General features: G+C 35.9%; 9 protein-coding genes, 1 long non-coding RNA gene and 1 pseudogene across 17 annotated transcripts in view; 8 read left to right on the top strand and 3 right to left on the bottom strand.

Moving 5' to 3' along the window:
• The window catches only part of LOC147501410 (NAC domain-containing protein 96-like), a 4,457-nt gene extending 2,945 nt beyond the window's left edge, over window positions 1-1,512 (top strand). Inside the window, exons 5-6 of the mRNA XM_086606453.1 lie at window positions 261-625; window positions 970-1,512. Coding sequence (XP_086462579.1) covers window positions 261-461 — 201 coding nt within the window. The 3' untranslated portion in view covers window positions 462-625; window positions 970-1,512. The remainder of the gene's footprint in view (window positions 1-260; window positions 626-969) is intronic.
• Window positions 1,513-13,123: 11,611 nt separating this feature from the next.
• On the top strand, window positions 13,124-13,897 carry LOC147501411 (uncharacterized). The gene has a single exon (XM_086604306.1). It carries the CDS (start codon window positions 13,124-13,126, stop codon window positions 13,895-13,897), a length of 774 nt encoding a protein of 257 aa, XP_086460432.1.
• Window positions 13,898-14,190: 293 nt separating this feature from the next.
• Window positions 14,191-16,059, top strand: LOC147501412 (UPF0496 protein At4g34320-like). The gene is made up of 2 exons (XM_086606455.1): window positions 14,191-14,589; window positions 14,807-16,059. The coding sequence occupies exons 1-2, from the start codon at window positions 14,580-14,582 to the stop codon at window positions 15,898-15,900; spliced, it is 1,104 nt and encodes a 367-aa protein (XP_086462581.1). The 5' UTR covers window positions 14,191-14,579; the 3' UTR covers window positions 15,901-16,059.
• Window positions 16,060-20,574: 4,515 nt separating this feature from the next.
• LOC147501413 (DNA-directed RNA polymerase II subunit RPB2-like) lies at window positions 20,575-30,295 on the bottom strand. Its single transcript, XM_086606456.1, has 2 exons — window positions 30,289-30,295; window positions 20,575-24,101 (listed from the first exon to the last, which is right to left on the bottom strand). Exons 1-2 carry the CDS (start codon window positions 30,293-30,295, stop codon window positions 20,575-20,577), a joined length of 3,534 nt encoding a protein of 1,177 aa, XP_086462582.1.
• On the top strand, window positions 28,973-32,572 carry LOC147501414 (uncharacterized). 3 transcript variants are annotated; one of them, XM_086606462.1, is made up of 6 exons: window positions 28,973-29,419; window positions 30,742-30,868; window positions 31,443-31,582; window positions 31,724-31,786; window positions 32,044-32,112; window positions 32,275-32,572. In XM_086606462.1, the coding sequence occupies exons 1-6, from the start codon at window positions 29,192-29,194 to the stop codon at window positions 32,344-32,346; spliced, it is 699 nt and encodes a 232-aa protein (XP_086462588.1). In that variant the 5' UTR covers window positions 28,973-29,191; the 3' UTR covers window positions 32,347-32,572. The 3 variants fall into 3 exon arrangements, with proteins under 3 accessions (XP_086462588.1, XP_086462589.1, XP_086462590.1); XM_086606463.1 differs by having other exon boundaries at window positions 29,008-29,419; window positions 32,293-32,572; XM_086606464.1 differs by having other exon boundaries at window positions 29,008-29,419; window positions 32,314-32,572.
• A 1,481-nt stretch (window positions 32,573-34,053) lies between these two features.
• Window positions 34,054-44,727, top strand: EMB3111 (Tetratricopeptide repeat (TPR)-like superfamily protein). Of its 5 annotated transcripts, XM_086606459.1 has the most exons (6): window positions 34,056-35,190; window positions 36,310-37,303; window positions 37,739-37,895; window positions 40,014-40,106; window positions 40,795-40,932; window positions 44,454-44,727. In XM_086606459.1, the coding sequence occupies exons 1-2, from the start codon at window positions 34,452-34,454 to the stop codon at window positions 37,299-37,301; spliced, it is 1,731 nt and encodes a 576-aa protein (XP_086462585.1). In that variant the 5' UTR covers window positions 34,056-34,451; the 3' UTR covers window positions 37,302-37,303; window positions 37,739-37,895; window positions 40,014-40,106; window positions 40,795-40,932; window positions 44,454-44,727. The 5 variants fall into 5 exon arrangements, with proteins under 5 accessions (XP_086462584.1, XP_086462587.1, XP_086462585.1 ...); XM_086606458.1 differs by lacking the exon at window positions 40,014-40,106 and having other exon boundaries at window positions 34,054-35,190; window positions 36,310-37,574; XM_086606457.1 differs by lacking the exon at window positions 40,014-40,106.
• Window positions 44,728-45,636: 909 nt separating this feature from the next.
• Window positions 45,637-47,574, bottom strand: LOC147501416 (uncharacterized). Its single transcript, XM_086606465.1, has 4 exons — window positions 47,508-47,574; window positions 47,344-47,388; window positions 47,124-47,245; window positions 45,637-47,035 (listed from the first exon to the last, which is right to left on the bottom strand). Exons 2-4 carry the CDS (start codon window positions 47,363-47,365, stop codon window positions 46,751-46,753), a joined length of 429 nt encoding a protein of 142 aa, XP_086462591.1. The 5' UTR covers window positions 47,366-47,388; window positions 47,508-47,574; the 3' UTR covers window positions 45,637-46,750.
• Window positions 47,575-71,747: 24,173 nt separating this feature from the next.
• Window positions 71,748-74,413, top strand: LOC147501417 (calcium uniporter protein 3, mitochondrial-like). Its single transcript, XM_086606466.1, has 2 exons — window positions 71,748-72,820; window positions 73,851-74,413. Exons 1-2 carry the CDS (start codon window positions 72,269-72,271, stop codon window positions 74,331-74,333), a joined length of 1,035 nt encoding a protein of 344 aa, XP_086462592.1. The 5' UTR covers window positions 71,748-72,268; the 3' UTR covers window positions 74,334-74,413.
• A 15,787-nt stretch (window positions 74,414-90,200) lies between these two features.
• Window positions 90,201-90,778, top strand: LOC147501418 (uncharacterized). The gene is made up of 2 exons (XM_086604307.1): window positions 90,201-90,264; window positions 90,417-90,778. Exons 1-2 carry the CDS (start codon window positions 90,201-90,203, stop codon window positions 90,776-90,778), a joined length of 426 nt encoding a protein of 141 aa, XP_086460433.1.
• Window positions 90,779-96,084: 5,306 nt separating this feature from the next.
• On the top strand, window positions 96,085-97,767 carry LOC147501419 (metacaspase-4 pseudogene; annotated as a pseudogene). The gene is made up of 2 exons (XR_015220872.1): window positions 96,085-96,839; window positions 97,277-97,767. The product of XR_015220872.1 is annotated as a metacaspase-4 pseudogene (transcript).
• Window positions 97,768-109,893: 12,126 nt separating this feature from the next.
• Window positions 109,894-113,868, bottom strand: LOC147501420 (uncharacterized). Its single transcript, XR_015219810.1, has 5 exons — window positions 113,713-113,868; window positions 112,744-112,824; window positions 110,946-111,047; window positions 110,084-110,215; window positions 109,894-110,002 (listed from the first exon to the last, which is right to left on the bottom strand). It is a non-coding gene; the product is annotated as an uncharacterized LOC147501420 (long non-coding RNA).
• Window positions 113,869-144,179: the final 30,311 nt, after the last annotated feature.

A 144,179-nucleotide genomic window follows, 5' to 3' on the forward strand; every position in this document is an offset into this window, starting at 1 on the left:
TATATTTGTATATATATGTAACTATACTCTGTACATATGTAAATACATGCGAACATATTAGATACGTAAGTGATTTATGCTTGCACTTATGCTTGTACCATAATTAATTGAAGAAATCTGTTTATTCTTTAAGCCTATGTATATACTCTAACATGATTAATAAATTAGTGCTTCCTACAGACTTTGCAATTGAAACAAAGCAAAAAATGGATTTGCTGATGTCCTATTTCTCTGTCTGACATTTTCAAACTCCTGTGTAGGTTAAAAGGGCTAGTGAATGTGGGCCTCTGGCAGACTCCAAGAGACATCTAGAGGATCCAAGGTCCGATTATCCAATTCAAGACCCTCATGAAAGCTGTGATTTCTCTGAGAATGACTTTATTCTGCTGCAAGACCTTGATAATCCACTGTCAGCTTTTGGTAATCCGCGGTCATCTTTTTCGAAGTTCGACAAGTTCTAGTCTTCTGTCTCTATCATCGGGTGAATATTTTGACCCTTCAGCAATGTTGCGGGCCCTAGATTCCAGACCTTGCCATGACATGGAGCCGGAGTATCCTGATGCTAAGTTCAGTGTTTCAGCACCTATGAGGCCAGATCAGGTGGTTGTCAGACCGGAATCTTTAGGTATGTCACCACGATGGCTTTTCCTACTTGGCATGCTTGATAAACCGTTTTATTTGTTTTGATTATTTTTGTGGTAATGATTTGGATGTCAAGTCTGTGTGAATCTATTTCTTGGTTGTCGGTCATGCTCAGCATGCAAGTACCATGTTCAGTTGCAAAATTAAAATGCAACTATCTCTTGTGCTTGATATAGTAGTTGGGTTGAACTGGTCTTCCATGTTGATGTGATATGTATCCCTCCCCTCCTTCAACCCCTTCTTTTCAGGCACACTGCAGAGTCATATCTTGTGTTCATTTATTTTTTTTCTAAAGCTTACTACCTCACTCTGAACATGCTGTTCCAGGTAGCTTTATATGCTTCTTGAGAAGTGGAGAAAATCTTGTTCAGGACTACTCTCCTCCCGTGGTCGCACTTGAGCAGAATAATGAGGCTTCAATGAATGTTCCTTGTGTGCAAAGTGATGTGAAACCATCATCATCCAGTGGAGACAGCCTTGTTCAGGACACTTCTCTTCCCGCTGAAGCAACTAAGCAGAACAGTGAGGCTTCAAAGAGTGTTCGTTTTCTGCCAACTGATGAAAGTCTGAGACCTACACCAAAACCAGAGGAAGTGTCACCATCAACCAGTGGCGGCCATGCTGTGGTACTGCCAACTGAGGAAAGTAAAGCTACTAAGAGTAGGGTGAAAAAACTTGGGCAGGTGAAAAGACGTGGGAAGAAGTATTGGTGTTTCGTTCCATTCTAGTTGTTTTTTGTATTATGTTTAGGATTTAAGTTGTATTATGTACTATATATACAAACTAGCAGCTAAGAGTGAGAAGAAAAGGAGAATGCAAAGAGACAATTATACTACTATATATAGAAGTGAATGATTAAAAGATTTTGAAGATACTGTTCACAAGAAAAACAGAAGAAAACGTCCTACAGGATGTCAGTAGCAGGAGCACTTCATTTTCGTGTGAAATCGAAACTTGTGAATACTGAATATTTTCTAGTGAATAGTGAATAACTGTGAGGCCATATAATATAGCCCCCAGCCCCAGACCCTGATTAGGGACATTATCGTCAGTTGGTCAGTTTCCGTTCTAGTACGCCGGGTTTTAGAAACAAGGGTTGTAGAGCACGTGAGATGGAAGCGGCGCATGACGTAGCGCGGAATCTTTTGAAAATGGCTATATTTCGGCCACGTGGTACGTGTCGACCCACGCGGAAAGAATGAAAGATGATCAAAAAGCGAGGATGTATTTGTCTTCACGGTTTCTAATTCTATCTTCTCAGTTTCTAATTCTATCTTCTCTTATTTTTTGGTAACAAAAGTTTCTAAAAATGAAAATGTATTCAGTGTACCAAATTATCCTCACTATTATTCTAAATTTACCTGAATAACTGTTATTTTTGCTTTTCTCTTTTCCTATTTTTCTTTTCGTTAAAGAAAAAATACCAAATTTCGGTAAATATTTCGAGTATTGCCGTGTGTCTAAAGGTTTCTAAGTTCATCCTTATAGAAACTCACTTGTGTGTTGTGTCCTCTTCCAGTTCACACTACTACCATAATATTTTGGCATGACATATCTACCTCACATAGTACCATAGTTATCAGACCTAGTATGAACAGTGGGTCATACTTAAGTTGAAAATAATATATAATTCACTTAGTACATATATTTTCACAATTTCATTAGTGGCCCAGAGGTCTTAGAGCCATTTTGTTTTCCAATAAACCAAAGTTTGAGTCTATAAAAGTTATGTTTTTCAAAATTAAAATGTTTTTTTTACTAGTTTACTATTAGATGTTACTTATATTTCTTATATAGTTAATAACTAATAAGAAAAGCTGTTGTGGTGTACCCACCCAAGGTTTGGAGTTTGGAGTCTAATGAATATCCTGAGATTATAAAAGCTCTACTACCACATAACTAATTGCCTATAAAAATCTTCAACTATAAATACTCGCACAAAAAAAAATATATATATATATTTTAGCAAATTTTCACACCCCCAAAATTTGGACAACAACTATAGTGAGAATATAATCAACAAAAAAACATTACAGTACTCCAACATTTTTTTTACTTCTCTTTTTATCCTGACAAAATTATCATTTATTATTTATTTTGAGTCCAAAACCATATATATATATATATATATGGTATATATATATATATGGTATATATATATATATATATACTATATATATATATATATATATATATATATATATATATATATATATATATATATATATATATATATATATATATATATCGGTTAGGCTAGGTGAACGATCAATTTTCGGACACCATCGAATGTACCAATTTTTGGACGTTAGATCCTTAGATCATCTAAACTAATATCAGAAACCAACTTTAAGCCTTAAGCACGATATTCCGATATTTTGATATTTCAAAAAATCACTATATACGGTCTCCAAAAACAAAACTTACTATACTGATTCAAACAAAACCCCAAATTATTTAAACAAATTGGATTCAAAATCAAAATCAAACCCCAAATTATTTAAACAAATCGGATTAATCAAAATCAAACCCCTAATTATTCAACCGAAAAATTCAAACAAATCCAACCCCCATTCAAATTTTGGACCAATTTCAAACCCTCATTTTCGATTTAAGGTATGTTTTCTTCGTTATTTAAAAATATATTGTGTTATTAACTACTTGTATGGTAATTTTATTAGGTTGTGTTTATTGGCCGGATGTTAATTTTATATTTTAATTTCCTCAGAGCCGATTCTTGCTAATACACAACCGTTAGATCACCCAAAATTGTGCATGTATGGAGTCAACAAAGAGAAAATGTAACAATCGATGTCGGCGAAGATGTAGTTGTTGGGTCTTCTTGAATAAATCCCCGGATAGAGAAACGCGATAAACTAGTTGCTCCGTTTGTAGGAATGATTTTTAATAGTGTTGACGACGCCAAAATCTTCTAGGCATACCGATTGCCTTGAGGGCTCTTTGGTAGTTGGGCATGGTTGCCTTGTGTTTTCAAGTTGGTAGTTGGTTTCGATAAACTACATTTGGGCTATGGTAGTTGGGCATGGTTGCCTTGTGTTTTCAAGTTGGTTTCTATTGGTCTTTCTATGTACATATATTCATTATGTAATAAAGTTGGCTTCTGTTGGTCTTCATTTATTACTATACTAGGGTATACCCGTGCCTACGCCCCACGAGACCTCGTCGCGCCTGCGGCGCTACCCGAAAAATGAACAATCATGTTCATATATGTTTTGGGTATGGACATTTATTGTTCATATATGTTTTGGGTACGAACAATCAATGTTCATGTCTGTTTTGGGTATGAACAATCAATGTTCATATTTGTTTTGGGTTCATGTTTTTTTTTGGTATGAACACGACATTGCTCCCATCCGCAAGACGCCTACTGATGATTTCTTAAATTTTGAGAATGATAAAAACGATTATGACTGGTAATGTGGAACTTTATATTTTATTTATAGATTCAGTCTCTTTGATCTAGTATTAGCCAAAGATTTTCCTATCTTCATAGATCATGTTCTCAAGTTAGCTACACATGTTTTTACTTCCTGTGAATGAAACCAATGATGCCAGATTTGCTCACCCTCCCTACGTTTCCTGTATCAGATCGTGTGTACCCTTTTAGGGAACGTTCGCGAATCAAAACACTACTTCTAACGTCCCCATTGTCATAGAAGAAGAGCAAAGATAAAGAAAATTACAGCATCATAGAATAGAAGAAAATAGTCATGTAGTACTAACTTTATCTGCTACACGCGTTCTCATGTCTCTCTCATATTGGCTTTTATTTTAGTTAGACTAGCAATGCATGAACAAATTGATGTTCAGTTTAAAAATTAAAGATTGATATAGATAATTTGTTTAATATATATCAACGTCTCGCATTAACATACCAAAGTGAATTATTACTCGAAATAGTATACCGTTTAAGCCTACTCCAACGTACCGCATCCCACCCCAAATAATGTACCCGTTACCCATATCCGTACCCTGTATCAAAACCGACCCATGAACACTCTTATTTGGTACCATGATCAACTGATCTTTGTTTAGCCTTAGGGTGCCCAGGTGTGTCTACCGCAAATTTGTCCTATCTCATTTTATTATATTTTTTATTTGAAAATGTGACCTCGTGTTATCAAAGAAAAACATCCACCAATCTTTGAAGTTATGCCCGCGCCTACGGCCCACGAGACCTCGCGTTCAAGGCGCTATTCTACTCAAAAAATGACAATCAATGTTCATATATGTTTTGGGTATGAACATTTATTGTTCATATATGTTTTGGGTATGAACAATCAATGTTCATGTCTGTTTTGGGTTCATGTTTTTTTTGGGTGTGAACATTTATTGTTCATACCTATTGTTCATAGCCTCTAAAGCACGGACGCACCTCCTAATAGGTTGTGTCCGCGTCTGACGCGGACGCGGACACGGACGCAACATGGACGCCCGTCGGACGTGGTCAGGACGTGGTCAACATGGTCAGGATGCGGATTTTGACCTAAAAAAATAAAAAATAAATCAAAATAATATTAAAAAACTCAATTTTTTTATTTTGTTTTGTTTTGTTAAGACTTATAACATGTTTTTAAAGTTTGATTAGGAAATATTAAACTTAATTTTGTGGCTATTTATCTTTAATAGTTTTGAATTTATGAATGTTGATACATTTAATTAAGTTTTTAATGTTTAATTTATATAAAATAAAATTATAAATATCAATTAATTTCCGCGTCCTTTGCCGCGTCAAGTCCCTACTTTTTTTGAGATATAACCGAAGTCACAGCGTCGATTAAACCAAGGTCTGCGTCGTCGTCCGGCGTCCGTGTTAAAATGCAACATAGTTCATAGCTAATGTTCATAATTTGGAGTATGAACAGTTATTGTTCATATCTGTTTTAATAAGCAAATTGATGAAGAAATCGACTATATAGTTGATTGAGAAGCTATATATGTGATAAAATATATGAAGAAATGGTCACACCCCACCACCAAGGGGGCAAAAAATAGACAATTCATTTTTTTTATCCAAGTTCAAATCCAGACGACATGGCCACACCGTTTGGAGTTAGTCCCAAACGGTGTGGCCAGACCGGTCAAGAGGCAAAAAAACAGATGTTTCGTGTTTTGGCAATTTATCAGTTGAGCTAAATTTTGTTGATGTTGATTGATGATCATATGAGTTGAGGTAAATTTGTTGTTGACAAATGTTGGCATTATACTGGTGGTATAGTATCTGCATCAATGCATCATATTAACTTACGGAACAAAATTGCAAGTGGGCGCACATCAAAATGCTTTATCGGTATTTGGTCGAGCAGAAATCGCGACGCGCCTGCGGCGCTATCCCGAAAAATGAACAATTAATATTCATATATGTTTTGGGTATGAACATTTATTGTTCATATATGTTTTGGGTATGAACAATCAATGTTCATGTCTGTTTTGGGTATGAACATTTATTGTTCATATATGTTTTGAGTATGAACAATCAATGTTCATGTCTGTTTTGGGTATGAACATTTATTGTTCATATATGTTTTGGGTATGAACAATCAATGTTCATGTCTGTTTTGGGTATGAACATTTATTGTTCATATATGTTTTGGGTATAAACAATCAATGTTCATATCTGTTTTGGGTGTGAACATTTATTGTTCATACCTATTGTTCATAACCATTAAGTATGTGGTACACATATCAATCTTTGTCTATCCATTGGTTGCCCAGGTGTGTTTTACGAACTTTGTCATATCTCATTTTTTAATTTTCAATTCCATTGTTTTAAAATGTGTCCACCGCTACAAAAAAACAAACGCCCACCAAACTTTGCGCTTATGTGCGGGGAGCTTTTGATTATCTCTTCTTAATCCCAAGCAAAGAAAATATTACTTTGTGAGTATCCTATATATGTTTGGGAGCTAGAGTGTGTATGGGTATCTAATTACCCGAAACCTAATCGAATTAGAACTGTTTATAGCGCGGTTATGGGTTTAAAATGTTAATAGCGAATTAAAACCGAACCGAATTAATTAATACAATGTATATGTTAAAATTTAGTGTGTAATATATATTTATATAGATCGTATGTATGTATGTATAGTATAATGTACTCTTGTTCGATTTAAAATGGAAATTAATACATGCGTCGCGCCTGATTTATGAGTTGTACTTAAAGTTTTTCTAAAAATTCAAAGATTATCGAATTTATGACCATTATAAGTGTTATTGTCGCACTAAAAACTAACTTTTATATCTGTTACGTAATTAAAAACGTAATTTTAGTAACGGTTTTTAGTAATAATAATAATATATAACCCAAGTGTTATTGGGTATGAACATTTATAAGTGTTATTCATATATGTTTTGGGTATGAACATTTATTGTTCATATATGTTTTAATTATGAACAATCAATGTTCATGTTGTTTTTATATGAACATTTATTGTTCATATATGTTTTGGGTATGAACAATCAATGTTCATGTGCTTTTGGGTATGAACATTTATTGTTCATATATGTTTTAATTATGAACAATCAATGTTCATATTTGTTTTGGGTTCATGTTTTTTTTTTTTTTTATGAACACGGATTGTTCATACCTAAAAGAAAGTATGAACAATCAATGTTCATATCTATTTTGGGTGTGAACATTTATTGTTCATATATGTTTTGTTCATACCTATTGTTCATAGCTAATGTTCATAATTGGAGTATGAACAGTTATTGTTCATATCTGTTTTAATAAACAATTGATGAAGAACAACTATATAGTTGATTGAGAAGCTATATATGTGATAAAATATATGAAGAAATGGTCACACCGCAAGCTATATATGTGATAAAAACACCGCAAAGATTCAATCCGGACTCCTTATCAAAACTGCGGTATGCAAGTAATACTTACATCTCACAAATTACGTCTTATTTTTCTCCGGACAATTTCTCGAGTCATGGTTAGCTATCTTTCCACAGTTTCTACACATTCTTCCTGGATTGTTTAGGGCTATCTCCCTAGGGGATTTCCATCTCTCCACATTCTTCTTCCTCCCTTTTGTTTGAGAAATGTTGGGATTCAAAATCAATATCTGAAATAAAAATTTCGAAGTCAAAATCAAATAAATTTTTATATCAAATTAAACATTAAACACTAAACCTATATCAAATTAAACATTAAAATCAATTAACCTGTGAGGTATCAATCGAATGCTCTTCAACTGAAGGCTCTTCATTATCTGCGACTCCTTCGCTGGAAGTTTCATTCAACTTTGAAACTCCAATAGACATTTCACCCATCTTTTCTATAAAATATGAATAAGCCTCAACATTATTCCCTGCATCGTAAGCCACTTGAGAAGCAACTTTGATACAATGCGCCACTCTCAAAGGTTCATGGTTTTCATGGCCGACCACTAATCCAAAGATCAAACTCCGCTTCTATCGTGTTTGCCTTTTGCATCCACCGATTTAAAAGAAAATGCCTTGGAATCTCTTCGATTTCATAACGCTGAAAAATCTTTAACATGTGACCACAAAGTAACCCCATAAACTGAAAATACTTACATTCACAGTCTCCCTCTAAGGTTCTTCTATTGAAACTCACTTTCCAAATGGACTTCTTCTGCGGGTATCTGAATTTTACCATGTAGCTTCCGATTCCATTGTCGACAATCTCGTCCCCATCAATTTTGTACTCCATCTTTACCTTCTCTAATTGCTCCTTAAATTTATTGAATGCATTAATTGTATAGACCGACGCAACATGCATAAGGAGAAAAGTATCTTTAGCCACAATTAAGAAACTATGCTCGGTGCGGTAATCATAATCTCTTTCATTCATAGCAATCAAAGCCAAATACCTCTCATTACCATGTACAAACTCCATTAGCCTAGTTGTCGAATTCTTTAATTGGTCATAATGAGAATTCATCGATTCACTTCTCCCAGTTGTATGCATACCAAAGAAAAATGTGTTCTTGAGATAACAAGGAACCCATCTCTCCCAGATATTATACATTTCACAACCAAGGATTTTCAGGCAACTCATTATTCTCTATTATTGTATCGCCATCTTCTTTCAAAATCACTAATCCTATAATGAAAAGAAATAGTGTTCTTCAAATCGCTACGGTGTCTCAATTTTAGTAAATGACAACTTCTCTTGAAATTTTTGCATAATATGCCAAAGACAGTAACGATGACGAGTATTAGGGAACACTTTGGCAATGGCTGCAGTCATCGCCTATCCCGGGTCGCTGATGATTGCGGTTGGCGACGACCACCACCCATGGCTGCAAGCCAGGCCTTAAACAACCATATGAATGTATCTTCGGTCTCATCAAGTAACAACGTACAACCAAACTGAATCGACTGCATATGATAGTTGACTCTAGTAAAAGGGGCAAAAGGCATAGAGTATGCATTCGTACGATATGTGGTATCAAAAGAGACAACATCCCCAAAATACTCATACTGCACTCGAGACCTCCCATCAACCCAGAAAAAGTTTACTGCAGTCCCATTTTCATCTAGATCAATAGCATAATAGAACTGAGGATCCTCGGCACTCTTCTGCATAAAATATCTAAGCACGGCAGTTGCATCACCTTCTTTAGGCATCTTTCTAGTCAAACCATAATGATGGTTCCAGCAATCCTTCTTTGTAAACCCAAGTTCTTCCCCATTAAACACTGCTGCGACCTTTCCGACAGGTAATCCATTTTCACTAAAAATCTCAGTCAACCTCTTTGCCGCTTCAGGCATATTTTTCTTCGATCTCATACAATTTCTCTTTGCTGGACTAACCAAACCGTGGCTATGTTCATTTTCAACGCAGCTTACAGAGTACATCTCTTCGTGTTTTCTTTTCATAATACGCATTTTAGCGGGGCAACTACACTTGACAGTGCTCGTATTCTTAGAAACACCCACTTCTCCCATCGCTCTTTATAAACCCTTCACGTCGCCAAACCATTAAACAACCCGTAGCAAAATCCACACATTTTTTCCTATCCGTCGACCGAACACGAGTCTCAAATCCCTCTTGTAGACCATACTGTTTGTAGTAAGTTTTTGCGTCGTCAACACTATTAAAAATCATTCCTACAAATGGAGCAACTAGTTTATGCTTTTATCTATCTGGGGATTTATTCGAAGAAGACCCAACAACTACATCTTCGTTGATACTGATTGTTATATTTTCTGCCGTTGACTCCATACATGCACAATTTTGGGGTGATTTAACGGTTGTGTATTAGCAGTAAATCGGCTGCAGGAAATTAAAATATAAAAATTAACATCCGGCCAATAAACACAACCTAATAAAATTACCATACAAGTAGTTAATAACACAATATATTTTTAAATAACGAAGAAAACATACCTTAAATCGAAAATGAGGGTTTGAAATTGGTCCAAAATTTGAATGGGGGTTTGATTTGTTTGAATTTTTCGGTTGAATAATTAGGGGTTTGATTTTGATTAATCCGATTTGTTTAAATAATTTGGGGTTTGATTTTGATTTTGAATCCAATTTGTTTAAATAATTTGGGGTTTGATTTTGATTTTGAAATGGTGTAATTTGGGGTTTTGTTTGAATCAGTATAGTAAGTTTTGTTTTTGAGACCGTATATAGTGATTTTTTGAAATATCAAAATATCGGAATATCGTGCTTAAGGCTTAAAGTTGGTTTCTGATATTAGTTTAGATGATCTAACGATCTAACGGTCAAAAATTGGCTGTTCACCTAGCCTAACCGTATATATATATATATATTAAGTTTAGGTTAGGCATACCTCCACTTGTATTGATTTAACCTTTTCTTACATAAAATTGTCCTCTTGTATCATCATTTACAATACTCTGCAACATGTGATCTAATGGAGGGACAAATTGGAAAGAAATATTACGATTACCCTGATGTTGCCGATTTACCGGGTCAAACCACCGAGCCAGGGCGGGTCTGATAACACTGATAGTACTGATTGACTAACAGAATAGTTCCTTAGTTAATTGACTGAGTGGAGTTTGGAATCTAATGAATATAGATGGATATAGAGGGGGCGTGGGGGCAACGCACTCTCTAAGATTATAAAAGCTCCACTACCACATAACTAATTGCCTATAAAAATCTTCAACTATAAAGACTTGCACCCAAAAAAAAAAAATTATTTTAGTAAATTTCCACACCCCCAAAATTTGGACAACAACTATAGTAAGAATATAATAAAAAAAATATATAATAAATAGTATGAAAAAAAAGACTGATAAAAAATATTACAATAATCCAACATTTTTTTTTTACTTCTCTTTTTGCCCTTATAAAATTATCATTTATCATTTATTTTGAGTCTAAAACCATACATATATATATATATATTAAGCTGAGATTAGGCAGACCTCCACCTGTATTGATTTAACATTTTCTTCCTCTTGTATCATCATTTACAATACTCTACAACATATGATCTAATGGAGGGACAAATTATAAAGAAATATTACGATTACCCTGATGTAAAGATGCTAAAAAATCTGCCGCTCTGTTTACTTCTCTATACACATGTGAGAATGATATATAGGTAAACTTTTTCTTTTACCTATATATATCATTAAAGATGGACAAATGTGTCTTTGAATGTTTGATGAGCTAATGAGACTAAAACAAATAACCAAAGACCCAAAGCCAAACCGGTTAGTTTGTATAATTCTAATCACCCATAACAAACCCGTAAGCTCTTGCTCTTTTTTTTTTCACTTTCAATTCTTAAACAAGCATCATACCTCAAAAAAATATATAATAATAATAAAATAAATAACAAATAACAAATTCATAAAGGATTTACGGTGCAGTTTGTTGTACGTTTGTCATAATTATTTGTAATATTTGTTATCATTATCAATAAAATTTCCACTTAAAAAAACAAATTAAAAATATAATTTTTTACTTTCAATGATAATCTTTTATAATTTTCTCTACATGATATGTAGTAGGGTTATATAGACTTATAATATTATAGAAAGTTAATAATATATAGTTATAATCTTATAATATATAGACTTATAATATTATAGAGAGAGAGAGAGAGAGAGAGAGAGAGAGAGGCACTATAGTTTTGTAAATTGAAATAAATACATAATTTTGTTGATATCTATTGTTTAGACCTTCTTACAAATTTTTTTAAAAAGAGAGAGAGAGAGAGAGGCACTATAGTTTTGTAAATTGAAATAAATACATAATTTTGTTGATATTTATTGTTTAGACCTTCTTACATTTTTTTTTTTTTTTTTGGTGGGGGTGTGCAAATAATCTCGCACCCCCTGACTTAGAATCCTGGCTCCGTCCCTGCTAATGAATATAGCCTCATTGACTTGCCCTCTAATTTTATGGAGTCTAAGGGGTTCTCATGATCTCATTTGATGTTGATGCCCACAAGTGAAACGAGGTGGTATAGGAAGAAAAGATTTCAAAATCTCTACCAAACACATATACAAACTAGTATATTGCATAGCAATAGGGGCGTGAGCAGAGATGGAGAGAGAGAGAGGGAGGAGGGGTGGAGAGGGAGAGAGACAAAAAGAAGAAAAACGAGGATAGAAACCAACCAAATCACATTTTTGCCACATATTCTCTTCGGCGGCTCGGCCCATAACGTTCGCTCGGTCAGTTGATTATGTCAGTTTCAATAAGTTTGAATAGTAAACATATCCCCTCTCTACAATATTTGTAATAATGAATTGCAAAAAAGAAAATTACAAAATAGTCAACTTAGTAATTTCACGAAAGTGACCAAACAAAGTAGCAGTAGCAGTAGAAAGTGATCTACACATATAAGTCACTCACAAAGAATCTTCTCTTATCGCTGTTCTCAAAAAATTCCTATTTGAGTCTCTGGTTTCCAACTAAGTGTGTGTTTGTTATGATGGAAACACTATGGAAAGGAAAGGAAAATAAGAGTGGTCCACCTTTTCCATAGTTTATAAGGTGTTTGTTTACCCATGGAAAGGAAATGAGCTTTTCCATATGGAAACAAAATTATTGAAATGGAAAAGGTTTTGTGTCCTTAGCTAACCCCCTAAATTTTTTGTGGAAAGGAAAGGAAAGGAAATAAATAGATAGGACTTACTACTAATACACCTATGACCCAACAATACAATTATTCCTTTCCATAGCTTTTGCAAACAAACATGATTATTCCTTTCCCCAGTTTACCAAACACATACCACTTAAAATTATTTCCTTTCCATTCCATTCCATAGTGGACCACCCATTTTATTTCCTTTCCTTTCCATGAGTTAAAATTTAACAAACACACCCTAAAATTATAAAAAACAGACACTTCCTCCTTTTCTTTTCTAATCACACTTCATCGTTAATCATTACAAAACCATTGCTTATCGCCTTGAATCATTACAAAACCATTGCTTAGCGCCTTGAAACTGTAAACTGAAGCTAATAAAGCATTGCTTGGGGTTAAGAATGGAGACTCAGGGAAGGAACAATACTAAAGAATGGATTTCCAAATTCATTAGTTGGAGCAGAAACAAGAGCCAACAGATAGCTCAGGCAGGAGTTCAGGCGTGTTATATCCTTTACAACATTTGGAAAGCAAGGAATGAGGCTAAGTTTGAACAGAGGCTACCTAACAGAGAAAGAATTCTCAGAAGAAGTGAGCTGGAGGCAAACAATTGTTACAAGGGCCTTGCTACAGCCAACAACCAGACTGAGCACTCTATCCCTTCTGAAATTAATACTGATCATAATAGCTATGATTTTGATTCTCTGTTCCCTGTGATTCCAAATGAGTGTATTAATATGAGGTATGATGCTGCATTTCAGGTTATAACAGGAGAGACAGCTGCTGGAACAATAGCTTGGGACTCGGAAGGAAAAGTGGTAGGGGCAGGCACCAGAAGGTTTCAGGCCAGGTCTGCAGAGGAAGCCGAGATGGTTGCTGCAGAGGTGGCACTAGAGCTGGCAAAGCATCATGGATGGAAAGCTGTGAATGTTGAAGGGGATTGTTCAGAGGTGGTAAAGGCACTTAATGGCCTAACTTGTTCTTGGCAGTCTGAGAGTCTGCGCGACTATGTAATTAAGTTAAGCTCCGAATTTGATTTCTGTAAGTTTAAATGGGTGAACAAAAGAGCTAATGGAGAGGCACATGGGCTAGCACAATGGGCCATCCATCAGCTGCAAATGAAGCAGCTACCCTTTTGTGTTCAGGCAGACAAGATTATCCATGTTTTGATTTAATGGTTATTAATAATATAGTTGGTATTAACAAAAAAAAAAAAAAAAAAAAAAGAAACCAACCAAATCACATTTTAGTCACATATCCTCTTCGGCAGCTCGGCCCATAACGTTCGCTCGGTCAGTTGATTATGTCAGTTTCAATAAGTTTGAATAGTAAACATATCCCCTCTCTACAATATTTGTAATAATGAATTGCAAAAAAGAAAATTACAAAATAGTCAACTTAGTAATTTCACGAAAGTGACCAAACAAAGTAGCAGGTAGCAGTAGAAGTAGATCTACACATATAAGTCAGTCACAAAGAATCTTCTCTCATCGCTGTTCTCAAAAAATTCCTATTTGAGTCTCTGGTTTCCAACTAAAATTATAAAAACAGACACTTCCTCCTTTTCTTTTCTAATCACACTTCATCGTTAATCATTACAAAACCATTGCTTATCGCCTTGAATCATTACAAAACCATTGCTTAGCGCCTTGAAACTGTAAACTGAAGCTAATAAAGCATTGCTTCCCGCGTTTTCCCTCACCTCCTTTCTCATGCGTGCAAGCCATCATCACTTTTTACTTCTTCTTCTTCTTCTTAATTTCATTCCACACATTTCTCCTTCTCTTTCTTCCCTACATTTGCTTTCTTCAACTTCACCCCACACATTCCTTTCTCAACTGTGATTGGATATTTTTCATGTTTTCAGGTACAATCATTCTACACTTATGTATATATTAAATTTGGTTTTTTGGTATTTACTTGGTACAATGCAATTAGATTGTTGTTTTTTAGATAAAGTTTACTTTTTTACATCAATTTCAGCTGTTATATTGTGTTTGCATTCCCAAGTTGCGAAATACAAGTATATGTTAGAATTTGAGCTTGTGTGTCATTAGTTTTAATAGTTTTAATTTAATTAACAGTTATGGGAGGCCAATCTAGCAAGAAAACTGATTTGAAGTACTCGGCGGAGTTGAATTCTTACGAGGCTGCATGTAAACTTGATCCTGAGTTACAGTCTTTTGATTTGATTCTTCAAACTAGAACGAATCGCGTGATTAATACTCTTGCTGTCGGGGTTGAAGTTCGAACTGTTTCCTTTGATTCATTGAAAGAAGTAACTGCTTGCCTTCTTGAGATGAATCAAGAGGTTGTGAAGATTATTTTAGGCTGTAAAAAAGATATTTGGAAGACCCAAGAAATTTTCGAGCTTGTCGAAGAATATTTTGAGAATAGTTTGCAAACTTTGGATTTCTGTACTGCATTGGAGAAGTGTTTAAAGAAAGCTAGAGATAGCCAGTTGATTATACACGTTGCGTTACAACAGTTTGAAGATGAAGATGGTGTGGAAGGGAAGAAGTATTTGAAGACATTGGAAGAATTGAAGAATTTTAAAGATGCAGGAGATCCATTTACTGACGAGTTTTTCCAGATTTTAAAGGCTGTGTATACGCAGCAGGTATTGATGTTAGAGAAGTTGCAACTTAGAAAGAACAAACTTGATAAGAAACTTAAGTCAGTGAAGACATGGAGGAAGGTGTCTTGCATTATCTTTGCTGCTGCATTTGCTGCTGTTTTGATATGTTCAGTTGTTGCTGCGGTCGTGGCTGCACCACCTGTTGCTTCAGCTCTTGCGGCTGCAACTTCAATTCCGGTTGGATCAATGGGGAAATGGTTTGACTCACTTTGGAAGAATTATGAAGTTGCATTGAAAGGACAGAAGGATATAATCAGCTCGATGCAGGCTGGAACATACATTGCCATCAAAGACTTGGATACCATTCGGGTTCTTGTTGACCGGTTGGAAATTGAAATTGAATCCCTTTTCAATGCTGCTGATTTCGCTCTTAGAGGAGAGGAAGCAGTGAAGTTTGGAATAGAAGAAATCAAGAAAAAGCTGGGGATGTTTATGCAAAGCATTGAGGATCTAGGTGAACATGCCGATAAGTGCAGCAGGGATATTCGAAGGGCCAGGACAGTGGTTCTGCAGAGAATTATTAAACCTCCCAATAACTAAAGAAATGTATTTGGTACGCACTACTGACCACTGTTTCTGTGTCGGTACCCATTAGGTAACTTTTCATTCTTGATGTATGGTTTATGACTAACTCTGTACCTTGAATCCCGTGTCTTGGGATCCTTCTTTATGAAGAATGAATAAGAAACACTTCATACATTTTCTTTTTGTTCATTGAATCTACTGCATACATTCATTTACATGCTTTGGTATGTTTTAAAATTTAGGTGTTCCCTTGTCAACTGAAACAATTTCCGTGGTTTCTATTTTTCAGTTTCTAGCCTGGAAAATCATTTGTTTTTATCTTGCCAGTGAATACCTAAGAGCCTCATATTGCAACAACAATGCTAAAAATAAAATCTTTTTACCTTGCTGATGATTACCTGAAGATGTAGTACAGTTTTCCTATCTGTTTCCAGTGCTACAATTGGCTAATGTTCAATGATGGGATATTTAGAAGCTGTGATGTCCAAGGGTGACTTCAAAGCTTAACAAGACATGTACAAGCGGTCTCAAGCTGCCACTTTTTTATGACATGCCAAATGTCTGCAACACAACGAGACATAAGATTCCGATACTGTGTCCCTTGTCCACATCTTGATAGTAGATATAATTTTCCTGTCCATTATCATCCTGTTTTGGAGAGTTGTTCTTTGAAGACCAGCTGACGATCAAGAGACGGATCGAGTGGTGCCGACTTCTTCTTGAGAGACCACTGAATCCTAGGGGGGGAGACATATATTTGGCACCAACAAGTAGGGGTGAATCACGTGCATGCTATCTTTGCCTTAGTCCACAAACGTTAGTAAATTGTTCTTCTCCTAAGTTAAGCTAATCGTGTATTCTTCTCTTTGTCCTTTAAGGATCTCTTCTCTCTCGTTCTCTACTGAATGGTTTATTCGCTGTTTAAATTTCAAAAACTGTGCACTTCTCTTGATGTGTCCGATAATGAATCAGTTATTACCTTAGACATTTTTGCCCCTTGTGTTTGTCTTGATGGAGAGTCGGTTAGTCATACCCTCATTCATTGTCCTTTCTCTTGGGAGGTGTGGTGTCATTTTCTTTGACAATCACGGGTGATTTGGGATGTTTGTTCCCTGCTCCGTGAAGGAGTTATTAGAGGCAGGGATCCTGAGGGCTCATTCTTCCCAAGGATGTAAGTTATGGAATATAGCCTTTGGCGATTATGTGGGACCTTTAGTTGGAATGGAATTGGAGGCATTTCGAGGATACATCGCACTCAGTGGAGGAAGTGATTATTTTGATAAAAGGTCTCATCTTTCTCTGGTGAAACATATGGGAGGAAGGGTGTGATAGTCCTTTCGGAGACTGTTTTTAGATGGGAATCTTTGTTAGGCAATGTTTAGTGACATCTAACTGTTTTGTGTTTGTTTTTTTCTTCAGTTTGTTGTTGTTGTAATCTTATGTTAGGATATCTCCTCTAGCTTTGTATTCTCTGTTTATATAACATATCTCTACGTTTGCCTATCAAAAACATAAAAAATACAAAAAGGGATACTAGGAAACTATATGTGTTTGTAATTGTTAATACACGTTCATTTATATTTCATTCTAAATTCATCTTCGCTGTAAATAATCTTAATATTATGACATGAAAAATCCATGCCTTTAAGAAGTCTGAGATGAATTTATCAACATATACGAACAGCTAATTATAGCTTTTGCTTCTTGAAGTCTCATTCATATTTAGTTGCTTTGTCAAGGTGTAGAACTATTTTCTTTATATGGTGGTTATTCAAAGTGGTTCCTTAATTATTTCTGGGTGTTGTTATTGTGCTTTGTTCCATCAGCTCCTGATTACCGATTTAGTTTTGACAATTTTCATAGAACTTCTCTTCATTTTCTTTTCGATTGTTACCTGATATCAGAAGCATAGTCTAGGGTAAAAATTAAGTATATATTCTGCACATCTGTTCATTGGTGGATTTCTCTCACAAGTCGAATATAATCAATGGTGCGTATTTAGATGACCACTACACAGAACAAAAAATTGAATGTGGCACTTACTGGAGGAATTAGGTGTAGCTCTCCATCTGAGCTTGTATCAACTATAGGATCAGCAGTGTGTGCGTTGGAAATAGAAATGATAGTGAGGTTTGTGATAGCGAGCAAAGGAACAATATATCAATCAAAGCCTGTGAAAACAGAAGGTAGGAGTCTGTCTAGATGCAAAGGTAAATTTTGTTAGAATGGTTGGCCACTGCGGATGACGCTTTTTGTGCACTTGTCATAGCTCTGAGAGTAAATGGCATGAGATGTGACTGGAGGTTTAGCTAAGAAGTCCTTAACCGAATAACTGGTACCACCTGTTAAGATTCACTCTCTGATTTTAAACATTTAAATCTTCCAGGGATACCATGAGAGTGAGAAACCAAGGTGATGCATGAGCAATTCCGTTCATATTATTTTTAGTAAATAGTACGTCCGTGATTTATAATAAATATCAAAAACAGGAATTGCTTATGCAGCAAGTTGAGGTTTGAACACTTCATATGAATTGAAATCAAAGTGATTCTCTTCGCTCTGTGCCTACAGTTTTCTATTCTGCCTACATTGAAGAGCATTTTCATTTGTTACTCTGAGCCTGCACATAAAGATATGGCAAAATAGAACAAGCTTTCTTCTCAGAGGATCCTTTGAGGCAAGTTGTGTCTGACTATTTAATCTTTTTTATTTACCTTTTGTTGTAAATTTGGCATATTTCTTTGTTAAAATTGCTGACAGTGATCAGTTGCATCATTATAAGACGGCCGTGAAATTAAAAATGGTTGTAATATGTAGATGATTTTGGCTAATCATTGTTGTATTGCTCTTCCAGTTATTATTATTACTCTGCACAAGAGAATTGTGGTTCATTCACCCATGCCTCGTTGTTTTACTTGCATGACTTCTTCTTCTAGACTTTTAGTTCCACTTGGGTCCACAAGATTAGTGTACTTTGTCACTCTGTTTTGTTGAACTGCAATCCGTTTTAGAGTTATTGGGTCTGTTTATCCTGCTGGATTCGTTCTTAAACTCTTTTTTTTTTATTCTTTTGGTAGCTCTAGCCTATGAATACACTTTCTTTAGTTAATGACCTGTAGTGGAAATTGTTAGCCTTTCTTGTTGTGGTTGTACATTGTATTCATATTTCGTCCTCGGATCCTTCATTGATGGGTGTGTAAGTTTCTCTCTTGCTACAAAGGAAATTTAGTTGTGTTGTGTTTACCATATGCTAGTGTCTCTTCTAATGGTTTCTGATGGTAGTAGATTTATTATGCTCTCATGACACCCAAAGTTCTACAGAACAAAGCATCGTTCACATAAATCAATTGGGTCGTTTTGGAAGACTATGAGGTCTCTCCTATGATTCACCGTCTAAGGGATGTGTTTCAGCTGCTCAAGCTGCCACTGTATGTGAACTTTAAGCTCAACCTTTTGCATCTATTATTTGGCTCTGCCTGTAGTGAAACAAATAAAGAAAACTAGAAGTATGGACTTTGTGCTTTTCCAGGCAAGATTGATATTCTTGATAAGTGGTACATAATTTCTCTTGGGTCACTGTTCTTGCTTAATCTTTCACTCTTTTACTGAAGGTTGACCACTTGACCTCAACAAATTAGGTATGACAGCATCAGGGACATATTGGCGACACTTTAATCTTGTAAAATATTTTTTTATTGGCCGAAATTGATTAAAGCTTGGACATGAGGCAAAGCGGTACATAGGTGTCGTCTGAAAGATCTCAACTCTATATAGTTCCAGTCACATTTTTTAAATTTATATTTAGAGATTATAAAAAAATGCTCCTTTGCCATGGAGATATGCTAATCCTCATTTTTTTTTTTTTTTTTTTTTATTTATATCTAATACAATGTCACTGCCTAGAATAGTAAATCTAGAGGATAATGATGATCTTATCCACCACAATCTTGCACGTAGGTATGCGCCTAAATCACACCTAGGGGGTAGAAACAACTGAATTAGATGAAGTGCCTGAAAACGCCATCCTTGCTTGTATAATGTAACTGATTCTTTGGTAATCAGATGCATGGTGTTCAAAATCCAACTAAAGAGCAGCTAATTGATGTTGTTCAAAGGCGTTTTGTGTTATGTTTTGGTGTTTTGTGTATTGAACATGGGCGTTAAAAGATATTGGGATGGGCGGATGGCCTATAGGGAACATGTTTCCCGACAGAGCTTGGCTATCTAACTCATGTAAATTCATTTACTCTATATTTTTCTTGAAGATATTAGGTTAGTTGCATTGCATGTTAGTGTTGGATTCACATCATAAATCATTGGCTTGCAATGGAAATTAACTGTTATTCTTTGTTACATCAGTCTTTAGTCTTAGCAGACGTTGTACAATTTGCAATGAACATGCAAGACATCAGAACCAAGTACTTCCCATGATTATGGAGCATGTAATTCACTGAAAGGTGGAGTGCAGTGACATGTAAAAGTCAAGGAGGTCAAATTGTCGCAGTAGAGGATATCCATGCTGCCAAAATTGTGGTTCAACAGACATATACCAGACTTTTCTTACTATCAGCAAACACTATGTAGATGCTTTCGCTTTAAATTGTCTGTGAAGCGCATCATATTTTGAATCAGTTTGTCATTAGTGAAGTTCTGACAGGGTAGTCTTCCTGTCTGTTTTGATAAAAGTGATCAGGTTCCTTTCTTTTCGTTTTCCATGGATGGCTTGAATTCCTTTGTCAACATTCTTGGGGTGATCGCCATCGCCATCAGTTCCTGGAAAAGTAACTTGCATGCATAGGGTATGTGAACTTGAACAATACCATCTCTGGTTTTGCATCTACGGCATTCGAATGTCGGTTTCTTTAGGTTTGCAATAGCTATCAAGCCGCAGCGCTCACAAACATGAACTCTATAAGCATCACTCTGGTCGAACAACCGTTCTTTGAGAAAGTGTGCAGCACCATGTGCAATCAAGCAGTCTCTTTCCATCTCTCCAAATCGAAGACCTCCATCACGGGATCGACCCTCAACTGGCTGCCTGGTAAGGATCTGAACTGGTCCTCGCCCACGCGAATGGATTTTATCATCCACCATGTGCTTCAGTCTCTGGTAATATGTAGGCCCAATGAATATCTTAGCAGTTAGACACCGACCAGTGTGACCATTGTACATTGTTTCAAAGCCACGCATCTGATATCCACATTTGTGAAGAGCTGTACCGATATCACCCACTGTGACATTTGTAAAAGGAGTAGCATCTCCCTCCTTCCCCGCTTGAGCGGAAACTTTACCCATGATGCACTCAATAAGATGACCAATAGTCATTCGGGATGGAATGGCATGTGGGTTAACAATAATGTCTGGGGTAATGCCTTCCACAGTCCAGGGCATATCTTCCTGTGTGTAAGTCATGCCAACGGTTCCCTTTTGACCATGCCTGCTACTGAATTTATCCCCTATCTGTGGTATCCGAACAGTTCTCATCCTTACTTTCACAAATCTTAATCCGTCATCATTTGTTGTCAACATGACCTGATCCACCATTCCACTCTCACTTTGGCGTAAAGTCATGCTATGGTCTCGCCCTTTGTATTTTGAAGGTAGTCGCTGGCATTCTTCCTCGGCAAATGGAGTTGTCTTCCCTATAATGGCATCGCCACCTGACACCCTTGTACCAAGAGGCGCAAAACCATCAACATCCAACTTATCATACGAACCCGGCCGCATGCCAACCGTACTCTCTCTATTAGGGCGACCAAATTCTTCCCTAACAAGTGTTCCCATCTTCTTCTCCTCGTCTCTGTAGGTACGGAAGAATAATGAGCGGAAGAATCCCCGGTCAATTGAAGATTGGTTCATGATGACAGAATCCTCTTGGTTATATCCAGAATAACAGGCGATAGCAACAATAGCATTAATGCCAGCGGGCAGTTGCCGAAAGTGCAGGTGTTCCATGGCACGAGTGGTAACAAGAGGCTTCTGAGGATAGTAAAGAACATGTGCCAATGTATCCATTCGAAGCTGATAGTTGGTGGCATACATTCCCATCGCTTGCTTGCCCATTGCTGACTGGTACGTATTACGAGGGGACTGGTTATGGTTGGGAAATGGGATGATAGAAGCACATACACCTAATATCATTGATGGATGGATTTCACAATGAGTGTAAGTATCAGAACATGCCTTTTCTGGTTCGCTCCTTGCAACTACAAGATCATGGATGGTCATGGCAATCATGGTAGTCTCCTCTTCTTCTGTATCTATGTACTCAATGTATCCCTTTGTCACAAGCTTATTCCATTTACCCCCCTCTGGTCGTTGCTGCAAGTTTTTGATGTCCCTTTTCTTAATCAGCAGCCGTTGATTCTCTACAATAAACAATGGACGGCTGCAGCGACCATAGTCTGTATAGAGTCGTAATTCCTGAAAGTGAATATCTCGGACAATTCCAAGTTCTGAATTAACATCACCCTCTCTCCTCAGCTGTCTCAGGTCCTTGACCAAATCCTCAGGACTACGATGAATACCAACCCAGCAACCATTGACAAAAATCTTGGTTGCCTTGAGAATAACTGCAGGAGAAATGTCCACAAAGTTCTCGATACTCCAATCTTCTAAAAATTCCAAAATTGAATCTGTTGATGATCCTACTGTTATGTGAACCATCAATGCGAGATTTTTCACCAGCCCACATGCCTGTCCTTCTGGTGTTTCTGCAGGACATATCATTCCCCATTGTGAGTTATGCAACTGCCGTGGCTTTACCAGTTTCCCTTCCCGACCTATGGGAGAGTTTAGCCTTCGCAAGTGTGACAATGTGGAAGCATATGTCAAGCGATTCAATACTTGTGACACTCCAGGTCTTGTACCAGCTCCATCAAGCAGTCCCCAGTTTCCAGTGGAAAGAGAATATATCAGACCCCTTGTAATTGTTATAGCATTAATCCCAAATAGCAAGTCAACATCTTTTCCACTCTCAACACACTTTTGAGCATATTTTTTCAAATCCTTTGTCAGTTTACTAAATAGCTTTCGGAACAATCCTCCAAGTAAAGGACCAGCAAGGTCCAGTCTCTTGTTTTTATAATGGTCCCTATCATCTTCAGGCCTTCGGCCAAGAGCACAGAGCAGAAGTCTATGTATGACATATCCTACATAGTAAGCTTTCTTTGTTTTGCAGTGACCTTCTCCTCCAGCACCTACTGCATGAGGAACCATTTCCTTTGCAAGTATATCTTCGGCAAACTTTATCCTTTTTTCCTTGGACGCACCCGGAACTGATCCTCTTTTACCAATGTAGTCCAACGCGACCTCTTCGCTCTGAATCACGAATGCTTCTTCCAGGGACGGCTGAAGTAACTCCATCATCTCAGGGTCTTCCAAGTCGTAGCAGATATGTTCCAGTATCGCTTTGTCAGGGATAAACCCCAACGCACGGAAAACAACAGCCATTGGTATTTCCGACTGTATAAAGGGTAAGGTAACTCGAATACACCCTCCTTTAGATAGCAGCCGCACAAACATACTGCGTAAAGGCTTAACTTGAGATTCTGCCATGGAACGAACTTCAGCAATGTAGGAATACTTATTAGGCTGCTTTTTCTTGAAAACATATACCTGATTAGTACTCATCTTTTCTTGAGCAATCAAGACTTTCTCACTCCCATTAATAATGAAATACCCACCTTGATCATATGGGCATTCCCCATGTTCTACCAAATCTTTCTCAATATTCTGACACTTGAACAAATTACAGGAAGTTGAACGCACCATGATTGGAACTTTTCCAATAAAGACTTTTGTATTCTCTTCAGTAACTTCTTCTTCGCAATCCTGTCCAATTTTTGTAACTTGTTTCTTGACATCCACAAACAATGCACCTGAGTAAGTCATGTTCCTCAATCTTGCTGCCTTTGGAAACAATGTCGCAGTGTCTCCATCAGCTTCTGTGATCATTGGTTTTGTAAAGTATAACTGATCAAAGCTAATCTTGGTAGTAGTACTACTCTTTTGAGGTTCAGTATCATGTACAACAATGTCTTCAGATTCATCGACGATGTGTTGCATTGTGGTATTGACAAACTCGTCAAAAGAATCGAGTTGCTGCCTAACAAGTCCTTTTTCTTCAAAATGTGCACTAATTACTGCCCATGTATCTTCTTGAGTTATCTCTTCATCATATTGTTGAACTATACCATCTTCTTCATCGTCGTCAACTGTCACTATTGGATTATTTTCATCTCCACCTCCTTCCATTATTCTTTTCTTTTGCAAGAATCTTTATTTTTTGTGTTTTGAGGAATGGGCTCCTCTTGTTTTATTTCACTTCGTTCAGTGATTCTCAATCTGTTACTTGGAAGTTAAGTTTATATACAGGTGAGTTCAAGAATAGAAACTGTTAAGGCCGTTAATGAAATAGAGAGTGCCAGCTGTTACTTTTCGTGCGTGGTGTGCATTTGCTACAAATATATCGACGATTTCGCGAATAAGCCTGGTTCACTTTTATCGTAGAAATGTATTAACTTTAACTATTAACCACTGAAATATCGTAGAATTCTATTCAACACGGAAATATCGTGTTTTGTTTTCTAAACTTTGTGGTAGTTGGTTAACTCAACTTTTATTATGTTGGGAAGTCTAGTAACTCCATTGAACTGGCCGATGTTGTCATGAAATATTTAAAGAACGTAATGAGCTAATGGCCTAACTACGGGAGTGCGGGACCATGTGGGGTTATATCCTAGCTCTTAGGTGAGCTAGAATTTTGCCTATAATCCTAGACAAGTTTCCAAAATCCTTTTTCAACATCATAATTAACATGTACAGAGCTCATTGCGGCAAAATCTATTCCAGTATGATATGATTTGATTGTGAGGATAGAGTTTATATGAGAATGTTGTTATTGGATTTTATTTTAGTTGCAGGGTTTACAGAAAACGGAGTCATGTCTCATGTGTATTTATGATTGTCGTAATTTTTTATTTATTGATTTCTCCTTTCTTTTTAAAGTATTTGTTCCTCTTCCTCATGCTATTTGAAAGGTAATCTTATGATCTTATCGGCTAATTTGTTTCTAAAACATTAGTCCCAGACAGGGCTAGCGCAAAGTAGACTAGGCAGTGAGTGACAAGTCGGCAAATTAATAGAAAATCAACCGTAACAAAATGGGGGCTAGCGCAAACGCAAAGCAGACTAGGCAATGACAAGTCGGCAAATTAATAGAAAATCAACAGTAATAAAATATATAATCAACATATTAGTATATGTTGTAGTTTATATTAATATAATTTTTTATAGTTTTAAGTCGTGTAATTTTGAGTGGATAAGTATAGAATACTCAATGGAGATGTTCATGATCTTCCTCACGGAGAGTTCAATAAATTTGTTGTATTTTGAGTGGATAAGTAAAAAATAATCATTGTTGGACTCAGGTATGGGGAAGAAGTGAGGGTATTAGTGTTTGGAGGTCAATGCAAGGGGATTCTATCTAAAGTATACTTGGATGTTTTGTGTTTTTCTTGTGTTTGATTTACTGTTTCTTTCATATATTTTCGCTAGTTGTTTGTTTTGTAAAGTTCAATATTTTAATTCTTTTAATTAATGAAGTGTGGGAAAAAAAAGGTAAAGTAAAAGATGTGATTTATATAAAAAAAATAATAATAATCAACTTATTATAAAATTATTGTAAATTTTCCAATTAACAGGAGTATGCATAGATCATTTGGAAAAAAATATATCTAGGTGGTTTGATTGGGGTATGTGGGATGGCCGTGAGAATTTGGCCCTAACTTGATCCCTAACCCCCTCCTCGACTAACAAAAACAAGTTTTTATTTCCCCTTTTCGAAGCCCTATAAAATCCTCACAACTAAAGCCCCTCACAGAGTTTAGTAGGGGTTGGAGGGCCGTGATTTCCATAATACTTTTTAAATATGGTTTTGATAAACCATTAATCAGGGCTTAGGACTATTCAGGTTATATGAAACATAGGCCCGACTTACTAATTTAGAAATTATATATAGCTAATTAGAATAAAAACAAAGCTTGTGGGAAAAAAAAATTCATCATTAGCCAATTCTAACTAAGCCCTTGAGTTATAGTTTCACACTTTCACTATAAATACACAAACCCATAATTATCCAAACTATTTGTTAAATATTTTCAATTAAAATAACATCATTATTTGTAATTTATCACTTACACCTAAAGGTAATAAATAAAAATATGTGGTTTAATAAATCCAATAATTTGTCGTTTGTTTTGTAAGATATAACAAAAATTTGTCAACTTAGCAACCATAAAGAACAATGAGCACTTGAGCACTAGCCTAAACTGATGTAGTATATATATATATAAGCGCGGCCCTAAAGCCTTTAAAGATGGCTTACGGTAGGGTTCAAGACTTGAGATTTAGACTTGTGACTCAGGTTGACCCGATTTTATGCTAATTTTAGGGCCGGGCCGACCCGACCTTAATATCTGAAGGACTTTAAATATTTAGGGCCGGGCTATCCCGACCCAGCCCATTGCCCACCCCTAATGTGGGATACAAAAATATACAAAGTCCTATTAATTATTTTATTGTCACAAGTTGAGGGGGACCTATGCCTACATGGCTCCGCCACTGTTGGAGACATAGATTACCTCTGATATGACATTTTTTTGTGTTCTTAAACCATCGTTCATACTATCTTGAAATTTATAAATTTTGTGAGACATGCCGATTTTTTAAGGGATTGCCAATTGTGTTGACAATTTATCTATTAATACTAGAGCATGTCTTCAATGCGCAGGTCGTATGGTGCGCATGTAATATGGGCATTTGGATCAGTACTTTTGCCATTAAATACACACGCACTCCTTGGTATGAGTGGCCAATATGTAATGGCGCACCATACATCTCGCGCACCATAGATTTAGCCTTAATACTAAAGTAACGAAGTATTGACGTGATGTTTTTATCAAAAGAAAAACAAAAGTATTGACGTATTTTGTAGTGTTCTAAAAATTGGTTTAGGCTGTCTCTAGGCGTGCCCAACCGACTCGCCTAGGCCCAAGTCGTTTAGAAAATCGGTTAATCGATTAGGCGGGATAATCGGCCTCTAGGCGATTAAGTCAATGTTTATTTATTTATTTTGTTAATTTTTAATTTTTATTTTTTATTTTGAATGATTAAATGTCGAAAATTTAAAACTCATAGAGACTTAAGATTTGAATGAATTTAAAAAACTAAAGTCCAACATAAATTATATACCACTATAAAAAAAAGTATATTTTTATATGAAATTGATCTTCTTCAACTATTATGCATTTTTGTAATAAATATATTTGTTTGTATTTATTTTTTAAACTATGTTAAATAATTTTTTTTTTTATTTTTTATAATAAATATGTGTATTACTATATATATTAAAAAATATATAAGAAAAAAAAAACCGCCTAGCGCTTAGTCTGTCTAGACATTGCCTAAAAAACCTAGGCACCTAGCCATTTTTAGAACATTGTGTATTTGTGGTGCTACTATGCTCTGGGGCTTGAAAGCCTGAGTGCCTGACCAAGTGACCAGCCACCAATTGCTGATCTTTTAGTTTGTACACCTTTTTTTTTTGGGTGAAGTTTTAGCTTGTACACCTCGTATTCTTTATTACAAACCTACTGGCTTTATTCAACTTTGAATCTATATAACAAAGATGGAGAAAGCCCCATCAGACCATAATTTTCATTTTGGCGGGAACACACTATTCATTTGGCGGGAAATTAAAGTACTAGAGACGAAATAGAAAAAGGGACGATCAAAATTCCTGACGAGGGAATCCCTTCTTGTCAGAATACGTAATGAATTCTTAAACACTAGGAACAAGCACAACTAAGAATAAACTATGATATTAACAATCATTTAGGTAAAATTTTTACTTCACCTGGTCTTCTAGAGGATGTTGTCAAACAAAACAACCCCAGTTACGTCATCTGAGCGATTATCATTCCGATGATGAGCTCTTATACTTGTCGCTGCTAAACATAAAACATAAATATAAAGATTACACACTTTAATTGTGGTGGAAATCCTAGAGTAGTACTTCAAAAGTTCATAGTCTAAATTCTAAATGCAAGTACGCAACTCATGTTGCTGTTATAATTATTGTTGTTATTGGGGTTTTTTTTGGTAACCTTGTTATTGGGGTGTTACCAAACCGTTCCTTGACCTAATTGAAACTCAATATTGTAAACCGGATTACCAAACCGCTACACTTGACAAGCCAAGTTTAGACCATGACCGTTTATTAACACATGAATACTAGGGGGGGGTGTAAGTGTGTAACCGTGTAAGAAAAACTGAAAGGAAACGGAAAGGGACCCACGATAAAGTATCCAATATATGGTGGGACCACGTGGATATATCAAATCTGAAAGGTATTAAACTGTTGCTATCAACGTGAGACCCATGTAATGTCCGTTACTTCACAAACTGCACCAAACGTTAGTTTACTTTCCATTTCTCCAAAATACCCTCTTTAATAATATTTATTTCCAAATTATTTGATGCTAACAAGAACTGTAGTGTAGAAACGAAATTTCTTCAAATCTGTTTTATCAAGTTAACGGAGCAAACATTTTTGAGAGGAGTGGGGATATGTAGGATAAAAAATAGTTTGGTAAGTTTCTATCTGTCTCTACTCACACCTATAGTGTTTAGCAGTTATCTAATCTATATTGTGCTTCTAGCTACGTACAAACTGCGCTTGAACAAATTTTCAGACTCGTATAACAAAAAAACGAGCCTGAGCCATTTAGACAAATATCATCTACCCGAGCTGCTTAGTCTAATAGGATGGAGGACATTTGTAAAGTAATACCGACCCAAACTTTTGATTTGTGGGAATAAAACTGGGTAAACCATAAACCATAGCTAGATGACTTGAAGGGTATTTGAGTTATTCTGTATTTTTAATTAAAAGTACTTCGGATAGTCAAACGTTGAAGACTGAAAAAGATCAAACCGTCCACTACTTCTGTCTCTATAACGTTGTAGCCTACAAGGGTGTACGACGTATACGTGGTAGTCTCCAATTCGCCACATTCCTCTTTTCGGGATTCAAACCAGCAACAAAAACACACTCATAACACAAAAAACTTTCCCACACACACTCTCTCCCTCCTTGTGTTTTTTCCCTCTCCAAATTTCTCATTTATCATAATAATTCAACAGAAAAAGGCTTTGAATGCATGATCTTGCATGTTCATGCATTTCAAAGCAACAAGACCCATTCTCATTTCATTAAATTTGGTTAAAGATTGAGTGGTGAAAAATGCTGGAAACAGTAGAGAGTTGTGTGAATGGTGGATTCTCATCACAGTTTCAAAGCAGCTGTGGAGGAGGAGGAGGAGGAGGGGGAGATAGTAGTGAAGAAGAATTATCAGTGTTGCCACGTCATACTAAAGTAGTTGTGACTGGAAACAATAGAACAAAATCAGTTCTTGTTGGTCTTCAAGGTGTTGTTAAGAAAGCTGTTGGACTTGGTGGCTGGCATTGGCTGGTAATATTTTTTGTTGGGCTTGAGTTTTTGTGTTGCATTTAGTTTTGGAAGGTTAAATTTACTATTTTTAGCAATGTGAAGCTATGTACAGTTGTTAGAATTTGAGTTTGAGTGGGTTGGTTTTGGATTCTGATTGAATTTGAGACATGGGTATGGATTGCATGTTTATTTGAGTGATGGGATTTGTGATTTTGATTGGTTTTAAGATAATGTGTGGTGGTTTTAACAGTAATTTGGTACATTTTAGGAAGCACTTTTCTGTTTATAACTAAGAAGTATGAACTTGATTAATTTCTGATCGTTTGATCAATCATGCAGCCTTTTATGTACTTGGTGTTTATGTTGATGTAGTATGATCAATGGTTCAGTTTGATTTAATTTGTTGATTATTATTATATGGAAATCTGGAGGTTGTTTATTTGGTGTTTTTCTTTATCTTTTTCCATAGATCTCTGTTCAAATGTTCAGAAAATTTCTCCACAGAATTTCCTTCTTCTTTCAACTTGATGTTTAGTGAGTTTTAGTCATAGCTAAATCTCATTATCAATAACGATTGTATAATATAAACAACGTCTTGTGGTCGTTGTTATTGTTGTTGTGTTTTATATTATGCACAAAAGAATTGTGAATCAACTAGACCTTATTCTTTTTCATGGCTGGTTGGTTGGTTTACTTGCATGATATGTTCTTGTCTATGGACTAGCAGTTACAATCAGGTCCAAAAAAATAGTGCCTTTTGTCACTCTGGTTTCTTGAACAACAATCCACTGTTGGGGTTGTTGTTTTCCTTAAAGCTGGTTCTTAATTATTTTAGATTGTTTAGGAATATGAATCTTTTTCCTTTGTTAAACAAATCTTCTGGCATGCACAATCCATAAATATGCTCACTTTAATTATAAGTCTGTCCTACTATTAAATAATGGAGATGTTCCTGTCTTATTGATGTAGTGCATATGATTCCTATTTTGCCCTCTAATCTTTGGCTAAGGGGTATTCTTGTGAGGATAGAATGCTATTGTTTGCTCTGTTTACCATACTATACTACTGCCCCCTCTAATAATTAATTGTTGGTTGTTCCGCAATTTCTGTTGCGATTAGCTGTAATTTTATCTCTCAGGACCATTAATGTTGATATCAGTGCTGTTTTATCTTAGTGGGTCCAGGTTGCTTTCTTTCTTGCTTTGTTTCAGCCTCTGGGAGTTGCTTGTTTTTTCATTTTCTACCTGCTCAAATTGGTCGTTTGTAGAAATTTTTGTCCATTTTAGCCTATGCTGCTATTCTATTTGAGTTGTCTTGATTGGTCCCAGTTCATGAGTTGACAGGTTCTTACTAATGGCATAGAAGTAAAGCTACAAAGAAATGCCCTGAGTGTGATTGAAGCGCCAACAGGCCTTGAGGATGATGATGACCTTGAATGCGAGCACATGCAATGGAATGGGTCTGATATGGGTGAGTTTGATTAACTTGTTACAAAATTATTTTCTCTATTCGTAGTTTTGAAATATGGTTGGTCAGTTGGTTAATTTTTTTTGATGGTAGGCCCCTCTCTTAAGGGATCAGTGCAACAAATCTAGCAGTTTATATATCAAGTCTTCCGGCACAATGGTTTTGCTTTGGGCAATTGGCTAAATGCCAGTTAATTTTGTATGTCATGAGTTTGTTCTACGGATGATGAGATCTCCGTTGTGGATCTAAGTCTGTTATTTGGTCTGGATTAATACTTCTTGCTTATGATTACTTTGCTATAGAAGGTTATTTCAGGGGGGTTATAGAAGGTTATTTCGGGGTGGAGGGTGGGTACTGAGCACCCCCGTTCTATCATGGTTGTATGAAAGGATATATAGGCAATTATGCATGGACCTTTTGGTTTCTCATGAACCCTTTCAGAAGAGTGGTAATTCTTTTGTAAAATAGAATAGACATGATTTTTCTGTTGTGGTTCTTTATGGTTGTTTCTTTAACGTTTAAGTTATATCCTTTTTCGATTTTATAGTTAACTTATTTTTTCTTTTCTTCTTTGCAGCATCTGATGACACCCAAAAGTCCCATAGAACAAGGCCACGATCACATAAATCTGTTGGATCGTCTCAGAAGGCTCTCAGCGGGTCTCTCTCCTACGATTCACAGTCTAAGGGATCTGTTTCACCTGCTCAATCTGGCACTGTATGTGAACTATAAGCTTGCCTTTGCATCTTTCATTTTTCTTTCCTGAGACAAATAAAATAGTAAGAAATAAAGTACTGCTTTTCGAGCAAAATTATAAGAGTTCTTGATAATTAGTGCACTTGGGTCACTCTTCTACAGAAGGTTGACCTCAGCAAACTACAGATGACAGCATTAAGGAGATATTGGCGACATTTTAATCTTGTAAGTTATTTAGTATTCTTCTAGTTGAATAACACTTTGGCATTCTGCTGAATGAAGTTGCTTATTAAAAAAATAATTGAAGTGAAGTTCTTTTGGAGCTCCACTCATCTAATCCATGCAACATCCCTGCTGTTATTTTTGTACCTGATTCGCATTTACTTGGTGCATACCTCATGTTCTTTTAGTTTGTTTGGTTACCTCAAAAGTCAAAACTGTTATTGTGAATATTTAACTTTTTAATAATTTTGGCGATTCAGATGGACATTGTACCAAATCCAACGAAAGAGCAGCTAGTTGATGTTGTTCAAAGGCATTTTATGTCACAGGTATTATGAAAAGCTGCTTAATGTTAAAAAGTTAATTTTCTCGCATTTTGTATATTGAACATGGGAGTGAAGATATTGGGATGGCTAATAGGAAACTTGTTTCCTGACCTTGGTTATCTATCTGACTCATGTGAATCCAATTGCTTTGTATTTTTCTTGAAGCAATTGGATGAGTTGCAGGTTATTGTTGGATTTGCGCAGGCTGCAAAGAGACTGAAAACTGTATGCAACTAACTTCAAGACAGGTCTTTTGAATGCGCTTATCAGAGCTGACATATATGGTACCTATGGCTCGATCCCTCGGCCTTAAGTTATTGTAGGTTATGTAAAATATGTCTTCCCTAGTTTATTTTCCTTTTGTTAACAGTGTTGTTTAGAGGTTCCTAGTAGTTCCAATTATGTAGATAAAATGTAATGTAAACTGGTAACAAGACAATGAAAATGATGTCTTTTTGGCTCCTATATATGTGATATGACCACCCATGTTACCGTGTTGCTAACTGGTCAAAGGAATTGGATATTGATGTATATTCATTGTTTAGATACAGTGTTCGTTTAACTTGCTGGGTAAATCCTGACCATTAGTTGGGTTGGAGACTTGGAGTATAGCATTGTGTTCTACATCAATTTTTGTATATATATGTATACATAAAATTATCCCATTACAGAATAAATTTGTAGACAAGCAACTGTTTGCTGTCTACAAGACCTCAGCTTCTTATTGGAAACTGTGCCTAAAACTGTTAAACTGACTGAAAAAACTGTTAACCAATAGAATTGTGCTGGTCTGTCCACAAATTCGGACTCTTATCCATTATCAGCATTCTGGCTTCCTCTTCCGGAAATGACCATATTGAATCTATGATTGCATTTGTTTTGGATATAAAGACTTGCAGAATGTTGACCATGAGAAACGACTCTGCATGATTAATTTATTTGAGCAAATGAAACGCAATATATGGATGTGGTGAGAATTGTGTAAGAACAATCAGTTGCTTCGCATGTTCTTTGTCTGGATTCTGGAAGGGTTCCTACTCAACAGATACGCTGCAAATAATGTATTTTTTTTTGTTATTATCGAAATAAAAATAATATGTATTTTTTGCAGCCATTGTTTTATGGAGACTTGAGAGCTCCACAAGTTGCTCTTGACCAAAACATCTCATCCATACTCTTTTGCTTGTGGCCTGTCTGCTGGTGAACACGGAAACCAACTTTGTAGATAGGGACCACCAAAATTTATTGGCAGCATTCGTAGGCCAAAACTTTGATCTAGTAGTGTGATTCATTTGTAACCATAGGGGCAATGGTCTCTTTTCGTGTCTATATTCTAAAAAGGTTTCTTTCGAGTCAGATGTCCATTTCTACCTAAGCTCATTACACAGAGTTCTCCAGGGTCCAGGCACGGTAAGATTGTTTGATTCCAAGATTGTAAATGTGGCAAAAGATTTTGGAGAAAAACCTTACGTTATATTTTTTGGTACCAACCTATATATGTATTACGTGATGCAGTAGTTTATAATTTATACCATTGATCTGATTGTGACATTATTATCATCAATAGTTCCTGAATGAGATGGCTGTAGCTGATCTACTTATATATTCATTAGATAATACCAAACTCATTATCGAAAAAAAAAAGATACTACCAAATCTTGATGAAATGATGCCCTAGCTAAAACCAGTAATGGTACAGCTTACTCAGATTCCATCAATCACGCACCAATATGTGCAAGTTACCATGTCCCTGCTTCAACTGACAGTAACACTCTTAAGTCTCTAACATCAAATATCCATGGTTAAGATTTAAAACTAATTAATTTCCTTTTTGTCTCCATTGCTGTACAAGGGTGGCCCCGTTGAATCTTTGATTGCATTCAGATAAGTTTTATTTCATCTATAAGAAGGGCAACCGTGCATGCCTTAATCAAACGAAACATGTCAAACTTTTAATGTGGATAAATACCAAATTCGGCTGAGATTTCTAGAGCTAAATTACCGATATTTATAAAATCGGTATATATGTTGGAATTTCAAGACATTTTGTACTATAATATCAATTAATCAAATTCATAAAACATCAGCTTCGACCATAACAAATTTAGTTCATCACAACTTGGTTTTATGATTTCGAGTGTTTGAGTGTTTGAGTGTTTGGTCAGTGAGGCGATGAGTCACATGGTCATAATAAGTCCACATCAAAGTCTTTGGTTCTCTACGTGCCATGCTGCCCGCCAAATGTTTGTGGAATTTGCAAAATGAGGACTGACCAGTTACTGAGTGCACATTCAGCTCAAGGTTTTATCTGTTTAAGTTGTTTTCATAAGTGAGTATCATTTATGTTAAGTAGTTATAGAGTTCATGGACTTCTTAGAACATTTGCAAATTCTAAGCTCATCAAATATGTTAATGTCAAGGGGTTACATTCTTTTGAGCACAAAAAGTATATCAGACCATTTAAGAGAAAAATGGGGAAACCTATTAAGTCAAAGACGAATGATCAAAAAAAAGATCCCAAGGTTTATATGAGAAATACCATTGGGATGATATCCAACATTTTGAGATATTCCACTTGGGATTCTGCTCAAGAGCAGTTAGACAAGTTATCGATAAAATGGGATTCTTATACTATTAATCAAGTGTTGAAAACACATCCGCCGATGGAGAAGGCGTGGTTGTTTTTCAATTGGGCTTTGCGGTTGAGAGGGTTTAAGCATGATCAGTATACTTATACGACGATGTTGGATATATTTGGAGAAGCTGGGAGGATATCGTCGATGAAGTTGGTGTTTCAGCAGATGCAAGAGAAAGGTATTATAGTTGATGCTGTTACGTATACTGCACTGTTGCATTGGCTGTCCAAAAGTGGGGATTTGGAAGGGTCTTTGGAAATGTGGGAGGAGATGAAAGTGAAGGAATGTAGTCCTACTGTTGTTACTTATACGGCGGTAATGAAAGTTCTTTTTGATAATAATCGGGCCAAGGATGCGACAGAGGTTTATAAGGAGATGCTGGAGTCTGGTTGCTCTCCAAATTGTTACACTTATACTGTTTTGATGGAGTATCTTATCAGTACTGGTGAGTCTACCTATTGATGCATTTTTCATTTGTTGTCCTTAAAGAGTATGCGATTGTTTTATGAAACATAAGCACACATTTACATGAATTACTCCATGGTGCTACAATTTTGTTAGATTATCAGTGAATATGCAATTTTATAAGATTTAGGATTTAAAAAACACTATGAATTAGAATATTGATTATAGCAGCTAATTTTCCTTTAAACTGCTTCTCATGTTCTTCTAAATATTGCTTGCTAACCACAAATTCAGTTTCTTTCCATATTTTGTATCAAGAACAACAAATGCTAGGGATCTCAGTAAAATTCAGAAACCTGCTTTGCATCACCCCGCTTTTCTTAAATTTAAGTACACACAAGGGGAAATGAGGGGGAAAAAATGAAAAACTTTATTTGTGAATAAGGGTGGAATTCGAGCTAAACGAGCCAAGCTTTACCATGCTCAAGCTCAGCTTGTTAATTACACGAGCTTTAAATTGAGCTGAGCTCGGCTCATATAGTTAAACGAGCGAGCTCGAGCCGAGCTTGCCTTTATTCTTGCTGTGATTCTTAGCATTGCTTTTCATGAGCATAATATAAACGTCTTTTTCCCCTCAATCCCTCGCAAGAATGCTCTTCTTGTCGCATGATTTTGGGAACAATTGATACTGTAGCTTGAGACCTTATTGTAGATGGGAATGATCCCCTATTTTATTTCTAAGATATCTTCAAACTGCTGTTTTCTTGAGTAAGGTATGGTTTTCTTGCAGATATCAATCCCTTCATTTTCTTACCATCCCTCATCTTTGTTAAATATTATCATATAGATGTGTCTCTTAATTACCACAAGCATAGGTGATGGTACAGTCATCTGATACAATCTTCCGTTTAATTTCACTGGGAATCAATTTGTGGTCATGTAACCCTTCAAGAGCTTGCTTCCACCCGTACTTGAATTTATGAGCTATGTTTCTCAAATTCTTCATTTTATCTATATACTAATTTTACTTAAACACTTCTATTGTGGGTTACGAGCACTTGCAATGCTATCTTTGTCAGAGATAGATTAGGTTTTTCTTTTAAGAAAACTGATATAGAGATAGGAGTGGATGTAAATGTTTTTTCTCGACTGGTTTCAGGTAGATTCAAAGAAGCTCTTGAAATTATGAGTAAAATGCAAGAAGCTGGAGTACAACCTGATAAAGCTACATGCAATATCTTAGTCCAGAAATTTTCAAGAGCTGGGGAGATATGGGCAGTGAATCACATTCTAAAGTATATGAAAGAGCACAAACTCGTCCTTCGCCATCCTGTGTATGTTCAAGCACTGCAGGCACTAAAAGTTGCTGGTGAGAGCAACGAGCTTCTCAAGGAAGCCAATCGCCATCTCTCTCTAGAAGGCACAGATGTGGAAGAAGTCACTGCTGATTTTCACTCTACAGTAGATACAGCTATTATTAAAAATCTGTTGGCGAAGCGGAATTTTATTGCTGTTGAACATATAATTGATGGTATGATCAGTATGAATATCCAAGTGAGCTCCAAGCTTATCTCTGCCATCATTCAGTCCAGCTGTGTGAATAATAGACCAACTTGTGCTGTATCAGCCTGCAATTATGGCATAAAAATGGGCATATGCATTGAAAGACAAGCATGCCTCTCCCTGATAGGTTTCATGATCAGAAGTAATTTGTTTTCAGAACTTGTAGAGATTGTTGAGAATATGGTTGGGAGTGGGGTATCCCTTGGAACATATCTCTTGTCTCTTGTCATCTACAAGCTTGGTTCTACTCAAATGCCTGCTTCCTGCCTAAGGATTTTTTGCTCTTTGCCTGATGACCAGAAGAATACTGTTACTTACACTGCTCTAATGGGTGCCTACTTCTGTTCAAGGGAGGTGGATAAAGGACTTGATATATTTCACACAATGAGAAGGAATGGTGTACCTGCCTCCCCCAGCACATACAGATTGTTAATAGTAGGCCTCAAAGAAGCTGGCAGAGTTTATGAAGCAGAAAAGTACATCAAAGAGGAGAGGAGTGTCCAAAGAGGTTGCTTTCCCCAAGAGGCCGTTTCAATGGAGGAACACCTTTGTGAACTTCTCTTCTCTGGTGGGGTGGCTTTGTGTTAACGGTAAAGAACCACCCAACTTCAGTGTTTTATCCACATATTGGCATAAAAATACTATTTACTACCACACACAGAATGAAATTTGTGGTTTGTCTTCCAAGTTCTATTAATTATAAATATAGTGAATATGAGGAGAGAGCAGTTCCTGCCTTCAATTTTTGAATATTGCCTGTGCGCATGGTTTGGACACTGCACTTCAAAGGCTAATGTATGTTATCAAGTGCATCTGGCATTACCCTATGCATATAAGCAGATATGCCTTGCAGCCACCCTGGTAAACCTTTCTTTCCAGTTGGGCGTCTTTTCTGCTGAAATTGTTTGTTTATGACCTCTCTTACTTTTAATCATAACACTGCCTGGAGTTTGTTTTAATCTATATTTATAAATGTCTTTGTACTACCAGTTTTCAGTATCCACAGCTATCTTGTTTGGATGCAGATTATGCAGTTCCTGCAAACAACGCGGGCTTGCATCAGCTCCCCGATCCATTTGGGATTATCCCACACAAATTTTCATGTGAAGATCTTGATTTCTTAGAGAAAAGTACGTGATATCTGCAATGGAGTAGATACATCTGTTTGTTCGTGCCAGACTGGTAAATCATTTTACATTTCAATTGTGCATAATTTGTTCCGACATTGTTCGTTCATGACCTCTTACATATTACCACAACATTCTCCAAACTTTCTTTTACATATATACGTTGCTCGTGTTTTACAATTATGAGTTGACCTGAACTAGAGGTGGCAATTGGTTGGGCCGGTCCAGCCGAGCCCTAATAATTTTGGGCCAGACTGGCCCTATCCTAAGACAATATCGGGTTGGGTTGGGTCCAGGCTTATGCTTGGAAATGCTAAGCCCAAACCTAGCCATTGGCCTTTCCGCATACAAGTATTTTAAGAAATCGTTAACGGAAAAAACAGTTGTTCTTTATTTGTCTTTTTACACCAAAATTTATTATTTTATAGCATATAATCTGTAATTCTTATCCCCAATAAATATATTGTTCCTAACTTTCTTTCCAAACAAGATAGCTGTAGGCCTGTAGCTAATGTTATTATTTTTCGTTAATGGAAAAAACATTTGTTCTTTATTTGTCTTTTTACACCAAAATTTATTATTTTTTAGCATATAATCTGTAATTCTTATCCCGAATAAATATATGTTTCCTAATTTTCTTTCCAAACAAGATAGTTGTAGCTAATGTTATTATTTTCAGTTATTTCACCAACAATTGTTTTTCTATCTTGTTTATGCTATAACATAAAGTGTAGTAAAAATGAAAACAAATAATATTTAGCTTGTAACTAATGTTATAAGGTAATTAGCTACTACAAACAAGGTGCAACTGAAGTTCCACTTCGTATTGCCAAAAAAGACCAAAAAAATTAGGGCTGCTGGGCTTCGGGTTTGGTATTCAAGCCCAAGTCCTTAATATGTAAATTAGGGTCGGGCCAAGCCTAGTGTTCATGTTGGACTGGGATTTTTTGGGCTCGGGCCATTTTTAAAGGGACGGGTTAGGGCCAAGTTTCGGGTAAAATTGCCACCTCTAAGTCTCTAATCTAAACATATTGGGTTAACTAGTATTACCCCCCACTAGATGACCCAATTAGGTTCCCCCATGGGAAATTAGGGTTTCCCCCCTAAACACACGGTCAACTTAGATTGATCATTAACTTTCAAGTCAAGCCACTGGAAATGACACAAATGCCCTCATTGTTTTTAAAAAAAAATGTTCAATTTTACTTAGATGGGGGCAGTTGTGTCATTTTCAAATTGACCTAAAAGCTAACAGTCAGACTAAGTTGACCGTGTGTTTTGGGGGGAGGGAGACCCTAATTTCCCATCTAGTGGGGGGGGGGAATCCTAATTGGGTCTAGTGGGGAGATAATACTAGTTAACCCAACATATTGGTCCACCATATTCCAATAACTTCGTTGGGCGTTGCTCATGGGCAAAAATCTCTCAATATCTAAAATATCTAAGACAACTATCGGCGATATATATCAGGAAAAAAACATGTTAATGTGGGCAATATATTTCTGGATGTTTAAGACTTTTAGCACCCTAATTTCTCAGTAGATAAGATACTAATGGTGAATACTTTTAAAACATGTAGCAACTCTAAAATCACGTGTTAAGAGTTGAGCGATAATGATGATGATGCATGCATTGGACATGCTTCAGTAGTCAAGAGTATAACAAAACATTTCTATCACTAGGCCATCTGGTAGCCAAAAAGGAAAACATGAGTTTCAAGGGACTTTTTAGCAGACAAATTAGCGAATGTCATCTACTCTCATAGGCTGACTGATACAAAGATATGATGCTAATAGGCAGTCAACAGAACTCCGTACACTACATGGCATACCATTATATAATAGCATGGTGCAAAATATATGTATTCAACTATTCATAGGTGTATCTCAGTAAGTTTATGGAATCTAAGATTAAGTGCAGTCTTTTTACGGTAACTTGAAATTAAGGCATTTTTTTTTCATTCCATTGGTTCGGGCAGAAGTTGAAAGAATACATGCATATTTATGCATGATTATTTGTGGTTGTTTTGGTTTTTGATTGATGTTTGAAAATATTTGTTTTAAAGCTTAAAGAAGATTAAATTGTTTGATCTCATAAGGGAATTTACTCTCATTTATACTGGTGGTTTCCATATCCTTAAGAAGGGAATGATTACTTTATGTATGATATTTAGTGTCGCAGAAAAAACTATAGTTACAGGAATTCCATTGTTCGTTGGATGGGGATACAGATTTTTTATGTAGAAGCTCCATATGATAGTTCAGGGGTATGAGAAAACTTGATTATCTATTACTATTGGTCTTGCCTTATGCCTTAGAATTTGGAGATTTGTTATGGATAACGCTATTTTACATCGGCTACTGAATACTTTCCCCCTGCTATTTGTTGCATATTATTATGAGCATAACCATTTCATATTGTAAGATTATATCTCTACTCCTCCATACTAATATTTCTGTCTGATTTCCTTTACAACGTAAAATAATTTACTCATTAGATTATAGAAAGCTAAAGCATAACACATTGTCGTGATAACAAATGTTTTATTTTCTTTGGTACTTTTTTCATTGATTATTCTTTTAGGATAGTGCAGAAGATCAGGTTTAACCCTAGACATTTTAGGGAGGGAGTAAGGCCAGGGACTAAAGAGGTCTTAGAAGGACCATGATCTTAGCCATAAGCCTAGGTCAGAGAGAGATCTGGCAAGCCTTAGAGGACCGAAGTCACATATACACCCAGGTTCATAAACACCACCCTAAGGAGAATGAAGACGTACGGTTTTGTAGGGGACTTTTACCTATTTTCTCACCTTTTGTAAACACTTTTGTTAATTGAAAAGGTTTGTAAGTGTGATCCTTCTAATAAACTTCCATACTTAATACATATTTTTTCAATCATATAATGGTACGAGTAGTTGTGAAACAACTCAATGAAAGTTGTAAGGTTCATTGCAGATGCAATTGAGCAATGTCTAAGAATTGCTACTCGAAAAGGATCAGGAATTATGGCGAATGACACTAGGCGCTCTAATGGTGGAGAATGATTAACCAATACCAATTAGCAAAGAATGGGAAGAAGACTTCTATTATGTGGTATGCACTCTTCTAATTTGCAGTTTGGCACTACTGAGTTTTCGTGTTAGTTTAAGATATACTTGATATAAAATTTGTTACAAGCGCGAATATTATTATCTTTCATACATAGGGTATCTCTTGCAACCTAAAGGAACATCATGAGACTATAGGGTAGGAGTGTGCATAAAACCGGCCGAACCAACAAAACCGACCGAATCGAACCGGTTGGTTTTGAGTCGGTTATGTTTATGAGTCGGTTCGGTTAAGTATATTTAAAAACCGGTAAAGTCGGTTTGGTCGTCAATTTAGTCCCAAACCCGATCCGAACCGACCTGCTATATATAATATATATTAGAATATATATATTTAATTGATTTAATTTAAAAATATGTGAAAACCGGTCAGTTTGGGTCAGTTAACATTAATTAAACCGTAACCCAGTTGGTTTGGTCCAGGTATCTGTTCGGCTGGAAATTATTTCGGTTTGGTTCGGTTAGTATAACACAACCAGTTTGGTTCGGTTCCAGAAAAATATAAACCGATAGGGTCAGTTCTGTTATCGGTTTAGACCCAAACCTGATCCAAACCGACCCGTGCACACCCCGAGTGTTTTATTACTTAGAGAAACTACTCAGGCAAGTACGAAGGAAAGAAGTTGCTATGCTGTCATATCATCATCATGCTCGGATAACAACATTCAGCTATGTTGTTAAGGACTAATGGAATATCAAGTCCTGATATAGAAATGGGGACCATTAATATTAGAAATGGGGACCTCAACTTGGCGATCAGCTGTTACTTAATATATTCTAATCCCCGTCCAATTATTTCCTTTTTAAAGTAAAAAAAATAGTTGGTAAACAAATCTTATCCTCTCTTTCCCTCCAAAACCTTCTTTATCGAGTAAGTTCAAAACCCAATCAAGGAAGAAAATAGATTTGCCAAATTCTTTAGATTCTTGCTCTTATCCTCATGGCTAGTGATCAGACAAGTAGTATTAACACTACAGCAACATCATGGAGTTCTCTTTTCAGTGGTGCTGGTACGAATCAAACAACAACTGCCTTAAAGAGTTTTTCTCCATTACTACAAGATGGAGTGGCTGAAGTTCCTAGCAATATTGTGGAATAAGGTAAGCAACAATGGGATGAGTACTTAGTTGTATTTTCTAGATAAAAGACTCTCCTTTCCCTTTGTAAAGGATTACCTAACCAAAACGTGGAAGCTAAAAGTCGGATTTGAGATTACGATAGACAAGGAGTTGTTCTACATCAACTTCACTAACAATGAGGATAGAAAGATGGTGCTTGATGAAGGTCCTGTCTTCATTGCAGGTAGAGTTTTTATTTTTAAACCTTGGTCAATTGAAGTTGAGTTACAAAGAAACAAGGAATCTACTGTTCCTATATGGGTAAAATTAAGTGATGTTCCTAAAGTTTTATGGACCTTAGATGGCATTTTTTATGTGGCTAGCCTGGTACGGGATCCATTGTTTATGGACGATGCTACCGCAAAAGGAAAAGACTCTCTTTTGCTCGTGCTTGTGTTGTGATCATTGTTAACCACAAATTCCAAAATACTGTTAATCTTAAGGTTGAGCGAAGAGAGGTTATAGTTGGGGTGGAGTACTCATGGAAACCTACTTCTTGTGTAAAATGCAATAAATTTGGGCATGCTACAACAAAGTGTACATATAGAACAAACCCAAATACAGTAAACCCATCTTGGGCTAGAAGGGTTATTGCAGAGAGAGGGGAAGTAAGTGGCACACCCAATGAACTCCCAGTGGATATTCAAGGACAGGTTGTTTCTCCTGCAGCTGTGGCGACGGAGATAAATTTAATCCCAGTGGGGGTTCATAGACAAGAAAGAAACTTCGATGAAGGTACTCCTGGTGGTGTGGATACATAGACAAATCGTATGAGTGAGGAAGAAGTAGTTTCAACTTCTATGGTGATTCACAGTAGTCATGTTCAAACCCCAATCTCTCAGGGTTTGCTTAGAGTGAGTTTAGGGTCGGCTCCTCAGCCTCAAACTCCAAAAGACAATGAACCAATTAGATTGAGTGGAGCACAATCTAACATAAGGATGAATTCTGCTCCCTATTTGCAGAGAGCAATTGCGAGTAACTTTCATTTGATCTCACCAGGTGTAGTGGTATGTACACATATGAAACCGATATTGCACAGGTGCAAGGTGGTGTTATAGGGGACCAAAGAGATCTTGAGGAGAGTATTATGGTTACACCTATCCAAAGTCACCAAGATAGGATTACTCCTCTTCCCCAACTACCCAATAGCCGAGAAAGAAATATGTATGAAGGGTTAGTTGCTGAAAATGAGGAGGTAGATGATATGAATGACCTATCAGATTATGAGGAAGAAATATTTAATGACCACTTGCCTAAAAGCAGGTCGAAGCATGAAACGTCTTCAGAGAATTGGTCCACTGTAAAGCCAAAAGAAGCAAAAGAATCCAAGAGCGTTCTTCTGGAGAAATTGAGCCTACTCTTGTAATTATGAAGAAGGGTAAAGTCAGTAACCAAAAACAAAAAGAGGTACCTTGAGGATTATATGAAAGAGTTTTGGGATGACACTTTGGGACTCACATACGTGTGTTGTGCTTGCGGGTATTTTTTCTGTGACTATGAAAGTGCAACTTCATCTTAAGAAAGATCATCCTAAGACAGTAAAACTATTAGAGGCTAGAAAGTAGGAAATCAAATGAGACGATTCCTATGAATACTTGCTTATGGTATGTGTAATGATTAATCTCTTTTTTGTTTGTGAGGGCTTCATGCTTGTTGTAGTCTTTGTATGCTCCCTTTAATGATCTGGGTCGAACGGGCGCAATACTGTCGTGGATTATGTATTGTCCTTGCTGTGATGTTTAGGATATCTTTGGGTTTCATGGTTCGTCATCTTAATTTGTTCGCTCTTCATATCAGAACTATGGTCCATGTTGATTTTTTACTCTTAACATTGAGTTTCAATAGGCCGCCTTTGTGGTATTTGCTCTCTGTCTTTGTTTGGGGCTTGTGGATTGAAGGCAGACAGTCCCTCAGGCTATGGTTAATGGGGTTGCTGATTGTGGTTTTCTTGCTAGTGTTTGTTCCTTCGGGAATGTACGTGTAGGGAGAAATCCCAAGCATTTTAGGCTTGATACCTTATGCTATGCGTACCTCCCTCTACTGATCATACTCTTTGGAAGGGTATGTAATGTTTCTCTATGTGCAATAAACAGGTGGGGGTCTACCTTAACCCCAACAAACTTTTCAAAAAAAAAAAAAAAAAATCCTTATATAGTTTTAAGCTCTTTAAGTGGATTATATAAGCAAAGCGCCTACACCTCTGAAGATTTCGAATGCAAGCATTTGAGCAAAACCATGCTTCCTTACCGTCAATGATACATTGTTGTTACCAATAAACAATATTATTTTTAATAAAATGTGTGGTATTATTACTCATTTAATTTAAACTTAATTTAAAACTGTGCAAGTATGGATGAATGCAAAATAATTTGTTGTTTTTCTACTGCAGATTTCTTTATTAACTGGCACCTGTTCGTAGGATGGGTGTGATTGTATGAAAGCTAGTTTACGTTGGTGATCTTGGAATAATTTCATGTTCTGCGATATTCCTATTTATTGGCTCAATTGTCTTGAAAGACAGTGTCATGTGTGCAGTGTGCTAGAACTTCAAGTTTATTCCCATCAACAAGAGCTTCCCTATGACCAAGGAAACAACAAGCAGCTGTAGACCTATAGTGCTGTGCGTAACACTTTTAAAATAAGTTTTATCCGTTCTTGTTCTTTGTTGTTTGATAAGTTTATCGCATTCTAGTATTCTACACTAGGTTACTGTGTCATGTACAGGGATTCCCTGACCCTTTCTACTCTTATCTATTAAGCTCATTAAAAATCAAAAGCAACTTTTTAAAAAAAAATAAAGCTTGAGGTTACAGACCCTGTTCATTAGTTTAAAATCTGAAATACACACGACCTGTTTTGTCCTCACCCACAATGGATTGAAGTCTAGTTTCTAGTTACAGCCATTAAAAGATTCTAGAGCTGCCAAGTAATCAGCAGCTCTATTACATTTTCAAAATACATGTGTGAATTTTATATGAAGCATCCTAGAAACTACATCTTTAATGGCAGCGTGAAGATCCCAACAACACCAAAGAGTCATTTTCTTGCTCAATAAAATATGAATCGCATTCAAAGAGTATGAAGCAACTAAGATGTGCCTTTTTTGCAATATCTCACAACCAAGTAACCCATCATAGATGGCTTTCAGTTCTTGATATAAAACTGACCTGGTACCTCCTGTAAGCAAGAAGAACATCTCCATTGCAATCTCGAATGATGCCTCCTGTCACAGAAGCATCAGAATTGAGCTTAATATGCCTGAATATTCAAATTCATTATTTTTTTCCTTCACGTTTTATGTTTTTAACTTCTTCCAATTACAAATTGTTACTTTTCTCACCGACCATCCATGACTGCTCCTCCCCTAATTTGGTGGTATTTTGTCGCCGTTCAATCCGTATTATTAAGCTAATCTTAGTGGCAATGTGGCATATCAATTTTGGGTGGGTGATGATATGTAGACATGAACTACCAATGATTAGATAGAACTAGCAAACTGAGAATACCTTCCGTTTACTTTCCGTCACTTTAATACTTTAATAGAGTCATAGACACCTGCAGCGAAAAATGTTGGAGTTTCTCTTTGTTTGTTTGGGAAATCTTCCTGGCAAGTTAGCCTTATTGCTTGAGATGAAGAAGTATCTTCAAAATACAAACATGAAATACCCATACCTTTTTGGAAGGTTCATTTTGTTGATTGTGAAATATAAACTTGTACCTTTTCTGAACTCATAACTGATTGTTGCTTTTCTCGACTCAATGATCAGAGATTGTATGGTTTTGCAACATGCTTGATGGCTGGTTTAACTTGTACACTTCTAGTAAGTTTGACTGCACATATGAATCCTTTAATTTCTGTTCGTTTGATTAAGAGTTTATATGTGATGTTAAAGTTGAAATGTATTAGTTTTGCTGCAAAATTTCATTTCATCTAAATACTAAACATAATATCTTTTTCCTGCAAAATAGTTTCATTAAATGTAAGGACGTACAGTCAGTTTTGAGTAAATATAATACAAACTATCGCTGACACTTTTCTTTTGTTGTGATCTATAGTGGTCCAGACATTTGCCTCACTTGTTTTTCAAGGCTTTTAGCTTTTTATGAAAAATCTTAGTTTTTATCTTAGCTACATTGCTTGAGGGTGATGAAAGGCCTGTTAAATTCTAATAGGCCTGTTATTTTATCATTAAAATAAAGTGCTGAAGACTGCTTTTAGTAACTATTCAAGCTCTTGCGAGAAAATACAAGCCAAGCAGAGCGAGAACAATTGATTCATTGACAACTTGATATTAGTTGGGAACAAACGGTAATACACATTTCCTGTTTTACTGAAAATTATCTAATGCGATTGATCTTTCACTGTACTATGCAAGTTTCCGATTGGTGACCAAGTAACATTAGTGCTTATAAGAAGTAGGATGCTCAGTTACTACATGGAATTAAGAGCAGCCATTCAAGAGAATAAGAGCTCAGAAAGCATATGCATATGAAATTAGACATCGGCTTAAAAACCAAAGTACACTAAAAAGTATGAAAGTACTCACTTGCTTAAAACCAGAGTAAACAAAAGCAAACATAACCCTTTCAAAAAAAAAAAAAATGGAAAGAATTCAGAGTCTACATAAAATTATTCTCTACTTCACATTTATTCTTCTTCCCTGCGACGTCTGATTACTCAGCCATTTAAGAGTCTTGAAAATCTAATCTACGGACCGGACCTCTTGGATATGTTGGCATGTAAAACATTGGTACTTGACCTTCGCTTGGAATGTAGGATTGATTCATATCCCGGTCAGTGGTTAAAAAGAATGATCTATCACTTTCTTGCTGATGATTCACTTGTGAAGCACCATCAATGTCATACATCATTGGGTACCCCGTCATATAAGCTGGTGGATAAATTCCATGCTGCATAAGTGACATCTGATTTGAGTTCCATAGTGGTTGGTGAACAAAACCACTTAAATCCTGTATACAAACATTTGGATTACCACCTACCTAATATGTATTGTGCTGAAAAATCAAGAAAATTCAAGCTACACACATAAGTTTTAACCTGTGAAAATTGATGAACATTTGAAATGCCACCGTCGTGGTTTGGTTTCATTGGTGGTTGGTGTGTCAAAGACTCCTGTACAGTTATGAATGTCAACAATATGTAGCCATCCAAGTGTTTACCTAACACAAATAAACACCAGCAAGAAAAAAAAAACAATTATATAATCTTTCATATCATTCCTAAGTAGCCTTTTGAACATCAAAATTGTTTGGGTTACTTTGCTCGTGTTCTTGTGTCATGGTTGCATTTTCTTCTTCAATACCTGCAAAACCCACAATGTTAACGTGACTAAACACTACTACCTATTCTTTTTCCTTTTTCCGGTGAACAATGTATAGGAAAAAAATATTTAAAAAAAAATGAATTCATACTAATACAAACCTTTTTGCTTGGATTGGACGCTTTTCTTTCGTGTGTTTCTCTCGATAACACCCCTCTTTCTTTTTGACGAGCCCTCGGTTTACGCTTCAGTTTTGGTGCTCTCAAATTTTTACTTATTATCATCTGAGTCTTGTGGTGGATCATCAATATCTAATGTGTTTTTTTGTGAAGCTCCCTGAGGATGTTTCTTCTCTAAAATATCTAAGGCTTCCAATTCCTTGTGGAGTTCTAACATCTTTGACTTCCCATACGCACACAAAGAATCTGACTTTGCACCAATAGCAATAACATTCTATGAAATATGTGACAACTCATTGTAACGAGTTGTTGTTGATGGATCTAAGCCACCTTGAATAGCCTCCCCGTATGCATCGTAGATAATTTCATTTATGCAATCTTTTGACCATCTTTTCAAATAATAACAAGAATGCAGACTTGTGAAATCCAATTCATGAAACAACTTTAATGCGTGAGAGCAAAGGATCCCTTGGAATTCGAATTTTCTACACGAACATTGCACGGTTTGTTCTGATTGCACATATGTCACTGTACAACAATGATCATTTCTGTCATTTCCCCTCTCCTTGACATTGTAAATTTTAGTATTTCCATCGTCTGATTCCTGCACTAAACAAAGGTTAAGAAGTTTAGTATACTCTTGTTGGAAAATACTAAACATCTTTCTTGTATATTTTTTCGATGCCTCTCTCTCAACAGATTAAGTAGACAATAAGTTTGGTGTGATCTGTGTAGACTTAGTTTCTGCTACTCGTTCATTCTCACGAAGATGGTCCACAACTTTTGAATATTGATCAACAAACAACCGAAGAATGAGAGTATTTCCTAAATATTGTTTAAGAAATGCATTGATGCTTTGGCTTGTTTGAGTTGTTGTCATACCGGCACAAAAAAAAACATGTGCATATACTTGTGCCCACTTTTGGCGTGACTTGTACAAATTCAGCAACCAAAGATTTTCTTCCAACCCATATTCTTTAAGTATGGACGCCCAACTATCTTCAAATTCACTTATTGTCTCTGGTTCATAAATGCATTTTGTGAACTGCTTAACAATTTTCTTGAACTCACCAAGTTTTCCTAAATTCTTTAAAGCATTCATACGTAAGTGCCAAAGACAAAGCTGATGACCTGATCAGTAAAAATAGTTTTTGGATGCTTCCCACCCATTGCTTCCAAGAATGTCTCAAATAACTAGATAAATGATTTTGTGGTTTCGTGACTTTCGTCACTTAATAATCTGCACCTAAAAATAAATGTCTGCCCATGATAATTATTCATATGATAATACCCACAAATGGCGCACACATCATATGATAATTATTTGTTTTAAAGGTTGTGTCGAAAGCAATTGCATCACCAAACAATCCGTAGTCTCGTTTTGCATTTGCATCACAAAAGAAAAATAATGTTATTTCATTCTCTTCGTTGTACCGAATAGAATAAAAATAGAATTTGTCTTCTTTCTTCATTCTCAAGGTGATGTCATCTCATTCTACATTCATCTCATATTCTAGTATTTTTACACTGAGATGACATCACCTTGAGAATATTCATGTACAGTGAATCCCCGACCCTCTCTACTCTTATCTATTAAGCTCATTAAAAATCAAAAAACAACTTAACATGCCTAAATATTCAAATTCATTATTTTTTTCCTTCATGTTTTCTGTTTTTAACTTTTTCCAATTACAAAATGTTACTTTTCTCACCGACCTTCCATGACTTCCCTCCCCTAATTTGGTGGTATTTTGTCGCCGTTCAATCCGTATTATTAAGCTAATCTTAGTGGCACTGTGGCATATCAATTTTGGGTGGGTGATGATATGTGGACATGAACTACCAATCATTAGACAGTAAATCTGGGCAGAAAATCGTGAACTGTATGGCTGTATCAAATCACTCTACCTAAATTCGAACTAATATTATAGATACCCCATGTGCTAATCATGACGAGTGGACGACTATCTTACTGTTTTTCTTTTGGAAAAGACGACCCTCTTATTGTCACTAAATAATGATACAAGGATATGATCGGTTAAAGAAAAAAAAGTTGAAACGCAGAGCGACCTGAAAAACTTAGGAGGAATACGTGTATGCGCCAGCTAGACACTCTACTTATTATACATGGATAGGGTACTTACGCATACATGTTATAAGAAAATCATTTCACGCTTTTCCATTTATTAAAATATAAGTTCCAGTCCCGCCTGTTCAATATACAAAAAAGTAACAGAAAGATTTGAAAAAATGTGTTAAATGTGGTTTCATGGAACTACGGAAGAGACTGATTCATTGTTTCTTTTTTCTTTTTCATTTTTTTTTGGGTAATATTCAAGCTTATCTACAGGGACGATTTCTTTCTAAAATGTTGATGCCTGTAACTTCAATCTAAATTGGTGGTTATCTACAATGAGCACTGAAAATCCCGTCATCCAAAGGCTTATATGTCATTTATGTGTAATGCTTTGTTAGGCTTATTTAGCTCATTTAATTTGTAGATTATCGGGAAAAAAAAGCTCATTTAATTGGTAGATAAGGAGGAATCTAATGCATTAATCTGCATTATGTTTTGCTGTAATTTTTCAAATATCATGGAAAGAGTACTCTCCCAAAAATGAGGGGTGGAACTTTGGTCGGGTTAGCCAAACCCGATGGGCTAAAACCCAACTATTGTTAGTCCTGGACTAACCTTTTAGATCCATGGTTCGGACTTGGTCTTGTAAAATCAAAATCGGACTTAGTTTTGGGTTAGGCTCGGGTTATAATATAAAATAATCGAAAAATCCGAACTTGTTTGCATATATATACATATATATTTCATTCATTCTATTCTATTATATTGTTTTCTTATAAAGATTTATTCTTGCCAAAAATAAAGTTGAGAATATTAGTTTTAGAGAGAATAATTGATTCAATCAGGTTAGTTTCTCTTTCAAATAATCAAATATATTTGATTTAGTTAGAATATTAAATTTCGGTGTTATTTATTTTTTAATTTATTTATTTAATAGTAAAAATGTGTTGAATTTTTCACTGTTTAACATTGAAACCCAATAAACTTGACTAACCCGAGTTGGGCTTGGGCTGAAAATTTAAAGACCGACTAGAACTTAGTTTCATATTCGGATTGAAATATTTGAAACTCGGGTTGAACTCAGGTTAGGCCTCAACCCAACCCAACCCACTCGAGTTCCACCCCTACCAAAAATCCATGCAAAGTGTGACTAGTGAGGAAGCATATCAGTAACAACCCGTTTGCATTGATATACTCAGACGTGCATGTCAAATTAAGTTCAGATTTAATCTTAATGTAAGAAGTGACACCTCACATTGACTCTCACATTGCCGTAACACTATGAAAAAAAATTCATGCCAAACTGGAAACCTGGGATTAAAGGTTTCAACCATAGATTTTTCGCATTACTAACTATTCTCTAAAATATGTTGTGATTACCCAAATAAGCAAAAAATAGAAATGAAGAAGATGCTTTTAAGTGAGAATTCATATTGAATATAATGATTCGTGTCTTATTCATATTTCTTCCTGAAATTTTAATGGTTTTAAGTTTGGTACATAGAACCAAAAAATTATTTCTATTAATAGATTCTCAGCTTACCTAGGGGAAAAAGGTACATAGAACGAAATTGGTCGACCAACAATTTCCTCCATATATACTTAATTTATGCTTTGGATATGCATTGCTAGGAGATGGTTGACCCTGCAATTTGTACAAGTAGATAGCCTCATAGCCTTAGTCGACAAATTTGAGATGTGTCATGACGATCTAAGTTGTCGTGATGAAGAGATATACCTTAATAATTTGGATAGAACTAACCCACATGGTCCAGCACAAAAAAAACCTCCGAAGTCAATTCTGATTGGTGTATTGCATTAAAATAATAAGTTAAATTCTCTCTCCTCTCTCCTCACCAGCCAATCACAGCTGACTTCTGAAGTCTTTTTTTGTGCTCGACCATGTGTGGCAGTCGCACCCTAATAATTTATGTGACCCACGGGGTACTGAGAGCTCTATCGTACACAGTGACTTAGGTGACCTTCCCAAAGTTAGTTTTCGTCTAAAGAGTGACGCTTCGTGACAAATTGGGAGAAAAAGTAATTCTTAGAACTATTTTTTTTTTTTTTTATAACCACTCACGAGGACCGAGTAGATGAAAGATCAACTATACTCTTGACGCGAAATTAAAAACGGCTCGAGCAGATGAAAAATCAAGTATATTCCTGACGTGAAATAATAAATAGCCCTATCCAACCGAAACGACCCGGTGTATGTAGTATATGAACAATGATTGTTTACTGTTCATACATCAACATAAACTATGAACAATCATTGTTCATATGAATAATACTTATTTGGGGTATGAACAATGAATATTCATACCTTATGTTGATGAATGAACAATGATTGTTCATACTCAAATATGTGCATGTACCTCATACAATATTTAATGTATGAACAATGATTGTTCATGACTTATGTTGAAATATAAACAATGATTATTCATACTCCAATAGGTATTCTTACTGATCATACATTATGTTGAGGTATGAACATTGACTGTTCATACCCCAAATATGTATTGTAACAGTAAGATTTGGTCAAATCTTATAATTATCGGATAATTAGGGAAAAAGGAGGTTTGATATGGATTTGACCTGAGTTTGTTCCGGACGAACTGCCTACGTATCTAGCTCTCTCGGGGGGGGGGGGGGAGCCAGAATCAAGTCAGACGTAGTTTACGATTTGGGATGAATGATTTGGTGTTGTCTCTTCTGGAGAGCCTAGGGGGAAGATGGAGAGTGGAGAAGAAGCATAGAATTCTCCCTCTTCAGATCATGTCTCCTCTTGATTTTATAGCTCATCAACTTAATGTGGTCTTGAATGAGCTTTAATGTAAATGCAATAAAATGCATGGTTGTTGTTATATAATTGTTGTAACGTCTGCCTTTCCATCTTTGAGCGTTACAAGACCTGGTTGTGGTCTTGGTATAAGCGACCTGGTTGTGGTCATGGTATGAGCGACCTGGCTGGTCTTGATATAGTGACGGCAGGTCTTGATATAGTGATGAGTTATGTTGGATACGTGTATAATATATGTTGGTTGTGTATATTAGTCTCTCACACAGCCCCCTCTCATTAGGTCATTCATAGGACGATCTGATGAGAGATTAACTCCACACGTGGGAAGCACACCGGTTACGTAATGATTGAAGATAAGAATGATGTTGCTTTGACAAGTACTAGATTAATCCTAGAAGTGTAGGCCCTCAATTAGTGAGAAGATTGTAACTCAAGATCGAGAGCATTTGGAGCTCAAGTGAGCATTCTGCTCTAGTACGTTTTGGAGTTCGTGTGAGCGTGCTGCTTTAGTGAGCATAGGTCTAGGGATCCATAGTGCTCAAGTGAGTGTTCTGCTCGAGTGAGCATAGGTCAAGGGACCATTTAGTGCTTATGTAAGCGTTTTGCTTGAGTGAGCGTAGGTCGAGGGACCCTTAGTGCTTAAGTAAGCGGTCTACTCGAGTGAGCATAGGTCGAGGGACTTTTTATCGCTTATGTAAGAGTTCTACTCCAGTAGGTCAAGGGACCTTTTAGCGCTTATGTAAGCATTATACTCCAATAGGTCAAGGGACCTTTTAGCGCTTATGTAAGCGTTACACTCCAATAGGTCAAGGGACCTTTTAGCGCTTATGTAAGCGTTCTGCTCGAGTGAGCGTAGGTCGAGGGACCACTTAGCGCTTATGTTAGTGTTTTACTCGAGTGAGCGTATGTCGAGGGACCTCTTATCGTTTATGTAAATGTTCTGTTTCAGTAGGTCAAGGGACCTTTTAGTGCTTATGGAAGCGTTCTGCTCGAGTGAGCCTAGGTCAAAAGACCTTTTATCGCTTATGTAAGCGATCTGCTCTAATAGGTTAAGAGACCTTTTAGCGCTTATGGAAGCGTTCTGCTTGAGTGAGCGTAGGTCGATCAATGGACCTTTTGTGCTTAAGTAAGCGATATGCTCCAGTAGGTCAAGGGACATTTTAGCGCTTATGGAAGCCAGGGGCGGACCTAGGAGAGGGCTAACAGGGGCTATAGCCCACCTAACTTCCCCACCAAAAAAAAATTACTATATTTATAGTTCTATACTATGAAAATGTAGGTTTCTATCCATATTAATCTGTGGGCATGTACAAACCCAATAAAACATCCTTGATCTAGTCATATAGGCCCACTCTAGATATATATACCTACTTTCATCTAGGCCCACACCTTTTATAAAAAAATTTATACAGTTTAACTTCATAATAGCCCCCCTTTGAGTAAAATCCTAGCTTCGCCCCTGATGGAAGCGCTTATGCTCGAGCGAGCCGGAGGTCAAGGACCCTTCGCGGCTTAAGTAAGCATTTTGCACTAAGTCAGTCCTAGAAGTATAGGTCCCCAACTAGTGAGAAGTGGTGATGCTATGTAGCGTTTGAGCTTGAGAGAGCATCGTGGACCGAGCGAAGTCCGTCCACGCTTAGTGAGCCAGTGGCTCTCAGTGAGCCCCCGATTTGATAGATGGCCTTGCATTGGCGTGACTATAGCTAGCCCTTTGTTTTGGAGCTTGATTGACATGTTTAGATGGAAATTATTAGCCCCAAAGGTGGTTGTGGTTAGGAGCTTGATTGCCTCGCACTAGATCGAACTAATACCAAAAAGGAACTAGAACAAAATAAATGGAAATTTAAGAGATGTGAGTAGATGGTCAGAGCTAGCCCCAGCTTTGGAGATAGTTGCCAATTGGTAGTGACTCTAGTGGTATCGCATTACACTAGGCATCGAGCTCAAGTCGCTACCGGTGAAGCACCGACTTGACCTACACACTATGCACTAAATGCCACCGTGTACAATGCAATGTAAATTGAGAAGTGAACCAGTAGTCTAAAACTAAGTAGTTCGAAATGAATCGAGTGATCGCTGCATTTTGCATCTGCTTTCGCTTGCTGTCCGCCAATAGTCTGAGAATATAGAGTTGAAATATTGCATATATGCAAGTGCATATATGCAATATATGCCAGAATCAAGTCAGACGTAGTTCACGATTTGGGATGAATGATTTGGTGTTGTCTCTTCTGGAGAGCCTAGGGGGAAGATGGAGAGTGGAGAAGAAGCATAGAATTCTCCCCCTTCAGATCATGTCTCCTCTTGATTTTATAGCCCATCAACTTAATGTGGTCTTGAATGAGCTTTAATGTAAATGCAATAAAGTGCATGGTTGTTGTTATATAATTGTTGTAACGTCTGCTTTTCCATCTTTGAGTGTTACAAGACCTGGTTGTGGTCTTGGTATAAGCGACCTGGTTGTGGTCATGGTATGAGCGACCTGGCAGGTCTTGATATAGTGACGGCAGGTCTTGATATAGTGATGAGTTATGTTGGATACATGTATAATATACGTTGGTTGTGTATATTAGTCCCTCACACAGCCCCTCTCATTAGGTCATTCATAGGACGATCTGATGAGAGATTAACTCCACACGTGGGAAGCACACCGGTTACGTAATGATTGAAGATGTGAATGATGTTGCTTTGACAAGTACTAGATTAATCCTAGAAGTGTAGGCCCTCAATTAGTGAGAAGATTGTAACTCAAGATCGAGAGCATTTGGAGCTCAAGTGAGCATTCTGCTCTAGTACGTTTTGGAGTTCGTGTGAGCGTGCTGCTTTAGTGAGCATAGGTCTAGGGATCCATAGTGCTTGAGTGAGTGTTCTGCTCGAGTGAGCATAGGTCAAGGGATCATTTAGTGCTTATGTAAGCGTTCTGCTTGAGTGAGCGTAGGTCGAGGGACCCTTAGTGCTTAAGTAAGCGGTCTACTCGAGTGAGCATAGGTCGAGGGACTTTTTATCGCTTATGTAAGAGTTCTACCCCAGTAGGTCAAGGGACCTTTTAGCGCTTATGTAAGCGTTAGACTCCAATAGGTCAAGGGACCTTTTAGCGCTTATGTAAGCGTTCTGCTCGAGTGAGCGTAGGTCGAGGGACCACTTAGCGCTTATGTTAGTGTTTTACTCGAGTGAGCGTATGTCGAGGGACCTTTTATCGTTTATGTAAATGTTCTGTTTCAGTAGGTCAAGAGACCTTTTAGTGCTTATGGAAGCGTTCTGCTCGAGTGAGCCTAGGTCAAAAGACCTTTTATCGCTTATGTAAGCGATCTGCTCTAATAGGTCAAGGGACCTTTTAGCGCTTATGGAAGCGTTCTGCTCGAGTGAGCGTAGGTCGATCAATGGACCCTTTGTGCTTAAGTAAGCGATATGCTCCAATAGGTCAAGGGACATTTTAGCGCTTATAAAAGCCAGGGGCGGACCTAGGAGAGGGCTAACAGGGGCTATAGCCCACCTAACTTCCCCACCAAAAAAAATTTACTATATTTATAGTTCTATACTATGAAAATGCAGGTTTCTATCCATATTAATCTGTGGGCATGTACAAACCCAATAAAACATCCTTGATCTAGTCATATAGGCCCACTCTAGATATATATACCTACTTTCATCTAGGCCCACACCTTTCATAAAAAAATTTATACAGTTTAACTTCATAATAGCCCCCCCTTTGAGTAAAATCCTAGTTTCGCCCCTGATGGAAGCGTTATGCTCGAGTGAGCGTAGGTCAAGGGACCCTTCGTGCTTAAGTAAGCATTTTGCACTAAGTCAGTCCTAGAAGTATAGGTCCCCAACTAGTGAGAAGTGGTGATGCTATGTAGCGTTTGAGCTTGAGTGAGCATCGTGACCCGAGTGAGTCTGCCTGCTCTAGTGAGCGGGTGGCTCTAGTGAGCGTCCTAATTTGATAGATGGCCTTGAATTGGCGTGACTATAGCTAGCCCTTGTTTTGGAGCTTGATTGACATGTTTAGATGGAAATTATTAGCCCCAGTTCAAAGGTGGTTGTGGTTAGGAGCTTGATTGCCCTGCACTAGATCGAACTAATACCAAAAAAGGAACTAGAACAAAATAAATGGAAATTTAAGAGATGTGAGTAGATGGCTCTAGCTAGCCCCAATTTGGAGATAGTTGCCAATTGGTAGTGACTCTAGTGGTATCAGACACACTAGGCATTGAGCTCAAGTCGTTGCTGAGAAGTACCGACTTGACCTACACACTATGCACTAAATGCCACCAGGTACAATGCAATGTAAATTGAGAAGTGAACCAGCAGTCTAAGACTAAGTAGTTCGAAATGAATCGAGTGATCGCTGCATTTTGCATCTGCTTTCGCTTGTTGTCCGCCAATAGTCTGAGAATATAGAGTTGAAATATTGCATATATGCAAGTGCATATATAAAACAAATTGAAGGGCAGCAAGTTCTGGACATCATTATATGAATCTAATAAAACATAGTGATGGTCGACCTCGAGCTATGTCAGTAGACCAGGTTGAGCATTGTTATGGCTGATAGCTCACTATTTAAAGAATTATGGCCTGCAAAAGATCGAATTTTGGTTTTTGCGCTAAAATCAAACCGATGTTAACGAGATCATTGTTGAGCTGGCTTGAGTTTGCATGCCATCTTAATCAGTGTTAACCTCATGGTATAAAATAGATATGTGACTTGAACTAAATTCAAGGTCAAACAAGTGAGTGGGATGGGTAATGTAACAGTATATATGGTGTGTGATAATAAATCCACCTATATATATGCTAGTTTGGACATAGAGTATATCATGAGCAGGTCGTATTGTATTGGTCAAAATCATATCAGCTAACAAATGCTATAGAAGCAAACCTTGACCAGTGCACAAACACTATATGAGCATAGAGCCTAGGTAGCGAGGTCGCTTGTACTGTGGACTTGTTTGCTAGAAAGGCAGTGAACTGAATTGAAGCCCCGTGTCGGTTGCTTCTTGTTATACGGTCTTTATTCTAAGCGAGATCGAAATTGTAAGCCATGCGACTGGAAAGAAAGTAAGTGGAATACGACCAATTTAATTAGGTCGTTGAAGACTTGTCGAGGTCGATCAAGTGTTGCCTGTGAAACCTTGTCCAGTGATGAAAGGCTGAAATGCTTTCTTAGGATCTGCAAAACATGTACATTTGATCTGGAAGAACTGAAAGGGGTGCACTGATTGCTGCATTTCACAGATCAGCTCGAGATCCATTCTAACGAGGTCGGTCAAGTCTAGCGAATAGAACGTGATCGACTAGTCTATGAGACCGATCAAAACTCAAGTTGTGAAACTTGGTCCAGTAATTTAATAAGTGGAATTTTTCCAATGATCTGTATAACACCATGTATTTATAGAGTAAAAGAAGTTATTATCGTATATGCATCAAGTGATTGTAACTACCCTCCGTTCCACAATACAGTGCACGTGTCCATATACCAGGTCGTCCACCTTTAGCTCGTCTCACACCATCAGATCGTATCCACAACCCAACACCCAGGTCGTCCACAACATCAGTTACATCCATTTATGGAAGCAAATCTACTAGTATAACCTTGGAGCTCAATCAACGCCACAATCAAGGAGACATTAATTTTGTAACAACATAATAATGACGAATCATCAAGATAGCACATAAGGTGGATCTACACTTCAAAACGGTCCAAAACAAATATGGGAGGTCAGCTCAAACATCTATAAATAGAGAGAGAGATGAACTACGTAAAACTTGATTCAAGTTTACTCTAAGAAACTTGATACGTAGGCAACTCTTATCCCAAGAAGAGTGCAGTCATTCCCTACTACACGAATCATCGTCATAATCTAGTAAACACAACATCTACAGTGATTAATGCATATATGTATCAGTTATAATTAGATTGTACTTACGTCCTGATCAGGTCGCTTAAGACCCACCTTATTTAGGAGCTGATAAGGTTCAAAGCGACGTTAAATCAAAGTTATGCTTAACACATGCAACTTTGAAACGGCCGTATTACGATTCCAAAAGCTATGGTAACTATCGTGCTGGAGTACGTAATGAAAATTTCTGTTCATTAATCCACACGTACTAAAAGAGCATGTGAAACAAAAAATGTAACAACCTAACAGGAGCTTTAATTTCCATATTGTAATAAACGTAATCATTGCTTAAAATTTGGTGTTCTACCCAATAAGGTTTTGTTCATGGTTACCAAATAAGGCCTACCAGTGCTAGAATAAATTTGAACATGGGAATATTAAATCATGGCAGTATGGAGTAGAAACCAAGATTTAACATATTCCAAATCGCTTAGACTTTAAACTTTTCAAGATATTCAAAAGCAAGAAAACAAGTACTTATCTGGTTGATCAAGAAATGTATATTTGGATTTTTTGATAGTGGAAAAACTTATCTTTCATGTATTGATTAATTCCGTAGGCAAGGGAGCTTTTTGATTGATCTCTTCGGAACAACCATTACCATGCTTCGTGGGCTTGAGAATAACAACTGAAAAGTGTAGTTTTCTCAAGAACTTCGACCTGCAGACGGCGGCAATGTAAATGTAAGATTTGGTCAAACCTTACAATTATTGGATAATTGGGGAAGGAGGTTTGGTATGGATTTAATTGAGTTCGTTCCGGACGAACTGACTACGTATCTAGCTCTCTCGGGGGGAGCCAGAATCAAGTCAGATGTAGTTCACGATTTGGGATGAATGATTTGGTGTTGTCTCTTCTGGAGAGCCTAAGGGGAAGATGGAGAGTGGAGAAGAAGCATATAATTCTCCCCCTTCAGATCATGTCTCCTCTTGATTTTATAGCCCATGCATCGATCTACTTAATGTGGTCTTAAATGAGCTTTAATGCAGATGCAATAAAGTGTATGGTTGTTGTTACATAATTGTTGTAACGTCTGTCTTTCTATCTTTGAGCATTACAAGACCTGGTTGTGGTCTTGGTGTAAACGACCTAGTTGCGGTCATGGTATGAGCGACCTGACAGGTCTTGATATAGTGACGAGTTGTGTTAGATACGTGTATAAGATACGTTAGTTGTGTATATTAGTCTCTCACATGTATGAACAAGGATTGTTGGATTGTTCATATCCTAAATATGTACTTCAATATGTGTTCTTACTGATCATACATTATACTGAGGTATAAACAGAATTGTTTATATCCCAAATAGGTATGAATAATGAGTGTTCATAACTCATGTTAATGCATGAACAATCATTGTTCATACTCAAATAAATATTTTTACCCCAAATAAGTATGAACATTCATTGTTCATATATATTTGGGATATGAACATTCATTGTTCATAGCAAAACGACATAAATGGTAAAATCAGAAAATATTTATTTAAAATTCAGGCTATTTGTCTTTACTGGTTTTTTTCACTCAAAAATTATTTTTCAGGGTTATTTTCAATTTTTCACCCGAAAATTGTCCTTAAGAGTGATTTTAAAAAAAATGCTGGTTATAAAAGTGATTTTCACTCGAAAATGGGACTTCGAACCGATTTCTTGTTTCGCCGATATCAGGAGGTCACTGTTAGGCCATTCGCCATAACCTTAACAAATGAGCCTTAGTACCATGAATTAGGAGCAAACACTTAAGCCAAACAAATTAGTCCACATGAAATCCCTATTGTATGAATCACTCAACAAAAAATGTATGGATTTGCCTTTCCTTTGATACATCCATGTAGACTATCACACAAATCAGTTCTCGCCTGCCTGAAAATTGTTATAAAAATCGGCTGAACTTAAACTGGCCAATTTTAGGTTCTCCGATCCGATGTATTGCTATTTATTGCTAATCGTTCAGGTTGTTTGGGGTGATAAATAACATTATTAACTAACTAATCAAGTGCGCGCATAATACATTACTAACCAATATATTCCGGACGGAACTCTTTCCAGACTACCTAATTGAGATTTGGCTCATATTGCCAGACAAAAATATGTGAAAAGTTTAAGTTCAAGTAAATAATGCAACAAAAGGGCCGAATGTCATGACGAATCCCATTAGCAGAATGACCATTACTCTTTAACAAAAAATCTTGTAATGTGTTTATTTGTTGGGACTAAGCCACTAACAATTGTTGCTTGGAATTAGACTTCTGCCTGCTTAATGTCGCACACTAAACACTGTATTAAACATGGCCCAAAATTTTGAATTTTTTTTTTTCCCATAAAAAAAAAATCGGATTTTAGAGAAATCAAATGAGGCGCGCGGCAATGAGAATGACAATGTCATTTTGCGGCTTTGGCGACACAACTTCCGAGCGCATCCATATCACTCTAAAAACTCCTAACTTGTACAGAGGGCAGCGTTCATTGTACATCAAGAGGAGTCCTTGAATAACAATACAAGAAGATTTATACCTACAAATATATGGGGTTGAATCATCTCAAGAGTAGCTAGCATTAATAACATCCGAGCTAATGGAGCAGTAGACCTCATGGTTTTACCAACCGGTTTTTTCCCGGTTCAAACCGCTGGTTCAATTAAAACCCGGCCAGTTCATTGTTAAAGTAAAGTTTTAAATAACATTATATATTTAAATTAAGTCCCCGCTTATTGTCCAATGGAACATTTTCTAATGCCAATGGTTCAAAACTGATTGTGACCAAATTACCCTCAAATAATATTGATGCTAACTTTCTGAAAAGGAAAAAAGAAGCACACGAGATGGGTGCATCTTCTCCACAAGGACTTGTCAGAGTTTTTTAATTTCTCAATTGTTGAAGTGGTCCTGAACTAAAAGTCTACTAAACCAGTGACAACAAAGAGCAGTACCAGCCTGGGTAGGTACTTAACCAGTTAACGTTTAACAATTCTCCCATTGAACTGATAGGCTGAATTCTCCCATTGAACTGATAGGCTGTCTGATAAAAGATAGCTGATATATAGACATTCTAAATTCCAATCGAAATCTAAATTTTTACTACAACCAACAATCTATATTCTAAGCAATAAAATTAACTATCACCAAACAAGCAATAACAAAATAAAGTAAAAACATAACACAATGAGACAAGATTTATCATGGTCTGGCCAATTATGTCTGTGTCTACAAGAGTCACTCTTTTTACAAGTATGGAAAAAAAAGATTACAATCACTTCTCACAAATATCTCTAACTTACTAGATCTCTTTTCACTTATCTCTCTCATTACAAATTTTTTCTCTTTACAAATGTTTCTTCTCAATTTTGGTTGTACTCAAAATTGGTTTCTCTAAAAAACTTATGTTGCTCAAAAACCTAACTTTAGTTTTATAGTATTATGAAATTTTGGCGAGTTGTGAAATTTTGGTTCCATCTGACATGCCAATATTGAAATATTGGCTTCCAAACAATGTGGTGAGGTCGCCTTGGTATCCTCCAGTTCGATGTGCTCAGATCGTTCAAACTTAATTCCAGAAGCATTAGCTTCAAAGATTGTGTGCAGATCGGTTAAGCTCCTCACGAACGATTCCATGGGGTCGTCTAACAATGCACCAGTTCGATGCCACCACACCATGTCATACCAAATATGGTAATGGACCCCAACATTTGGTTCACGAAAACCAAATTCACAGAAAGTGGAGAGATAATAGGAGATTTTCGCTCTCCAACACCACATATATTTGTATGAGGAGTGGTTTATCGCTGTATTTTTTAGGTGTTTTGGGGGAAATCAACTTCCTATTTCTCAAAAAAGAAGTTGCTTTCTTTACAACACCTGGAAGACATGGTGTAACGACCTGATATTGTCTCCACTTAGCCACTGCAGACATCCGATAGTATGGTGTTTTCGAACTCCGAATAGCAGTTTTCCAGGAGGTCACCCATCTCTGACTACTCCTGCCCGAATAAGCTTAACTGCGGAGTTCCCACGAGATCCACAACCAAACGATCCTGAAAAAGCTTTGATGTTAGGATTTGAAGGATCAATTACTTATAGTTAGGAAGAATAAAATAGTTATTTAGATTTTTGATGGAACCTTAACTGTAGGGTATTTTATTTGGTCATATTATGTTTTGACCATTGGCAGTAGAAATGCTTCTTTGGCAATAGATGAAGCCTAAATTAATTAATACAAGTATTTAATGTTTAAGTTGAGTCAACACGTCCGGTTGAGTAAAAACAACTAAGTTGAACCGATTTTTCAATAGAATTATACTTGAACCATCAAGTTAACCGGTTTATAATTTGAGTCGGATGGTTCAAACAGTTGTTAAAACCGATTCTATGTTAAAACAGTTCATCGTATAAATATCGACCCGGGGAGCTCCAGCTCATCGTAAAACCATGGTATGCTGGGGAAAATGATAACAATTTGATCCCCGCTAAGATAGCTTTTATATAGACACTCTAAACTCCAATCAAAATATAAGTTTTCATTACAACCAACAACCACAAACCTAAACTATAGAATTAACTATCACTAACAAGCAATATAAATGTAGAGTAAAAAACATAACACAAGATATAACGTGGTTTAGCCAATGATGCCTACTTCCACAAAAACAAATTCTTTATAAGAGTGGGAAAGAAGATTACAATCACTCATCTCAAGTCTATCTAACACTTACTAGATCTCTCTTCTATAATCTCTCTCCTTACAAGTTTTATCTCTTTGTAAGAGTTTTTTCTCAATTTTGGTTGCTCTCAAAATTGGTTTATCTCTCTCTTTTGTTATGTTATAGGTCAAAAACCCTAACTTCTTTTATATAGTGTGTTGAAATTTTGGTGAGCCACGAAATTTCGATTAATCTCGATTTATCTATAAAAAATCGAAACTCTCTTCTTCTTACATGGCGAGGGACACCAAACAATCACCCCCTCCCAAGCCATGAGGGGGGATACTTCCACGTATTCTCAAATCAATAGGAGGAGTTTGCTACCAATCCGGCAGTACCACAACAAACATAAAACTTGCCCTTCAACAAAATTTTGGTCATCATATCCGACCCATTCTTGTCGGTATGGATCTTCTCAATTCAAAATCGTTTTTCTTTGAGAAATTCTCTAATCTAATGATAACACACATGCATGTGCTTAGATCTAGAATAAAAATTCAGATTCTTGCTCAAATGGATGACGCTCTGGCTATCGCAAAGAGCCACAAACTGTTTATGTTTTAGCCCTAGTTTAATGAAGAAGCTCTTTATCCATAACATCTTTTTGCAACACTCAGTAGCTGTAATATACTCGACTTCTGCAGTGGAGAGGGCAACACACTTTTGCAATTTCGATTGCCAAAAAACTACTCCCCTTGCAAATGTAAACATATAACCGGAAGTACACTTCATCGAGTCCACATCATTTGCCATGTCTGCATCTGTGTAACTTTCAAGTAAGGTCTTACTCCCACCAAAACACAAACACTCCTTGGAAGTGCCCTTGAGATATCTCAATATCCACTTAACATCTTTCTAATGCTCTTTACCCGATTTGACAGAAATCGGCTTACAACACCAACGACGAAAGCAATATCCGGTCTTGTACACATCATTGCATACATCAAATTGCCCAATGCAAATACATAATAAATCTTTTACATTTATTTCTTCTCATGCTCACCCTTCGGATACTTAGCTTTGGTCATGCAGAATTAGCCACCAAGCGGACAACTCACCGAGTTTGCTTGATCCATGTTAAATCTCTTTAACACCTTCTCAATATAGCTAGTTTTCTTGAGAAAACCACAATTTTCCACTCTTTCTGTCATGAGTGGTTCGCATACTAAGTATTTGCTTTACTTGACCCAAATCCTTCATCTCAAAGGACTTACTCAAGTCTTTCTTCAACTTGGATATCTTGTTGATGTTTTGGCCAACTATCAACATAACATCCACATACAATAAAAACACTATGAAATATCTATCTGAAAACTTTTTAACAAACACACAATGATCAGAAGTAGACTTCTTGTAGCCATGTTTTACCATAAAAGACTCAAACTTTCATGTACCACTGTCTCGGTGCCTGCTTCAAACTGAACAAACTCTTTCTTAGTTTGCATACCAAATGCTCTTTGTCTTTGACCTCAAAACCCTATGGCTGGTCCATGTAGGCATCTTCCTCAAGATCACCATGAAGAAAAGCTATCTTGACATCTAGTTGCTCAACCTCTAGGTTTATATTTGTGGCCAAACCTAATACCACCCTAATAGAAGTCATCTTAACCACTAGAGAGAAAATTTCATCAAAGTCAATACATTTTCTTTGACCGAATTCCTTCACAACAAGATGAGCTTTGTGCATTGGATGTGGATTACTCTATTCATGCTTGACTTTGAAAACCCACTTGTTCTTTAGAACTTTTCTTCCTTTCGATTTCTTAACTAAGTCATAAGTGTGATTCTTATGCAAAGAACCCATCTCATCTTGCATGACCTTCAACCATTTCTCTCCGTCCGTACCTTCAAGTGTCTCTTGAGAGTACATTGGTTATCCACCATCAGATAGCAATATATACCTATGTGGTAGGTACCTGGTTGAAGGTTGTCTTTCTTTCTCGGATCTCCTCACCTCATATTCTTATGACTCAGGAGGATGCATTTCTTCTTGTTTAAGTGGTGGTGCACTGGTGCATGCACATCTTATATCTCAATAGATTTAATCTCATTATGAACAATATGATCATCATCATGAGCCTTAAACCCATGGTTCTCTGCATTTTCAATGTCATCTACCGCTTGTTCCACTTCCGGTTCTAAGTCAACAAGATCATCAACGAAAGTTTCTAGCTTCTCACCATGTTTAAAGTCCTCTACTGTCTGATCTATTAACAACACAACATCTCGACTTCATATTACTTTTTTGTTAATCAGATCATAAAGCTTGTAAACCAAACTTTTCATCCCTATAACCAAACCAAGAAAAATGCATTGTTTGCCTTTGTCATCAAGCTTAAACCTCTCATTCGTGGAAATATGAACAAATGCTCTGCACCCAAATACCCTTAAGTATCCATAATCAACATCTCTATCTAACCATACTCTCTCTAGATAATCATTATTCAGAGGCTTTGAAAGTGATAGGTTGATCATATGTACAGCTGTGAACATTACTTATACCCAGTAAGTCTTTGGTAACTAGGAATGAGACACCATGCATTTCATCCTCTCTACAATGGTACGGTTCATCATCTCGGCTATACTATTGTGGTGTGGTGTCTTGGGCACTATCTACTCATAACGAATCCCACGACTCTTGTAATACTCCTCAAATAATCCAATGTACCCTCCCCCATTATCTGAACGAATACACTTCAAGGGCTTCCCGCTCTCTCTTTACACCATACTATGGAAAGTTTTAAAAACACTGAGAACCTCATATTTGGTTTTCAAACCATATGCTCATACCTTTCTTAAAGCATCATCAATGAAATTCAAGAAATATAAAGCTCTCCCGTGGGATTTCACTTTCATGGGACTACATAAATCCGAGTATACTAGCTTAATAACATTCTCCTTGCGGTGAGAGGGGGATCTTTGGAAATATACTCTATGTTGTTTTCCAACCAAACAATGAGTACATCTATTTAAATAATGCGTACCTTTGATGTTTGATGTTTGGCAAGAACTTCCATGCCTTTTTCTCCCATATGACACAATCTCTTATGCCATAGTTCAGTGGAAGTTTCTTTTTGTGCCGCATTTAACTTTGTTTTACTCAAATTAGTTTGTGTCTTGTAAAATGAGCAACACTTCTTCCTTTTGGCTACCACAAAGAAGCCTCGACTTAGTTTATATACTCCATTATTACCAAATGAGCTCTGAAAATTATCACCATCTAACTTCCTAGTGAAAATTAGGCTTAGTCGAAGATCAGGGACATGTCTTACATCATTGAGTGTCAAGGTGTAGTCGGCACTAGTTTCCACATGAACATCACCTATCCCTGTAATCCTTGAGAGTCCACTATTACCCATCTTCACCTTACTAAAATTGCTACAATTGTAGGTAGTGAAGAAACTCTTGTGCGGTGTGAAATGATAGGATGCTCCGGTATCTACCACCCACTCTATATCCTGACATGAGGTACTAACAAACACAACACCTACCACAATCTGATACAATTCCCAATAGATCATCATATAAAACTACTGCGATAGTATCTCGGCTTGTGCTCCATTCCTCTTTACCATATATGTCTTCGTGTACACAATTATTTTTCTTATCCCTATTTAGTGATTTACACTCATACTTGAAGTGACCATTGGTGTCACAGTAGTAATATTGTATTTATTTATTAAGAGTTATAGATTTATCCCTAGATTAATATTTGTTTTTGTCATCACCTCTAAAATGAGGTGGTTTTGTACTCTTACCTCTCCTGCTTTTCTGTGACAAAGATATATGAGTGAAAGGAGCTTCTTGTTTCCTCATTCAACAATACACCAGTAACCATTTCAATTGAAATGATTCCATCTTTAGCGGCTCCGCTAAGAGAAATTACACGCCTAAGTCTCTTAATTATTAGGTAAAGAGTTCAATAGTAATAAAGCCTCAACTTTGTCACCCATATCAATCTTCATCAAATACAATTGATTGATGATATTATCTACTTCATTAAGATGCTCAGACATTGAAGAACATTATTTGTACTTCGAGTTAGCAAAACTTTTTAATGAGTAACACTTTGTTTTCGGCAGACTTCCTCTCATAAAAGACTTCGAGTTTCTTCTACAAGCTAAAAACGGTAGTCTCTTGGGATACATGGTAGAAAACACTATTGTCAATCTACGTACTATATCGAATGTACCCAATAACTTTTCTATCAAGCTTGTTCCACTCGGTCACGGATACTGCATCCGGTTTTACTCTTTCATTCTCAATAGGTTGTGCCAAGTCATTGTAATAAAGCAAGTCTTCCATCTTAACTTTTCAAATGGTGTAGTTAATTACTTTAATTTAGACTATTCATGTGAGTGTTTATAGAATGATCTATCTCAACAAATTATTTCAACTCAAATCTCATCTTAGAAATTTAATCAAATATCTTTCGAGCAAAATTTGGAATAACAACCTTTGTGATTGATCTAACCACAACTCTAATGGGGAAAACGATACCAATCCGATCCCCACTAAGATAGATTGTATATGGACACTCCAAACTCCAATCAAAATCTAAGTTTTTACTACACTAATAACCACAAACCTAAACTATAGAATTAACTATCACTAACAAACAATATCAATGTAGAGTAAAAAACATAACACGATGAAACACAAGATATAACGTGGTTCGGCTAATGATGCATACTTCTATAAGAGCAAATTATTTATAAGAGTGAGAAGGAAAATTACAATCACTCATCTCAAATCTTTCCAACACTTACTAGATTTCTCTTTTACAATTTCTCTCCTTACAAATTTTATCTCTTTATAACAGTATACTCTAAATTTTGATTGCTCTCAAAATTGGTTTTTTTTTCCTTTATTATGTTATGGGTAAAAAACTCTAACTTCTTTTGTATAGTGTGCAGAAATTTTGATAACTACAAAATTCGGTTCATCTTGGTTTATCTATAAAAAAAAACAGGAACTACGTTCTTTTCACATGTGGAGGGACACCCAACGCGTTTAGACTGGACGTCTGGTACTGTGGTAGAGACGAAGTCCACAGAAGAAAAGGACCAGCATAACACCCATATGCATTCAATCCCAGAGCACCAGAGTATTTCAGAGCGGAGTAGCAGTCTTACTAGGAGGTTTGTGTGGCTAACGTTCGACTTTGAGGCGCGTGCCACTATGCCAATATGCCCACTCATTGCCTAACAAATTTGGTTATTATCCAATAAAAACATGCTTGACGAAGAGGCAACTACTCATTTTTGTATAAGAGAAAGCCGAAAGGAAAATCATCTCATCCAGCATGACATTTGAACCAATCCGAACATATTTAGTATGGCTTTAACATGGGAATTTTTGGTGAACTCTTCAAAATAATTTTAAAAAGAGAAGACAAGTATATATAAAACAAACACTCAATTAATTTATGGGTTTTATAGATGTGCACTCCTCTTGCCTCCTCAAATTCAGTGATATTAGACTTGTCCCTCCAAACTCACATATTGTGAAATGTCTATATTATTTCGTAGTGAAATGTCCTAAATATTTTTGTGTGTAAAATTACCTAAATGTCTCTTTTACTTCAGAAGACCAATTTTTTTTTAAAAAAAGAGAGTACACGTGTTAGCATTTTATTTACTCTAATCAACGGGTCATTGCAAGACCAAAAATCTTTAACACAATGCAAGTACAACTAGAATAACTACACCTGAATTACACTACTTACTAATTTTTTATTTAGACTTGCACTCCCAATATAAACCTATAATTAGATAAACACCCCCAATATTATTATTTTATTTAGACTTTTCCCCCTAATACAAACCTAGAACAAGAGAAATACCCCCATTCTAAAGCTTCACAAATTGTGACCGTTGATTAGAGTGCATAAGATGCTAACACGTGTGTTCTATTTTTTTTTTAAAAAAACTTGGTCTTCTAAAGTCAAGAGGACATTTAGGTAATTTTACACACATAAGGGTATTTAGAAAATTTCACCACGAGATAATAGAGACTGTGAATTTGGGGGGAGGGGTGTAATACGGGGCGGGGTGAGTCAACCGCGGGTCAAATAGTGATGGAGCCGGGGCCGGGCGGGGTTAGGGGATACAAATCCAGTGGTTCCCGACGGGCGGGCGGAGGGAAGTGTCATGTCTTTTAGACATCACCCGCCCCTTAGGTTGGTCTATTGTATGGTTTTGGGTGGGTCATCCTGCGGGTGGAAATTATCATTTTAACCCAATTTCACTAAAAAAACTTTCTAATTATCGCAAGTAATATATTTCCAATTCACAAAGATAGAAAAATGGAATCAATCCATAAAAAATAAACAAAAATAAAAAAACTTGAATTTGAATCCAAAACCATATTTGTAAATTTGAAACTTATTTATCGTGATTTACAATTTGTAAATTGATTATTTTCCATAGCATGATAAAATGAAGATGGGAGCGGGTGGATCTATGGACAAAACAATAAAATATAAACTAAAAGAATTCAAAATGAATACAAGGATGAATGATTTATCTTCTCCAAAATTCAAAAGTTGAATTTGAATTTTTGATATTTTCCCAATAATGTTCAAACTTGAATATGTGAAATTGATATTGAACTCATAAGTTTGTATTCATATCTCTCAAATTTCTACAAAAGTTAAAAGAAATTATAAACAAAATACAAAAAATATTAGAGTTAGAGTCTTTGAAATCGGATTGGGTCAACGGCTTTTGACACACAAGACGGGTTAGGCTTGATTGGTCGGGTTTGAACATAGAACCTACACTCATAACCCGACCGCATAAAAACGGTGGCGGGGCGGGACGGGTCTATTTTCGGGTCGGTACGGGTCTATTTTCGGGTCGGTACGGGTTTGGGTGGCGGGTGAAGACCGGGTACCCTACCCGATGATGGGTCAACGGTTTTTTTTTACACTCCTAAGAGAGGGCAAGTTTAAAATCACTGAATTTAGAGGTAAGTCTAATTTCGTTTCAAACTAAAGGTATCTATAAAACCCTTAATTTATTTTGAAGCACTTAGTTCGTGACAGAATAAGGGACATAATATTTGTTGAAAACAAGCAACACAAGTGGCAGTAATGGCTATCGAAACTGACCATCACTCCTTTAAACCTCATACTTTCGTAGGCAGAGCAATTGCTTAAAAAATAGATTTGCAAGTCATACCTAAGGTACCGTTACCGAAGAAGTAGTGAACTTTTTTTGTTTGATGGATAACAAGCGCCAATGGAACACAATTTTGTTTTTCTTCAGATAGTGATCGAATAAGAATACACTGTAAATTGTGTCCCACTTAAAAATTGCAAAGAACATGTCTTGTGTTGAACAGATTTTCGTTTTATGTAAAACCATGTATAGACTGTAGAAAGTTGTGGCTGACTGACTGTTCACACTACAGTCAACTCCACACTTTAGTTTGTCCCGCTAGCTGTCAAACCCATGGCATAAAGCGCAGCAAAGGGATTAAGAAAGCAAAAACGCTCTAATTTTACCATTAAAATTTTAACATAGTTTCTGATAGTTGCAGCGGAAACCCTTCCTTTATTTATTCGGCGTAACCAAGTTTTGCTGCCATAAGACTTGTCGAAATTTACAAAGGAAACAAAGACTTTCTAGGCAACATTTTTTACATGGCAATATGCCATCTTCTGCACTCCATCTCATGTTAATGCGGTCGTCTCTCTTGCATTTTTTTGTTGCAACGCTTCCAAATCAGGCGCTCTATTTCAACAAAAGAAATTGAAAAGCCAACTGGCCTAAACGAAATTGGTTGCCCAAACAGAAAAATGCATTGCACACCATAAACCTAGACTACTCAAAGTGGGGTGGTGCCGCTTCCCATCCAGCTCAGCTTCTGCTGGTCTTGGGTCATTGTGCTTACTCCGCAGTTTTCGGGATTGATTTATCCGTAACCGACCAGAAATTGGGAAATGAGTACAGCACTGCAGCTTAATAAGTGCCAAGCGTTCTCGTGTTTTCGCGTCGTGTAGGTTGCCCAAAGCCTGAACACAACAGACTTTACAACAACAATTTACAACACCTAGAAATTTGGAACTGTGTCTACACCAGATACCACCTTATTTTGGGAAAAAATCTGATTAATTTCGTCTGGATTGTTACAACTATACACTGAACATGAACCCAACCCACACGTAGATTCCACGTGTGCTATAAACAGTTTCCAACACGTGAATTTGGAAAGATCATACGGTCACAAAAAATGAAGATAGATAACATGAAATACGTACGTGGAGACATGGAGTCATAGTTGGTGCAGTTATTGAATAATAATCACCGTCGTGGTTGGCAGTTGGCACAACTGAATTCTCCTCTTTGCATGGTTTAGACCTGGTTTTAACGTTTGTTGGGTTATGTGCTAGTGACTCAATGGTTCTATCAGATGAAGACAGTTCCAGGAATTTCACCATGCAACTATGAACTATCGTTAGTCAACACTCAACAGTCAAACCATTCAAAACAAAAAAAAAAAAAGTCTTCAAATGTGAATTGTTGAACTTTCTTCACATATCCATCATCTATGCAGCTTCATATTTTGCGATAAGTAAAATATTCTAGTCCAAATGTGTCCACAATCAATATTAATTAAACACGTACTAATGTACTATACAGTCTATACTATAGCGTGCGTAAATGCTAGAACGCAGAACTTGCATAGGGAAATGAGCTAAATCTTATAAGAAAGGAAACAACACATTTCTTTCACTCATGCCTAATGGTCTTCAATTCACTTAAATTTTTTACTTTACATAAGAAATTAGGGGATTTTTCACGTTTAGATAATAGAAATTTTGCGCAATTTGAGGTACAGAAATTTAAGATGACTAGCTGACACGGAGGATAACATCATCTACAAGTTAATTTTGGCTAGATTCTTTGGTATTTCACTGGACCAGGTAACACCTGTGACCTGACCAAGTAAAAGAAGGGTCACTCCCGTAATTTAACTTTCCTTCTTCACCATTTATGTACGCGTAATCTTCATATTTATCACGAGAATCACAAGATAAACAAATAAAACTAGAAATTGATATACTCCACTAATTCGTCTGAAAACAACCCGAATTTCTCGTCCTTGACAAACGAATATCCGTTGTTTCAGACAAATCCAAAATATCGTGATATTTTAGAAACGTAACGTTTTTCCTCGTCGCTTGGAAGTATAAATAGACAACCCCAACATCTCCATTTTTCCTGCAATTTAATCCCAACACCATTACTCAAGAAAACATGGCGTGTAGAAAAACTCTAGCCCATCGTCTATACAATGTAACAAAGATATCTTCAATGGTTCCGAACCCTGCCATCACCACATTTCGTCGTCATTTCTTAAACCCATCAGAGCCTAATGAGAAAGGCTTCTTTAAAAGGTTTCTTCAAAAAAGAGATATAGTTCAATCAGCGACATCGACGGACTATTCACCTACCACATCGATGTCGCTGATTGGAAATAAGTTGATGAAGAAATTAAAAGAAATTAATACGGATAAAGATCGTATTCGATTAGACGGATTGAGTCCGCCATTAAAATTGAAGCCTCGTGAGCCACCAGAGGTTCAAATTTCGGTTGAGGATGCTAAGAAGATTTTGAGGATTACGCAATTGGAAATTTTGAAATCGAAATTGAGAATGGTTCCGAGAAATTGTATTTCGTATTCGGAATTTCTTGAGATTTGTCGGGATGGTTCTAGTTTTGATGAAGGAATGAGGTTTGCTAAAATGTTGGATGATTCTGGTTCTGTTATTGTTTTGGGCAACTTTGTTTTCTTACGTCCCGAACAGGTAATTTTTTACAGTTTTTTTACGTTCACTTTTATATATTTAGATCTAGCTAGATTTAGTTCTTTTAGACTGATCCAACGCTCGGCCTTGAATGATGCTGAGTTGATTTTGGGAGTATTTTTACTTCACGTGAAACCACTTTTGACGAGATGGAACAAGTACCAATTTTTGTTCTTAGTTTTTTTATTTTTGAAAGATGGAGATCTGATAAAATTTTATTATTTTTTCTCTTTCCATTTTTCTACAGGACAAAAACGTGTACAAAAGATGTACATGTTTGAGACGGTGACCTTAAACTTGAAAGACCAAATTTTGTGGAGGTGGTTGCGCTGACAATCTTCTAATCTCTTACTTCCTCTCTTTAAAAAAAAACACAAGGAAAAATAACATTTGAAAAAAACAGGAAGAAGAATTTCTGAGAAAATTGAAAAGAAACAAAATTGATTTATGCAATTGCAACCCCTCTATTGGGGAAAAAAAATTACAAATTTTTTGGTGGGCCTGGTTTATGGATCTTCACGGGATTAAGTTAGTCTTTCATCGTGTGAAGGATCCCGATCTCAAAAGATATGGCAAACAAGCCATGTAAAATATTTGTGTCCATAATATATATTGGAGGTTTGGTCGTCATTAGTGACCTTACTAAGGTTTGGTCGTATTTAGTGACAATACTGCGGTTTGGTCGTCATTAGGACGGCACCAATTGTTTTTTGTGGTTATCCAAAAGGAAATTTAAAAAAGTACTAAACGAAAAAAAAATAGTCAGTTTAAGTGCCAAAAATGTGTTATTGGGTTCTTCCATATAGTTGAGACTTGAGAAGGCTATTGTGATTTTCATAAGGAAAAACAAAAGCATGAGTTTGGTATAGGGATCAGGTGTTCTAGAGTTAAGGCATGGGTGTTTTTTTCAGTGTTTTTTTTTTTAAAAAAACAGTCTATAATGTACAATAAAAAAGACTAGAGAGAAATGTAGCTTGGGGTTGAAGTTCCCTTTTACCCAAATTGGTTCCACAATTGTTTTTGATTACAGGTTACAAAAGCAATCCAGGGAATAATTCCTCTATCTCTTCCCCAGCCAAATGATCCTAGAAGGCAAGAGTTAGAAATGATGGAGAAAGAAAAGTTGGAGATTGACAAACAAGCAGATTCATTGGTTAGAAAGGAATTATGGGCTGGACTTGGATTCTTGGTGGTACAGACAGCTGGGTTCGTGAGGCTCACATTTTGGGAACTCTCATGGGATGTGATGGAGCCAATTTGCTTCTACCTCACTTCCATTTACTTCATGGCTGGATATGCATTTTTCCTACGGACTTCAAAGGATCCGTCTTTTGAAGGGTTATTTGAGAGCCGCTTCAGCGCCAAGCAAAAGCGGCTTATGAGGATAAAGAAATTCGACATTCAAAGGTTCGAGGAGCTAAGGAGAGCTTGTTATCCTCTTTCCTTGGAGCCACCTTCATCTAATTATCCTGCATTTGATACTTCTGATAGGAATTTAATTGGTGCTCATTGATTAAAAATATGGCATACATTTTGGCGAAAAATATATAATATGAACTGATGGTGAGGAAAAAAAAATCCGGATTTCGTTTATTAGTGTGAGTTAGCCATTCATTATACCTTACAATGCATTCTGAGAAACAGTCTCAATGTTTGGTAAACGCTGTGACCATGTTTTCCAAGAATAGGAGTAGGGGACCCTAAAACAACCTCGCTTACCTATTAAAAAAGAAAAATACTTTTCCAAGAATCATTGGAGATGATAATGGGTATAGAATGCCACCAGCTGATCAAAGGCCTAAAGGACTAATCTCGGTCCAACATCCTCTTTTACCTGTTGGCTGTTGCAGAACTGCACAAGTGAAAATTGAGTAAACTTGACATAGCCCGAGCCCTAGTAAGCAGAAAAACTATAAACTTGATTAAACTTTCAGAACTTCTAAAGTAAAATTCTGATGGGAGTATGTCGGACTATGAAATTTTAAGAATTCTGACCAAATTAATGTGTCACACTTATACATAGATGACTTATTACTTGTAAAATTGGAAGCCGTAAACTTTGAGATCCCCTTTTTAGTAGTTGAGGTAGCAGTGAGCTGGCAAAACATATAGGGGGCGAAATTTTGTGTTTGAAGGGTCATCAACAGCTTGAAGCCCATAAGTCCAATTTGGATTGGTCATTACAATATAGCTAAAGCCATTATTAGAGTTTCTAGTAAATTTAATTATTCATGTTTCAGTTGGTTAAGAAGATGTTTTAATGGAGAGGCCCATGATCTTGCAAAATGGGCATTTAGGTCATGTGATATAGGTATTCTTCCAAAATGTTGTTTGGACTCTAAGTGTATTTTTTTATTATTAGTGGAGGGAAATCATAATTGGCTCATCTAGTTGGAGATAATAATAGTTAACCAATATTATTATAATATATATATATATGGGAGAGATCAATATATTATGATTTTCATACCATGGTTTATATATGCCTACAACTTCACCCACAAGATAAATTATAACATAATTTTTTGTGGATATGTCCAACAAACCTTGAAGATCACTTCTATAAAATTATAAAATTTCAGCTCATTTGATGATGTTTAACAGTCAAAAGATAATTGCAAAATCGAAAAATTAGAACTGTTAAAAAAATTTAAAATTGTCAATAATTTTTAATTAGGTTAGAGATTTCTAAATGAGCCAAATTTTTATAGAAAATCTATCTATAATCAGAAAATTATATCTACAAAATATTACCTTTTAACTCATCTATAAACCATCTATAAACCATGATATAAAAAATCATTGAGAGATCCATTCTTTCTTGAAAATGACACCTCAAATGGAAGTCAAGCTCTGCTAAGTTTATGCCGCAAACTCTGACAACTATTTGGCGTGTTTGTTTTTTTTTTGTTGGTAATCAATTTTGGCGTGTTGATTTACTTGATTCATATTCTGTTCCATTTAGATGGTTGACCCAAGTCGTGAATAACGACATTTCTTGGTTTTAGAACCGAGAGTGCTAAACACCCATTCGCTTGTATGATTGATTGACCAACACACCCTGGAATCTAAATAATTCCCATACACGTTCATCTTACACAAATAATAGAGGAGTGCTAATTCATCCCAATGAAATAAGTTAAGTGAAAAAAGATATACTTGTTGTATAATCCTAAACCAGTGGGATGACTCATTTTGAATATGATCATGCTATTCCTGCTATTGTACTTACATGTACCATGGAAAATAATTCTTTTTGGCTAATTGTGATACAAATTTGAAGATAACTGTCGCTCACGGACAAAGAATCAGATTCAGCCAGCATTCAGTATTCCCATCACCATCACTATAAGGACTCAAAGTTAAAACTATCTATCTACGGATGGCCCAAAAATTTCTCTATTTTCGAATAATTAATGGTATCCCTCCCTAATCCCTATCTAAGGTTGGTGCTCTATTCTGTGCGCACCTCAACCGGTTTAGCATCATTTCGCCAAAGATTCTCACAAGGGTCATCTTTGGCTATTTGCAGTAGAGCATATGTCCGGCACACCAGTGGTGGCTTCCGATTCGAGTTGCCAGGCTGAGAAGCACGGAGGAGGGAAGGTGCGTACCTACTGCCTAGAAGTTACATTGTAAATGCCTTCCCGGAATGTTCTAAAAAATGCTAGCGGTAGTTGGCTGGTGGGTGAGCGCCGAGCGACCCAGGCGGTTTTTTTTTTTCTCTAAAAAATATATTATAATAATTATAATATATAGTCGTGCACATACCATACTATAAAAATTGAAGAAATCAAACATTTTCATGCAAATAAAGAAGGCATATGATTCGGTTTCTTCTTGGCAGTATAACACCCCTATTTTTATTCCCATTTTTTTAATATATAAAGTTAAATAATAATAATAATAATAATAATAATAATAATAATAATAATAATAAGAAAGGATAAAATTAAAGATAAAGATAGGAAGATAAAAAAAATCGTGGGAAGTGGGATGAGTAGTTGCTAGAAATAAGGGATGGGTTTCAGGTGTTTTGTTTTGCCGAACCTTATTATTGCTTGTTTAAAAAAAAAGGGGGAGAGAACCAAAAGAAACTAACTTTTGACCCCGTCCTACGAACGGGTGTCATTATATTAAATTATTGTAAAAAATATTAGCAACTATGCATAGCTATGAGATATGAAAATTATATTAATTAGTCATTCAAATTTTTTGCACTATAAAAAAGGAAGCATCAAACCTTGATAAAACTCATAGACTTCTTTTTGTTGTTAGGTTTAATAATAGAAGTTTGATTGAAGTTTTGTGAGAATGCCCAATGTGACGAAGATAATATTGAAGCTACTTGAATAAAATGACATTTTTAATCATAATAAAAAAATTTATAATAAACACTTCTTAAAATGCAAAACTATATTTGTCGAGACATTTATTCTCCATACATATAATACAAACATGATATGTTTTAGGGTTATTAGTTCAATGCGATCAAGTTTTTGATTTTCTATTAATTATTCTTTGAAGTTAGTTCAATGTAGTACATTGCATTCAGTTTCCAATTTCTCATTAATTATTCTTTGATGTTAGTTCAATGCAGTTGCATCAAGTTTCCGATTTCCCATTAATTATTATTTGAAGTTAGTTCAGTGAAATTGCATCCACTTTATAATTTCTCGTTAGTTATTCATTAAGGTTAATTCAGTACAGTTGCATCCAGTTTTCGATATTTCGTTAATTAGTCTTTGAGATTAGTTCAATACATTTGCATCCAGGTTCCAATCTCACATTAATTACTCTTTGAGATTAGTTCAATACATCTGCATCCAGTTTCTGATTTTCTATTTATATTTTGACGTTAGTTGAATGCAGTTGCATCCCATTTCCGATTCCCATTATTTATTTTTTTAGGTTAGTTTAATGCAGTTGCATCCAGTTTCCGATTTCTCGTTAATTATTATTTGCGGTTATTTCAATACATTTGCATCCAATTTTCAATTTTATGTTAATTGTTCTTTAAGGTCAGTTCAATACATTTGCATCCAGTTTTTGATTTCTGGTTAATTATTCTGAAGATTAGTTTAATGTATTTGCATCCATTTTCCGATTTATCTTTTATTATTTGATAAGATTGCATTTGCATCTAGTTCTCGATTCCCAATTAATTATTGTTTGAGCTTATTTCAATGAATTTGCATCCAGTTTCCGATTTCCCGTTAATTATATCTTGAGGTTAGTTCAATGCATTTGCATCCAATTTATTATTTATGCTTTGAGGTTAGTTCGATGCTATTACATATGGTTTCTGATTTCCCGTTAACTATTCTTTGAGGATATTTCAATGCATATTTACATTTACTTTTGATTTCCCACCAATTATTCTATGAGGTTAGTTCAATGTAGTTGCATTCGGTTTTTGATTTTCTGTTAATTATTTTTTGAGTTTAGTTCAATACATTTGCATCCAGTTTCTGGTTTCTCATTAATTATTATTTGAGGTTTGTTTGATGTATTTGCATACTGTTTACGATTTCCCATTAAATATTTTTCAAGGATTTGCATCAAATTTCCAATTTTCTGTTAGTTATTCTATGATGTTAGTTTAATGCAATTGCATCCAGTTTCTGATTTCTAGTTAATTACTTTTTGAGTTTAGTTTATTGCATTTGCATAAAGTTTTCAATTTCCCGTTAATTACTCTTTGAGCTCAGTTATGTATTTGAATCCAGTTTTCCCTTTTATTATCTAATGTGGTGTGTAATACCAAATTTCTACTAATCCATCTCAGAGTGTCCTTGGAAACATGACATAAAAAATAATTATATTTGATTTACTATGTTGGATCATCAAAGATTATCTAGTTCTCGATTTCTCGTTAATTATTCTTTAAATTATGCATGACTCACTATGTGGAATCTGCAAAGATTATCTATGAACGGGTATTGTTATATTAATTATTCTAAAAAATATTTATAAATATGCATAATTATTATATATTAATATTATATCGATCACTCATCCAAATTTCTTATAACGTGAAAACCTCACTCTCCATTAAAAAAAAACTCACATTTGATAAAACCCTCCAACTTTATTTTGTTGTTTAATAATAGAAATTTGATTGAAATTTTGTGAGATTGCCTAATAAGGCGAAGTTCATATATATTGACGCTACTTGAATAGCAAGGAGTTACCAATCATACGGAAAGAGATAAGATAAACACAATTCTAAATGCAAAACTATACTTATTGAGACATTCTCACAACATATAATCCAACTATGTTTTGAGGTTAGTTCAATGCATTTGTATCTAGTTTCTGATTTTCTATTTTTTATATTTTGAGGTTAATTCAATGCAGTTGAATCCAATTTTCGATTCCGTTATTTTTTTTAGGTTAGCTCAATGCGGTTGCATCTAGTTTCCAATTTCTCGTTAATTATTCTTTTGCAGTTAGTTCAATACATTTGCATCCAATTTCTAATTCCTTGTTAATTGTTCTTTGAGGTCAGCTCAATGCATTTGCATCCAGTTTTGATTTTCCATTAATTATTCTGTGAGATTAGTTTAATGCATTTGCATACAATTTCCGATTTCTCGTTTATTATTTGATAAGGTTGCATTTGCATATAGTTTCCGATTTCCCGTTAATTATTGTTTGAGGTTAATTCAATGAATTTGCATCCAGTTTTCAATTTTCCGTTAATTATTTCTTGAGGTTAGTTCAATACATTTACATCTAATTTATTTTTTAAGATTAGTTTAGTGTAGTTGCATCCGGTTTCTGATTTCCCGTTAATTATTTTATAAGATTAGTTACACGCATTTGCATCATGTTTTCAATTTATAATTAATTTATCTTTGAGGTTAGTTCAATGCAATTACATCTAGTTTTCGATTTCCCGTTAATTTAATCTTTGAGGGTTAGTTCAATGCATTTGCATCCAGTTTCCGATTTCCTGACAATTATTTTTTGATATTAGTTTGATGTATTTGCATCCAAGTTTTGATTTACCGTTAATTATTCTTTGAGGTTAGTTTAATGTAGTTGTATCCATATTTTATCCGATTTTCTATTAATTACTTTTTAAGATTAGTTTAATGCTTGTATTTGCACCCAGTTTTCGATTTCTGGTTAAATATTATTTGAGGTTAGTTCGATGCATTTGCATCCAGTTTTCAGTTCCCCATTAATTGTTTTTTGACGTTAGTTTCATTCAGTATTATATATGTTTTAAAATATTTGTCATTATTGCTTTGCCATTATTTTTTTTTCATTATTTTCTATTATATATTTTGTGATATTATTTTTTGTATAATTTAATTTTCCACATGTAATTTGTTTTGGTTTGGTATATAATTTATTTAAGCCCAACGTCCACTTTAACCGAATCTCGTTATTATATATATATATATATATATATATATATATATATATATATATATATATATATATATATGTTGAAAATTTATAAATTTATAAATTTAATTGGAATATGTCGTAATTATTGTGGTCAGAATAGTGATTTTTGGAATCCTTGACTATGAATAAATATTTAAATCCCATTGTGGATGACGCATCAAATCGAAAGGGTTTTAGGAAAATCGTTTTCAGTGGAAACTATTATTTTTAGCAATTTAGTTTTTTGTCTTATATTTTTTTTTTTGTAATTAGCTATATTGTTTAGGAAAAGTTGGAGACTCTGTGAAACTCTATATGGGATTATTTTTCTGTAATTAGTTATAGTATTTAGGAAAAGTTAGAGACTCTCTGAAACTTTAGATGAGATTGTTTTCTTATTTATATCCTATTTTTTTTATAAGTAGTAATAGAGTTTAGAAAAAACTGGAGTCCCTACGAGTGTTCCAAAAAATAGACTGGTGAGGATATAATTATAATATAGATCTAAGGAATTGGAATACGTCGTAATTATTGTGGCCATAATTGTGATTTTTTGAATCCTTAACTGAATAAATGTCTTAATCACACAGTGGATGACGCATCAAATCGAAAGGGTTTTAGGAAAATTGTTTTCGGTGGAAGTTATTGTTTTTAACAATTTAGTTTTTTGTCTCCTATTTTTTTTTTCCGTAATTAGCTATATTGTTTAGGAAAAGTTGGAGATTCGGTGAAATTCTAGATGGGATAGTTTTTTCGTAATTAGCTATAATGTTTAGGAAAAATTAGAGAGTCTGTGAAACTATAGACGGGATAATAGAGTTTAGAAAAAATTTGAATCTCTATAAGGGTATAACTATAATATATATCTAAGGATAAAGATAAATATTTGTTTTCTATTTTATCTCTTACTTTTTCTTAATTAGCCATGACACGTGTACACTCTAGAAACGCTTGTTTTCTATTTTATCTTACTTTTTCTTAATTAGTCATGACACGTGGATACTCTAGAAATGCTTCCTCAATTGAAGAGGGTAGAGCTATAATATATATATTTACGTCTTTTTTCCCTATTTACGTAAATAGGGAAAAAAAAAAGGAGTGTTTACTGCTTGAGAGTGCTTAAGTGAGAGAGACAGATAAAAAGTTGGAGGAAGAATGAAGAAGCTAAAGAGTATCGGCACGACGTTGTTTTCTGGTTTTCTTTAGTAGATACTGTAGGAAACTTATTCCAAAAATATACTTATTGTTAAGTAAACAAGAAAATCAAATTGATATGACAAATATATCATGAACAAACATTTAGTTCAAAAAACAAACAAACATTTTAGTTCAACTAATGAACTTATCTTTCCAATGATTAAATCCGAGCCTAGTGAAGATTCACTATGTCCTTAAGACAGTTTTTCCCCTCACTGCGGTGCTTGGTCAATGGAAACTGTCTCCCAAGATAGAACGGATTTCCTTCTATAGAAAGCTAGCACTTCAATTCTATAAATTTTAGACTCAAATGAACACAACATAGTATTTGACTAAGAATAGGGGGAGAAGAGAAAGATCAGAACTCTGTGTGATCTGGTGTGTCTTTCTCTCCAAATTCATCCACTATTTATAGGTGAGTGATGCCTCTTCGAAACAACACAGTGACTCTTGGGAAAAAGTAAGCAACTCTTTGAAAAGTCACATGTTTCGAAAAGACACACCATTTCGGCATAAAGCACTGTTTCGAACCAGTGCCTATTTCGAAAGGTCATATCTTTTCGGCATGATGCACTGTTTTGAACCAGTGCATATTTCGAAAGGTCGCACCTTTTCGGCATAATGCACTATTTCGAACTAGTGCATCATTTTGAAAAGGTTTTTCTCACTTTACGTACTGTTTCAAGAGAAACCCATTTCATCTCAAGTGGGGTAACTTAAGAGACAAATTACTCATTCATATCTCAATGAATTTGAGCAAATCCATTTTTCTAACAATCTCCCACATGAATGAAGATTTGGTTTCTTCTATTATAAACATCGGATTTCTGTTCTTTTACAAATGAAAAGATACGGCATCAGGTCAAGTAGCATGGGAGGCCTTGAACTTGCCATAGTGAAAGACGATCGGATTTAATTGGACGATCAGTAGACTTCAATTAATGTCCTTGAACTATCAGTCGTTTGTATAAACCTAGACAATCATCTTCACGTAGTACCTTCTTGAATACTGTTGGTTCTCACGTTTGTGTTCATTTTGGCCTTAAACACTTCTTGGTTTCAGATAGTGCTTTTGAGACATTTGTCTTAAAATTCTCATAGAAGCGGCCCCACTTCGCACTAACATAGGTGATTTCTATAAAGAGTATCATGCAATACTCCACTTGGATAACATAACTCTCCAAGATATAGTAAATCATTAAAAGCTTGACTTATCCTGGTTCTCGCGTCATATATGCATTGTCTTATATAGGAATGAGTTAGAGTATAATATTACTCTCCAGTGCTAACTGCGTCACAGACATAATTCAGTTGGCCCATTGAACCTAGATCTTGGGATCTCCAGTCAACTAGATTGGTTTTTCCATTATGAGGACTCTTGGTTGATTATCTCAAAGGCTTAAGCCTATTACCATTGATAATCTTTCCACTTGCTCTCTTGTTAAACCTTTTGTAAGCGGATCCACAATGTTATCTTTTGACCTTACATAGTCGATTGAGATAACTCTATTTGAGAGCAATTATCTAACGGTATTATGTCTACGATGTATGTGTCAAGACTTCCCATTATACATGCTACTCTGTGCTCTACCAATAGCAGATTGGTCATCACCACAGTGTATACATACTTCACGGGTACGTGTTTAGCCCAGTTTGGAATATCCTCTAAGAAATTTTGAAGCCACTCTGCTTCTTCTCCAGTCTTGTCTAATGCTATGAATTCTAATTCCATAGTGAACCTTGCTATGCACATTTGATATGAGGATTTCCTTGAAATTTATGCATCTCCCTAGAGTAAAACACCACATTTGATGTCTTTTGAGTAATGCTTCAATAAATTTCCAATTTTGAATTGATTAATTCAAGAAGATACATAATCCCCCACATTTTCCAATTTCTCATGACAAAGTCAATAAATTGGAAAACCATTTAGATATTTGTTTTTTAGTGAGGCGTCTTGTTAAAAAATGTCACATATCATTCATATAGTGTCGAAACCACTTCTAAGACCTCAATTTTGCTTACAAGTATGCTTATAAAATAATATCTTAAGCAATATTTTTTATTGGCACGTCTTTTCTAGGGTCCTCGTATTTAGTGTGAAATAAACACATACATTTATTTTATATATATTACTTTGGCTTAATAGTAAAACACATACATTTTACAAATAATAAAATAATTTTAGAACCCTTTTAGCACCCGCCATTCCTAACATCTGGAATGAAGCAAGGATTCTCGAAATCTTGGATTATAATTCCCCCCCAAGTGTGGCATTACCACCACTTTGTTCTCTTTCAAAAAGTCAATTCCAAGAATAACTTGAAAATGGTCTAAGCGAGCTACCATTAGGTTCACCTTTCCTCGCCAATTGTTCATCTTAATGTCAACTTCCAAAGCGAGTCCTTTCACCGGTTCGGCTTCTTTCTTCAAGCCTCTCATAGAGCCTTTACATTCTGCGAGTTTCAATCCAATAACCTCGGATACATACTTAGAGATTAACGTATGAGTTGAACCAGTATCCACCATTGCTAGTACACACCCGTAGTTGTTGAGTTCCACCTCTACGAACATAAGGTCGTCATCGGGGACCAAAATGTTCATATCATTCAACGGACTAGTAGGTCTAGCAAAAGAATTAGGAATAACATGAATAGGAGAACTTGGTGGTGTTGCCATTTCTATTCTGAAATAGAAACACACTTTGTTATTCAAAAAAGAAAACAGAAACAAATTCTGTTTAGTACAGAAGATATACTCACAAACTAATATGTGAACTTGCTTCTGTTTAAGAGAGAAAGAATAGGCGTCTAAATTACCTTTTCAGTAAGAGACAAACAGTGCATGAGATGTCCTTTTCAGAAGGTTCAAAATTGGAAACAATTTACCGTTCTCAGTAAAAGACAAAGACCATTTGAAACAATCTTCTTGAAATGCAGCCTCTAAAGAATGTTTTGTTTCCTGTACGAACCAATTTACTAGTTTCTTAATAATAGACAAATACCATGCTTTTAACCGTCTGGTGCTAACAGTTGCCACTTATTTAGTTTTGTCCTTTCAACCTTACTTTTTGAACATGTGTCCTTTCGAACATGCGTCATTTCAAACATGCGCACCTTTTACCTGTTACTAACCAGAAGGGCCCAAGCCATAATTAAAAAACTGAAAGGCTATTAGGCTTAGGCGTTGCTTACTTTTCTTGTCCAACATATTTCCAAAAAATCTCATTGCACATTTCGAAAAATCCATTTGACCAACTCATTATGAATAATCAAATGATTAACTGTCACCCATCTTTTGACGGTTTTGGCATTGGCACGGTACTGATATATATGCTGAAACGGTGTCTACTTTGACTCCCAACAGTTTATTAAGATATCCATAAATTAATATAAACACTTAAAACGAAACTGAAATCCAACTTATCGATATTCGAAATATTGCAACCCTGTGTGTTTCTGATTCCTCATATACTTGAAGTTTACTGTTGTGCTCCATTCGAAGACCACATCTTATATAAGCGTAATCTGGTTCTCCATGGCAAGAAATAATTCTGCCACTTATCAATCTTTTGACCACTACAATGAGACGTTAACAAAAACCCACTTCAAGATTGTTAGTGCATTTATAATAAGTATAGCCAAAATTAATTTCAACCAAATTAATTCAAAGAAAACAAAAAATTTGTCTTAAGTTTGTAGGAAACTTATTCCAAAAATATACTTATTGTTAAGTAAACAAGAAAATCAAATTGATATAACAAATATATCATGAATAACCCTTTAGTTCAAAAAACAAACAAACATTTTAGTTCAACTAATGAACTTAATTTTCCAATGATTAAATCCGAGCCTAGTGAAGATTCACTATGTCCTTAAGACAGATTTTCCCCCTCACGGTGCTTGAAGGTTGATGGAAAATTGTCTCCCAAGATAGAACAAATTTCCTTCTATAGAAAGCTAGCACTTCAATTCTATAGACTCAGCGAACACAACATAGTATTTGACTAAGAACAGGGGGAGAAGAGAAAGATCAGAACTCTGTGTGATCTGGTGTGTCTTTCTCTCCAAATTCATCCACTATTTATAGGTGAGTGGTGCCTCTTCGAAACAACGCAGTGACTCTTGGGAAAAAGTAAGCAACTCTTTGAAAAGTCATATGTTTCGAAAAGACACATCATTTCGGCATAAAGCACTGTTTCGAACCAGTGTATATTTCGAAAGGTCATACCTTTTCGGCATGATGCACTGTTTCGAACCAGTGCACATTTTGAAAGGTCGCACCTTTTCGGCATAATGCACTGTTTCGAACTAGTGCATCCTTTTGAAAATGTTTTTCTCACTTTACGTATTGTTTCAAGAGAAACCCATTTCATCCCAAGTGGGGTAACTTGGAAGACAAATTACTCATTCATATCTCAATGGATTTGAGCAAATCCATTTTTCTAACAGATACGATCTCAAGTTTTATGATATTGGTGAGTAGTCTAAATCTTTTTATTTTAAATTTTTTTTATTGATTTATATATATTTTAGTTAGTAATTTAATTCTTTGGTTGATTGGAATTGTTGATATACAAAGAAATGATTTAGTTTGATCAAAGCCATAATGAGTTATTGACGTCCAAAAATCCTTTTGCTATATATATAATTCTTCATGAGTGTTGTCTACCGAACTGTATGCATGCCTATTTTTTTTAGTTGTTTTCAAGTACATCAAAATAAAATATAAGGTACAGGTTGTTATATTTAGCCACTGGTGCAACTTATTTGAATTGATCTGATTTGAATTATAAAATATAAGTAGTAATGATTGATTGTCATACATGTTATAGGAACAACCTTTTAGAATACTATTTCAATTAATGATATATATGATCAATAACCGGAAGTGCTTGACTGTTAAGCATGGATATATACATTCATATGTTCCATGTATGGTTAAATACAAAGTTGTCTTACTTGGCATGCATGACACACAAGATCATATCTAGCTAGCATCTGAAAAGCGATGATTATGTGTGCTTGAAATACATTGTCAACTATTTGTTCATCTTGCTTGTGCACTGGAATGTTTATAAGAAATAAACCATGACAGGGGATGCCAACATATTGGTATTTTAGACAACTTTTCATTACTCAGATGGATGGTACAAGGCTAAGTCATCACACTTTAGTAATGCATTAGCTTAACCTTATTTTAGTTTTGAACTTATCTATTACATTTGCTTTTGTATATAGACCCTAGATGAGCATGAACCTTCCTATTAAATTATATGAGGTCTCAAATCGTATATATCTAATACTAATAACGGATGTATAAGTACTGACATGGGTGTATATATTGTTGCAAGATTGGTGTTGTTTGGTCCTGTTCAAGTCATGAATTTTGTTTGATTTGGAGATGAATTTCAGTGTGTTTAGAGATTGATTTTGGTTTTCATTAAAGCATGTTAAGTAAGTGTTATTCACCCTCTTTCAAACTCAAAAAGCCCCATAGCATTTCGGTTTATATAGAAGGAGTTACACCCTTCGGAAGTGGGCACGTCAGAATTTTCTGACTGTAGAAATCCAGTCTATGCCTGGTTTGGAATCGAGTTTTCACATAGTTAGGGTCAGATTTAAACTCTCGCCAAAACATTAAAAAAATGATTTTTCTGAGTCTTATTTCCAACCCAATTGGACTTGACGCATTTTGTGGTCTGTGGAGATAGATATAAGGTCTGGAAGTTTGGTTGGCATAAAATAGAGCGTTAGGAATTAGTTTCTGCGTACTGTGTTCAAGTCCAGTTTTAAAATAGTTAGGGTGAGAGTTAGAATTTTTATAAAACTTAAAAGAGTAAGATATGGAAGTCTGCATTCTATTCCAATTGACCTCATCACATTCAAAGGCCCGTGGAATTAATTATGACGTCTGGAAGTTTGACTGGCAAAAAACAATACGTCAGAAATCAGTTTCTGCATACTGTATTCGAGCCTCGTTTTCGCACATTTAGAATGAGATTTAGTATTTTTTTAAAACATAAGAAAGTAAATTCTGTGTGTTAGTTTTTCAATACAAAAAGCCTTGATGCATTTGGATACCTGTGGAAAGAGTTATGGTCTTCGGAAGATAGCGCGTGAGAAATCTAGTTTGCTGAATATTATGATTTTTACCATTTTTGACCTAAGTTTTCTTCTAAATGGGTTGATATTGAGACTTCGAGTTCTCATGTAAATTTAAGTGTACATATCCTAGTTGTCAAATAATCAAGTGGTGTATCATTTGGATGAATGTAGTAAAAACTATAGGATTGACAAGTTGGCTTGAAAACCTACCGTGTTATCATTTATGTGCATGAACCTATTTTGGGAAATATGTCTAGTAATAAACTAAGAGTCTCTTAAACTCTTCTTGGGTGTTTTATATAGTGTTTGTAGCCTACTTTTAGACTATGATTTTATTTGGAACCGACATGGTTTATAAGATCGTTTTTGAGAATTAAAAATAGATAAATATCCATTTGTGAGTTTTTGGATTTAAAGGTTTATAGTGTATCTTTGAGTATGAAACTTTATGTATATGATTGTGGGAGTATTTGAAACTTATTGTATGTGATTATATATAGTATAAATTGTTGTTTTCTTTAAAGGTACATACAAGGATGTTGGTATTTATTGGTTAAGAGCTACGTAAGGCTTGATTCTAATATTGAAATATTGGATACGTAGCAACCTTATGTACAGGTTCAACCACTATATTATATATTATATATTAGTTTTTGTGATAACTATATGTGTATAATGTTAGTATTTAATTGTGTACGTGATTGTGGTTGTTTGAATTGTATTTGATTGATGACCATTCATGCTGCGTTCAATGATATTTAAATTCGTGATTGATTTGCATTGATGCGTGAAAATAACTTTCTGCACGTGTGATCAATTGGTTTGCATGATTAATGCTAGTACAATGATAAGTAAGATGAGAATAATATTTTCAATGAGTCGACCACACCTTTAGAACTCTCCACGCCTCAGGATTTGGTAATGATATATTATGACTTGAGATGTCATGTGATATGAAGGTATTCATTGAATGTGTCATGAATGACCTGTTAGTGTTATGATGGGTATTCCTTGAATGTGGCGGGAATGACCCAAGGTATTCATTGAATGTGCCATGAATGACCTGTTAGTGTTATGATGGAAATTCCTTGAATGTGGCGGGAATGACCTAAGGTATTAATTGAATGTGCCATGAATGACATGTTAGTGTATGATGGGTATTTCTTGAATGTGGTGGGAATAACCCAAGGTTTTCATTGAATGTGCCATGAATGACCTGAGATATTGAATGCCCATAAGAGGATGTGATTATAGGCATGGAAAGCCCAGAGATGGCTGTGACTCACAAGTTACGAGTTAGCAAGATATAAATATGTTCCTGGAGGCGATATCCCCACTTGGGACATATGTCTTGTAGTGATACTTGGTGTGATAGAGGCACACGGGTATATGTGATTTGACAAATGTGTGAAGTTCAAATCGTAGAGTAGGAACTAAAGGTGAGGTCAATAAATAAGTGATTAATAAACAAGATACATTGTGGAATTAAATGAACTAAAAGTATGTGAATTTGTGTGATGTTATGGATGTGAAGTGTGACTGTTAATAATATTAGTGAATGCTTGTGATCTTTTATGTGATTGCGAAATGACTATAACTTGATATGTTATTACGAAAATATTAATGACTTATGATAGTCTGAGATCTATGGTTATGCACGCAGAAACTTTATGATGTAATGATGTCATGTGAATGACTACCCTTGATATAGGTATTATGATAAGTAGTATTCTCCGAATATGCGGGACGAACCAGGTTGTATCAATTAGACTTAAATGTCTTAAATAAGGTTTGATTATGAATGGAAATTTAATTGGCTGAGATAACTCATTTTATTGTGATGTCTAACTCTGTTTTGCATGAGGGTATGATCTATTAATCTTTTATACAGAGACATCAATATCCTACCCTAAGACGACGTGTTGGCTTAAAATTAAGGTGTATCAAACTCATATTTAATTAGGTTATCATATGTGCATTTAATAAGTGGAATGTAAGTGGTATTTATGTTGTGAGTTATTTTGGAAAGTGGGACTGATGAGTATTGTTATATGAGATTCTTGGAATTGAATTATTGGGGTGAAATCTTACTTGGGAAGAAACTACATGCCGTTTTGTAAAAACGGAACTAACTTGTCTTCCAAGTTGAAATGATTGTAATAGTATATATATTCTTTTATTTGAAATATTGAACATATTGTTTTTTTTATATTTAGTCTTACTCATACCAGCAAATTCAATTTGCTGACCCATGTTTGCTTTATTTTGCAATGTGGGTGTGTTCTTGGAAACATAGATGATGGAGTGCAGTGGATGAGGACACGTGATTTGGATATGCTCTTGGAGTCTTTTGGTTTAAGTTTTTATGAAGTATACGGTTTTGTTTTGAGATAGGTGTAATAGAGTTGGTTAGTTTATTTGTAGTTTAATAATGTGATTGAATGATTGCTCACTTTGGTTTTAAATTTGATCTCAGATTTTAATATCGTGGTTGATAATATGTTATTAGGGTTTTGTTTCATCCAAGGTTTTCAGATGATTGAATAATTGAGATAATTATATCTTGGATAATTCCCTATTTTAAATTTTTTGGAAATGTGGGGTGTGACAGGCAGTCTCTTTTGCTTATTCTTCAGAGGTTTAGAATCCCAGGAAAATTCATTGATTGGATCTATATGTGTTATTCTTCTCCCCAGTTCTTTGTCCTTGTTAATGGAAACTCTGAAGGTTACTTTGAAGGTAAAAAGGGATTGAGACAAGGCGACCTGCTATTGTCTTACCTTTTTGTTATGGTTATGGAAATTCTCACCGGTCTTTTAAAAGGAGCTCTTTCTTCCAAAGTCTGCTCATTCTAAATGTAAGAAGTTGGGCATCTCACTTATGCTTCGCAGATGATGTTCTCCTCTTCTGCAAGGGGGAAATGGATTCTATAGTGCACATCAAGGAAGCACTATCTTCCTTCTCCTCTCTAACTGGTCTTAGCTTTAGCAATACAAAGACTACTCTTCTTGCAGGTAGTCTCAATGAAGATGAAGCTTCTGAGCTGGCGACAGTTCTCAGTATTGAGGTTATACATCCCCCAGTTGCATATCTGGGTTTACCACTTACTGCTAGTAGACTTGGAATTAAAGAATGTCTTTCACTTGTTGAAAAGCTCACAGGCAAAATTTCTAATTGGAAGAATAGAACTCTCGAGAGAGCTGGTAGATTGGAGATTATAAAATCTGTCCTTTCTTCTTTTCAAGGCTATTAGTCAAGAACTTTTGTGCTTCCAAAAATTGTTCTTGATAAATTAGCAAAAATCTGTAACAAATTTCTTTGGTCAGGACCAGGTATGAAAAAGAAAATGCACCATAACAATCATGGGGTTCTCAGACTTGCAAAAGATCAAGGTGGACTAGGGATTGTTGACCCAAGGACATGGAATAGAGCCTCTTACTGTGGACTTGTTTTTAGGATTGCAAATAATGATGAATCTCTATGGGTAAAGTGGACTTGGGAATATCACATAAGGGGGCAAATGTTCTGGACTATGAAGATTCCCAATGATATTTCTTGGGTCTGGAGAAGCACCCTGAGGCACAAAAGCATTGCTAGGAAATTTGTTAGATATATCATTTCTAATGGTGTCGATACTTTCTTTTGGCACGACCCTTGGTGCACTAGTAAGTCTTTGTTCTTGATTCCTTCGGCTAGGTCCTCCTTTGACTTGGCACCTGACGCTAAAGTCTCACAGATCATAAGTAGTAGAAGATGGGTAAAATGTATAGTTTCCATGCCAGATAGCAACATCAAGAAGTACATCCTCCAAACTGAAATTTTCACTGAGTTGGAAAAAGACAAAGTAGTTTGGACTCCAAGTCCGTTTGGTCTGTTCATGGTAAAATCAACATACTCTGTCCTTAGACAAGTGAGGCCTCAAGTAAAATGGTGGAGAGTGGTGTGGGGAAAGTTTTCTATCCCAAAACACTCCTTCACTATGCGGCAACTGTTCTCGAATTGCATACTCACTCAGGATAGGCTTATCCAGAAAAAAGTTCTACATGATTCCAAGTGTTGTCTTTGCAACTTATCCTCGGAAAATTCAAAACACTTGTTTTTCGACTGTGTGTTCTCTAAACAAGTATGGATGGCCGTAAAGAGAGCTATGGGGATGGAAGGAGGTGTTTAGGACTCTCACACTAAGTGGTACTATATCTTCAGGCAATGTAGAACCAACTCAATTAAATCTGAGATTTGGAAAGCTTTGATATGTGCTACAGTACATGCCATATGGACTAAGAGAAGTTACAGACTTAAAAAGAAGGGGAGTAAAAGTCATGAAGAGGTTAGTTCCAACCTCCTCAATTCTATGAAGTTGTACTTACAACAAGTCCTGGAAAAGACCAATGACTCTTCTGAAAGAGATGTATTACTGAAGCGTTAGATATTGATGTGGAATTTGCCACAAGAGTTCATAGATGGTGTCGGTGGGAAAAAGAACAAGATGGTATTTGTGTGTTGAATACAGATGGTTCAGTAACTTCCTCTTCTAATGGATATGGTGGCTCTATAAGAACAAATCATGGGGATATGATTATGACATATTGTGGGAGCTCAAAACACAACTCAACCCTGTTTCAGGAATTAAAAGCAATGGCAGAAGGGTCGAGGCTCGCAGTAGAACTTGGCATCAGGAGGTTATATGCACGATCTGATTCCTTACGAGTGATCTGTGATGTTCACCTTTTGAGTATCTTAAAGATTTGATTCTCTAATTGGACAAAGTGCGAAAACAAAGAATTTTTCTTACTCACGATCTTCGTGTGCATATAGTTTTGATTAGGGATTCGAACCAACCTAAATTCTAGGACCACTTACAACTTGGTTTTGCTTTTTTAGGAAACTAGTGAGTAAGTTTAGCTATGATTGTATTAATACTAATTACTTGGTTTCTTTTAATGCACAAAATGAAAACTTTAAGTTACGTAAACATGCAACTAAAACAAAGATAAAAATTGACTAAGACAAAAGTGGAGAGTTAATTTTCCTCATGTGAAGATAACCTATATTGTGTGATTTTAAGTTCTTGCATTTTAATCTTCCTATAACTCATAGACAAGTCTTAATAAAGATTAACTTGATCCCTAACACTATGACTCATCTCTAAGATCATATTGCTAGCATGTAGAACCAAAGCAATGACTTATCTCTAAGCTCATCACTTTGATTCCTAACTAGACTCTACACCAACTACCATTTTGGGATAGGATGTAGGTCTAGTTGTTCTTCCTAAACAACTTATAAAATCACATTACAAAGGTTATCCCTCACATGAGCATCATTAACCCCCTACAAAGGGAAGGTTTAGCTCATGATCCTTAGGATAAAAGATGAAAAGTGCAGAATATAAATGTAAAATGAGAGAGAGAGAACAAAAAGAAGAAAAAACTATATCTATGAACTTACTTGCATTTAGATTTATTTAGAACAAGAAGAACACAAAGTTTCTTCCATTAAAACTATTACAAACATTTCTTTTCCCCAAACTCCACAGTTTTGGGTGTTTATCAGTTTGCATCATGAGAGGATTTGAGCAACCACCATAGTATTGCTTAAATGTAGTTGTTGCTATCACTAGGACTTGTAGTATGTTTGATGTATTCAGAGTGGATCATGTCTTTAGGGAATAATGTAACCAGGTAGCGGATTACCTGGCTGGGGTATGTAAGTCACAAGTTGACAATTTTGTAATTTATACTCCTCATCTATACCAAAAGCTAGCTGCAATAGTGGAGATGGAATGTAAAGGTACTTTGTATTTGAGACCATGATCTATAAAGGTTGAGGTACCTTTAACCTCTTACTTTTTCCAAAAAAAAAAAACATTTATCGTAATTCAAAAAATAAACACAAACAAAAATACTTTTTACAAAATGACGTAATAGTTGAATGTAACAAATGATCCTTTCGAAATAGAGAAAATATAAAACACATTCTTACAAAAGTGGCATATAATTTACATTGGGCTCTGGTCTTTTAAACTCGTTCAAATCTTAAGTCTTCATTGGCATTTTATTTTTGACATTTAATTATGGGAACTGAATTTTCTATGCTTCCTTTTTTAACGCATCTAGGGTTTTGCAAAGTTAAAGTACTAAAATACCCTCACACTTAAAAAAAGGTAAATGGTGAGAAAGTTGTTCTCTTCCTCCTCTTGGCATTCTAGATTTAAACTCGTTCAAATCTTAAGTCTTCATTGGCATTTTATTTTTGACATTTAATTATGGGAACTGAATTTTCTATGCTTCCTTTTTTAACGCATCTAGGGTTTTGCAAAGTTAAAGTACTAAAATACCCTCACACTTAAAAAAAGGTAAATGGTGAGAAAGTTGTTCTCTTCCTCCTCTTGGCATTCTTGATTGCCATTTTCCCCCTCTCTTCAACATGTTTCTTTAACCTCTAACAAAGGTTAGTGCCAAGAATCGCGAACTCCAAAAAATCCCTTTTGTTTCATCATCAAAATTGTTGTAGACGTTTATGGGAAAAAAAAATGTTGATTTTGTTTAAAATTCTCTAAATTAAATCAGCAATCATCCTAGCAAATATGGGTTTGAAGCAAGACCCACCGTAATTTTGAGTTACAATTAGCTTTTGTTCTTGTATCTGATGATTTGGGAGGTGTCAATATATAAGAAATTCCATTTGGGTTATGGGTCTGGAATTATTATTTTATTATGCTTTTGTGATTTGGAAATAGTTGAGTGAATATGTGAATGATATATTCACATTCATATTGTTCACTGATTTTCTGAATGAATCACAATACATGAACCGAAAAACTTATCCTCAGATATTTGGGAGTATTTGAGTTGATTCAATTTCTTGTTGGATACTTAAATATTTGAATTGTGAAATTTTGGCAAATTCAACAAGCAAGAGAAATTTTTTGTAGAAGAGAGAAAGCTGATAGGCGAGAGGAGAAGAAGTATAGGAAGAAGAAGACGTTGAGAGTTATCCACTTTCTCTTTTGTTATCTGTGTGACTATATTACAAGTTGAAGGGGTATTTTAGTCAAGTTAGGGGAAAGTGTTAAAAACTGGTGTGGAAAACTGCATTCTCTTAATTATTTTTTTGCCAAAAAGGTGTCAAACTGTCAATCCCATTAAATGGGGTATAAATAGGGTGATCTTGGACACACCCATAGAAACACTCCCGTACCCCCACAATTATCTTAAATTTTTGCCATACCCAATAATTGACTCAATCCAATAATGCAAAAGGATTTAAAACAATAATAATAATAACACGTCTTTTGTTTTTTGGACCTGTTTTTTTTGTGAAAGTTTCTTACGTAATACTAACAAATGAGTAATACTAAATAGAAATGTGATTGGAGAATGGTTTGCGTTCATTGACTTCATGTAAGGTCTCTCCTCTTTAACACCACCACGAGATATCTCTAGAGTACATACACCAATTTCATATCACAACACAAATCTGGTGATGTCGATCACATAACATTACAAAACAGTCTAGACCAGCTTGATAGGGTTATATACTAAAAGTATTACTTTTGTATTAACTCTAATTTTTTATATTTTGAATGAAAATCATATGGGCAAATGTTATGCATATTATATATGTTATTAGTTATATGTATGTGTCTAATACTTTATGTTGTAGATGATATGGTGTGTGGTGACACATAGAAGATCATATCATCAATACCTTATAAAGTATAAGTAATCGTTCACAACCTGATGGGATTTGGACAAACCATTGGTACGGTTGTAAGTATAATCCTGCATTACTATCTTGACTATATGATTACACTAAGACACTTTGTGTGTATTGAATGAGGACCAAGTAAGGTTGTTTCTCTTTATACTGACTATATAAGAGAACAAACACCTCTGTTATTATAGATGTTTGTCCTCTTAATCCGGATATAATAACGGGCACTTACGTGGGTTGTACATTGTTTTAAATCATCAATGAGTGAGATTCATTTGTGAATCAACAAACTCAATGGATTGGGTAATGACATTGTATGTAAGGTGTGATGTTGATTATAGAAGGAATCTGTGACCTGCAGGAAGTCGGGTTGATGATGTCCCTTTGAGGAGCTCATAAGGATTGTCATGTAAACCCTACAGGTGGATTTAATCCAACATGACAATGAGGTTGAGTAGTACTACTCAAGGACATAAGAAGTTGACATTAATATAGTTGTCGAAGAATCTGACTTAATCAACTAACATTCGATATCTTAAACACGGGAGATCAACGAGCATATAATATGGAGCCCATAAACGTAACACGCATTTGGGATTAGAGGCGGTAGACAACAATAACCTTTAGTGGAATAAGCCATTTGTTGACGAACTTGGGCCATGTGTTCTGGGCGAACATGGGAAGCCCAAGCCCGTCAGGAGGCCCAACCCTAATTTCTCCTCATGGTCCCTGTTGTAGCCTATAAATAGAAACCCTTCTCTTTTGGTTGAAATTACTATTCATCTGGATTGAAAAGAGAGGCAAGAAAAGAAAGATCCAAAATCGGTTCTAGTTTTGTGAGAAAGAAGGGGGTTGGTAGATCGTTGCCCACACAACGTCCAATCTAAAGATAATAATACAACAGAAGATCAAGAGGTTGATTCGGATTCATAGCTATTGGATTCTCAAAGTTATCTTAGCCGATTCAAAGGTAAATTTCTAACCAAACCGTGACACCCCTTATTCCACTACGCGTGGGTGTTTCGCGGTTCGTAGTAAATTATTCGGCAAAACCATAACGGTTCGTAGACAGCTAATATCGTCTTAGTGGTCTTATTGAGTTTTTTTTTTCTTGGTCAAAGGTATGTCTTATTACCAACAGAAGTATCCTTGAGCTTTCTTTCATTTCATAAGTAAGTTAATGCATTCTCCAAATCATTGAGCCAATAAGCTACTTCTGAAAGATTAAAACTAAAACTGCAAAGTGGTGAGACAGGATCAAATGGGCAAGAAGGCAATTCTTGTTGGATGCAATTACCCAGGAACACAGGCAGAACTCAATGATGTCAAGAATATGTATCACTGCCTAATCCAACAATATGGATTTAAGCAAGAAGACATGTTTGTGATAATTGACACAGATAGTTCTTACCCTCAGCCAACTAGAATAAACATTCTAACTGCACTCTCCATCTTCTGTCAATCAGCAGAACCTGGTGACTACCTCTTCTTCCACTTTAGCAGTCATGGAACACGTCTACCAGCCAACCCTGACTCTAATGACAACACTGGATATGACGAGTGCATTATTGTTCCCTGTGACATGAATATCATCACTGGTAATAACCATTTCCCTTTTCTTTTCCTGGTCAACAACCATCAATAGTAATTAATAAACAATTTATGACAATTGCATGAATCATTGATACTATCAAGTATCAACAATCACAAATAATCTATCAAATTACATGATAGACGTACATATAAGAAACTTTCAAAAATTCTGAAAATGCGAGTTTCTTGGTTAATGTAATATACATTATTGACTTAGTTTACGTATGTTTTTTTACTGGTTTCTGCTATTTTTCACCAACTAATTCAATTTGTGACAATGGTTTCTGCCAATTTGTGGCATGTGGCACTTACAAAGGAGTAACATCATGTCCAACATAACCAAACTAAGTGTACACACTAATTGAAGATTTGGAGGCTGGTTGCTAAAACGTACATTCAGGATCATAACACTTAATACTTTCTCTTGATCATCTCTCTGCAGATGATGACTTCAGGGAGTTTGTTGATATACTTCCACACGGTTGTCGCATAACAATTGTATCTGATTCCTGCCACAGTGGTGGATTAATTGACGATGCAAAAGAGCAAATTGGTGAAAGTACCAAGCGTGAAAAACGTGATGTAAGACTCAGAGACTTCCTGCGGATGAAAGTTAGTAATTCATTTGAGAAATGCGGGATACACCTCCCTTTAGAAAAACTTAGCCGCCGACGACATCACAATGTTGCCAAGGAAGCAGAGGTACAAGATGACACGGGAGACCACAGAATTATTAAGCGCTCCTTGTCTCTCTTAAGACTGATAGAAATACTGAAACAGAAGATAGGTAAGGATGACATAACTGTTAAAAATCTAAAGCTTGCATTGTTTGACATATTTGGAGAGGATACCAGTCGTATGAAACTTTCACAAAAAAAACGAAAGACTTGTTCATCGCTCAATCTTGTGAACTTTGACGGCAAGTGCACATAACAATTAAAATTTAATACATATATACACCAACAATAAGATGTTGCCGCGAAAAGGTAATGCCCATAGCAAGGAGTTGTCGCAATATGGCAAATCCATGGAAGGTTGTTGCCGTGGATAAGCACCCAAAACTATAATATAAACCCCGTAGAGACAGCCATTTGGTTAATTATGTGTTTAATAATCATAAATTAATTATATTTTTGTACTTTTATAGGTTTTCGCAATGAACATAAAAATGAGGATAAAGCCAGTATTTAAGCACAAATAGTGTGTCCACATGAAGTATTCCAATTTAGCACATGCGAAACTCCATGAAACCTGACTAAAGCCCTGGACTCAAACAGGACATTTCCGGGTCAGAACATGATTAACGTGCCAAAAAACATCAAACTTTCGACAAACATATCTTCTGAACCTGGACTCTAACTCTGGCAAGTGAAACATCAGAACGATCAGTACGACGAACTCTATCCAATGCCAAATTTTGCAGAAAATCAACTGTCGAACCCGCCACTGGACAGAGTATGTGGGCCACTATACAGACCCACAAAAATTGGTTGCTCATGACCAAACTCACACGTCAAGCTATCATCATGTATGCCCACGTGAAGCAAACTCTCAAAATCAAACTCTCAAGTCAAAAAATTCATTATTGCACTTAAGATTTTTGTGCACACTTAAGTCTTGATTAGGTGGCAAACAAAAGTCTTGATTAGGTAGAAAGCAAAAAATTTTATTAGAACCAAAAAATCAAAACTATGCATTAATGATATGGTTGTGTTTTGAAAATCAAATAGAGAATTTAATGAGATGCTTGATTCATGTGGGTGAGGAGAAAAAGGAAGCATTCCTTTATACTTAAAAAGGAAGAGCTTTCAAGGACACACAAGTTTTTTTACTTTCTAGTTTTTTTTTTTTTTTTCCTTTTACTCCATTAGAGAAGTTTCACTTTCTTTCCAAGCTTTCATGTTTTTTCTAGTTTGTTTTGTAAGTCTAAACCATGTAAAAGTTTCCATTCCCAATTACTAATAAAATCTTTTCTTTGTAAATTAGAATTTTCTCTCCTCTTTTTATAATTCTTCAAATTAAATCTCTGCATATTCTAATGATCATGAGCTAAAACCTTCCCTGGTGGAGGATTAATGATGTTCATGTGAAGATTAAACTCCATTTTAGGATATCTGGATCATTGCTTAGGAACATAGGTTGTATTTGACATCCTGTCACAAAATAACAATGATCGACCAAATTTAGAGTTTGGAGCTCTAGATAAGGTCGTGTGCACGACCCAGGTGACATTGGATCTAGTCGCGCACATGACCCTCTGGTGAATCCAGGTTTTGAAACTTGAGCGATGGGTGTAGAGTAGAAACAGGAATTGATATGGTATTTCATAAATGAAATATCAGTTCAATTTCTCATACTAGCAAGATGGGCTTAGAGATAGGTGTGTGTTGTTAGGGACCGACACTCTAATCCGTTTTGGGTTTGTATATGAACCCAAAACAGGTTAAAAGCAGCATGATATAGTTTTCTTAACTATGGAACTAAATTAATTTGAGCTGAGTTAACTCTCCACCCATTTCTCTCTATTTCTCTTGTATTAAGTTAATCGGATATTTTGTAGTTTTAATAACTTGAACCTTAAGCAACGTAGTAGGGTAGTGAAAATAACCACAAATCAAATCCTTCTCACAAGTTCCCTAGTATAGTAATTCCAGTGAAGTAAATAAAGTGTTCTAGTTTTTAGGTTTGGGACGATATCCTTGCTTGAAGTGTATTGCAACGCGCATATGAGCAAGGTACTTGAATTACTCGTGTTTGAGCGTGTGTATGATCCAAAAATCGTATGCATACAAAAGTCCGAAGATCACTATGGATCCTTTTTTGTTTTAATTTTTTTTTTATTGCCACCGCAAAAAAAGCAAGTTGTCGCGAGATAGTTGTGTTCACCAAAATTGAGTCTTTGCTTGTATTAATTACCAAAATTCTTTTTCATCAACTTGATCACAATTTTTTCTTAGATTGTATGAAAAAAATTTGTCTGTCTCAATTGTACATTTTTTTTTCATGGGTTTGGTGTTGTTCTTGGAGCGTATGAAGAAGCTCTAAAGAAGAAGATAATATATTCGCATGCCGTGTGTGTTCAAGATTTGAAGTAAACAAAAAAATTATCCAGCAATAACTCGTTGCCGTGGAATGTGGGATCTCGCGATAACCCAATACCGTGAATTGTATCTCACAACAACTCACTACCATAGAACTATATAGGGCATGTGGGATGTAAATTGATATATAAAGAATAACTATTATTTGTTCATCCTTTTTGCCAAAAGAGTGACGAACCCATAAAGTGGTGCAAATACCACGCCCCGTTTTTGTTTTGGTCTCTCTTTTTCAATTCGTTCCTTCGTTGGTCAATAGTTCCTTGCAAGTTTTCAACAACAAACGACCTTTCTATCATTATTTATTTTTTATTTTTTATTTTTGTTTGAAGACCTTTCTATCATTTACTCGAAAGCACTTTCCTTTTCATAATTGTGTAGGGGCAAGTTGTACACCAGCAGTTACAACGACTCCCACTTGTTTTCACAAAAGGAAAAAAGCCTCAACCAATTGAAAACGACATCACACACAATATTTGGCTGCCCATTCTTCTATCATTCTACAATTCTATCAATCCATCCCCCACAAGCAAGCAATATCATTCTTATTAACGTGCTATTTTCTACTCAAGACATAATTTGTGACTAGGGCTTCAAAGTTCTAAAGAGCTGCATAGTCGCATAGATACAACCCAACTAAAAGACAAAATATTCTTCTTTAGATCGATTTGGGAATAAGCAGCACAATGTACAATGTACATACACATCTCTACTTTTTTTTTGAAAAAAAAGGAAAAGAAAATGACTAGGTGGACGGCTAGGTGGTATACATATTTTAGGGTATTTTGTAATTTTTGTTACCCTTGTTTACGAGCTAGCTTTTTACATTTTTCTTTTTCATTTTTTCCTGAAGGCAACTAGCACACCAAACCATGCCGGTCAGTTGAACTGCCTCTTGGGTATTGAAAGCCTGAAATATATTTGAGTTGCATGCCTCAAGGAAAAGATCACGGAGCTAGTGTGCTGGACGAAATCAGGGTTTATGCGTGCAAGTGTAGTTTGAGACTTTGAGGTACGTACGGACCCAGTATATAACCAGAGTATTCACTTGAATACCCTCAACTTTGCCGGAAAAAAAAAATAGTAGGTTTGGTAATTAGCTACGTAGGCCCAACGGCCCAAGTCCACACTTTTACTCAAAGAGTAATTCTTTTGGTAAAGAATATATATCGGTTGGGTTTTCAAGAAGAAATTTACGGTGGGTTTGGGTTGCAATGGGTATGTTTCTGCTTTGTTTTGCTATGAGTTATTTAGTTTTGATTGACATTTTGTTTCGTATACTAAAATTAATGTGATCTTCATAGGTTATTAGCATGGCTTAGCTAGCTAGAGTGCATTAGAACTTGAGTAAGTTTTAGGATTTTTATATATTTGGATGCATCTTTTTCTCAGACTTCTTCAAACTTACTCAATTATATTTCTCGGTCACCTCCATTTTTTCTTGGACTTTTTGGAATCATATATTTTTTGAGGTACTTGTTGTTAATTTATTCATTTGTATGGAACCCAAAAGTAATTTTTCCATTATTCAAATATTCAATGTTTGTTTTGTATAGCAGTTGATGTATAAAGGGATGGTCATCGAGCTACTCATATCGAGTACTAGGGTGCTCAAGCTCGGCTCGTGTATCTCTCGAGTCGAGCGCGAGTCGAGCTCAAATTTTGTTCGAGCTTTATTGCATGCTCAAGCTCGACTCATCGAGTATTCGAGTTTAACTCAATGAGTCTATATTCATATTCATCTAGACTACAAATTTAAATTCGATCATAGGCTCTAGAGTTTGATTTGACTTGTATTATGTATAGGCTTGACTTCAACCACAAACTAGAGATAATTGAGTACAAATAGACTCTAAATTTTACCTCAAGACCAAAATAGCTTGTTAAACTCATCTAAATAAAATGCTAAAATGCAACTATAATTCATTAATACCACAATAACCACTATCAAACAACTATTTCAAAGTGTGCACATTATAAATACAATCAATATGTGTTGAGTAATTATTATCCAACACACTAACATAAATAATTATCCGAAATAAGCATTAACATAACTATGTAAAATGCGAACTGCGAGTAGCTTGCGAGCGTCTCGAGTTTTAAAATGTGCTCAAACTCGACTCATATTATTGAATGAGCGAGTTTGAGTCGAGCCTTCGTCGAGCCGAGCTCGAGTTACTCACGAACAGCTCGACTCGATGACTAGCCCTAGATGTATTTATGTGGATTGTACACAAAATTTGTATGTTTCCACTAAACTTTCTATTTTTAGTGTTCTCAAGATTTTACAAAATGAAATTATTCGTTACTTGCTTTTATCTATGATTTTTTGTTTTACGTAACACTAAAGAAATTTTTTGATTGTTGAATTTCTGACTTGAATACCCTCGCTGAAACTCCTGGGTACGTCTATGGTGTCTTGTTTACATTCTGAGCCTGGCCAAATTATGTGATGAACTGATGATAGAGGCCAATTTCATTAGACGCTTCAATTAAGCCGTTCTTATATATATATGGGGAGAGATATATAGAGCCACTCTATCGACGTACAAATTAAATTAAGACATGATTTTTTGTAGACATGATCTTCTCACAATAGATAGCATGCCCACAATATGTTTAACATTGAGAAAACTAGTGTTCAATTTTGAATGTTTATGTAACGGTTCATAATTTTTTGATTTCATGAAAACATTTGATTAGGTTTGACATATTTGAATGAGCCGAAATTTTGTGGGCATGTTATTCATGGTGGGGAGATCATATCTACAAAATATCATCCCTTAATTCAACTGGTAAGATGATATATGACTTTGTATATTTTGGGAGTAGCTCTATCCTACACTTTTTATACCATATTTTATACCACATATTGTATACTATATATATGAAATTGGCCTCTATATATATACGAGCCTGTTATATATATGAACTCCATTTTATATGAACTCTACCACTATGAGATGAATTGAGGGCTGATTTTTTGTGAAGATAGTCTTCTCATAATGGAAAATCCCCCTACAAAAAATCAGTCCAAATGAAAATGTTTAACTTTGTTAAAAGTTGTTTTGCAATTTAAAAAATCTAGACCGTTCGATAATTTTATAATATTGTAAATAGATTTTGATACGTCTAGACATTTTCAAATGTGCTGATTTATTTTTCGAAGGATGATCTATATTGTGGAGAGAACATCCCCATCAAAAATCAATTTCTAATTCATTGTTTTTCATGGTGTGGTTTCTTTTGGAGTTTGTATAAGTAGAGTTCAATATATAGTAACTCCAATGTTACTCCACCTTATAGTGACTACAATGTTACTCCACTCCTAAAAATGGACTTACAAGATGAATTGATGAGGGTTAAATTTTTGTAGAAATATACATCACATGATAAGAACACCCCCACAAAAAATCAACTTAATTGAATATGTTTAACCTTGTCAAAAAAATTTATGAAATTAAAAAAATTTGGGCTGTTGGATAATTTCATAATATTCTAAACGATTTTTTACGAGGTTGCACATTTTCAAATTAACTGATTTTTTGTGAGGATGATCTCTATTGTATGGAGAACATCTCTACTAAAAATCAGATTCTAATTCACTGTATTTAGTGGTGGAGTACTAAAAACTGAATTTCACGTGAGAAAACAAAATAAGCCCACTTGCGCACCAAAACATAAAACCCCACCAATAAAAAAAGGAAATAAACCCCCTAATACTCTCTCTCCTGGTGACCATTCTCTCTCCCTAATATACCATCTCTACTTCTCATGCGGTTTCTTCCTCTTGTTCTTTCTTTTCCCACGCTTTTCTCTCTCATCTCTATCTCATATTCACAAAAGAGAAAATAAATAAAAACAACTTCGCCCATTATAACGTAATGATTAATAGTTTTTTTTTCAACACTAGAAATTAACAGAGAATATAAAAGAATGTTGTTGTTTCTCTAAAAGATTGTTGCTGTTTGATGTTGATAGGCAAATACTAGACTGTGAAGTGATGGTGAAAATGAGTTTTGGAGATTTATAGGTGGTGGTGGTCTGGTGCGCGGAGGCGTTTGGGGTGTCGTTTCTACGAAGAAAAGTCAATTGGTTCAAGTACCTCAACTAATTGAGCTAGTTCACAGATGAAAATTTGTTGTTCATGATTTAGTGGATGAATTCAATTTGTCATGTTTCATTGGCTTTGGTTTGCCAACTCTTAGATGTGCTGCATATGAGGAATGATCCGCCTTTCTCACCTCAATTAATAAGTTGATATTGCTTTACCCATGACCGCTTCATGTGCACCCAGAACCTGTTATTTGCATACAAATTAGCAAACAAATTAAGAGGTGTTTCTTTGCATATAAATTAGCATCATTGATTCAAAATCAAAATGATTTTATTGAAATGAATACATGGTTTGGTGTAATTGAAACAAGACCAACATGGTTGCGCAAGTACTACACATAAGTACTTAGATTAGTAATATGAATCCGAGACAAGTTGAACACCCTCAAATTGATGTTGGTTCTCTCTAACCAATTCAAACACCCAATCTCATCGCAACCAGGATCAATTTGCAGAGTCAATTACTTCAATTCTTTGTTTACATCTCTCATAGTGGGAAGTGTAAGGAGAATGTTGTTTACATGTCACCAGTGGCGGAGCCCGGAAATTAGGTGAGGGTGAGCCACAACTAGTCACTATATAAAAACTAAAATAAGATAACACCCAATTTGTCAAATTTTTGTTTTCCCTTGCATATTTTTTAAAAGAAAAAAAGAAAAAAATACAATTCGAATCCCATCACAAAAGACATGTAAATTTTGGAATTACAAAAGACTAGATTGCTTAATAGATCGATTTATGAGAAAAATAAAATAAAAATACACGGACATTTAGCTTTAGAAAATTAGGAACTTAAGAAGAAAGTGCCTACAAATATATGCTTCTTACAAATATATATGCTTATGGAAACCACTTTAAAATTTCACAAATGAAAAAAGCAATGAATTCTTTGGAACTGTAAGGAAAATAGTCCAAAAGGCATTGGGAAAAAAAATAAGCACTTAGGCGCAATAAAGAATATTATACAATGTTTAGACATTTTTTTTTTTGGCTAAAGGGTAATTAATATTAATAGCAAAAAATGGTGTTACAGACTTACAAAGTGTTTACAAATTCTGGATTGGGAATATAATTCCCATGTTTACACTTTCTCAAAAATCTATAGTGGGTAAGCAAAATTTGGATTTTCAAACTAGCTTGTTGTGCCAACATAGTTTATGATCCCACCATTGTTTTAAACTGTACATGTTTAGACACCAGTACTTTTTTTTTGTGGTCACTTTAGCATTTATTTTAATTGTTTTCATTTTCATTCAATCCCGAAATTTCAATTAATGCCTTAAGTAGATTTAAAAGTAAATTTACTACAATTTTATGCAACAAATTAAAATTGTAATGGACTCAAGTAACCGATGGATTGAATTCATTACATACAAAATTGAATTATAACTAATAAAATTCATTATAAAAAAACTAAAAAAATAAGAGATTGAGGAATTAAGGTTTAGAAAACATACCAATAAACATACATATGAATTAGTGGGACTGAGACTTGAGAATGTTATTACTCTTTTTTTTCTCTTTCATCTTTTTTGTTTTTCCAAACAAGGAAAAACACTTGCCAAAAGTGTTGTTTCTCAAAATACATAAAATTAGAGATGGAGAGTTTTCTCATGTTAGTTAGGGGAAGGGGGTTTTTATTTTTGGTTAGTTACGGTGAGGGTTTAGTAACAAAATCATTTTTATATATATAGTAATCACTTTTTTGGAAGAAATTGAGGGTGAGCCAGGGCGTACCCTGGGGTCCCCCGGGCTCCGCCACTGCATGTCACCATCTATAAATCGAAATTTTCTTTGCTGAAAAATAAAAGATCGTGAGAGAAAATGTTATGAAGAGAGAGACATAGAAAAGAAAGAATAGGAGAGAGAGCATGAGAGAGGAAAGAATATTAGAGAGAGAGAAAGTCAAGATGGAGAGAGAATGTTTATTTTCCTTTCCTTATTTTTCTCTTTTATTTGTTTGGGGAGTGGGTTTATTTTTTTCTTTCTCATGTGATATATTTATTTTTTGCCAAGTCCGCATATATACATCCTTCGGAGAGCCGGATATATATATATATATATATATATATATATATATATATATATATATATATATACAGTTTTGCTTTCTAGTCGGGACTTGGATAAAAAAAATCTTCCGCACTAAACAAATTCACGTGATTTTTTTTTCTCTCTTTTTCTTTCCACTTTTTTTCTCAACCCCACTCTTTCTCTCTCTCTCTCTCTCTCTTTTTATTGATTTTTTTGACCCCACACACTCTCTTTCTCTCTCTCCTCTCTCTCCACTTTATCAAACAATTTAACGTACTTTTTTTTTCTCTCCTTTCTCTCCACTTTTTTCTCCAACCCCACCTTTTATCTCTCTCCTCTCTCTTTACTTTATTGATTTTCTTTTTGACCACACACTTCTCTCTCCTCTCTCTCTCTCCACTTTATCAAACAATTTCACGTGCCTTTTTTATTCTCCTCAATTTTTTCTCTCACACCTCTCTCCTCTCTATCTTTTAATTTCTTTTTCCACACTTCCCAACTTCCGACCCCACCTTCACACTCTCACCTCAATATCACCACCACACTTTTTTTTTTGGCTTACTTGAAAGTTAGACAAATTGTTTACTTGCTGGATACTTATATACTGAGTAGATGGAGGAAAGACACAAAATTGGAAGAAATAATATCAAATAGTGGGAAAGAGGTGAAAGAAAATAGTAACAATGACTTTATGTTGTTGAGGCACACAAAATTATCTCATCTTACTTCAAGGGTACTTGATGACGCTGTAGCTTGTGAAGAGGCAAGTGAAGTATATGAAAAGCATTTGAAAGTGGTATATGAAAAGATTAAGGAAGTGCTGGCTATTAAAGGAGTTGGAATTTCTCCAATAGAAAAAACGCATCGACATGTGACTTTGAATGAGCCAAATCCTGTTAAAGCAAAAGGCAGTGAAAAAAAAGATTACAGGGGGGAAAAGAGAAGGCACAGGTTCAAGCAAGTCAACTAAGGCGTTGTAATGGATGTGAACTTACTGGGCAATCACATGACAAAAAGAAACCGGTCCGGTTGATTGGTAATTTTTCGATTGCTTACTATTTTTATTTAATCACGTTTCTTTTATTTATATTTGTATTGAGCTTAATATTGGATGTTATAGGTTCAACCGGCACTCAAAGTCCGGTGATGGTGGTGGTAACTTCGTCGACCTCTACGTAAGTTGAACGCTTGCCTTGAGTGGACCATATAGTGAACTGGTGGCGCTATCCATTTGTGAAATGGAGTTAGTAGTTTTTTTTTCTTCAGTAAATTAAATGGGGTTCGTAACTAGAATTAGCACTGTTCTTTAGTATATGAATTTAGGTGTTTCTATTTTATTTTTTAAAGCTAATGAATTTTTAAACTTCTAACTTTTAATGACCTTCAACTAGTTCTCGATACAAGTTTGTTAAAGAATTTGATTCGAAGTTTCCAACCAAAGGACTATTCACTGTTTCCTTGAATTGTTCCACTGTTTCTGACATAAGTTTCTGACAGCACAAATTGGTGTCATAAAAAGTTCCACACCAAGAGTGCAGTTGTAGTCCCACACCTTTTCCCCTTCCAGTCTGAAATCCATACAATACGCCTAGCTTAGCAACCTGCAAAACCAGAAGAGACAACTCAAGCAACATAACTTATAAAGTTATAAGGAGTTTGTCTGGATACGCAAATCAGTTGGTACAATATACAGTCCCAAATCCTAAAAATCTGCCCTTTGAAGTACATTGAGATAAAAACCCATCAATATGAAACAAGAAGCCATACCTTAGGCAAAACGAAAACATAGACAAGCAAAGCAAAACAGACAAACTCTTCTAAATTGAGTGAATATTGTAATACTGAGCCGGGGTTCTATACTAATCTAATGAAGAGGCCATCCCAGTTAGACAAGAAGTGGGTGAGAATTGTTGGAGAAATTGGCTGAAACACCATAATAAACAAATGTGCTTCAGTGTTTTCGTTATATATCAGATGTTGAACGTAACTCAATACTAATCTCGAGTTACTTGGAACTTATATCAGATGCCTTATAATTTTGTTGTATTACACCATATCTAATATCTGAATCAACAATATGGACATTTCAGTTAATTTTCAGATGTGCCTTCAGTAATGGCATGCATTTCACCCCTTTTGTTATATTACCATTCATGTCAATTTTCATTTTCCTACGTAACTTTCAAGCCTTCAGTCACACCAATGCACTTATGGAATAAATGATCATTTCTCCCAAAGTACATTCATAGTTCTCAAAATTACCGTGAGTCACATTTCGTAATCCTATTATCGTACCAAAACATACAAAAGCAACTTAACCAAATCCCTTCTAGTGCTCTTGTCTCAAAAATGTCCGTGCACATACCGCCAAACATAAAATATCTGAGGATCAGAAGTTCTGAGGTCTGAAGAAGTTGCCAATACACATTTTCAAGAATTTAAAAGGTGAATTCATTGACCCCCACTGCTTGTGTGCCCTTTGTAACAAGTCCTTTTCTAGCATTCCCAGAAAGACATAGTTCATAAAAATTCTGAATAAACAAATAGCAAAAGTATCCAAAAACAAGAAGGTGGGTTTCAACATTCAAAGAATAAAAAATGCCAACATAAAATAAGAGCAACAGTGGGTGGAGAATTTGTGGAAAGTACTTATATAAATTATTATTAAATGCTTGAGCTAATTTTCATTGAAGAGGGATCCATATATCAAAAAGATCTGAAATATAAGATTTTACAAAATTGATTTCAAGATGTCCTGTGGATTTTGCTTCACCGAAAGGTCCTTCAAAAATCAAATACTTCTACGGGAGGGTCGTCCATGGCGTCAAACTCAAATACCTCTGCATGCAGTAAAAGTATCAGTGAGTAGAACGGTATGCAAAATATTTCACTGAGAGATATGTAAGAGAGTGTGGCTACTGCCTGGTGAGAAGTGATACAAGGTCGGAAGTGATAAACTCATAAAAGTAGGAGAAATAGTGTGTAGGGTCGGAAGGGAGAAAAAAGTAGAGAGAAATGAGAGAAAAAAAAAGTCACGTGATATATTTGATAAAGTAGAGAGAAAGGAGAGAGAAAAGGTGGGGTTGAAGAAAAAAGTTGGGAGAAAGGAGAGAGAAAAAAAAAGTAACGTGAAATTGTTTGATAAAGTGGAGAGAGAGAAAGAGAGTGTGTGGGGTCAAAGAAAATCAATAAAATAAAGAGAGATGAGAGAGAAAAGGTGGGGTTGGAGAAAAAAGTGGAGAGGAAGGAGAGAGAAAAAAAGTACGTGAAATTGTTTGATAAAGTGGAGAGAGAGGAGAGAGAGAAAGAGAGTGTGTGGGGTCAAAGAAAATCAATAAAGTAGAGAGAGAGAGAGGAGAGAGAAAGAGAGAAAGAGTGGGGTTGGAGAAAAAAGTGGAGAGAAAGGAGAGAAAAAAAAAATCACGTGAATTTGTTTAGTCCGGAAGATTTTTTATCCGGGAAGTCCTGACTATAGCAAAACTGTATATATATATATATATATATTATATACACGCTATGGGCGTAAAATTGAACCAGTCTTACAAAGACTACAAAGACATGATTGTTACACTGAAAAAAAATATTACACTCCATAATGAACCAAATAACATTGGTAAAGCAAAGTAAATAAGACATTAAATAAACCCCAAAATAGAGTTATAACATAATTACAACTACTAGCCCTCTTTTGTCTCTGTGGACATAATAGATTCCACACCGTATAACACGAATCATATATATCAAACTCTAGCTGCTCAAGAAAATCTTCTTTCTTATTTTACAATCTTTGTAGCATAGCTTTGACATCCTTGAGTAATACAATAGTAGTTATGTGGTCCTTTATACTTCATCCATAACTTGTATTGATCCTGCTTATATTCCTATTCCTATATACTTATACTTCCATCTAAATCAACCTGATTCAGTGACTCACACAACTTTAAAAGGTATCCGGCGACATCGTTTAGAGAAAGAGAAAACATATAACACTTTCTTACCAGACATCAGTGCGAGTTATATATCCTGGTCCCAATATGACATTCTCTCACATTCACAATTCATAAAAGACCCTTATCCGTACTCACAATTGCCCCATCTAAAATAGACATGAGATGGGCAAAAATTGCTAGCTGCAACAATAGAAAATTAGAGATAGGTCATTCCACCTAAGACTACTGACTAAAACAAATGTATCACTTTTGCAAACACTTCACAGAATTATTCTGAAATGTTCAAACACTAATTAATCTCTGGTTAAAAAATACTTAAAACTGAACAAAATTTCATGTCATGGTATTAAGAGTAGCAAATTTTGGTATCATAAAGTCTAGGTGTGTACTATCATAACGTTGACAAAAAAGCTATTTACCGTTCTAACTTTTCGTTTTTGTGTGTACTAATGTAACGTCAACAAAAATCTAAACCTTTGACGACTTCCAACTCCATCTACTAAATTAGAAGTATAGAACTTCAAGACGAAATTGATAACTAATTCAAGTGGTTTTTCGCAGTATTTCTATAGATTATTTCTAATTTATAGTGCAGTGGTGAAAAGTTCAACCAGTTCATGTAGTAGCTAAAAGTTCAACCACTTCAATATTCTAAATAAAGACACCACTTATCTAAATATGAGCAAAGTACAAAGATGTGGGAAGTTGATCAAAGGAGTAACAAACATGCTAAAACATGGGATGTATACCTAGTAGAAGATTACACATTGTCTTGATTCTGATTAAATGTAAACTTTGATGTTGCTTTGATTTGGCAGAAAGAGTTGCTTACATATAAATTCTGATAAAATTCCAAGAATAAATTCAATCCATTTTACACATTCATCCAAAATAAGATGAAGAACCTAACCTTTCACGCGTAATCACGGGTAGTAGATCCTTTTTCCTTGCATAATCCATTATTTGTGAGTCAATCCAAAATGCATACTAATTTCTTGAAGCAATTCATCACCTGTTCCAAGGAAAATTATATTTGACCCATTGCCACTTCACCCGATTACAACAAGCGAAAAAATGAAACAACATTCTAGGTAATTGATGGAGTTCTAAAATTGAGCTATACAAACAAAGAGATCAGATTTTATCGAAAAGCTCAAGCCCTATGGATCACGAAAAATAGCCGTTTAAGGATCACTAATCGAAGGAACTCACACAATACTTCCTACCAAAATAATAAATGGCAAGTAACACGCACATTCATTGAACCCAAACAGATCGAGATCTTTGAGAATACATGAATTGGGATAGGAAAAGCCTAACCTCAAGAAAGTATAGTAAGAAACCAAAGTAGTACAATTGTTCAATTCATGCGCATGCAAATAAAACCTCAAAAAATTATGATTATGCCACTTATCAGGCTAACACTATAAACATAAGGAATAACAGCCGAAAAGAACGAATTTACTGTCCATGACATCGAAAGAATGTAACTCTCAGAAGACAGAGGTCGATTTTTAAAATGTTTTAGACACATAAATAACACCATTACTCTAAAATTATGTCACGTAAATGTCACATAAATAATTGCTTAGAATTATGTTACGTAAATTATGATAATGCTAAGAATTATGTCACATAAATGTCACATATATGATTGTTCATCCTGCCTGAAAACATGGTGGCATTGTGATACCTATAACTAGGGATGTCAATGGATTGGTTTGGGTCGGGTTCTGGAAAATCTAAACCCGAACCAATAAGAAAGCTAGGAACCCAAAACCAAATCGAACCGATAAGAAATATTGCAAATTAAACCCGAACCGACCCGAACTGAAAACTATAAAATCAATTAAATCTTAAATTAAATCAATTAATTTCAATCACATAATTGATAAACATATACAAAATTATTAATCATAAATATTACTAAAATGTCATCTTATCGGTTTGGGTTCATATCAGTTTGGTGGAGGGCAAACCCGAAACCAAACCAATATCTTATCGGTTCGGTTCGGTTTCGAGTCGATAGAAAATAAATCAAATTATCCCAACCCAAACCATTTTTTATCAATTTGGTTCGGATCGGTTATCGGGTTATCGAAACCCATTGACAGCCCTACCTATAACATAAGAGTGAATTATCTGTCAGTTATATAGATTGTCATAAAGCCTATCTTCTTGATGTCCTCATTTCACTAGACAATGCAGATAGAGATTATCTCCAAGCCACCAAATGCATAGTAATTCATTGACTACAATTTCTTCACTTATGATGAAATAAAGTAGTAATCATAAATGTGTGCCTGGAAGTACTATTGAATGTAATCCGTGGTTGCACTGTTGCACTATATCATTTACAGTATATGAAATCAAACCCCATTCAACCCCCACATGCACAATGGAAAATTAAAGTAGTGCTCTATTCGTTTTGATGGCTATCACATAGAAGAAATAAACAAAGAGAGAAAGCGGCGAGAAGTTGTGAATCGTAGAGATTGCTCTAATATCTAAAACGCACATAAAGCACAATTAGTACTCATAAAACTTAATAAATTCATTACCACAATGGCACCGTACGTATGAATATATTACTCAATAAACTTATTAATTTTTCCTAATTTCAACAATATATCTTTACATATAAATGATATTCTTAAATGCACTATGAAAAGAAAGATATGCTTTAATCTTCAAAAAGGAGAACTCACATGAAATGTTCAGAGAAAACTTCATGAGAGTGCTTTGCGGAAGGAAAAAAACTCAAGGAGATTGCCCTCCATCTTACCCTGCTTCAGGAGTGTAATCAAATCATCAACTGTTATCATTCAGGTACTCCTTGAAAAAGTTGAAAATCAAAATAAATAGAGAGAGAAGTCGTGAACCGTAAGGATTGCTCTAAAATATTCTAGAACTGTTGAGGTAATAATACCTTTATTAGAATAGTAAAAGTACTAAAATGCCCCCCAAAATAGAGAGCGAAAAGACGAAATTGATCTTGTGACGTACGTGAAAACGATGGTGAAACTACTTGCAATATCGGATTGATATTTGAAATTATGTGAAAGAAGAATAAGAATTTATTATTAGCACGACCACATGATTACAAAAAAATGGTAAAGATATATCTGCCTAACTCCAACCTTCAACATTTAGCAAATAAAAACATACAGGCGTCATTACGAAACACATGTTTTGGGATTTGCAAATTCGGGTATATAATGGAATATATGTGTTTTATTCAATTGACCAAATCTCATAAATATAAGTGGTGAACAAGAGCTCTAAGACAGAATAGTAAAAGAAAGAAAATAATGGCCCAACTAACAATTAGTGTTACTAACTGAATTGAACTGAACAGATAATCTCCTTCATCTCACTTTTTCAATTTCAGTTGTTGTCTATTATGTATCTCATCAAGTACTCATTTCTGCTACTGAGTTTCATACACCAAAATTATATTCAGACAAATCTAACAACTTATAAAAATGATTAAACAACTATAAATAAGTATTGAATAAATGATCAAAAACAAACTCTTGAATTATATAGTGGGCATGAGATTGCATCCAATCTGAACAATAATTATAAACAACACTATAAACTAAAACCAAACAAACAATATTAAAATCTAAGCAAGTAATTAAACAAATGGTAAAAAAAACAACATAAAATCTCACCGTTTTTGTCGAAATAGATTACTGTAGCATAAACAATATCGTGCAGAGAGGAAGATTTGTTGGGGTGGGTGCCAGGAGGTGGAGGTGATGAAGTTACGAAATTTCTGACAGTAGCTGACAAAGATTTATGAGGAGAAATCGAAGCTTCAACAGAAGAAGAAGAGGGGAGATGAAGGAGAGACTGAGGGTAGAGAATACTCGCTATTTTCTTTAATTTCCTTTTGATAGTGAAAAGACCAAAATGCCCCCTAAATAGAGAGAAAAAAATACAAAAATACCCCTGTGACGTACGTGAAAAAACGGTTCATCGACCCCCATTTATATATATATATATATATATATATATATATATATATATATATATATATATATATATATATTCAGTTTGGCTATAGTGACACTCTTATTGTGCCACTCTTATCTCACACCCCTCCTGGTCCATCAAATCTAATTCTGCTAAAAAATGTGAAATTTTGAAATTTTAAAATATTTCACGTGGGGGTATTCACGTCATTTTGTAGTTTTTTCTCAAATCCAAAATTAGATTTTGTAGCTTCTTCTCCAGCAACCCTTCTTCTCTCCAGCAAACCTGGTTTCCATTTAAACAAATCTGATCTCCACTTACTAGTTAGCTCAAAACATTTATTCTTAATGCCAAAATTAGATCGACTTTTTCTCCAGCAAACATTCTTCTCTCCAGCAAACTTAATCTAAAATTTGAAGAACCAATTTGTTTATCAAACTTTTTAAGGATTAATGGAAACAAGAGAAGTAACTCTTAATTACCACAAAATAATGAAAACAAGATAAGTAACTCTTAATATTATTAACTGAAACCAAAACTGAAAACCCTAATACAGACTACCAGCATTTATATAAGCAAAATACCTTGATTACCACAAAACTCAAAAGTTTCCAAAAATGGAAAGTTTTGGGATAACCACATATTAAGAAACTAGTAATCAAAATAGAACTAACCTAACTGACCAAATAAAAAACGGACTCTCCTATCAAAAGATATAGCAAAAACAAAACTTTTCTAAAACAGCAAAAACGTGATTTTGAAGGCCTAAACGATGGATTTAGGGCCCGAGAGGGTGGTTTCCACATCAAAATTGTGGCTTATGCTTATTTTGACGTTTCCAATCAAATATGGCCGCATCCATGTCTTCCCTCGACTTTGTTGTCCGCTTTTCCAATTCATTGACATATGCCAAGTTCATTGACATATGCATTGGCAAACTGTACTGCATCAAGTATGAACACTGAATGTTCATAGTCCAACAAGAGTATGAACATTCAGTGTTCATAGTCCATTTCCATTTCATAGTCCTCTACCCCTTGCTGCCTTTATATCAATTCCATCCCTTTGAGCAATTCCATAACTCCAATGTTGATTCTCTTGCATCTTACGCAATTTCCCAAGCCAATGGTGAGCAAAGGGGATGAGCCAAGGTGCTTCGGTAAAACCTTTGGGTGATGATACAAATCCCGCCTCAAAATGTCTCATTTAAAACAGGCTTATCAAACAAAAAAAAAAAAAAAAAAAAAAAAAAAGGATGAGCCAAGGTGCTTGCAATTTGAAGCAAATATCTCAAAATGTCTAGTTCGCTCTCTGACCCTCTAAAATCATCAATGTCAACTGCTCTAAGCTAGTTGGTACCTGCCCCTTAACTAACAGTTGATTATACAAAAGTTTAGTATTAATTAAGGATCGTCCTATTACTAAACAAGATGACATAGATTCAATTCTTGACAAACCACAACCAATAATTGATATGTAATATGTTTACCTACACTTTACTTTTCAAAACAAACAGTAAACTCTATGGAGAAAGCATAGGATCAAAGTCATTTCGAATCTTCAATTGCAATATTTGAATATGATACTAAGTTTAGCATCTTATTACAAAATTCCACCAATGAGAAAACAATAGAAACAATATTACTCATTATATAATTTACAAAAAAAACTTAAGAGTGAAACAAAGTGCACGTAGGTCTATAATTTTCAAATTAGAACAGGGGGGAAAAAAGCTATACTTACATTTCATAGATTACGAATTATTTTTCTCTGAACAATTTCTCGAGTCATGGTTAGTAATCTTTCCACATTTGTGACACTTTCTTCTTGAATTGTTTAGGGCTATCTCTTTGGGGGATTTCAATCTATCCGCTTTCTTCTTCCCCCTCCATTTTGTTTGAGAAATGTTGGAATTCAAAATCAATAGCTGAAATAAAGATTTGAAAATCAAAATAAACTATAAAATAAAATAAATATTTATATCTAATTAAACACCGAATTAAACATTAAATTTATATCAAATTAAACATTCAAATAAAAAAAACATGTGATGTATTAACCGAAGGTATCGAAGGCTCTGCAACTGGAGGCTCTTCATCATCTGCGTCTCCTTCGTAGGAAGTTTCATTAAACTTTGAAATTCCAATAGCCATTTCACCAAACTTTTCAATAAAATATGAATAACCCTCAAAAGTATGCGACTTGAGAAGCAACCCTTGATACAATGAGCCACTTTCAAAGGTTCATATGAGACATTCCCGACCACAAATCCAGTATCAAACTCCGCTCTATCACTACAACAGAAGGGATCTGTTGCAACGCATCCTTTTACAGCGCCTACTTTTCGTTGGTAAAGCATATCATTTGCAACGCCTAATGGCGCTGCTCAAACGTTTCCGTCTTATTAGTACCACCTGATTGGGATATAACTAGTGTGACGCTAGCTGGTGTTGCAAAAGCATTTGTTTAAATTTTTTGTTTAAGTGAAATTTCATTTTTAATGAAAAAATTGAGCACCAGCTACGACGTAGTGGCCGCAAAAAAGTATTTTGCCTTTGACAACGCCCTTGGCGTCTTTAATAAATTTAATATTACAATTTCTTTTTTTTTCACCCAATTTCTATTTTTCTATACGATTGTAATTGCTGCCCCATTGGTGTCACGTAAGGGTATTGGGCGGGATGATTTTAGTTGGGAATTGTTTTGGGTTTTGGCGGTCACTTGCGCTAACAATTTGGGAAACCAAAAGAATCCCTAGAAAAGAAACTACCGCTACTCATAAAAAAAGGATAAAAAAAAAACATTCTTCATCGACTGAGGAGGCCGAGTGTACCACAAAAATTGTAAGTAAGGATTTTTAAGATAATCTCTTCTTCAAATTGCTAAAAGCCATTTTTTTCATCATCATTTTTTTCTTTCTATTTTTCTCTTACTGATTTCGTCCATTAATCTTAGACCATTGGTCTTGTTTTAGCTTAAATCTGGTGAATCAGCAACGTCAAAGCTTCTTTGGTTACTAATTCTCGACTGGTACGTCCTTTAAATTTAGAAAATATCCTGACTTCCTGACTTATATACATCAAGTTCTGATTTTTGGTTTTGTATTTTTTGGAATTAAAGTTTGAAGCTTTGGTTATTACTTCAAACTTGAATCTTTGGTAATGGTTTATTCTATTTCATATATACTCCATTCTCTCTTATCCCCTAGTCGTAATTTATTTACTTTTTTTTTGTTTATCTATAGGAATTGAGGTTCTCTCCACTATTTCTATACACAATTCCCGCAATGTTTCAAGTTCTAATAAATTTTTTGTAATATTTTTGTTAATTTATGAGTATGATTGATTTTTTGTCATTGTTTTGTTGTATGATTATTTTGTTGGGTGTTTGGTTTTTCATTATTGAATTCTTTGTTTGATTCTCCTTACTTTATATTCGTTAAATTCATTTTACTTCAAGTACGCCAGGTTATTGGTGTAGAAAATTGTTCATTGGTTTTCATTGTCACATACTATGTGATAAGTACCCAAAAGTGTATTATGAAACCCCATTGAGACATATAAATTTGGTTAATTATGTGTTTAATAATCATGAAATAAATATGTTTTCATACTTTTGCGGTAATTTGCAGTAAACATGGAAATATTGGTTAAACCTGAAATAAAGCACGAGGAACGGTGATATATCTGAATTCTCCCAAATCCACACGAAGCATCAAACTTCCAAAGCTCCTACCTCTCGAACCAGGACTCAATGCGACCACGAGAGATGCTCGGACAATCGTATGATGAACTCTCTACGCGATAGGCGGAAATTGTAACACCGCCCCAAATACCGGACCGGATCGCACATGGACCCACTATCTTGGGGCCACAAGATTGGATGAGTCATCAATCATGGAGCATGTCAAGACAAAGATAACAAATTATTGGTGCAAAGTTGACACCTTGCATGTAATAATTTAGATTAGTTGTTAATAGTGAAAAAAAGGCAAGGTGTCACTTTGTTTTAATGTGGTAGATAAAAATGAATCAATGTGGTTTGATAATTCACATGGGAGGAAATGAGATTTCTCTCAAATGGAGAAGAAATTAGACAAATGTGGGGACACTCCATTTACTCCCTTGACTTATTTTCCTCACATGACATTATTTTAGTTCCTTAGTGAAAAGGAGAAGTTAGTTTTTAGTTTTTATTAGAAAGCTTGTAATAGTTTTAATGGAGGAACACTTGTTCTTCTAGAAATAAAATTAGAAGTGAGTTTGGTTGTTGATATTGCTTCTCTCTCTCTCTCTCTCTCTCTCTCTCTCTCTCTCTCTCTTTCTTTCTCTTTTGTGTTTTTTCTTAGTTCATAAATCCTTGTCCCAAGGATCATGAGCTAACTTCCCTTTGGGGAGTTAATCTAACTCATGTGAGGGTAAACCAATTGTTGTTGGTTTGGTAGGTTTAGGAAGAACAACTAACTCTACATCCTACCCCAAAATGGTAGTTGGTGTAGAGTTTAGTTAGGAATCAAGCAATGAGCTTAGAGATAAGTCATTGTTTGGTTTCACTTGCTAGCATGTATGAGCTCTTTAGTGAGCCATGCATGCTAGGGATCAAATCTATTTTTCCGTTAGGGACTTGTCTATGAGTCTAGGAAGAATCAAAACCTTTTCAAATCAACACTAATGATAATTTCACATGAGGGAGGATTAACTCTCCAACTTCTCTTTCAAATTTCTATTTCGTTATTAAGAGCATGTTTTCATTGTTAATGTTTTTATTAATGTTTGTGTAGGAAGGAAAAATCTAACATTTATATTATATCCTTACTCCTTAATTTCCCTTTATTGTAACATCTAATTTTTAGTTGTTCTAAGCTTTAGGTTAGTTCGAATCCTTATTCAAACTCTACGAAACGAAGATCGTGAGTAAGGAACCTTGATTGCTTTTACATAAATTTAGAGAGTTCAAAACTCTAAGTAGTGTTCTCCAAGCATATATCAAATGGCGCTGCTGCTGTTCTAAAGCAATAGAACTTGTGCTAAAGATCGGAAGTTGCATCAAGGGGGAACCCCCATTCTCTTCCTTCCTTTCCTTTTCGTTCGTTTACGTTTTTTTGTTTTTTTTTTTCGTATTTTTGCCTTGAAATAGACCTGTAATCTAAAAAAAATTTCGTTCCACTTCCAGGTACCAAAAGTTAGGACTGGGAAAGATAAATACAGGAGATTATAAGACTTCTGAGAAAATTTGAAAGTATTCTGAATTATTGGACAAGCGTGCGCGGGTGTAGAGTCGCGTGCGCGAGTGGGACCCGCGTCTGCGGGTGAATTTCTTCAGTTGTTGCTCCTGTTCAACCACCAGCATCTCCTGATCTACCTTGATCCATTTCCAGGCCTAAATATCTGGCCTTGTACCTGAAAATATCGATAATCCTTTGGGATTAATCGCGTCGACGAATTGAAACGTTTGTTTCAAGGGCGAAAACGCGGGAAGCTACAGGTTCCAATTTTCAGTATTATTGTAATTTATTTTTATCATTATTATTATGTTTTTCTGCATGTATGCCATGTATATAGTATTAGGATAAATTTATGGATTATTATTTAAGTTTTAGCCTCGAATTATGCATGAATCAAGTTTGTATACCGGTAAATATTTATATACGATTACTCGGACATGATTTGCATATGAATATATATTTACATATTAATGGTACTGTATTGCATGGGTATATGTCTTTCTAATGATAAATGTTTCTTGTTACATGTTTGATATTTCTCTACGATGTATAATCATTACCGGTCTTGTCTAATAAGTCGATTTTGTCAAGAAAGAGGAGAACATTCCAATGAGGGTTAAAATCTGAGTTGGGTAAGTTGTTTCTAAACCCTACGGGGTAAAGCTGCTCTTTATAGGACATTCGCAATCTCAATGAGTATTGTCGAAATCGATTTATTATGCAATACAAGAGTCGTATTTTAGTTTAGGTATAATACTTTGCATGTTTAGTTTTGTCATCTATTTTGCGTATGTATACTGTATTCGTATGCTAATGTATTTAGATACTGTATGAGTGATTCAAATTAAGCACATTCTTGTTGATATACATTTACGTAATATCGATTTACAAATTAAGCGTACATATCATTATTCGATGTATATTTGTCCCATGCGTTATGGAAATATTTATCGATGACAATAAGCTTGCCTATTCAGATAGCTATACATATGAATAGAGTACCTTCACATGCTTGCACCTAGTATTGTATGAGTAGATCGTATTTGTATGTTTGTATTTTAAACCTTGCATAAATCTTTAAAAAAAAAAAAAAAAAAAAAAATTAAATTAAATTAAATTAAAATTAATTTAATACCACCTTTGCATAAATTTTAATTCCATAAATCTTAATCATATTCCAATGGTGTCTAGGAAACTTGAAAGATTGAGGTTACTTAATTAGAACCGTGCTTGCACGAAAATCCTCTCTCATATCTCTCTTGTGACTGGCCGTTGGTTTATGCACACGTATTCCTAGCTTCCTCGCTACGTTAGCGGCCATTAGGCATATGTTGTTCAACCCTAATGCTTAAGATAATAATAAAATTCGAGTCCTCATAATTCCTTACGTAAGTTAGATTTAATTTTATGCTTGCATGAGATTAAGGTCCGTTCCACTAAAGAAATTGAACATACCTATCGTCGAAAAAAATAATGATAAGCAATTGCGTAAGTTCTCACATAAAAATTGTTCTTCTTCGCTAATTACCTTCATCACAATCCTTCGCCGCCATCAACTTCGTCATTATGGCCGACGATCCTACATCGCCAGAGAAGCCCCTCTCGGACTTCTATCTTTGCATTACAGGAAAGGACCTTCTTCCCCGCATCAAACTTGAGGACATTGTCGGTGATTTTCGTATCCCACCAAACGCGTTTTCAGTTTGTTACCAATATATCATGGTTTGGAGCATGAAAAATCGTGACAATCATCTTCGTAGACTTCAACAAGTGGCAACAACATTTCATCATCCAGCAGTCTCTAAGGAACAACTCTTGCTTCGACTGTTTCCATTCACTTTAGCGGAAAAAGCGTCAATCTGGCTAGCAGGACAACAATCACAATCCATAGACACATGGAATAAACTAGTTCAAGCTTTTATGCTTCGGTTTTACACTTCGAAGAAAAAAACAACCCAAATGCTTGAAAAATTCAATTCTTCCGTCAAAATCCTCATGAATCCTTTTACGGAAGCATGAAGTCGCTTTTCTTGATCTTACGTTAGAATGTCCTCACCACCAACTAGAAAAAGCGTCCTTGTTCGTTCATTCTTTAATGGTCTGCAATCGATCATCAAAAGAAACTTTTGATATAATGAACGGAGGTTGCTTCATGAACAAAGGAGCTCTTGAAGCTTATACTTTTCTTGAAAAACAAGCGAAAAAAAGGTACACACCGGGTAACACCGAAGTCGCCTAGATCATCAAAGGATACCGTTACAAAAGCCACATCTATTTTTGAGGTAAAACCCGATCCCGAAATAAAAATTTGATAGAATCCCTAACTAAAAAGTAGATGCCCTTGCGGTTCAAGTAAACGATCAACTACCAAAACCGGTCATGAACGCGTTGACACCACTCCTTGTGGTCCTTTGTCTTAGTCCCTCGATCATCCCGATGCATATTGTCCCTTGTTATATGCTTCCCCTACTCAACAAGCGGAGGAGGCATGTGCATTCAACATTCCCAATGCACCGTGGAGACAACATCCGAATTTCGCTTGGAGTCAAAATAACCAACAAATGGGGGCTCCTCCTGGTTTCGCTAATCAACCTATTCGACCTACCAATAATTTTATTCCATACCGCCAAGGAAATAATCAACAATACCAACAAGGTCAATTTCAAAATAATTCTAATGCTAATTATCAGACCAACCACGACCTTGTTCCAAATAATCCAAATCCCAACTATAATCAACAACTTCTAAGCAATAATCGAGAACTACTACCATTTACCGCAACTGCGCCAACCATTACGGATAGGACAAATGAGACTTTCTTGGCTTACATGAACCAACAAATCTCAAATTTTAACGCCTATCCAACAATCACTTCAGAATTGGCACAAGAAAAGAGTCGAAAAAAAGTGTTTCCTGCACAAGCGGTTCCAAACCCTAAACCAAAGAAACCGCGACCTTTGAACCCACCAATGCCCTCGTACAAGCACCCCCAACCAAGGTGAGGTGCATGCAATCACTACTCTACGATCTGGAAAAAGCCGACAATCGATCACGTATGCCGGATGATCAACTAAAGGAAAAAGAGGGTTCCAAGGAATCTAGTTCTAATAATAAACCTACGAAGATTCCCCGATACAACAAAGTCAACACCTCCGAATGTAGGAAACAAGCAAGTAGACCCTTTGCCAAATTCATAAGGCACCGTTTTCTCTGCGCTTGGCAAAGAATATAAACGATGACAATTTCTTTGAAATTTGAGACTTTTCAAAATTTAACAATCAACTTACCTTTTCTCGATGCCTTAAAACTATTACCAAAACATGCAAAATTTCTGAAAGATATGTGCACCACAAAAAGGAGAACTAATGTTCCTCAACAAGCATTCCTCATCGAGCGGTTTCCCTCCATCACCAACACAATGGTATAGTAAAATACAAGGACCCCGGTAGACCATCGGTTCCATGCACCTTAGGTGACAAATATCTGCTCTTTATTTATTAGACCTAGGAGCTAGTGTGAACTTACTTCCATATTATTTATTTAAACAACTAGGTCTTCATGAGCTCAAACCTACCACCATGACTCTACAAGCCGATCGTTCCATAAAGTATCCAAAAAGGAATTGTGGAAAACGTCCTTTGTAAAAGTCCAAGATTTCTTCTATCTTGTAGACTTTGTTATTTTGGATCTGAAGTTGCATGTGATTCCATTCCTATCATCTTAGGACGTCCGTTCCTCGCCAATCGCTAATGCTCTTATTAATCGTAGAGATGGTTCCATGACCATGTCCTTCGGAAATCTTTTCGGTCCATGAATGTGTTCAAGTTGATGAAACAACTTCGAGCCTCGCCTGCCATTGATGGTGAGGTCAACAGTTAATGACATTCATTCCGCAAGAGTATTTCACAAACTCTTTTCCCGAAGATGAAGTGTACCAATTTCTTTCCTTTAGCTTAATCTGAGTTTGAGGGCGATGATTACACACAAGAAGTAAATGAGTTATTAGAGTCAGTACCATTATTTGACCCTACAACAGTGATGTCAAGTAACTTGGATGATCATCAATCTGTTTACTACATGGATGATGACCTTCCTCAAGAATCTTTAATACCCACTCCGCCCACCCCTGAATTAAAACCACTTCTTTCGGAATTAAAATCGCATGCAAACTTGATCGTCGATGGTCGTCACCCGCTTATTATTTCTTCACAATTAACCGGCCGATCGGGGAAGCTCGTTTAATTAATGTCATTCAACAACATCGTTCTGCTATTGGATGGTCCCTCGATGACATTAAAGGCATTGAACCTAATGTGTGCACCCATCGCATACACCTGGAAGAAAATGCTAAGACGTCGCGTGAACCACAACGTCGCCTAAACCCTACCATGAAAGGCGTGGTCCGAGAGGAAGTGTTAAAATTACTAGATCGCGGGTATTATTTACCCTATCTCTCGATAGTGTTTGGGTGAGTCCCGTACACATGGTTCCAAAGAAATCTGGCATTACAGTTGTGCGAAATGATAAAGATGAATGCATTTCCGCTCGTATCCCAGTAAAATGGCGAATATGCATTGACTATCGCAAACTTAATGCCGTCACTCGTAAGGATCACTTTCCACTTCCATTCATCGATCGGATGCTTTCGAACGCTTAGCGGTCATGCCTATTACCTTTTCTTGATGGTTATTCAGGTTATTTTCAGATAGTCATCGACCACGGGCCGATCAAGAAAAGACAACGCTCACTGTCCATTTGGTACATTTGCATATAGACGAATGTCATTGGCCTTTGCAATGCACCGGTACTTTTCAACGCCGCGCATGCTTCATATTTTCGGTGATATGGTTGAACGGTTTATGGAAGTATTCATGGACGACTTCTCAATTTATGGAGATTCTTTTGATAGTTGTATATCAAATCTTGAAAAGGTCTTTACATCGTTGTGAAGAGAAAACCTTGTTCTTAATTGGGAAAAATGTCATTTCATGGTTACTAAAGGAATAGTTTTAGGACATATCGTTTCAAAGGACCGAATCGAAGTCGACAAAGCTAAGATAGAAAAAATTGCTTCACTTCCTATACCAAAAACAGTTCGAGACATTCGCAAGATTCTTAGGACCGCGCAGGTTTCTATAGGAGATTTATTCAAGATTTCTCAAAGGTTGCTAGACCTTTAACCAATCTCCCCGCTTAAAGATGCCGCTTTTGATTTCGGTTTCAGTTGAAACAAGCCTTTGAGGTATTAAAAATCGCTTTTAACTACCGCTCCCATAATTCAACCACCGATTGGTCTAAACCTTTTGAATTAATGTGTGACGGCGACTATGCTATTGAGCTCATCTTTGGGAGGGCAACGCCGAAGATAAGCCGGTTGTCATTTATTATGCGAGTAAAACCCTTAATGAAGCTCAACGTAACTATACCACCACCGAAAGAGTTTCGCCGTTGTATATCGTTAGATAAGTTTCGGCCCTTACCTAGTGGGTTCTCCAACTATTGTCTACACCGACCATGCGGCACTTCGTTATCCGTTAGCGAAAAAAAAAGATGCAAAACAAAGGTTGATCCGATGGATTCTCCTTTTGCAAGAGTTTACTCTCGAAATTAGAGATAAAAAGGTAGCGAAAATGTGGTTGCACCATTTATCAAGACTTGTCGTTGATGTTGATAATCGATACGAACCTATCTCGATTCCTTTCGGATGAACACTTGTACTCTATTTTTTCGTCCCCTTGGTACGCTGCATTACATAGTAAATTACTTAGTTACCAAGGAATTTCCTTTATCTTGGTCTCGTAATGACCGGAAAAGTTTTTATCCATTGTGAAATTCTATTTACGGGATGATCCCTACCTTTTCAAATATTGTTCGGACCAACTAATCCGCCCGTTGCATTCTCGACCGGGAACACAATGATGTGTTATCCTTCCGCCATGAACAATCTTGTGGTGGTCATTTTAGTGGTAAGAAAACTGCGGCCAAGGTTCTACAATGTGGTTTTATTGGCCAACACCGTTTAGAGATGCACATGAGCATTGCAAAGCATGCAATCACGCCGGCTTAGGTCGCATTACTCAACGCAATATGATGCCCTTAAATCCCATTCTAATTGTGGAAATTTTTAATGTATGGGGCATCGACTTCATGGGTCCATTTCCAAATTCTCATGGCTTCCTATACATACTTGTAGCGATTGACTATGTGTCAAAATGGATTGAGGCATTGGCATGTCGTGCTTAACGATCATAAAATCGGTCGTTTGTTTGTAAAAGAAAATATTTTCTCTCGATTTGGTGTTCCAAAAGCTATAATTAGTGACGGGGAAAACATTTCGCAATAAATTTTTGAATCATTAGTAAAGAAATATGGAGTCACGCACAAAGTGGCAATTCCAGTATCATCCTCAAACCGATTGGTCAAGTAGAAGTCTCTAATCGAGAAATAAAATCCATTTTGAAAAAAACGTCAATCCATCTAGGAAAGACCGGTCTACGATTATCCGATGCCTTGTGGGCATACAAAAAGCGACTTTTAAGACACCTAGGGATGTCTCCGTATCGATTCGTTTTTGGAAAACCTTGTCATTTGTCGGTTGAACTTGAGCACCGTGCTCTATGGGCCATCAAAAGCCTCAATTATAACACTAACGTGGCAGGCGATCGAAAAGAGAAAATTACAGTTAAATGAGCTTGAGGAAATTCGGAGTGATGCCTATGATCTCTCGAAATCCTATAATGCCAACATGAAAAGAGTGCATGACAAGCACATATTGCGAAAAGAGTTCAAAGTCGGTCAAAAAGTTTTGATGTACAACTCAAGATTACACATTTTTCCAGGAAAATTAAAAACTCGATGGTCTGGTCCTTTCACTGTCTCTGTTGTCACCCCTTATGGGGCTATCTCTGTGAAAAACGTAAATGATGGTAGCGAATTTCAAGTAAATGGCCAGCACCTTAAACATTATCATGAGTTGCGCTCTCCAGATGTCGAAGAGACTCTTCTAAATGATCCAGTCTACACAGACTAATAGATTCGCTGGTGTACTTCTTTCCATGTATTTAAACAGAAAAGTATGCCATTAGGGTAGCCGGCCCTCTTCTATTTTCTTTTCTAACAATCCCTAGAGTGTATGGTTGCAAGCCACTGAACCTTAGTCCACAAAAAACTCTCTGCCAGGCGAGTATAAATGTCTTCTGGATAATCGAGCAAACGTGCCTCCAGGAAAACAATGGGTACCAAAAATTTCAACTCCTTCTTTCTCCTCCCTTTTCTATTCTCTTCCTCGCGAACTCCAACTCATCATTTGGTCCAAATCTCACCCATCTCGAATTGGTAATGGTCGTAATACTTTTTGCTCGAAGCGGCGAAAAGGATGGGTGGTGTATGAACCTATCAAACTCCTTTCGTCCGTGTCTTGATATTTTATCCGAGATGAGCCGTATAAGGTATATTATTGTCGACACCAGCTCAACAGATAAACTTCGCCGTCGTCCCGCTGTTCCCACGGGTTGGGATTCATCTTTGAGGATCGGACGTTAAAAGACTCACATTCGCCTTGAGGATCGGCGTTAATCGGCGTTAAAAGACTCACATTCGTCTTGAGGATCGGCGTTAAAAGACTCAACATGTATATACTCGTTTTGTTTTATTAGCACCCGGCATGGTGCCCAAAGAGAGTCGTGATATGCACCATCGGACATTTCCTAGTTCAGACGGGGTAATGGATTCCACCGTGCCAACCCCGCTCTCAGTTTTCTATGTGGATTTTTTTTGGCGGTTTGAGGCTATACCATATGTACTAAGGGTAATATTATTATTAGACCATTGCACATTGGTCAAGGATGGTACCGGCCCTAAACCCCAGCCCCCAAAACATAAAGGATAAGCCACAGTCGGCTGGATTGGGTTAAGCCGAGCCGACATGAAAGTTGCCCGAGTTAAGGTTTTTGTGATGTGTTGTTTTATTTGGATTTCGGTGTTGTTGACACGCGTTCTCGACTTGTACATTTGTATATAAAAGTATAAATAAATAAATAAAAAATGATGTTTGAATGTGATTTTTCATATTCTAGTGGATGACATTTTTAATATCGATCGTTTCGATATCTCATCCGCTCAATTTGAGTTGAAACGAATCGAATTTCCACGTTTGAAATTTCGAACATTTCGGACATAAGAGAAATTTCGTAATTCATTTGTACTTGGGCCAAAATTTTGACCCGACCCAAAACCAAAGATCCGGTACAAAGCCCACACGCGGGGCACCCACGCGTCCACCCCCATTTCTTCTTCCACAAAACTCGGATCTTGGTCCCCCATTTCCATTTCTCCATGGCATACCAAAGATGAATTCGACCACAAGACGCTGGGCCAAACTCCACCAAACTCAACCCCTTCCTCCAAAGACCACCTCCTCCACCTCCTCTTGCTATTTGCACCATCAAAACTTAATTTACACCGCGCTATGGCAGCACAAAGAAGAATTACAGTTGAGAGAAATTTCACAAATCTCTATAATTTCGGGATGTTTCACCCATTTTTCGATGAGGAAATTGCTAGTAGAGAGTGGGAATATCTATTGCATCGAATCCCAGCTCAATATTCCGAAGAATTGGTGTTGAAATTTTATAACAATGGAGGTTTCCGGGGTGACGAATTTTGGATTACGGCGGATGGGATGGAACGTGAACTCACGCTGGAGTTGATTTCGAATACCGCGCAGATTCCGATTAACTCGATAACCCGACCACGTTATTGTCGAGTATCCGACCATGAGGGATTTGATGTTTGACACGCTTCTCGAGGGGAGTACAACACGGCTCGAATCGTGTATCGGCATTCGCCGGATGTAACCAATTAGCCATCACTTTCGATTGGGCGCCAACGCCATTGGAACTTCAAAGACGTCCGGCGTGAACAAGACTTTCTTGCACCTGCGTGGATCCTACAGAGAGGAAGCACACTTTCTGTATGGTCCATTTCCTGGCCATATTCTTACGACCACGTCAAATAGGTCACTCCTCTTGATGTACTTGTTACTTCGGCTTATGCTTAACTTAGGGTTCCATCACTACTCCTTTCATTGAAACAAGGTCTTTCGAGAATTTTGGAATTTTTGAGACTTGTGTTTTAGACCATTGGGACCGGTAGCTAGAGATGACATTGATCATGATAACGCACCTCCTCCTCCTCCTTCACCACCGTGATCGTTTTTAATGAAGATACCATCGCCCGAATCAATACTCCTATGGATGCCTTGAGGAACATGAATTCTAGTATGCGCGGGATGTTTCTTCGCCAGAAGAGATGATTACTTCCCGGAATGAATTCCAAGAAGAAATGAGAAATCGCCAAGGCCAATTCCGCAGAGAATGATGATGGCAAATCGGCAGCATTTCAAGATCGGTTGCTTTCGATCTATAGGCCACATTCCGCACCGGTCGGCTTCGGCTGAAGTTCGTGCGGGCGAAGGCGTAAAACCGGTTCATCTTCTCGCTAACCCGAGGATTCACAAGAGTCGCTTTTATTTCCTTTGGTTTAGAAATGACTATGTCATTTATTTCCCTTATGCATTGCATTTTTATTTTTAAGCTAAATTATTATATATCGGTTGATTTCTCATAATTTTGTATCTCTAGACGGGTTTGAATGAGAAATTATTTATCTTGAATATAGTACTTCAAAAATATGAGTTTGCTCATTGATTCATTGGGCCTACTCAAAGCCCAACGGTCATAACCCAACGGATCGATCCAAACGGTTCGAATGCCCAACGGTCGAAATCAAGTTATAAATACAACTCTCCTTTCCACTTTCACTCATTCCCTTCTCTCACTCTTCACACATTCTTCTTCACAAATTTTCAATTTCTTGAACATAATGAATAAACTAGAGCGATGGGAAAAGGAACAACGCTGAATGGGCTATCACATTAATCGTGATAACAAGTGTTTATCATTATTCTCTTATCACTCATGCACAACATGATCCGAACATCTAGATCTATGTAACCGCTTTTTCTGATTTTCATTTTGTATATTAGTATGGTGTGTTAAATAATTCTCCCACATTTGTAATGCGGTTAATTATTAATTGGAGAAGTTCCAGATTAAATATTTGTGTATATTAGTTGTCTTTTCCTCTAAAAAAAAAAAAAAAAAATATATATATATATATATATATATATATATATATATATATATATATATATATATAATAATAAAAATAAATAAAAATAAAAAAATAATAATAATAATAATAAGTAAATAAATAAACAAACCATAACAAAGAAAGGCCATCCAAAACTCACCAAAATAATTAATGGATACACATAGTGTTCAGAGAAAATCAAGACGCTACAAGGTACACATAACACTTGTCACACATGCATTTCGATTATTCTATCCATATTCTATTACCGAAGTTATGATCATCATTTCTGAAATTACGTAAGTTTAACTACCCCGTGAAACTTTCCTCCGTGATTTTCTAAACATTAAACCATCTCATTAATTGTATTTGGATATCTGACATGACAAAGACTTACTGTGGATCCCCTATGATGCTGTACATAATCACATGGGTCATTAAATACACTTGGACTCCAGATTGGTATAGCCTCATAGATTGCCTATAAATCTCTTCTTTTTTAAGCCATTCTTATTCATACAATTTTCACTATCCTTCCTTCAAGAATGGCTCAACCAAGAAAAATAACGGCGAGAAAGACTACCTAAAAACTTTCGAAAGGGGCCGGTTTTCTCCTTATTTTGACACCGAAATCATAAGTCATGGGATGGGCGCTCTTCTATATCATTCAAAGACTAGTTATTCAGAATTGGTTTTGATGTTCTACCAATTTAGCGGATATGAAGATGGAAAATTCTACTTCAATGCCTATGGACAACGATTGAATTGAATAAGGAAATGATCTCCCACATACTTCAAATCCCAATAAAACCGTGAGTCCCTTGTTCAAGAGTCATCATTCGATTCAAGAAAAACTTTCTTGCGAACTCGTGATCTCATGGCGACGTCGAAAATACATCACATGGTTCTTCAACGCTCTTTGAAATGAATCAACGTGTTGTGCTCCACCGGTTGGGACATAATGTGGTAGGTACATCACACCAAACTGAAGTCACAAAGCCCCAACTTCACCTACTTTGGATTTTGCAAACTCAAAGAGATGACTTTTGTCGATCCAACACCTCTCGGAACGTAATCACCAAGAAAACAAGAAGGTCGACAGCTCTACCCACTTTGGTTCACCCAGATTATGATCGTTTGGGGTTATCCAATAATTCCTCCAAAGACACCCCCTTCAAAGAGCATATATAAAGGTACTTCAAACAGACTACTCCGTTGGTTTTGGACCCCGATACTCGATAGATGGCGGGAACACCCCAAGCTCAAATTTCACCATTTATTTGATGAAAATGCCATGTTTGAATATTATTAATCCCATGGAAGGCATTAAACTTCTTCATCGGGGTTTGAGGGAACTACACGCCGTCGAAATATCATCATCACAACTTTTCGGATTTCCAAGATGCGTTAGAAAGCAACGCATGATGTTGAGCGAAAAGATCTTGGAAAATCATTCTCAATTCTTGCAAAATCATGCTCTCCTAATGGAAAATCAAAGCGTACTCTCTGCCCGCCAAGGGACATTCGAGATGCAAAATGACCAACAAATAGAAGACCTAAACGGTTTGGTGCAAAATATGCATCTCCAAGAGCAATATAAGAATCCATGATATTACTAAGTCAATAAGTATATAATCATCTATGTTATTACGTTTTCCGTCTTACTATGTATTTTGTCTTATCTTTTTGTCTTCTTTTTGTATGCAATGCTTAATAGGATTGTCATCATTTCCATTGTGACTAATATAATTTTAACATGTGCTTTCTGGGAGGTCTATTTTCTTACATACTCATTTTTCCATCCGGTTTTGTATATCGTTACCCATTTATTTGCATCCACCATGGCATCTTCATCAAACATTGCATCTTCATCATCCATGGTACCTCCCTAAACTCATTCCCCGAGCAATCCTTTCGGTCTATGATGGATTCCAATGCCTATGGCCATCTCTTCCATGATTACATCACAAACATTGGGTGGTCTTCCCTAATTCTTCAACGACCAAACTTATTCTCCAAGTTTGGCTGCATACTTTATGCTAATATGGATGATACGCAGACATTCAACCATCTTGCATGGTTTCTACTTACCGGGTTCACAATCCGGAGTTGGTGACACACCTCATATCTTTTCTGAACAACAACTTGCTCTATCTTTGGACCTTCCATACCACGAACCCCGCTGCATCTTGGCGGTACATCTATCATAATTCTTACCGTTCCTTTTGGCAAAGTTTAGCGACTCTTATGGTGATGGTCTTGAGATCAAACGAGAAGGAGATGGCCATGTGCCATGGCGCAACATCACCATTCCATTAGCAAGCATGACCATGAACATGGGGACCGCCATGTTATTTGTACTTCTAAACATTATGGGAGATTGACATTTTCACGCCAATGAAGGCGCCATGCGTTGTATTCGATTACACTAGCTCAAGGTCATGCATTATTTAACATTTTGGTTGTGTTATCTCCAACTGAAAGCGAGCTCGCGACTTCAGGATCGATATATACTTTTACCGACACCGCTTGCGGATCATGAAGACACATTTCCCCCGGTTTGCGACCACTTTTCATGACTGGGTCAAGGTAGATTCCATGTGCCCGAAGAAATGAGAATCATTAAGCTCATTGAGGTTTCACAATGGAAGCGTCTCGCTTCGATACGAAGCATGTTCATGTTACCCAAAGGACGAAAAGATGAAGACCAATTTGGGGAATCGAGGGAACAAAGAATGGGCAGAAATTTGGCGGACTATTATCTATTGGCATGCTAAGGAAATGCATTTCCTTAAAGAGGGGCGCCAGACCTTCGCGCCTGGCCGGATGGTAAACTTGAGTTTGCCATTGTACATATATCTAGCTAAACCTTACATTGGTGTCTTTATGGTTTTCATGTTTAGATGCTATGGTTCATTATTTAGGTATTGCTATGTTTGAGTGTGCTATTAAACATTTTCTTGTTCTTTCACGAATAATATATTATGATCTCCAACCTCTACGTTCCAGCAATCTAGCCCCTAATTTTGCTCCGCGATTCCGGTACTTTCTCTCTTTAATTATTGATCCTTCGAGGACTAAAGCATCATTACGTTTGGGGGTGCTTTAAACCTATATAGCAAAATTAGGCATCTTGTAGCCTATATATAGTTTTTTATTTTCATATTAATAATTGTACTTAGTGACAAAGTCTTGTTTCCTTTTCAATGATGAAAATTGTCTATAAATCTCACATTAGTATCGAATTAGGATTTGTTTTAAGAAACTTTAGATAATACATATGCAATAGTTTATACATCTTTTCATGAATATTCGTAATGCGGTATCATTGATGGTACATAGCGATAAGTTTAAAACCAACGGTTAGTTACTTAAACTATAAATCTGTAAGAATCTAACCAAAAGCCTTGATATGAGTGATTTGTGTGTGATGACCGCAGGGAGTAGTTTTTCGATTAGAGGAAATTACCCATCTACTTCTTGATCACCACCCGAACCACAGAAATTTAGGCCTTCTTTGGATCGACATAGCTAAAAAATTCATACCATTACAAATATTACCGCTAGTCACTCCAACGAATCACCGTTCATCAAACCTTTCACTTTCACCAAAAATTCCTTACCCGTTTATTAAACCAAATGAAAGAACCTACCTAAGTGATGAGTATGAAATAGGGATGAAATGTGGAAAGAATAAAGAGAAAGACTTGTCCTAAATATAAATTAGGTTTGCTTGGAAAGAAAAATAGAATCATGTTCTTAAGCCGTATATATATATATATATATATATATATAAAAATATATATATATATATATATATATATATATATATTGGAAAAAAAAACATCGATAGAAGGAAGAAACAAGGAATTCTCTAGTGTAAATATAAGAAGACCTATTCTCAAGGAATTCTCTAGTGTAAATTTTGATTATCCGACCATTTTCTTGTACACTATCACTTAAGCCCCACAATACCTAATAAGACCTCTAGCTCGATTAGGAGTAGGGTGATGTGATAATAAGTAGTAGGCGTGATTGTCGACATCGGCTCCTCATTTGTCATTGAGATATAAGGAAAGCGATGTTTAACGCACACTAGAGTTAACAAAACCCTGAGTGGAAAAATTTTTTGAGTGAATTTGTGTTTTGACCCATACACCGAGAACCCATTTGGTTTCTCCAAGGGATCGAGAAAAACTACGCTAGTATATTTCAATGAAAAGTTCCTTTGCATGAATAATCATATGTAGATGTTTTAATTATTGGAATACATGTTAACTTGAGTTTCAAAGAAATAAATCCTCATTCCTGTAAGGAGATGTATGGATATCACGAGATTAATTTAGGAAAGCGAGTTTACATTCTTGAGTCGTTGTAGTATAAATGAAGTTTGTGAAGTATCTTTTCGAAAACTCTCACGGGCTATAACTAGATCATTTAGGAATTCTTTGGTGGTTTAAAGATATTGCGTATGGTCAATGCAACCGCTCTGCTAAAACGAATTAATTTAGGATACAAATATTTTGGCCACTTATCTATTTTAGTGTCTCTTCTTTGCTTGAGGACAAGCAAAGTGCTATTTGGGGTAATGTGATAAAGCACCCAAAAGTGTATTATGAAACCCCATTGAGACATATAAATTTGGTTAATTATGTGTTTAATAATCATGAAATAAATATGTTTTCATACTTTTGTAGGTATTTCTACGATAGCGTGGAAATATTGGTTAAATCTAAAATAAAACGCGGTGAAGCGGTGTATATCTGAATTCTCCCAAATCCACCGCAAAGCATCAAACTTCAAAGCTCCTACCTCGAACCGAGGACTCGAATCGACAAAGAGATGCTTTCGGACAATCGATGCGATGAACTCTAATGCGTAGGCGGGAAATTGTAACAACCAGCTAAATAATACCGCCTGCCATCGATTGTGGACCATTTATCAGGGCCACAAGATTGGATGAGTCATCAATCATGGAGCATGTCAAGACAAAAGATAACAAATTATTGGTGCAAAGTTGACACCTTGCATGTAATAAATTAGATTAGGTGTTAATAATGAAAAAAAAGGCAAGGTGTCACTTTGTTTTAATGTGGTAGATAAAAAATGAATCAATGTGGTTTGATAATTCATGGGGGAGGAAATGAGATTTCTCTCAAATGGAGAAGAAAATTAGACAAATGTGGGGACACTCCATTTACTCCCTTGACTTATTTTCCTCACATGACATTATTTTAGTTCCTTAGTGAAAAGGGAGAAGTTAGTTTTTAGTTTTTATTAAAAAGCTTGTAATAGTTTTAATGGAGGAACACTTGTTCTTCTAGAAATAAAATTAGAAGTGAGTTTGGTTGTTGATATTGCTTTTCTCTCTCTCTCTCTCTCTCTTTCTCTTTTCTGTTTTTTTTATTCATTTTGTCCTTGTCCCAGGATCATGAGGATAACTTCCCTTTTGGAGTTAATCTAACTCATGTGAGGGTAAACCGATTGTTGTTGGTTTGGTAGGTTTAGGAAGAACAACTAACTTCATCCTACCCCAAAATGGTAGTTGGTGTAGACTTTTAGTTAGGAATCAAGCAATGAGCTTAGAGATAAGTCATTGTTTGGTTTCACTTGCTAGCATGTATGAGCTCTTTAGTGAGCCATGCATGCTAGGGATCAAATCTATTTTTCCGTTAGGGACTTATCTATGAGTCTAGGAAGAATCAAAACCTTTTTCAAATCAACACTAATGATAGTTTCACATGAGGGAGGATTAACTCTCCAACTTCTCTTTTCAAATTTCTATTTCGGTATTAAGAGCATGTTTTTCATTGTTAATGTTTTTATTAATGTTTGTGTAGGAAGGAAAAATCTAACATTTATATTATATCCTTACTCCTTAATTTCCCTTTATTGTAACATCTAATTTTTAGTTGTTCTAAGCTTTGTGTTAATTGAATCCTTATTCAAACTCTAAAGCGAAGATCGTGAGTAAGGAACCTTTGATTGCTTTTACATTAATTTAGAGTTCAAAACTCTAAGTAGTTCTTCTCCAAGCATATATCACTATGTAACTGAATCGTCTTCTTGCATTATTTTTTTAGGCAAATCTAAGTTTTAGTATCTATAATTCTGTTATTACGTATCACACTTGATGGATTTTTTTTTTTTGAGCTGATGGGATCATCAGCTACAAGCATTGATGCTTATAGGATCATCGTCCTCTCGGTTTGTTCTTATAAGAACCTAAGGAGTGAAAATTTGAACATGGCGTCACTAAATCCCCACTTTGCACACTTGTATCTCCACCACGGACTCTTATTATGCACTTGGTTTTAGTTACATACAATGAGATTTCCCCTCTTGTAGTGTATTTAATTTCACTATTTATATTTTTGATTGAAAAAGTTAAAAAATCTAATAAAAAACTGCCATAACTATTGAAAAAAAAAAAAAGCTTGGCAATATTTTCCAAGCGTAAGCATAAGTAAGCTGTCAATTTCATCTTTTTTGAACCAATAACAATCAAACCATCCGGGCCTAATAAACAAGCTCAATAAATCATTTAATCATGCCTCTCCAAATAGACAAAAATAAATATATGCTACTAATCAAGCATCTTTATGTTGGGAAAGGGGACGAGACAAGGGTAAACCATAAATACTTGATCTTGAACTTCGTATCTCTAGTTAGGCAGTCTAATATTTTTAAATCTTTTTCAAATATTATGGGTAGAATTATGTGCTTGCTAGTTTCGTGTAGCGTGTGTGTGCATGCTTGCTTTGAGATGACTTATGTATTAGAACCCAGGAGTTATGGTGATGATTGCTGCCCCACTTTTCCGATTTTGGTTGCTTTTTCAATCTTTCTATCATGTGTATGCATTTTTAAGGATAGTAGAAGTCTTGTTGAATGCAATGTTAAAATTACACACCATTTTGTGGTAATTGTTCGTATATATTCTTATATGCATGTCTAAATTAATTTCTATCAATAGTGGTGTAGGAAGTTGGATTGTTAATGGGCTGTCCTTGGTTAGTTTAAATGTTTAGGTTTTCTTATTTTTGTGATGTACAATTATTATCTTGTAGTAGGAACACGGATAAGAGTTGGATGCAATTACCAAATAGGTTTTGGCTAAGCAATCAAAAAGGAATTAGGGATTAGCTTGAGAAGTAGTCATGAAGAGCTACTATATAAATAAGATATATACATGTCTTACATATGTCTTACCTTTTATGATTAAATTTGGCTTTATATATAACTGAATTAATCCTAGCCCCCAATAACACACATATACAATAAGTAGTAATGTAAGGTTAAAACAGATTATCATTATTATTATGTTTTCTGCATGTATGCCATGTATATAGTATTGGGATAAATTTATGGATTATTATTTAAGTTTTGTTCTTCGAATTATGCATGAATCAAATAAGTTTGTATACTGGGTAAATATTTATATATCGATTACTCTGACATACGATTTGCATATGAATGTATATTTACATATTAATGGTACTGTATTGCATGGGTATATGTCTTTCTACGATAAATGTTTCTTGTTACATGTTTGATATTTCTCTCATGATACGATAACGGCCTTGTCTAATAAGTCGATTTTGTCAAGAAAGAGAGAACATTCCAACGGGGGTTAAAATCTGAGTTAGGTAAGTTGTTTTCTAAACCCCACGGGGTAAAAGCCGCTCTTTATAGGACATCCGCAATCTCAATGAGTATTGTCGAGAAATCGATTTATTATGCAATACAAGAGTCGATTTTAGTTTAGGTATAATACTTTGCATGTTTAGTTTGTCATCTATTTACACAGCATTATGTATGTATAATGTATTAGTATGCTAATGCATTTAGATACGTATGAGTTTATCAAATTCGCCTTGATACTGTTGATATACATTTACGTAATATCGATTTACAAATTAGCGACATATATTATTCTCGATGTATATTTGGCCATGCGTATGGAAATATTTATCGATGACACAAGCTTGCCTATTCGTGATAGCTATACATATGAATGAAAGTACCTTCACATGCTCGCGACCTAGTATTGTATGAGTAGATCAGATTTTTGTATGTTTGTATTTTAAACCTTGCATAAATCTTTAAAAAAAAAAAAATAAAAAAATTAAATTAAATTAAATTAAAATTAATTTAATACCACCTTTGCATAAATTTTAATTCCATAAATCTTAATCATATTCCAATGGTGTCTAGGAAACTTGAAGATTGAGGTTGCTTAATTAGAACGGAGTCTTTGTGAAATCCTCTAAATATCTCTTGTGGACCTGCCTCATTTGGTTTATCTTGTGGATTCCTAGCTTCCCTGCTTCGTTAGCGGCCAGATTAGGCATATGTTGTTCAACCCTAATGCTTAAGATAATAATAAAATTCGAGTCCTCATAATTCCTACGTAAGTTAGATTTAATTTTATGCTTGCATGAGATTAAGGTCCGGGTTCCACTAAAGAAATTGAACATACCTATCGTCCGAAAAATCGATAAAGAATCATGTAAGTTCTCACATAAAAATTGTTCTTCTTTGCTAATTACCTTCATCCGCAATCCTTCGCACGCCATCAACTTACGTCATTATGGCCGAATTTATCCTACATCGCCAGAGAAGCCCCTCTCGACTTCTATAATCGCATTCACGAAGGACGCTTCTTCCCCGCATCAAACTTCGAGGACATTGTCGGTGATTTTTCGTTATCCCACCAAACGTTTTCAGTTTGTTACCAATATATCATGGTTTGGAGCATGAAAACGCATAATCATCTTCGTAGACTTCAAATGTCAAACAACATTTCATCATCCAAAGAAATCTCTAAGGAACAACTCTTGCTTCGATTTGTTTCCATTCACTTTAAATGGAAAAGCGTCAAACCGCTAGCAGACAACAATCACAATCCATGACACATGGAATAAACTAGTTCAAGCTTTTATGCTTCCGCTTTTACACTCAGAAGAAAACAACCGAAATGCTTGGAAAATTCAATTTTTCCACAAATCCTCATGAATCTTTTACGGAGCATGGAATCGTTTTTGCATCGATCTTCTAGAATGTCCTCACCACCAACTAGAAAGCTGTCCTTGTTCGCTTCATTCTTTAATGGTCTATCTCGATCATCAAAAGAAACTTTTGATATAATGAACGAGGTTGCTTCATGGACAAAGGAGCTACCGGGTTATACTTTTCTTTGAAAACAAAAGCTTTAAAAAAAGTACAATAATCAAAACACCGAAGTCGTCTAGATCATCAAAGGATACTGTTACAAAAGCCACATCTATTTTGAGGTAAAACCCGATCCTCAAATAAAAAATTTGATAGAATCCCTAACTAAAAAGTAGATGCCCTTGCAGCTCAAAGTAAAACGATCAACTACCAAAACCAAATATGAACGCTGACACCACTCCTTGTGTCCTTGTCTTAGTCCCGATCATCCCCGATGCATATTGTCCTCGTTATATGCTTCCCTACTCAACAAGCGGAGGAGGTATGCATTCAACATTCCCAAATGACCGTGGAGTTTAACATCCGAATTTCACTTGGCCAAAATAACCAACAAATGGGGGCTCCTCCCGGTTTCGCTTAATCAACCTATTCGACCTACCAATAATTTTATTCCATAACCGCCAAGGAAATAATCAACAATACCAACAAGGTCAATTTCAAAATAATTCTAATGCTAATTATCGGACCAACCGCAGCCTTGTTCCAAATTAATCCAAATCCCAACTATAATCAACAACTTCTAAGCAATAATCGAAACTACTACATTTGCAGACAACCTCAAGGCCAACCATTACTTGATAGGACAAATGAGACTTTCTTGGCTTACATGAACCAACAATCTCCCAAATTTTAACGCCTATCCAACAATCACTTCAGCAATTGGCACAAGAAAAGAGTCGAAGGGCGTGTTTCCTCGCAAGCATTTCAAACCCTAAACCAAAGAAACACTTTTGAACTCGAATTAATGCCCTCTGGTACAAGCACCCCAACCAAGGTGAGGTGTATGCAATCACTACTCTACGATCCGAAAAACCACGATAATCGATATGTATGCCGATGATCAACCAAAGGAAAAAAGAGGGTTCCAAGGAATCTAGTTCTAATAATAAACCTACGGAAGATTCCCCGATACAACAAAGTCAACACCTCCAATGTAGGAAACAAGCAAGTAGACCCTTTGCCAAATTCAAATACTTAAGGCACCATTTCCTCGCGACGCTTTGGCAAAGAATAAACCCGATGACAATTTTGCTTAAATTCGAGAGACTTTTCAAAATTTAACAATCAACTTACCTTTTCTCGATGCCTTTAAAACTATTACCAAAACATGCAAAATTTCTGAAAGATACGCGGCACACAAAAAGGAGAACTAATGTTCCTCAACAAGCATTCCTCATCAACGGTTTCCTCCATCACCCAACACAATGGTATAGTAAAATACAAGGACCCCGGTAGACCAATCCGTTCCATGCACCTTAGGTGACAAATACACCTGCCATCGCATATTAGACCTAGGAGCTAGTGTGAACTTACTTCCATATTATTTATTTAAACAACTAGGTCTTCATGAGCTCAAACCTACCACCATGACTCTACAAGTTAGCCCGATCGCTCCATAAAGTATCCAAAAAGGAATTGTGGAAAACGCCCTTGTAAAAGTCCAAGATTTCTTCTATATCTTGTAGACTTTGTTATTTCGGATACGTAAGTTGTATGTGATTCCATTCCTATCATCTTAGGGCGTCCGTTCTCACGCTAATGCTCTTATTAACCTGTAGAGATGGTTCCATGACCATGTCCTTCGAAATCTTTCGGTCCATGACCATGTTCATGACCGTAACTTCGAAAGCATTGATGGTGAGGTCAATCGGGTTGACAAAGATTCCGCAAAGAGTATTTCACAAACTTTTTCCCCGGCGATGAAGTGTACCAATTTCTTTCCTTTAGCGAAACTGAAGTTTGAGGACGATGATTACACACAAGAAGTAAATGAGTTATTAGAGTCGATTACCATTATTTGACCCTACAACGGTGATGTCAAGTAACTTGGATGATCATCAACTGCTTACTACATGGATGATGACCTTCCTCAAGAATCTTTAATACCCACTTCCACCCCCTGAATTAAAACCACTTCTTCGAATTAAAATACGCATGTAATTTGATGTCATGGTCGCCACCCGCTTATTATTTCTTCACAATTAACTGACGATCGTGAAGCTCGTTTAATTAATGTCATTCAACAACATCGCTCGCTATCGATGGTCCCTCGATGACATTAAAGGCATTGAACCTAATGTGTGCACCCATCGCATACACGGAAGAAAATGCTAAGACGTCATAACCACCGCCATTAAACCAAACCCTACCATGAAAGACGGGTCCGAGAGGAAGTGTTAAAATTACTAGATGCTGGTATTATTTACCCTATCTCTAATAAAAGTTTTGGGTGAGTCCTGTACATTGCGGGTTCCAAAGAAATCCGCATTACAGTTAATGCGAAATGATAAAGATGAATGCATTTCCGCCAGATCCCAAAAATGGCGAATATGCATTGACTATCGCAAAACTTAATGCCGCCACCGTAGGATCACTTTCCACTTCCATTCATCGATCGATGCTTTCGAACGTTTAGCCGGTCATGCCTATTACTTTCTTGATGGTTATTCAGGGTTATTTTCAGATAGTCATCGACCGGCGATCAAGAAAAGACAACGCTCAATTGGCCCATTTGGTACATTTGCATATAGGCGAATGCCTTTTGGCCTTTGCAATGCACCTCGTACTTTTCAACGCATGCTTCATATTTTCAGCGATATGGTTGAACGGTTTATGGAAGTATTCATGGACGACTTCTCAATTTATGGAGATTCTTTCGATAGTTGTATATCAAATCTTGAAAAGGTCTTTACACGCTTGAAGAGAAAACCTTGTTCTTAATTGGGAAAAATGCCATTTCATGGTTACTAAAGGAATAGTTTTAGGACATATCGCTTCAAAGGACTAATCGAAGTCGACAAAGCTAAGATAGAAAAAATTGCTTCACTTCCTATACCAAAAACAGTTCGAGACATTCACAAGATTCTTAGGACACGCAGTTTTATATAGGAGATTTATTCAAGATTTCTCAAAGGTTGCTAGACCTTTAACCAATCTCCCCGCTTAAAGATGCCGCTTTTTTATTTCAGTTTCAGTTGGAAACAAGCCTTTGAGGTATTAAAACCGCTTTAACTACCGGCCCCATAATTCAACCACCGGATTGGTCTAAACCTTTTGAATTAATGTGTGACGCGAAATTACTATGCTATTGAGCTGTATCTTAGGGCAACGCCGAAGATAAGCCGGTTGTCATTTATTATCGCGAGTAAAACCCTTAATGAAGCTCAACGTAACTATACCACCACCGAGAAATAGTTTCTCGGTTGTATATCGTTAGATAAGTTTCGTCCTTACCTAGTGGGTTCTCCAACTATTGTCTACACCGACCATGCGCACTTCGTTATCTATTAGCGAAAAAGAGATGCAAAACAAAGGTTGATCCGATGGATTCTCCTTTTGCAAGAGTTTACACTCAAATTAGAGATAAAAAGGTAGCGAAAATGTGGTTGCGCACCATTTATCAAGACTTGTCGCTGATGTTGATACCGATACCGAACCTATCCGGTGATTCATTTCCGATGAACACTTGTACTTTCTATTTTTTCGTCCCCTTGGTAACGCCTTGACATAGTAAATTACTAGTTACCGAGGAATTTCCTTTATCTTGGTCTCGTAATGACCGGAAAAAGTTTTTATCCACCGTGGAAATTCTATTTCGATGATCCCTACCTTTTTCAAATATTGTTCGCACCAACTAATCTGCGCCGTTGCATTCCGACCGGGAACACAACGATGTGTTATCCTTCCGCCATGAACAATCTTGTGGTGGTCATTTTAGTGGTAAGAAAACTGCAGCCCAAGGTTCTACAATGTGGTTTTATTGGCCAACACCGTTTAGAGATGCACATGAGCATTGCAAAGCATGCAATCGCTGCCGCCAGCTTAGGTCGCATTACTCAACGCAATATGATGCCCTTAAATCCCATTCTAATTGTGGAAATCTTTAATGTATGGGGCATCGACTTCATGGGTCCATTTCCAAATTCTCATGGCTTCCTATACATACTTGTAGCAGTTGACTATGTGTCAAAATGGATTGAGGCATTGGCATGTCGTGGTTAACGATCATAAAACGGTCGCTTTGTTTGTAAAAGAAAATATTTTCTCGATTTGGTGTTCCAAAAGCTATAATTAGTGACGGGGAAAACATTTCGCAATAAATTTTTGAATCATTAGTAAAGAAATATGGAGTCACGCACAAAGTGGCAACTCCGTATCATCCTCAAACCAAATGGTCAAGTAGAAGTCTCTAATCGAGAAATAAAATCCATTTTGGAAAAAAAACACAATCCATCTAGGAAAGATCGGTCTCTACGATTATCCGATGCCTTGTGGGCATACAAAACAGCTTTTAAGACACCTATAGGGATGTCTCCGTGATCGCCACGCTTTTTGGAAAACCTTGTCATCTGCGGTTGAACTTGAGCACCGTGCTCTATGGGCCATCAAAAGCCTCAATTATAACACTAACGTGGCGGTGCTTAAAAAGAGAAAATTACGCTTAAATGAGCTTGAGGAAATTCGAGTGATGCCTATGATCTCTTCGAAATCCTATAAAGCCAACATGAAAAGAGTGCATGACAAGCACATATTGCGAAAAAGAGTTCAAAGTCGGTCAAAAGTTTTGATGTACAACTCAAGATTACACATTTTTCCAGAAAATTAAAAACTTCGATGGTCCGTCCTTTCATCGTCTCTGGCTGTCACCCCTTATGGGGCTATCTCTGTGGAAAAACGAAATGATGGTAGCGAATTTCAAGTAAATGGCCAGCTTTAAACATTATCATGAGTTGGCGCTTCCGGATGTCAAAGAGACTCTTCTAAATGATCCAAATTACACAAACTAATAGATTCGGCCGTGTACTTCTTTCCATGTATTTAAACAGAAAAGTATGCCATTAGGGTAGCCGGCCCCTCTTCTATTTTCTTTTCTAACAATCCCTAGAGTGTGTGGTTGCAAGCTACCGAACCTTAGTCCACAAAAACTCTACTTCGTGAATCGAGTATAAATGTCTTCCGATAATCGAGCAAACGTGCCTCCGTGAAAACAATGGGTACCAAAAATTTCAACTCCTTCTTTCTCCTCCCTTTTCTATTCTCTTCCTCGCTAACTCCAACTCATCATTTGGTCCAAATCTCACCCATCTCGAATTGGTAATGGTCGTAATTTTTTGCTCGAAGCGACGATTTGTTTAAAATGATGGGTGGTGTATGAACTGGCCAAACTCCTTTCTCGTCCGTGTCTTGATCTTTTATCCGAGATGAGCCGGTATAAGGTATATTATTGTCCGACACCAGCTCAACAGGATAAACTTCGCTCGTCGTCCCGCTGCTCCCACAGTTGGGATTCGCCTCTTGAGGATCCGACGTTAAAACCTCACATTCGCCTTGGTGATCCGACGTTAAAAGATCTCACTCAACATGTATATACTGCTTTTGTTTTATTAGCACCCAAAGATGGTGCCCAAAGAGAGTCGTGATATGCACCATCGGACATTTCCTAGTTCAGACGGGCAATGGATTCCACCGTGCCAACCCCGCTCAGTTTTCTATGTGACTGCTTTCGGGCGGTTTGAGGCTATACCATATGTACTAAGGGTAATATTATTATTA

This window comes from Coptis chinensis, chromosome 4, assembly GCF_015680905.1.
Source record: "Coptis chinensis isolate HL-2020 chromosome 4, ASM1568090v1, whole genome shotgun sequence".
NCBI classification, from domain to species: domain Eukaryota; kingdom Viridiplantae; phylum Streptophyta; class Magnoliopsida; order Ranunculales; family Ranunculaceae; genus Coptis; species Coptis chinensis.

Bases quoted from the DNA above. Each gene is read 5' to 3' on its own strand.
- LOC147501416 (XM_086606465.1), bottom strand. From the start codon at position 47,365: ATGACACAAGAACACGAGCAAA. The intron at 47,246-47,343 runs GTAACCCAAACA...TATTTGTGTTAG, and splicing joins GACACAAGAACACGAGCAAA to GTAAACACTTGGATGGCTAC. The intron at 47,036-47,123 runs GTTAAAACTTAT...GTTTGTATACAG, and splicing joins ATGTTCATCAATTTTCACAG to GATTTAAGTGGTTTTGTTCA.
- LOC147501418 (XM_086604307.1), top strand. From the start codon at position 90,201: ATGTGTTATTCTTCTCCCCAGTTCTTTGTCCTTGTTAATGGAAACTCT. The intron at 90,265-90,416 runs GTAAAAAGGGAT...TATGCTTCGCAG, and splicing joins CTCTGAAGGTTACTTTGAAG to ATGATGTTCTCCTCTTCTGC.
- LOC147501414 (XM_086606462.1), top strand. From the start codon at position 29,192: ATGCTGGAAACAGTAGAGAGTTGTGTGAATGGTGGATTCTCATCACAG. The intron at 30,869-31,442 runs GTGAGTTTGATT...TCTTCTTTGCAG, and splicing joins ATGGAATGGGTCTGATATGG to CATCTGATGACACCCAAAAG. The intron at 31,583-31,723 runs GTATGTGAACTA...ACTCTTCTACAG, and splicing joins CACCTGCTCAATCTGGCACT to AAGGTTGACCTCAGCAAACT.
- LOC147501417 (XM_086606466.1), top strand. From the start codon at position 72,269: ATGGCGTGTAGAAAAACTCTAGCCCATCGTCTATACAATGTAACAAAG. The intron at 72,821-73,850 runs GTAATTTTTTAC...TTTTGATTACAG, and splicing joins TTTTCTTACGTCCCGAACAG to GTTACAAAAGCAATCCAGGG.
- LOC147501411 (XM_086604306.1), top strand. From the start codon at position 13,124: ATGGAGACTCAGGGAAGGAACAATACTAAAGAATGGATTTCCAAATTC.
- EMB3111 (XM_086606458.1), top strand. From the start codon at position 34,452: ATGTTAAGTAGTTATAGAGTTCATGGACTTCTTAGAACATTTGCAAAT. The intron at 35,191-36,309 runs GTGAGTCTACCT...GACTGGTTTCAG, and splicing joins GGAGTATCTTATCAGTACTG to GTAGATTCAAAGAAGCTCTT.